The sequence below is a fragment of the Notolepis coatsorum genome (assembly GCF_963971535.1).
Source record: "Notolepis coatsorum genome assembly, chromosome: 17".
Taxonomy (NCBI): Eukaryota; Metazoa; Chordata; class Actinopteri; order Aulopiformes; family Paralepididae; genus Notolepis; species Notolepis coatsorum.
The window spans coordinates 47,042,575-47,186,753 of NC_140181.1; the positions used below are offsets into that span (position 1 = coordinate 47,042,575).

The 144,179-nt window shown below is 44.0% G+C and overlaps 2 protein-coding genes across 2 annotated transcripts; one reads left to right on the plus strand and one right to left on the minus strand.

Annotated features, from left to right (window-relative positions):
- Positions 1 to 8,775: 8,775 nt before the first annotated feature.
- On the plus strand, positions 8,776 to 68,128 carry tmem240a (transmembrane protein 240a; the record flags this gene model as incomplete). Its single annotated transcript, XM_084333104.1, has 4 exons — positions 8,776 to 8,832; positions 9,190 to 9,296; positions 25,033 to 25,241; positions 67,974 to 68,128. The coding sequence occupies 4 exons, from the start codon at positions 8,776 to 8,778 to the stop codon at positions 68,126 to 68,128; spliced, it is 528 nt and encodes a 175-aa protein (XP_084189230.1).
- Positions 68,129 to 70,016: 1,888 nt separating this feature from the next.
- LOC311244380 (uncharacterized protein) lies at positions 70,017 to 103,739 on the minus strand. The gene is made up of 16 exons (XM_084333845.1): positions 103,497 to 103,739; positions 102,621 to 102,697; positions 100,743 to 100,844; positions 93,847 to 93,906; positions 93,689 to 93,758; positions 92,332 to 92,497; positions 90,986 to 91,055; positions 83,178 to 83,333; positions 82,986 to 83,042; positions 82,393 to 82,518; positions 81,966 to 82,090; positions 75,440 to 75,491; positions 75,277 to 75,347; positions 74,995 to 75,162; positions 74,548 to 74,656; positions 70,017 to 74,448 (listed from the first exon to the last, which is right to left on the minus strand). The coding sequence occupies exons 1-16, from the start codon at positions 103,681 to 103,683 to the stop codon at positions 72,235 to 72,237; spliced, it is 3,810 nt and encodes a 1,269-aa protein (XP_084189971.1). The 5' UTR covers positions 103,684 to 103,739; the 3' UTR covers positions 70,017 to 72,234.
- Between the last annotated feature and the right edge of the window lie 40,440 nt (positions 103,740 to 144,179).

The window sequence follows — 144,179 nt, forward strand, 5'->3', positions numbered from 1 at the left end:
CCTTGAGGAAACCATGCAGTGAGTGCCAGGAGGTCCACCTCAGAGTTCTCCACGCCATCGCCAAGCCGGGTCCCCGTGCCTACCTCATCACACCAAAGGATGGTGCCTCGCTCTCCAACTCCAAACAAGGAGGAAAGGTGTACCTTAAGGTGGTACCAATCGTCATTACTAACGGGAGCAAGTCACTGCACACTTATGCGATCCTAGACGATGGAGCTGAACGCACGATAATACTGCCAGCTGCAGCTCGACACCTGGACCTTAAAGGCGAAGCGGAGTCCCTCGCACTGCGGACGATTCGCCAGGACGTGGCTCGCCTCACTGGCAAGTCTGTAGATTTCCATGTGGCCTCCCTGACTCATCCTTCTGAACAGCACCTGGTGAAGGGTGCCTTCACAGCAGGTCGATTAGCCCTGTCAGAGCAGTCTTACCCTGTGACTGCACTTCAGGAACGCTATCGCCACCTGAGGGGGCTCCCATTGCAGGACTTCAGTCAAGTGCATCCACTACTGCTAATTGATGCAGACTGCACCCATCTGATCACATCCCAAGAACCCATCAGATTCGGCCCCAAAGGTGGACCCGCAGCAGTCCACACAGCGCTCGGCTGGGCACTCCAAGGCCCAGATGGTCTTGCGTCACAGGCTACTTCATGCTACTTTACCTCTCTCAAGTCTGCACCGGACGACCTCTATCAACACGTTGAACGTCTCTGGCAGCTTGATGTGCTTCCATTTAGAAGTGAAAAGCTAGCAGTAAGGTCCCGTCTGGACCACGAGGCTGTGGGCATCCTGGAAGCACGCACTGAGAGGGTGAAGGTTGGTGACACACTCCGATACGCCACGCCTCTGCTCCGCGCAAAGGACGCGCCACCACTGAAAGCCACTGCCAAAGCAGTCATGCCAATGCCCCGTAGCACAGAGCAAAGACTGGTAGGAGATCCAGCTAAGGCTCAAATCACTGGAGCAGAGATCAAAAAGCTCGATGGAGGATGTGTTGCCAAGCTGGGTGAAGAAGCGGTAAATGAGTCTGACGAGTCATGGTTCACCCATCACGTGGGGGGCGGCCGACTCCTCCTTACCTCAACCTAACCTGCATGACACCGAAGTCTTCCTGCTGAAGACCAGCCAGGCGGACTGCTTCCCAGAGGGATTTAAGTGTCTCAGAGCTGGAAACCCAGTACTGCCCAGTAGTAAGCTCAGTACGCTCTCACCAGAGATGGATCATACAATGGGTCTTCTCCAAATTGGTGGACGCTCTTGTCACCTGGACACCTCCTGTTCTACTGACATCCACCCCATAGTTCTCGATCCTGGCCATGCAGTGACGAAACTCATCAAGGATGTAGATGCCCGCCTACTCCACCCAGGGCCCGATAGGGTCTTCGCAGAGATCAGGCACCAGTACTGGGTCCTGTGGGGAAGACGGGCCATCAAGCATCATCAGAGGACCTGCACAGGATGTAGGAAGTGGAGGTGGGAGCCGGTGGTTCCAATGGTGGCAGACTTACCTCCTGCCCGGTTGCGGCCCCTTAAGCCGCCATTATGTGACACCAAACAGGTTGCTGATGGGGCGGCGGGACGCCTCCCTGCCACAAGTGTCCTACGCTCCCGACCCGACTGTGGCAAATGATGGCGACAATCAGAGACCTCGGTAGCCACTTAGGGAATTTGACTGTTTACATAATAGCTATGCTATTCTTGGGGCGGCTGTTGTAAATTCCCCATTATTTGTTATGCTGTGTATTGTTATTTCCAGTCAGGCACTTCTTTGATGGCCCAGGGGTCCTATTATTTATAGTCTGGCATCTCTCTGGACAGCCCAGGGGTCCTAATGGGTTTAAATACAGCGGCCATCTTGCCGCCCATGTGTTCCATTGCTGTCTGCTTTCCCAGTGAGAGAGTGCGTTCATGAACTAAGTAAGTCACCCATAGCCTACAAATATAGTGCCTATGGTAATGATAGATACATGTCATATGTAGCCTGCCTTATGTGTTGAGATGCTGTGACATGCATGTGTGACTATGATTTGGTTTGCTACGTTGTGTTAATTCTAGTGATGGCGAGATGAAGCTTCATGAAGCATTGAGGCTTTCCATCCAATTGTACCACACATGTGTCGAAGCTTCATGGTGCATTTGCTCTACTGTGCCATCAAGTGGACAATAAATGTAGAACAGGCAGAGTTGATGATGCCAATAAACAAATAATAATGTGTCTGTTTATCTAACAGAATGATGGCAGGGACAGAGGAGAAAGTGCTTGTGTTACTACAACATTCTATAATTTAATGTAGTGTGTTTTTCTAACAGAATGATGGCAGGGACAAGTGCTTGCTTCATTAATTTTTATTCAGAAAAAGCAACTCAAAATCGACATGCCATCCTGCATTTGGATCATACAGATGTGATCAGATTAGGCACAGCAATTTAGACATTACAGCAAGTTTATATGTAACGGAGATGATATCATATGGTCACCTTTTTTGCGTTGTGTTTAACTTTCTTCGATGCCCCGAGGGAGTTTAGAACCCGGGTCTGCCGTGACACGGGCGACAGGTGACAGCACAGACCGCTACACCAAGGTGAATTCACTCTTCATGACGTGTAAAGTGTGTCTTTTTAAGTGGAGTGAGTTTAACTCGCAGTACCGCTACTCGCCAGTCACTTCACAACGCTTGAAGTCCATCGTGACTGACAGTGCCTCGCGCTACCATCTGTTATATATATATATGTTGGGATTATTAGGATACACATTTATTTGTCTTTCCCAGTACTCCACGGGATTCTCCAACGCAAAGAAACTCGTAATGAATTCCTATGTCGACACTTGTGTTGCGGGGATGTTCCGGGGAACATAGGGATGATCCCGTGTTGGAGACGCGTTGCGCACCAACCCCGAAGCCATTTCCTGAATCAGTGACGCGGAGTGGGGCTTCGGGGGCGGTACCCCCCGGACCGAGGCTTCGGACGTCATCAGTACGTCACCTGATACGCGCTTCGATACAGGCTCCACTTAAAAAAAGCTGGATTGCTCGACACAAGCTCCGGAGCCTCGCTTCAAACGTCACATCACTAGTTAATTCATGCTGCTAATTGAGCTATGCTAATGCCAATAATGCTATAGCATCTCTTCAGTTGTGTGTTCTGGATGCCATTGCATTCTGCCATTTACTTGTTATGTTTGGTCCATGCGGCCGATGCTAATATGCTAGATAGCATCTTTTCAGTTGTGTGCATTATGTTTGGTCCATGCGGCCAATGCTAATATGCTAGATAGCATCTTTTCAGTTGTGTGCATTCTGCCGATTACTTGTTATGTTTGGTCCATGCGGCCGATGCTAATATGCTAGATAGCATCTTTTCAGTTGTGTGCATTATGTTTGGTCCATGCGGCCAATGCTAATATGCTAGATAGCATCTTTTGCTGTGTGTGTTCAGGTTATGATTAATAAGTATGTACCTCTGTTAATTATTGTGTGTTCTGCTTATATGTTGCAGAATACCACTCACTCAATCTTTGATTGCTCCATCCAGCCCTACGACCTGGATGGAAAGCACTCTTGAGATATTACTCAACAACAGAATCCTTAATAAAATACGAAAGGACTGTTCTCTGTGTCTGCGTCCGCTCTCTGACCGGGGTGTGCCGTTCTGGATGAAGTGGCTCCAGCAAACCTTGCAAACAAACATTATATCTTCAATAATGTCAGTCTTTCATAAGTTACAGTATGTCATGGCACAATAGCAGAGGCACAGCAACTGTTTAGTGATGGCTAAAAAAATAGTCACAAATGTATAAAAGGCTCTTGTTGACACAGGGACAAAAGACATACCATTCCTTACTTGTCCAGTGTGGTTCCCTCCTGAAATGGATTAAAATAACCGTAATTAGTCACTGTAAAATACAAGTTCTCATATAATATTATGCCAACATTAACAGCTCATTGCAAAATAGTGAGACACTGAATAAGCTACTCATATATGCACTCAACTTTACATTTCCACCCATTTAACTAACATTTCCAGTCTGTGTAAGGTCTCCAGTAAGGCAGGACTAGTAATCCAACCGCCACCTATTGAAACAGACTGGAGACACAATAAGAGTGGCTGAGAGAATCACATAGCTATATCTATTAATCTAGTGAATTGATACCGGTTGGTTTTGCTTTAGCACTAGTAGCTAGCGCGAGTTAGCACCATGCACTCTGCATTGTTAGTTCACCATTATTAAATGAACAAACTGCTTCAGTGATGCTGCTGTGACCTCTTCTATTCTGTCCTGCCTGCTGTCTCATCAAGGACGACACGGAATCAGGTGCTGGAGCAGTAGAGTGTGGTTTTATTCTGTATATAATTTGGAACACACAACCACAGCTTGTAAGGTACAGAGTAGACAGCATTGGGTCATCTCCATCAGCAAAGGATTCATGTGTGCTGACAGACTTATCAAACATGGATGATAGTATAGTGGAAGTTTTACACAAAGTCTGATAGAAATACAAATAATAAAAATAAAAACATTTACTTATAAAATACATGTAACTTAAAATAAGACAATACAGTAAACAACATTACAAAATAGCATAATAACCTCATCCCTCTAAAGCCCCATTTTATAACAAAAGGCAGCAGGAACATCACTGCCGCCCTGCTGGAATAAATGCTGAATTGCAGGTAGGCCTGAATAAGTATTTACTGTGCAAAATAATAACCAAAACGAGATAAACAATATTACACAGAATACATACCTGTATATAATTTGGAACACAACCACAGCTTGTAAGGTACAGAGTAGACAGCATTGGGTCATCTCCTGTTCAGACACAGCATGTTCCATGTTAGTGAGCTGTTATTTAACACAGCAGTTAGCTTAGCATGCTAATAGGTTTTTAAACATGAACCAAGCAATTCCATAAAACTAAATATAAAAATGAGTGTGACTAGACAATAAATATGAAACACAAGTTCATATTTGTGTTACATTCCCAGACCAGCTCAAGTCTGGGAGAGTCACTACCACAGACAAAGAGTTGACAGTGGTATCATGCCGCCATCTAGCGGTCACCTGCAGATGATGCAGTCAACAATGATCCTTCTTAATTGTATTAAGAACATACTGTTGTTGCAATTAGTGTCTATGTTACAAGTGTTATCTGTTTAGGTTGTTCTCTGCAGGGGCGTAGCTGGGGGGGGGGGTAGCTTAGGATGATTCCAAGGGCCCAGCACTGGGGGGGGGGCCCCCCAATTTTTTTTTACTAGACATCACTCAGGTGTATTATTGATGCTCTCATTGATACTATGTTTGTTTCTGAAGTGTGTGTGTGTGTGTGTGTGTGTGTGTGTGTGTGTGTGTGTGTGTGTGTGTGTGTGTGTGTGTGTGTGTGAGATATATAGAGAGAGAGGGGGGGCTTTGGTAGACTATTGCATTGGTCCATTCATTGAAGATGAACGCAATGCGACATCCTTTACTAGGCTCACCCACCAACAGTTCAGGTGCTGAACTGCTGATCTGAATGTATAGGTAAAACCATATTATGCGTTTTCATCAATAAAAAAATTGCCAAAATTTTTTTAGCTCGCGCGCTTACGCGCGCTCGCATTCACTGGGGGCCTACAAATACATTCTTTCATGGGGCCCAGAATCTGGAGCTACACCCCTGGTTCTCTGTGTTGTATTCTGATTCTGTGTGTTGTAATAGCCTAGTCCTTTGTTCCTGTTGTGTTTGATTATTGTTTAGTTCTAGTGCCTTTCTCCCCCCAGCTGTCTTCCATTATTAATTAGTGTCAGTATTTATTGCTTGTGGTTTGTTTGGATTGTTGTGGCGTCATTGTCTCCGCGTTGTCCCCGTGTCGTGCCCGTGTACCTATGTCCTGTCGAGTGAGTTCGTTCCTCCGTATGTTATGTTAGCAATGTTTGGTGCTCTTTGTTTTTTGTTTACAGTCCGTGTTTGTCCCAGTGCCAGCCCGGCTGTGCCTTTCTTTTGTTTTGTATTTTGGTTGTGATTTAATAAATTACTCTTCTCTAAGCATCACCCTTCGTCTCTGCCTCCGCTCCTTCTTCCTTGTCTGCATACTGTGTTCTTCTCACCTTCATCATCACCCCCAATCGTAACAATTTGGCCACTAACAGGGTTTTTTATGAAGCACAGATCATGTTAATTAAGTATTCTGAGTCTGAGCAGACAGAAAACCATCTTACCATCAGGATTCATGTGTGCTGAGGACCCGCAATGCAACACAACAACTTCAAGATAAAATGCATCACATACAAAACGAAATAAAATATAAATAGCCATGGCTGTGTCCAGTGTTGCAGTGCTGGTATAACTCGGTATAACGGCGTTATACCTCGCTCACTGAGGCTGAAGTACGCGCAATCGCTTTTTACATGGCATTATCCAACCGGACTCCCGGAGAAGCATGCAGCTGCAGAGCCGCAGAGCCAGCGGCGCTCTCTGGGCCGCGCGCTGACGGCCGCGCTGTGAGGCAATAGTATCCAGCTGCAGGACGAGTGCAGCCAAAAAAAACTGTGCATGCGCGCACACGCGCACGCGCGTGGAGCGTTTGACCTACTGTCAATTTGCCACTGCACCACTGGCTGTGTCCCAAGTTTAACATAATTGAACTATAATAAAGTATTTGTTAACACTGTTACACTGGTTACAACAATGCTTAAGCAACTATTAAAAAAGTACATTTTAATTGCGAAACTAAATGGCGGACTAACGTTAGCTAGCATGCTAGCTACTGTAATAATATGCAATACTATTTGCTAAAACAAGCTCCAAACTATTTGCCACGGCACAGAGATAACATTTAGTCAAACAATAACAGCCCGGTGATGGTATCTGAACGGGATAATACATTATATTCCCATAAGAACTCACTTACCAGTTAACTAGTATCTAGCATGCTAGCTAATAATGCTAACAAAGCTAACAAGCGGGAGGGGGGGGGGGGGGGGGGGTGCAATATCAGTGCTACACGTTGTAACCATGTCATTTCAATGTTGGGCATTTCAACATTGAAAAACAATCATCTATACTAAATTGATTCAACAACAGTTTTTCAAATGTTGAAATGGTATCGGTAATTAAATATTGAATCAACATAGCTTTTTCAACCTTATATAGTGACCCAATACACAGGTGCTGTAATATGATACGCTGTGAAATCATTGCAATGTGTTGTGAGCAGTGTTGCGTTCCTCATATCAACACTGGTTGCACGCACGCTAATGACGCCACGTGCATGCGTGCTCCCGCGCATGCGCATAAATGTTCCCTCGCTTAAGTACAGACTAAAGACAGTGCCTAATTGCCTCTACGAATGGAATGTAACACATTTCATTCACAAGTTCTGTGTGAATGTATCTGAAGAACGTATTTAACACACCTGACGACCGGCGCTATTGATATGCAAAGTAGCCCAGTGAGTTGGCGAGTGCAGCGCATTCCTGTGTGCACGCGCATGCCGTGCACATCCGTGTGTGTGCGTGCACGCGCTTCTGCTCACAAAACTTTGGTTGCACACCGTGCAACTCAGTCCCATGAGGAACACAACACTGGTTGTGAGATTACAAAATCTGATGTGATTGCAGTATTTTATTGTGAAATAATAATTAAATTATGTGAAATCAAAGGATACTGTCTTTTTTACAAAACAGAACTCTAGGAAATTAGGAATACAGCCTAGCGAAATGGCGCAGAATCTGAAAGTGAACTGCAACGTCTGTAAGGGAAAGGCAGAGAGAGAATGGGGGAGAGAATGGGTAACCCCTCTGCAGAAAAGGAGGTTAAACCACCTGAGTTGAGTTTATAATTCTTAATCTGCTCGAATGTATCTGAATGTTTCTAGTAGCTAGTGGGCCTGAGCCATAAAGGCAAATTCACCATTTTCTCTCTCACACCGCCCACAACACACGCGCACACACACAACGCGCTCACGCGCACGCGGACTAGAGATGGTGGTGGATGCTCGTAGCTGCTAGAAGACAAGATGGGATAATCATGCCTGTCTGGCTCCGAGCGTTGATGCAGCTGCCATTGCTTCTGGACTGGGCTGAGGGTGTAGGGTGGGTCTAGTGCCCACTGGATCTATTTGGCCTCACGTCGATGTTATTATCAAACCGTGCCGGGTGGGCAAGAACCGCGAAAGGAGTTGCCGCAGTTCTTTGAAATGAGAGGCTATAGCGTTACGGGCGAGAATAATTGACAGTTTTCATCGACGGAGGATACAATTAACTGATAACTCTAGAATTAAGCCAAGCCGGGGATAATTTGGAAAGGGGACAAGAAGGGGCAGCCCAAAGCACCGGTTTACTTTTTTTTGTTTTTTGAATGGGATAGGAAACGCGCCGGGAAAAGATCACCTTTGCATCAATAATCAGAATAGGACACACTCCTCATCACCAGCACCCTGTTTCCACCAAGCCCGGTCCGGTTGAGCAGCAACAACCGCGGGGGTATCTATACGAGCCGCTTCACGTACGCCACTGAATCGACAGATATTTGGATGTGAAGACAGTGAGAGCCGCTTGCCTCAAGTCAGACGGCGGCGGGGGGGAAAGGCGGAGGGAGACCGGGCCGGCTCAGCCCCTGTGTGCCGTTTCACCGTACTCCCACCCTGGGCAGTTTAAAGGGAAGAGTCAGGTGCAGTAAGGGCGCCTCAATGAGCGTCTTCTCCCGGGACGGAGCGCCCAGAGCCAAGCCGGAGCGTGTGCAGTGCCGCAGGTAGAGAAGGGCTAGGAGCGGCGGCGAGGTTGGAAGTTTTGATGCATATGATCACAACCACCATGATTTTTATGATTCTTGGTGCTTCAGTTGTAATGGTAAGATATCTCTATACTTCTATTTTTCCAGGTATTTCTTTGTTGCCGAATTCTCTGTCATGTACTGATACATAAAATATGGATAAATGGTACATAATGTAGGAAAGTACCTTGCAGCAGGCCTTTCAATGGCATGTGGAAGTAGTTAGCCCACCTATAATTACCTGCTATCATAAATAAATTATACAAGACAATTTTTATGTACCAGAGTTTTCCTTTATATCGGGAGGATTTATAGGCTATTTCGTTGTCTTTTTCTTTTTTTTAAAGACAGTGTCTGTGCCTGATCATAATGCTATCTGTTGGAATAGCCTTATTGCTTGACATGTCCCAGCTGACTGGAATGGTTCTTTGCAGGCGATAGCCTGCTTAATGGACATGAACGCACTACTGGATCGCTTTCACAACTACATATTACCGCATCTACGAGGGGAAGACCGCGTTTGTCATTGCAACTGTGGAAGGTAAATGCCATCATCAGCATCATCATCATCATCATCATCACACATTATTTGAAAGAGACACGGTGAAGGCAGCGCTGTTATTTTCCCCGTCAAATCATAATTGCTCAATAGGCCTCCCGAAGGTATTTCGCGCGGTGAAACCCTGAAAACTCGACCTGATATGCGTAATATCTTCAGAAATATCGACCAACTAGTGTCAACCGTGCTTTTATCCGTGATATACGTTTGTGATACATAGCGTCTTCACGTCTGTGTGATTTCTGTTTTGCTGCATATAAGGTGTGTTGGAGCCATATAGGCTAATGAATTGGGAATATGAGACCGTTTTCAAAAATGTTCAGGGTCTGTGTGTTTTGCGATTTACCGTACATACATTTCTTTGGTGAGAATAAAGGCCTTCTGAGCCAATTATTATGATTATGAAAATCAAGTATCTATGAGAGCTGTTTTTAGGGTGAGAGTATACTACTGGTATGGACTACCTGCTGTTTTGTATTCTTATAATGACAGCTCTTATTTACCTTTTTATTTTTTTTTCTCTGTGCGTGTGTGTGTGCATGTGTGTGTATGTGTGTGTGTGTATACTGTATTCTTGTGTTCCAAACAGATGGAGGGGGGGGGGCAGCAGCACAGCATTTATTAACATTTTCAACTGGAATGCATGTCATTCTCATGCATTTTCATCAACAACAGAGATCTGCTGTATAGCCATAATGTGGTCAACAGACAATATGGACAGAAAGACTTGGGGCACATAGTGGTCTCCTGTTGTTGGTCTCTTTTTTGTGATTTGTATTTTGAAGTGCTCTCCCTACCTTGCCCAGAGGTATGGCAACAGTGTTCTGCCAGGTTAAAAAATAAGAACCCTCCCTCTTATCCAATTGATACACATATCTCATTGTATAGCATTACTCTACAGCCATCATTATGATATCAAGGCCTGGGTGGGCCATGCAGGCAACAAAAGATCAGTACGCCTGAATGGGTCATGCAGGCAGCAAGAAAGAGATCAGTAGGCCCGGGTGGGCCATGCAGGCAACAAGAGGTCAGTAGCGTAACTTCGAGAAAGCATTTGTCACTGTTCATTAGCGCATCATTTGAACGTATGAATAGCAAAGTAAAGCAATTCTAGCCTACAGGCTGTGATGGGGGAATTGGGTGGTGTTCATTAGAAGATACAGGCTGCTTGCTCCCACCCTCTGAAACTGTTGTAGGGCAGCGCTGCCTCCACACAGACACCATACACCCAGACATGGGTCATCATCAGTAATAATCTGACTAATGAGTAATAACAAACTGAGACAGTTCTAAAGCATGGGTTTACATGCTGCTAGTTGTGTATTACATAGGAATACTTTGACATTAGGGGCATCACTGCAAAAAATCAAAAAAAAAGCTTTAGGATTTACTGACTTTATTTATTGACTGAAATACCCATGATAACGTAACTTTTGTAAATTACCAGTACACAGGAATCATATACATATACTCAAACTGGAGTCTTATAGGACCAACAGGGTAAACCCACCTAAACTCAGTTTGTCCGTCTTATTTTGTGAAATACATTTGACCCATCATTTTAAATTGATATTAATAATGATACAAATTCATAATATTATGTACTATTATGGTCAATTATATAGACTGAATTAAGTTAAATGAAAATAGGATATTTTAGAGCTCCAGATGTTCTTTTACTTGAACAATATATAGTAAAGTCTGATCTGAAGAAAATATGCACTTTGGACCTTGCCTAACCCACTGTGAATCAGAATAGCCCTGTTTCTCTCCAGTGTTTGTTTATTATTACTATTATTACAATTTTAGAGCCACAAAATACAGTGAGTACAATGAAAAACTCACATTTACCCACTGTCTAGTGTTTATCATGGTATCAAGAGCTCAGCCAATTAACTAGAAATGTTCTAGCACGTTCAGCCACAGACTCATACCCCCCCGACACACCACTAGCCACCTCGGCCAGTCCTTCGTACCAGGCTCCACAACAGTGGGCAGGGGGAGAACTAACGGCAGCAGAACTCCTAGGAATGTCTGATCACTAAGTGTGTCTGACTCTTACCACCTAACCTGCACGGACTACAACATATAACGTATGACGTACAGTATATCATGCCAGTTAGGGTACCTTATGTATACTGCACCTCTGTATACTGTTTACTTTACTTACTCATAGTATACATATTCATATTCTAAGTGTTTTATTGCCCATATTTATTGTAATGTATAATATTACATACAGACCCTCATCTGCACCTTGATTACAACTTTTACTTGCTCATATTCTTATAAGTTATTTATATTGTTTACACTGCTTATTTCTATCCTTACTATAATTGTATTGCTTATATTTATGTCGTCTACTATTACCATGCCCATACCTGTACTTCCCCTCCCCCATGCTTCTATGATGCCTGGATTTCCCAAAGCGGATCAATAAAATAATATCTTATCTTATCTTCAAAGAAATAAATCAAAAAATAGTTTTCATTCCAGTTTTTTTTTCTTTAGGAGTGACTACCCATTCATTTACATCTGGATTACGATTCAACTACAAGAAAACTAAAACAAATGCTTTTCAGAAAACATACAGTAGGTAGGTAGTGTAGAGGTAAAAGCACCTGCCTACCATGCAGAGACCCAGGTCCAATTCATGGTAGCGGTACCTCCGGCTTGGTCAGACGTTCCAACAAACACAATTGTCAGTGTTCACGGGTGGGAAGCCGGTGGGGTATGAGTCCTGGTCGTTGCAACATTGACTCTTACTGGTCAATCTGTTCAGCAGGGAGGGGATCTGGGGGGGGGAGATAGCGTGAACCTCCCAGTGAAACTCCTCGCTGTCAGATGAAAAGAAGCGGCTGGCGACTCCACATGTATCGGAGGAGACATGTGGTAGTCTATGCGCTCCCCAGACCAACAGAGCATAGTACAACGACCAGGACAGTGACACACACAGGGAATTGGCGCAATGACTAAATTGATGAGAACATTTTAGAAAAAGGCAAGAAAAGGCAGACTTCTATCTACCACTAGGACCTACATAACTAGATATAGACCTTTTATTTACCACTAAGATCTATTGTACATAACTAGATACAGACCTTTTATCTACCACTAGGACCTATATAACTAGATACAAACTTTTTATCTACCACTAGGACCTATATATCTAGATACAGACATTTTATTTACCACTAGGACCTACATAATTAGATACAGACCCTTTATCTACCACTAGGACCTACATAACTAGATACAGACCTTTTATTTACCACTAGGACATACATAACTAGATACAGACCGTTTATATACCACTAGAAACTGCCTAGAAATCTCCATAAGCTAAACCCAACCTCTGTTAATCTTGTATGTTTCCAGGTCATCATTATCAGACATTGTTTTCCACTGACCTGGAAATGTTCTTGAATAGAAGTATTTTTTTATTATTATAATAATTCTTTTACATCAGTGTACAACTGTACATGTTTAGCGGGAATGCATCGATGAAAGACAGCACCTGAGCTCGGGCGCCTCTCGCCCTATTCCTTTTAGTACACAAAGTGTCATCACGTCGACACTGCATGCCTAATCAGGCTTGGGGACACATCCTCAGTCATTTCATTTGACATCCACTGGGCTTTGATTTGGATGTCGTAGGTTGGCTCAGCGGGTTGAAAACTAGCCATGGTCCCTCTTATACACAGAGGGAAGGCAGGAGTCTGTGTGATGCTGTGTATATAGGCTCTCTTTGAATTCAATTAATGACGTGGATATTCTTCAAAACTCAAATATTTGAAAAATAAATTTGGCACCAGGAGGTCATCCTGTTAAAACCTTTTAACAAGTAATTCATTTTATTGATCGACTTCTGTTTGCATTTTGAATTTAATGAATTGAAAGTGAACTTCACCCTAACATTTCAGCTGGTTTTAAATCCCAGTACAGGCAGTGGCCAATGCTGCTGTAACAGGTGGATCAAATCATCAGATGCATAACAACCTCAAAAGGATGTTTTGTGAAAATGTTCAACTAAAAACTGTTATTCATGCAGTTAAAGATGTCAGCCTCCTGGTTTCATATCATCGTTCATCACTCAGTGTAAATACCAGACTTTTCATGAAAGTTTTTATTAGCTACAATAATTATATCATGCAACATATATACCCATGGTACCTCATAAGGCAGTTGTAAATATTCAAAATAAAATGACAGTGATGATTGATTGTCTAGAGAGGGGGCGGGTATTGTGGAACTTTCATAGCACCCACAATAGCACCTGTGGAAGAACCCCACCCACAGACAGGTACTATTCCACTTGTGCCCATTGGCACAACTTGTAATGCATTATGCATTATCTTCCTTATATCTACCATCTTTGGTAATAACTTAAAGTGATCATCTCCTGTTACCCAGTTTGTAACTGTGGAAATGCTGAGCACACGTTGATTAATTCCAGAGGGACTGATTGTAATCAACCCATAATGATGCTCAACCTCATGCACCTGATCCATTGCTCACGATAGTTGCACCTGACCTGTAAAGTCTAAGCATGTTCTTTGTTTTACTGTGGTCCCAGTTGGACACTGGGTAAACGCTGATTAGGAAGAAAAAATGAAACATCCCCACTGTTCCATTATGTTGTTTGTAAGACAAACAAACTCTCTCTAGTCAAGCTGCTGTAGTGTGTGTGTGTAGCTGTGGATTAATTTATTTCCAGTAGTGCAGCTGAGGGAATACAGAGGCATAAAGAGATTAACCACCTTCTATGAGCATAAAAGGCTCCCAATGGTCCAGAATGCATCCGCCCAACTACTAACCCACACCAAACCCTGGCACCAGTCCTGAAAGACCTCCACTACCTTCCTGTCTCCCACTTGAGCAATTACTAAATCTTGGTCCTCAACTACAAAGCCACCCACCATCTGCCCGCCGCCATACATATACGTATCTCACTGACCTCTGCCAACTACCAACCTTCTCAGCCTGCCTTCTCTCCATCCCCAATTCACCACTTTCTTCTCTTAGCCCTCCCCATCCTTGTGTGTTTGTGTTATGCTTGTCTGTTGTTCACTACCCCCACATCTTAGTGTAAAGCCACTTTGAGTTCTAGAAAAAGAAATACATAGAATTTATTATCATTATTATTATTATTATTATTATTATTATTATTATTATTATTATTATTATTATTATTATTATTATTATTATTATTATTATTATTATTATAAAAGAGGATACCCACCTATCAGCTCAATTGAATGAATGATCTTTATTGTCATTGTCACAATGTTACAACGAAATTTAAAATGCAGCCCTAGGTGCTAGCAGTCACACAGTCCTAGATAATAAAAACACAGTCCTAAAACACAATATTAAAATAATAAAACAAGAGTAAGACATAATAGACATAGACAGGGGGGGTATAAAAGAAAATTGCACTATTCCCTTAGTGTGTGTGTGTGGGTGTGGGTGTGTGTGCGTGTGCGTGTGTGGGGGGGGGGGGGGGCAGGGGAGATTGTTGTTTTAAATCTTAGCTGAGTTTAGTGCACTTATGGCCCTGGGATAAAAACTAAACTTAAGTCTGTTAGTCCGGGTGGGCATGACGTTGAGTGGTGTTGCCAGGGTGGTGTGGGTCCTTTAGTATTTTCACTGCTTTTTTAAGACAGCGGGAGTTATATAGTTCTTCCAGTGAGGGGAGATGGCATCCAATGATTTTTTGGGCCGAGTTGACGACCCTCTGGAGCGCCTTCCTCTCTGCGGCTGTGCAGCTGAGGAACCACACATTGATGCAGTAGGTGAGGATGCTTTCCACGGAGCAGCGGTAAAAGGACACAAGCAGGTCTTGTCTGAGGTGGTATTTCCTGAGTATTCTCAGGAAGTAGAGTCTCTGTTGTGCCTTCTTCACGATTGCCTTGGTGTTGGTTCTCCAGGTCAGGTCATCCTCCAGGTGGACGCCCAGGAATTTGATGACCGAGACTCTCTCCACGCATCCCCCGTCGATGTACAGGGGCTGTATGTTGGTCTTCTTCCTCCTGTAGTCCACGATCATCTCCTGGGTGCTGCAGGTTGTTATTTTTGCACAGGGCTGACAGCTGCTCTACCTCATCGCGGTACGCAGTCTCGTCAATTACCACGTATACAGTCACTGTACAGGCTAAACACATTATAATAATATACACAGTGTTGGGGAGTAGTTAACTACATGTAGTTAAATGACTAGTTTAACTACATCTTAGAGTAATTTAGTGGTTGTTTAACTACATTCAAATGTCAGTTGCTTTTTCAGTAGTTAACTACTAATGTCAAGTTCATTACAAAAATGTCCCTTGAAATTTAGCATTTTCCTGATTCCACAGGGATTCCATAACTAGGAACAACAGGAACACACACACACACGCGTGCGCATGCACGCACGCATGCACACACACACACACACACACACACACACACTAGGGCTGGGCGATATAACGATAACGATAATTATCGCGATATATTTTAATAATCGATATCGAAAAGAAAAAAATATCGAATTTATTTTTTATTTTTTCTGACCTGCAACAGGGCAGTTTTAAAACCAGAGACAGTGGACAGACTTGTCTTTCTAGCCTGCAACTTAAAGTAATGGCTTTGCTTGTCCAAATGACAATACTGACCAAATTGAGATTTATTTTTCTCTTTTATTTTGTTTGCTTTCTAATTTAAAATACAGTTTGAAACCGTCTGTACACAGTAGGCTATGTGTGCTAGCAGAGCTAGTCTCCAGTCATGAGTCACGGTGCACATGTGCGGTGGTTTGTCCACCAAAAAAGCGCCAAAAGATAGAAAAGAAACTAGCAGAGCCAGAACTGTTCAACTCCCCTGGAGCCACAGCCAGCAGAGAAGCCTGTTTACTTTCGCTTTCAAACCAGCTGCAGCCTGAGAACTGGAGTGTGAGGGGATGTAACACTAAAGATGGCGGCAACGACAAAGAATTGCTGCAAAATAAACATACATCTGTTGTTTAATTTAATAAAAAAAATTAAATAAAAAATTTATATATTTGATTTTTTTTTTAATCGTTTTTTTATTGTTATCGATATCGTTATCGCAATATCATTTTTGGCCATATCGCCCAGCCCTAACACACACACACACACACACACACACACACACACACACACACACACACACACACACACACACACACACACACACACACACACACACACACACACACACACACACACACACACACACACACACACACACACACACACACACACACACACACACTTTACTCAGTGTCAGTTCAGTTGTGACTCCATGTAAATATATGAGATTCCAGACTCAGATTATGATCATTTTCGGCCATGTAGTTTGGATGTAGTTGAACTACTTATTCAACATAGTTTTAGTTTGACAAGCTACGTTTTCTTGAGAGTAGTTAAGATGTAATTGAACTTATTTTTATTGTGAAGTAAGTAAGCTAGTAGTTTGCAGTACAGTTTTAGAGTAGTTTCCCCAACACTATACCCATGTCCTCACTCCACTAGCAGGTCTCTCCCCACCCCAGCTGTCTCTCCCTGAATGGCAACATGATACCAGGGTTCTATCACTTGTTGGTATCATGTTGTTAGTGAGATGAAGTTGCCTGATGGGATGGAGTCAGTGTTTAATAATGTAAATAATGAGATGATTATCGACCAGCGGTTGCAATAAAAATCGAACGAGAATCTGATCCACATAGAGTGTATGGCCTATGGCCTACGGTATGTGCCATAGACCATAGGCTATAAGCCATAGACCATAAGCCATAGACCAGGGGTCGGCAACCTGCGGCTCCGGAGCCGCATGCGGCTCTTTAGCCAATCAGCTGCGGCTCCCTGGCCCAAAAAAAAAACATCTTATTTTTTTTTTACTTTCTTTTTTTTACATGTCTTTTTTGTTCTCTTATTTTGGAGATCGATGTCATACTGTGACACTGAAATGAAAAAATATTTCATCAACTAAAATATTTAGTCAACAAAAATATTTCATCAACTAAAATATACAGTACGTCACACCCCGCGCCTTTCCCTGCCGTCTGCAAGTGGCTAATCTTGAGTTTCCGACCCCCCAGTAAGCTAACCATGGATAAATCCAAAAAAAGGAAAGTCTGAGGAAAATAGAGGGTTTAATTCAGCGTGGACAGATTAATTTGCTTTCACGACTAACGATGCAGGCTTACCTGTATGCCTGATATGTGGTGCGAAATTTGCAAACAACGAAAAATTTACTTTTTATTTTATAGATTTTCCACAAATAAGGGAAGGACTCAAATAGAGCTGCATAGTTCAGGGTTTTATTTCAAAGTAGGTCTACAGATGCCAGTGTTTTTTCTCCTTTTCTGTGTTTTATTTCAAAGTAGGTCTACACATGGTAGTCTTTTTTCAAAGTGGACTACTTTTTATTTTATAAATGTTCCACAAATTAGGGAAAGACTCAAATATACCTGAATAGTTCAGGGTTTTATTTCAAAGTCGGTCTACAGACACCAGTGTTTTGTCTCCTCTTCTGTGTTTTATTTTAAAATAGGTCTACACAGCCAGTCTTTTTTCTCCTCTTCATAAGAGTTTGAGGTTTTCCTTTGTTATAACAGGTAAAAAAAAGTCAACATTTTTCTTTTTGTTGCTTTATAATTCCATTAATGCAACAAACTGTGTGCTATAAGTATAAAGTATAATAAATCGCAAATTACTTTGGGTATGCAATTGTCAGGCGTTTTATGGGTAAATAGGTTGTGCGGCTCCCTGAGCATTTTATTTTGTGGGAGGGGGAAAAGTGGCTCTTTTGATAGTAAAGGTTGCTGACCCCTGCCATAGACCATAGGCCCCATAGACCATAGGGAAGGCCAGATTAAGAATTCAGAGGCCTCTGGGCCAGACTCTTGTGGAGGCCCCCACACACACATACACGTGCACGCACGCACAGTGGCGTTTTTATATGTAAAACATTAGTTTTATTAGGTTGAAATAATGTGGTTGTGTACTTATTTTTCTGTTAACTTATTATGGATTGAAAACTGAAAACCTTAATGCACAGTAACTGAACTCAATATTTTTAAGTTCTGGTAACTTATTATTATATTTGTTGTACAGTGTAGTCTTGCAATCAATCAAAACTTATTTACACGATATACCTCACATTCACCCTCCATTCACATCCTGGTGTTCTCCTGGTGTTCTCCATTAGGCATGTAGGTGGAGCTATGACAGCACACGTACAGTCAGTACACACACCGATAGTGTGTGATGTGTCCAATAATGAATGGGCAAATGTGAGTGAAATAGTCGCACTGTATGCAGCTGTTTGTCTGCATTGCATCCCCCCCCCCAACTCAGATTTAGGGTTGATACAACCATCATAATAATATTGTTAATAATAACAATACTTTCCGTAGCCGCATTTCTTGCAGACGTTTCTGGTCATGTGACATGTGTGCCCAATAGCGTGACAAGCTGTGTCTTTGCCCATTTCCACGTCAAACAGCCTGCAAACTACCTGGCGTTCTATTGCCATGCTCTAAGACAAACTCTAACCTTAACCAACTTCGAAAGAGTGCCTAAGCTTAACCGTCGAAAGAACTTGCCTAACCTTAACCAACTTCGAAGATTGCCTAAGCTTAACCAGTGTAGAAACTGTTGTCAGCCAATCAGAGAGCGTCTGCCAGAAATGCGGCTACGGAAAGTATACAGGCACCTCTGACGTGTAGGAATTCTCATCTGCATACCTAACGCCCCCTCTATGGTTGTAGCCACCGCCCACACTCAACCATTATTTATTGCAGTACGCAAGCAAATGCATGGAATTGAACTTTAACCCTTTCCGTGCCGGCCGTGCCAGTCCTATATACCCCGTTGAGTGCCAACGCTCTATTCAATGACAGAGCACTCACATTTGTGAACGCATAAACTATATCTTAAATTATGGCTATGTGTCTAATACGACCGTTGCTTATCAATGACTTGTTTGCAGTCAACATTGTCGAAACGGATTGTTTTTGAATCGGTTAATTTCCGTTTGATACCATTTTGAAAAACGCTCGTTTTTTGAAACTTTCAGAAAAAAAAAGATTCTGCAGGAATCGCGCTTACTGTAATACACAAAACACGTTGTAATTTTTCGGCCTATTTATGAATCGTTTTCAAATAAACGCTAGATTATCGATAGTATGTGTACTTATGCACGCTATAGAAGCGGGCTGAAAAATCGATTATCTTATTTCCTGATCAGCTACACACACTCACAGCCACACACACACACATATGGGACATGCTGATATATAGGTGAAAACAGCTCTGATTATCCCAATACTGGTCAAATAGATTCCTTACCTCAGATCAGATGTTCTCCAAAAAGATTATTCCAATTCCTGATCGCCATTCCAAATATCGATCGCGTTTATTGATCCAACGCTGGGTGGTCGAAAGACATATTCCACGCTGTTCTGATGGTGGGCGATGACTGGGATCGTCTCCGGTTACTTGCCTGACAAGTAAAATGTGGATTCCGGACTCTTTTTTCCCCATGCGTTTCATTCAGTGCAATCCAATGGGGTGCAGTACCATCCAGAGAGACGATAGGGGGCGGTATTTTCCCTGTTCGAGCTCAGATCCCCACTGGTAACGTGAGGCTAGATTGATGAAAAATGTATGGAAATCGATAATAAAAAAAATAACGATTAAAAACGAGATTTCTCGTTGGCTGGCACTCAACGGTTGGCATGAACTAACGAGAAATCTAGTCGCTGGCACTCAAAGTGTTAACAGTGAGTTAGCATTGGGTTAGCATTTAAAAACGTTATGAGCAAAACGGGCAAGATATGTTGTGCTGTTCCTGACTGCCAAGCAGCGAATACGTCCTTGCATTCATTTCCTGATGATGTCGTGATCCGCCAGCAATGGGCCATGTTTGTGAGCTATGGTGATCGCGACTTGTGGAGACTATTAGAAGAGGACAAAACAATCACACTTATGGATGATAACGTGCATTTTCACTAGACCACATTGGACTCAGCACTTCTGGTAAATCATAAAAATACTATAGTCAAACAGGTGTTGTGCCGAATTCGGACTCCCTGCCAGAATCCGACTCCCCCTCGGAAAGGTATCCCCTGTTGCCCCCTCGCGTGAGTGCTCATACACTCTATCAGCCTACCCAGCATGTAATACGTTCTTTGTTAGAACTCAACTCGTTATTATTGGCGCATACACTCTATCAGATTTCTGTCATAAAACGATAAAGCGGACAGAAATGCGGGAACGTTCTGATTATATTTAAAAGGCTTTGACATTGTAAAACGAAATAAGTGGAGTTTCGAAGCTGTAAGCAGAATACAAGTCATATGAACACCCACGATATAGGCTACCTGTATCCAGAGCAGCATTAGGTGCTATGTATGCTTTTTTGACACATTTATTGCAAGGGTTTTGTATACACATAAACTCAACAAATAACCTCTGTTCTCCTTGCAATGCGTTTTTTATTCTTTCTTATACAGTAGGAAGGGGAAAGAACACTATCGTGGGTGTTCCTATGACTTGTATTCAGCTTACAGCTTCGAAACTCCACTTATTTCATTTTACATTGTCATAGCCTTTTATATATAATCAAAACGTTCCCGCATTTCTGTCCGCTTTATCGTTTTATGACAGAAATCTGATAGAGTGTATGCGCCAATAATAACGAGTTGAGTTCTAACAAAGAACGTATTACATGCTGGGTAGGCTGATAGAGTGTATGAGCACTCACGCGAGGGGGCAAATCTGATAGTATGGCGGCTGGGTGGCGCAGCGGACTAAGCACTTGTCACCAACGCAAGAGACACTGGTATCGAATCCGGCTGTCAGCGTTGTCTCCGGCTTGGCCGGCCGTCATACTGGCTCGATTGGCAGAGTCAGCGGGAGGGAAGCTGGTGGGTGGGTCCGGGTTGTTGTAAACAGCGACTCCTACAGTTCGGTCGGGGCGCCTGCACAGCGAGGGAAGAATCTGGAGGGAGGTAGTGTATCCTTCCACACGTTACACTCTCCCAGTGAGAGTCCGCGCTGCCAGGTGAAAAGAAGTGGTGGGCTGGGTACACATGTGTAGGAGAAAGCATGTGATAGTCCCTGCCCTCCCAGACCAGGAAGGGGATTGGGAATTGGCATAACGACTAACATTGGGAGGGGAGAAAAACGGAAAAAGAAGGGGGGGAAAGATAAATAAATTATAAATAAATAAATATCTGATAGTGTATGCACGTTCACGCGAGGGGGAGTCGGATTCTGGCAGGGAGTCAGAATTCGGCACAACACCGGCCGAGGAGGTAACATTATTTGTCGCCGAGTTCCCCAGACTACAGCTGGGCGATCGCCTACAATGGTATGGGCGGAGCCCAGCCAAAAACAGCTTGGAATCTAGAAGTGCAGAAAGTCCTGCTCTACAGTACTTGATTAGAACTACAAAACAATGATTTTTTTTGAAAAAAAAACACATTACAGATGTGTTCCATAGACTCACAGGAATTGTGTAAAATTGCCCAAATAGTGAAAGAAATAGTAAGATAGTTCCCCCCTTTTTTTTTTTTTAAGTTAGAGCAATGATCATCAGGTATCAAGAGTTTTGTCAACATGGATAAACAGTATAGCATTTTGGACTGCAACCTTGGCAGTGTACATAAAGGGCTTCCTCCAGGGACTGTGTTGAAAAGGATTCTTTCATGAAGACAAAATTAATTTAGAAAGCTGCTACACACACACACACATACACACACACGCGCACGCACGCACACACACACACACACACACACACACACACACACACACACACACACACACACACACGAAAGCAGGCACTCACTCAAGTGTGCACAACCACACACACACCCACACACTTTGCATTAGATGGGATACAAAAATATCAAGTATTCATTAAAAAATATTTTTTTATAGATTTTCACAATACAACAAAACCTGGAAGCCTTTCTTAGAATATGCCCTGCAGTTAAATGCTGATAATAGGGTAAGTAGACATTGATTGACGTGGGGGGAATATATCTTACTTCTCACATAACAGACAGTCACCTTTTTTCTGGTTAATTCAGGTGATTTGGTTATAGCAACCAGTGGTTGCTATATACATTTTGGGGGGCAGTGGGTTGCCTTGAATCAGACTAACCCCTAAATGATGCAGTGTGCATTAGTGATTCATGCAAACCAAAGTTTAAGGAAACAAAACAAATTCTCAGTGATCAAGATGTTTATTTGACATTTAAGAAATCATGCATTGTACAACACAGAATATTGTATATAATCTCTCTTATTTCAGAAGCAAAAATGAGTCCAAGCGTTTGAATCTAGCCAAAAATTTCCCTCTGCCCAGCCAGTGGACGTCTGACCAATAATAGAAAAATAATAGCACGGCCAAAGAGCACACCTGACATACACACCTTCCAAATGGTAAATAAAAAAAACATCTGACAGACAAGTCTAGTCTCATGCCATGTCAGATCCAGGTGATATCTGATAGGAGGATGAGTGCTAGCATAACTTTCTCCAGAACAGTGTTGTCTTTTCATGTCACACATTCCTCCATGACAGACATAAAAAACCATGTGACACACTTTGCAATTCAACTTTTATGCCTACTAATTATCTGTCACGTTGTCAAGCCATGTCAAGCCATGTATATTCCTTCTGACTTGAAGAGACAATTTTTTGCCCTGTGCAAATTGCGAAACAGCGAGAGACGAACGCTCGCACACACACACACACACACATAAAGCAGCAAGGCACAGAGGGAGCAAGATGCCTCTTTTTTATTTTATTGCAACCCTTTGCTCTCTAATAACGATTTATGATTAAATGAATTATGATTCCTGCATAAGGAACAACAGTGTTTCAGGGAGAGAGAGGAGGACCTTCTCTCTCTAATAGCGTACAGACAGCCTCCATTGTAGGCTTTGTGCCCAAATGGAACGTTCATCACCTTCATGTTTAATATGATGAAAAGATCATCTGAAAACATTATGAAAAGATACCATTCTGTGTAGAATGGTAGGTAGCTGTGTCTTGGCATCTCGTTCTATAACCTACCCATTTTTAATTATGCTGGTTTGAAATTCTGATCATTTATGGTTATAAGAGGGAAGTCTACACACCTGGCTGATACCTGCATACTAGTCCCAGGACTTTCATGACACAATGCTAAGCGTGCAAATGTGAAACAGGGACATGGTGAAGGCCACCGGAAAAGGAAGGCGGGCCAAAGAGCCATGCAGAACAGGGATTCGCTGAGATTCAAGTTTAAACCAGCAAGCCAGAGTGTGATTGGATGACCGATACAATTATGGCCGTCTTTGTCTGGGTCGTCCAGCGATCAACTCGGAGGCCTCTTGTGATCAACTGGTAGATGGAAGGGTTGCCCACCTCTGCACTAGAGGAAAGGTTATGGGGTCACCCATATCAATAGGCGTCTCCTGCAGTCATGAATGCGCACAGCAAATTTCATGGCAATGTGGCCATATTTACTTATTTACGGACCCATACCATAAACTCCACCCCGGCTTCACCTTGGTGGAGGTAACTTTGAATATGATCTGATATCATGTACCAGTCTGATCCATTGTTTTTGATATGGAGGACCAGTCTGATCCATTGTTTTTTATATGGAGGACCAGTCTGATCCATTGTTTTTGATATGGAGGACCAGTCTGATCCATTGTTTTTGATATGGAGGACCAGTCTGATCCATTGTTTTTGATATGGAGGACCAGTCTGATCCAGAATCAAGAATCAAGAGGTTTATTTGTCACATACATACCAGGGCATACAGTGAAATGCGGGTGGTCTTGCCCGCATTTATTGTGCAAAATACAATAATAAAATAGAATAAAATAAATAAGACACAATATATGCATGGTAAAAAAAAAGACATGCTAGGTTCCTGAGAAACTGGTTCTTATATACACTACTATGCAATATACAAATTACAATGTTAACTCTTACTGTATCTAAACTATACAGTACCTCCTTCTTTTAAAGTGTTTCTAAAGATTCTATTTTTTAAAGTGACATTTTGTTTAAAGTGTTTTTTGCCGCATGAGTGGTGTGTGTGTGTGTGTGTGTGTGTGTGTGTGTGTGTGTGTGTGTGTGTGTGTGTGTGTGTGTGTGTGTGTGTGTGTGTGAGTGTGTGTGCTCATGTGTATTTGTGAGTGGAGAGTTCAGTGTTGGTCCATTGTTTGGTCCATTGATCAGACTGGTCCTCCATATCATATCAAAAGCAATGGGTCAGACAGATCCTCCATATAAAAAACAATGGATCAGACTGGTCCATTGTTTTTAATATGGAGGACCAGTCTGATCCATTGTTTTTTATATGGAGGACCAGTCTGATCCATTGTTTTTTATATGGAGGATCAGTCTGATCCATTGCTTTTGATATGATATGGAGGACCAGTCTGAGCCATTGCTTTTGCTGAACAGTATAGCCATAGACCTGTTTGGGGTCATTGGCCAAAATGTATTGACAATCATACAGTATAATTTGGACATCTCAAGTTACTTTGCTTTAATATCATGACTCTTGGTGTTCTATTTATGTATTATTGGCCATCATCAGTAATGCTGCATCCCTGCAATAAGTTTGAAAATAGACCTGAAAAAATACACACACAAAACAACTTGTTATTTATGTGTCTAATCTCCCTTTCACCTGGTCTCAGGCATCATGTTCACTACGTCATCCCGTACGACGGGGACCATTCCTTGGTGGACTCGTCGGAGAACTACTTTGTGAGCGACAGTGTGACTAAGCAGGAGATGGACCTGATGCTGGGTCTGCTGCTGGGCTTCTGCATCAGCTGGCTCCTGCTGTGGCTGGACGGGGTGCTGCACTGTGCTGTGAGGGCCTGGAGGGCCAGCCGCTACTATGGTAAGGAATAACACTTTATTCTCCCAACATGATTAATGCACAGGGGGTTTGTCTAGTTGGCAGTGGTGAAGAGAGACATATCGACAACGTCCCGCGTTCATAAAACCAAGCAGGATTGCTGCACACTTATATCCCTTTTACACCGGCCAGGCTCCGTGCTGGAGCCGGTTCCCGAACGTAATCTCGCACCGATTAATTGGTTCAGAACGTGACAAATCGGTGCTCAGCTGGCACCGAATTTTTTTTGGTTTTTCCTCACGAACCGTGACATCATCAGTGGGCATGTCATATTCTAGGCTGTGAAGACGAGTAACACAGGGAAAGTAGCGAGTCAGCTTGCGAGCGCACACACAAAAGAATACACGCACACACATGCTGTATATGTTTGAAATGAATCGTTCCAGCAAAGTAGGCTTCTATTATTCGAATGACTTGTTTTAATGGGTATCATAGTAGTCCTACTGTAGAACATGACATATTAGCATGACATCTGATTTATTAATGCCAATACTGGACGACAAGCGCAATTGACACAATTGAAAAGTGTAAATGATGGATTAGTCAGTAGCAGTTCATCACAGCCCGTTTAGCGCAACTGGTTAGTGTGCTGCCTGTGGAGCATATGGTCTCAGGTTCAAATCTTGGTTATTTTTTTTTGCTTTTTGTAACGTTAATTAATGTATCCACTCTGGTTGATAAGATAAGATATTCCTTTATTGATCCTCTTGGGGAAATTCAGGCATCATAGCAGCATGGGGGATGGGGGGGGGGGGGGGGGGGTACAGGTAGTAAAAACTACACAAGCAGTGTAAACAAATAAATCAATATAATTTACTATCTAACTAACTGAAATATACAGTATTCACATAAGGTGCAGTATGCATAAGGTAGTGTTATTGTCCTTTTTGGGACACCAGAGTGGATAAATGAATTAACGTTATAAAAAAAAAAGTAACCAAGATTTGAACCTGGGACCACAGCCAGGGTACTAACCAGTTGAGCTAAACGGGCCATCATGAATTGCTACTGACTAATCCATCATTTACACTTTTCAAGTGCCAATTGCGGTTGTCGTCCAGCATTGGCATTAATAAATCAGATGTCATGCTAATATGTCATGTTCTACAGTAGGACTTACTACTATGATACCCATTAAAACAAGTCATTCGAATAATAGAAGCCTACTTTGCTGGAACGATTCATTTAAAATGTGTGCGTGTGTGCTTTTGTGTGTGCGCTCGCGCGTTGAGGCTCGCTAAGTCTTTCTCCACGCATTATTTTTACCTCCGTCCGAGTAACGCCCCCGTTGATGACGGAGACGGTGGAATGTTGGTTCTGCTTAAATGGGTGTAAACGCGGGCTGGTTCGCCAGAGAGCACCAAGGTTCAGAGGGTTCAGAACGGAGCTGGAGCTTGAACCGGAGCCCGGGTGGTGTAAAAGGGCTATTAGAGGAACACTCCAACATTTTGGGAAATACACTTGTTTGCCAGCTAGTAGCCCCAGAGAGAGGTCCAGACACATGCTAGCCTAGCTTAGCACAATGACTGGAAACAGTAGGGAGTAGCTAACCTAGCTTCATCAAATGTGAAGAAATGCAACTTCCAACAACTTCAAAACTGACACACAGAGATTAAATTGATCTTCTTCTCGCCTGACTCTGGGGAAGATGGCAAATAAGTGTATTTCCCTTGTTGTTGGAGATGAATACGGATGGCTAGCCTAGCTGTTGGCCACAAACACCTAGGCTAGTGGTCCGTATCCACTTCTATTTATTTGTGCTAAGCTAGGCTAGCTTGCAGCCAGATAGCTTTCTACTGAAAGCACAGAGAAGAAATTTGTATCTCACTCTGGAGAAGACGGTTCCCATAATGTCGGCGTGTTTCTTTAAGTGGCCAGGAAATGTGGTGAATGCATGCATGCATATATCCTTGACCAGGCCCAAACACAGAAATAACTGTGCCCCTGAATGGGCCCTCCCCAAACCTGCTTAATGCATATCAATGCACTCGCATGCTCTCTCTCTCTCCTACCTACCTACATACAAACTGAAAGAGACTCACTCAGTGTCAGAGGCTACACAGGCGTACACAACCGTGAAGAATGTATGATGTTAAGCACAATGTCAACTATCAAAACAAAAACAAATCAAACATGTCATGTTTTTGTGAACGTCACTATTTTGGTTCAAAATTTTATAATTTTATATTGAGGATGAACATGCATCTATTGCTGGCCTCCATGGGTCCCCTAGCACCTCTCTTACACCCTTATGGGTGGCCTTGTACACTACTTACTTGTGGATGTGTTATGAATTAACTATCTGTGGAGATGAATCATCATATTTATCTCCTATGTAATAAAAGTAACATACCGTAATTCCTCTAATAGTAACCCCGGCTTGTATTTGTTTCAACTGTAGCGGGTACCAGGCTTGTATTAGGAGGAGGCCTGTATAAGAGGGAGGCCTATATTTAAAATTTTCAAACGGATCATAATGAATAAATCAACATTTTGTGTCAGTTTGAACCCAGTAAAATGTACTGGGTTCATTTATTGAAACCAAGCACTGTATGAAATAGTAAACAGTGCAATTACAGGTGGTCACTGGTCATTTCAACGTTTTCAAAGTGAAATCAAGTAACTAGCTCAGTATGCAGCTCAGTATATTAGTAACCCGACTTGTATTAGGAGGCCGGCTTATAATTGCTTAGCTCAAGAGCGCACCCGGCCATTAATAGAGACCCGGCTTGTATTTGAGACCCGGTTACTATTAGAGGAATTACGGTACTCAGTCAAAGAGCGAAAGGGTAGCTGTTTGTTTTTCCGATTTCTGATTTTCTTTTTGCTAGTGGTCTGTCTGTGGGCGGGACGCAACCTCAGGTCGACAGGAAATTATTCTGCTAATTGGTTTATTCACGGAAACAGGGATAATCAAGCACAGGGTATCAAATTGAGACTGAATACAGACACTAGCCCGGTTACTCCGTGCATGTAAACATAGTCAGACAGTGAGTTTGTTGAAGTTTCGGGAGAGATGCCCAATAAACATGAGACGGTGATTTCTGCATCAATAACTATTGAGATGTGGAGGTGGAACTCCGCTTTGACCATATGCTGTATTTCTTTATCCATCTCTGCAATAATAGAAAACAGCTGTCATGCAAACAGGGATGCCCCCCGGACCCCGGTTTTAAACGGGAACCGGTACTATATTAGAAAATACCGGAGTATTTATAAGCTCCGACGTCCTCGGTACTGCTATCGATACTCTAGAGAAATTATTATTATTATTATTATTATTATTATTATTATTATTATTATTATTATTATTATTATTATTATTATTATTATTATTATTATTATTTAAAAGTTGCAAACGATCTATCCTCTCTCTGTCTCTGCACGAGAAGCGAGCCACAGCGAGTCATTATTACACACACTCCTCGCGAGTCGCTCGCTAGTAGTGCTACATACGGGTACTCCTTAATGAAAGTTCTCCGTGCTGAAGCGCACTGCACACAGACACAGACAGCTCTGAGTCTGCATGCACCGTGACTCGTGATGGCGGATAGAGCGAAGCGTTCTAAAGAAAGTATGGATATACAACGCACGTTGCCACAAGTGCAACAAAACATTTGCCAGTAAGGGTGGCAATACGAGCAATTTATCAAAACATCTGTTGGCAAAACATGATATTAGTGTGCAGAAATGCGCGTATTCGACTGCCTTGCGCGCAGTGTTCCATCTGCATCCACGTCCACTGCCGCCGGTAAGCCAAGATACGGAGTTTCCTAGGCTAATAACGAATTATTACAAATAGGCTAATAAACAAAATAATTGTTTAGCTACAAATACTACAATCTAAACTTTTTATAGATCGTCAAGCTGAGGCGTCAGCCACCAATGTGTCCCAGGCCAGTGAGCCCAGGGCCACCACACATCTTCCCTCTACCTCCCTCCACCACCCAAAGTCCTTTCACCCTAGCAGCTAGAGGAAGGATGACAGAGGATAGGGTGAACGAGTGTCACAGTTCTGTTAGCCTTTTGCATTTGTTGTTTATTATAAAAAGTCTATAATTCAGAGTCAGACACATTTAAAACATTGTTGCTGCTGTTGCTGAAGAAATTATATTCATTTATTATATTTATTTATAAAGTTATATAAAAGAACATTGCTGCTGCTGTTGCTGAAGAAATTATATTTATTTATAATACTTATTTATAAAGTTGTATTTATAAATAATAAAGCAATGTTGATTCTGTTCTTAATTAATTGTCTTTTTTTCTTGCAAAAAAAGAACCAAAAAGAACCGATAAGAGTATCGATAAAGTACCGAACCGTTAAGCAGTATCGATAAGAGTAGTAGTATCGATAAAATCCTAACGATACCCATCCCTATGCAAACTGCAGTGTATACTATTTTTAGTTGCGGTTACAGACGTAACTACACACTGTCATTACCAAGGCATCCGAACGGCAGATGCTAGCATTTGTATTCAAAGGCGGTGCTGCACAGCCAGGTTACAATGTGGTTGCGAGAGGCCTAATGAGGTACCAATGGACGGCAATATGAGATACACAGACATCTCTGTTCAAAGGAGGGACAAGTTCAATCATCCAAATTAGGCAGATGTGTTTCCAACTTTCCATTATTTGGAATGAGTTGAAAGTTTCAGGGGGTGTCTTTATTATGAGAATAGAGGCCATGTGCGACCATCCAGCAGTGGTGGTGTGCTCGTGTCCTTTTATGTCATGACATTTAATTTTTTTGTGTCTTTGAACAATAATTTCGTATTCAGAAAGGACAGGAGGACTAAGTGCTCAAAAAGTCCAGTGTGTACAAGGCACTATGAATCTAGGACACAAAAAAATTATTAAATAGAAAAGGGAGCCTGTAGACTAGAGTAACTTCAGTCACTCGTACAGAGCAGGAATAGGGCATATCGTAATAGACGCTGACTGATCTCGACCACACAAGGTCTTCCTCTGGGCCTGGCTGGAGTCTGTGGTCGAAACTGGTCAGCATCCTTTACTTCGATATGCCCTAATTATTAATAAAGGCTTATTCAATTTATTTTCCTGCTCTGTGTGAGTGTGCCTGAAGTCTGCCTCTACACAGGCTCCCTTTTCTATTTCATAGTCATTTATTATTGTTTTTTTGTATATCTGACTTGGCTTGTTTTGTTATTTTGTGCGGTATACTATTAAATCAGGTTTGCCCTGATAAAGCGTGGCTTTTCTATAATTAAAGAAATGTGTATGGACCTAAGTGTTCAGAAACCTTTAATCCTGTTATATATTCATACTGGCCAATCGCGTCTCGCTCTGCCATTATGAGATGTCATCTCCATGCACCTATTGTGCACGTGAAAAAGTTGCACATGCACGTCCACGCCCTTCTTCGTCTTTTTCCAGCGTGAGATTGTTCATATGCATTTCAACCAGTGGAAATTATTATGAAGCGAAAGGAGAAATTAAACAAGGTTGGACTTTCGCCGGTGGTTCGCCAGCCCCCGGACCCTCTTCGGCGCGTCCAGACGGAACGTCTGCCCTTTTCTGGTCTGTCCTCGATTCTGGCAGTGAACCGAGGGACTTCGCGCAGCGTTTTAGTACTAGCGTTTTCACTACTGCTCGTTGTCCCGTGAGACGACCGGGCGGTGTGATGGCGCGGGGGGCTGTGTATTTGGATGAATGTGACACGTTGTTAAATGTTTTTCCATTTATCATGGCGCTCGCAGCTACTACTAATTCTGTTGCTTTTCAGGACGCTGCTCCCACGTGTCCCGCCGGGGCTGTTTTCAGTTTCCCACTGTTTAACCATTACATTGCTGTAGGTCAAACGGTATCTGAGGCTTGACTACCCTATGCATTTAGGAACTATGAATTGAAAATGGGGACCCTGATGTAAACAAGACAAACGTCTTTCTCTGGTCTGCATCCCCTTAGCAGTTGTGTGTATTGGGCCGTCGTAAGTGTGCCCATTCTGCAATCTGTTAATAAAGTTTTCATTCATTCATCCCTTACACGGGTGGACGGTCTGACGACGGGGCTCAGGACAGGTGGAGGTTATTGCATGACTACTAGTGAGGCAGTGCTTCACTAGTAAATAGAATTGGTCAGCAGCCGCCACTGGTGTGCCGTGCTTAGAGAAGCGGGTGGCATCGGTCCTTTGTCCTGACATGGTAGAGCGGTATCCCGCCAGGTAGCCGACGCCAAGGGGCGAGTCGGCCCGGCAGGTGGCTGAGTGGGCTGTTGAAGCTTATACCGCCGTAGTACAGAATTTAGCAGCAACTCAATTGGCTGTTTCTCTCGAAAATGGTGTCGGGTGATGGGGTCTTAGGACTAGCCGACGTCAAAACCATTGCGCGAGGTTTTGAGGTTATTCAGCTTTTTGACCCAGCCGCAGGCAATAACCGCAGGGAGGGCTAGGATGCTGTCAACTCTTGTTCACAGACATCTTTGGTTGGAGCAATCTCCCCTGGAGGAGGAGAGGAGAGTTCTCCTCCTCAGGGCTCCCCTTTCCGTGGATGGACTTTTTGGTCTGTCCACGGAGGCGTGGGTGGTATTTGACCGGGGCCCCACGCCGCCCCACACCGCGCAGCCAGAGGTGAGAGCACGGTCTCGCCAGCGGCTGCGGCGAGACCCCCGACTGGTGGCCATGTGTCCCCCGCCTGGGATAACCTGGACACAAAGAGAACAGGTTTCACGGTGCCGACAGCCTCGGCGGCCGAGGGATCGGCTGTATTAGATGCCGTTGCCATTTAGCTGTGTCTAGCACGCTCTCCGTTCACTCCCCCCCGCTACACTACGGGATTCAGGGCTCTGTTGTGTCCCCTCTGGCTGCGTTCTTCTAGTGAAGCGCAAGCGGCCCCACATATCACTTCTCATGGAGACAGGGGCTGACACCCAGCTGCTAGCTAGGCCTAGGTCTGTCTATGAGAATGCTGTACTGTCAGGAGGCTCCCGCACCACACGTCCTGCGTCTGTGTTTGGTGAGCCTGGTGTTGTATCTGACGATGGAGCAGGGTTCCCTGTATCGAAAATAATTTGTCAGAGGGGGAACTCTAGGCCCAGGAGGTCGCAGCGTGGGTTCCCCCAGCCCCGCCCTCGCCAGGTTGGGTATTACGTTAGTGCCTCCCCCGTCCGGACTTCCGATCCCGCGGTGGTCAGTCAGGCACGCGTAATTTGGGTGGTAGTAATATCACTACAGGGCTACGGTGTGTAGGGACTCACCCTATCGGGCAGCGTGGGGACCACACACCATGCATGTCCAGCCGCAGAGCAGGCTGTCCCCAGCAAGCTAAGCCGTGAAGATGCTCAGCGGGGGAACTACCTCAGACCGCCCCTTTTTGTCGGGGTCCCCCTTGGGTGCGATTGCCTCGTTGGTAGAGTCAGGGTGCGATATCACGACTCCGCGAGACACCTTGCTCGCGCGTTTGGCGAAACCAGGGTTTGCAATGCACAGCAGGAGGGACCGGGCCACCTGTCTACGATTCTTAGGATTTGGGATGTTTACCACGTATGGCTACAGTAGTGCCATATGTCGGTGTGGATGGAGAAAACGCTGAGGGCGGGGCTTGTGTTACAGTTTGCACACCCCCACCCTTCGTTTTTGGGTTTGGTACAGACTCTATTGTCAGAGTCCGCGGCAGTGACAGCCCTGGCCGAAGAGATTCGTTCTCTGGTGGCGAAGCAGGCCATCGTCGTGGTCCCATGGGAGGATGCGATGAGTGGCGTTTACTCCCGATATTCTCTGGTGCCCGAGAAATCCGGGGGGGTGTCAGACCCATACTGGACCTGTCCCATGGAAGGTTCAGAATGTTGACCGTCAAACACCTGTTAAGCGCTGTCAGAGTGGGAGACTGGTTCACCTCCATAGACTTGAAGGATGCATATTTTCACATCCCGATCTTCCCTCCTCACAGGAAATACCTACGCTTCCTATTTCAGGGCATAGCGTACGAGTACCAGAGGCTGCCGTTCGGCTACTCTCTGGCTCCTCGCATCTTCACCAAGTGCGTGGAGACCGCGCTGGGGCCTCTGCGTCGTCAGGTTATACGAATTTTATTCTACCCTAGACAACGTTCTGGTCCTCAGCCGGTCAGAGGAGATCGCCAGGTCTCATACCAGGCAGGTGGTGGAATTCCTCATCAGCCTGGGTTTCAGCCCAGTCAACAGGTGGAGTACTTGGGCTTAATTCTAAGCTCAAGGTCTATGTGGGCATCCCTCTCAGAGTGGCAGCGAGAGGATATTCTCGGCGTGCTCGGGAGGTTCCGTCCTGGCAGGGCGGTTACGGCGCTGTCCGTGATGCGCCTGCTTGGTATGATGGCATCTGCTCAAGCTGTGGTCCCTCTTGGACTCCTCTTCATGAGGAGGATACAGAGGTGGGTTTTTCAGTATGAAAATAGACCCTGTGAGAGTCAAGTGGAAGCAGCTGAAGGTTCCCATGTCAGTACTGGGGGACCTCGCCCACTGGGGGGGCCTGGGGCCCTCACCAGCGGGGTCCCCATGGGCAGCAGGCTGTCACACGTCACGGTCTTCACCGACGCCTCCCTCACGGGATGGGGGGGGACGTGTCGGACCGACGCAGTAGGGGGCAGCTGGCAAGGACCATGCTGCCCGGTCTGCACTACATATCAATGTGTTGGAATTGAAGGCAGTGCTTCTAGTCCTCAGACAGCTCAGCCATCATGCGATGGGTGAGCATGTTCTGATCAGGATGGACAGCACGACGTCGGCGTCGTATATCAACAGACAGGGAGGAGTACGCTCCCCCCGTCTCCACCGGGCGGCGGCCGATTCGATCCGTGGCCGCCCGGGATTCTGTACGCGTTCCCCCCCATACACCTGATAGCTCAGCTGTTGGAGCGGGTACGTCAGGAGCGCAGGACTTTGATCCTGGTCGCGCCGGACCGGGGCGCAGCTGTGTGGTTCCCGGCCCTGATTCAGCTCTTGGTGGCCCCGCCGTGGCCTGTTCCGTGGTCACAACGGGGCCCTCTCTCAGGCACGTGGAACACTGTTTCTGCCTCCTGTTCTGGGGCAACCTCTAATGGCGCTGCTACGTCCGGCTGCCTATCTGTTCACTCTGACGAGACTGTGCTTACTTTTGTTAATATTTATAGTTTTAAGAGTTTTGTTTGTACCAGCTGTTTATTGCATTTAATGTGTATGACCGTGTATGACCGACTCATCGACATTGGATTAAGAAAAACTTACCATCTGGATTGCTCTCTGGATCGGCTAGCTGAAGAACAACAATGGCCTGCTGAGATCCTAGGCGGCGGCCCAGGCAACAACAAAGGACGCAGGGGGCGAGGAAGAAGAGCCGGCGTTCGAAACAGACTGCGATCCAGGTGACACAGAACGCCATTGCCCAGCATATTGTTGGCCAATGTGCAATCAATTGAAAATAAACTGGACGACATCAGAGCACGGATTCACTTCCAAAGAGACGTTAGAGACTGTGATGTTCTCTGCTTCACCGAGACGTGGCTGACGCCGGACGTTCCAGACCACGCCATCCAACCGGCCGACCACTTCTTCATCCACCGAAAGGACCGCACGGAGGAAGATTCCGGTAAAAAACGGGGAGGTGGGATAGCTTTCATGTTGAACAACAACTGGTGTGATCCAGGCAACGTGAAGGAGCTTTCAAACCACTGCTCCCCAAACCTGGAGTATATATCCATCAAGTGCCTGCCTTTCTTTCTCCCGAGAGAGTTAACATCGGCCATTCTGATCGGAGTGTATATTCAACCACACGCTAACACAGGCAACGCGCTCTCCAAGCTCCACGACAAGGTAAATAAACTCCAAGCAGCTAACGTTGACGCTGCTATTGTGGTTGTGGGTGATTTTAATAGCGCTAATCTGAGGAAAGTGTTGCCAAACTTCTACCAGCATGTGACTTGTACTACCAGAGGCGGGAATATTTTAGACCACTGCTACTCGCAATTTAAGAATGGATATAAGTCTCAAGCTGCTAGTGGTTTCGGCAAGTCGGGCTTGTGGCAGGCAACATGAATGACCACAAGGTGGCGAGATACAACGTAAGGAGGTCAGTAATTGAGGCAAAACGGCGCTACAGGGATAAAATTGAACTTCAGTATGAACAGGCTGACTCTAGAGGTATGTGGCAGGGCCTCAGAACGATGACAGATTACAAAGGCACCTCCCTCAAGCTGAACAGTGATATCCATCTGGCAAATGATCTCAATACCTTCTATGCGAGGTTTGAGGCTGTGAATAACAACACCAGCCTATAGGGCGGCTACGTGGCGTAGTGGGCAAGGCGCTCGCCACAAATGAGGGAGACGCTGGGCTTGCCTGTTCGAGCCCAGTGCTCCACATTGCTTTCAGTTTAGCTGGTCATTCATACTAATACACATTGGCCGTATTAGGGGGTGGGAAACTGATGGGTGGGGATCGGGCGTTGTGGACAGCGACTCCTACAGGTCGGTTGGTGCGCCTGCGCAGTAGAATCAGGAAGTGTCGGGGGCAGCGTGAGCCTCCCACGCGTTACTCCTCGCCACCAGTGTAACGAAGTAACTTTTTGCCGTAACTAGTACTCTAACGCATTACTTTTTAAATTCAGTAACGCTGTTACCGTTACTAAATGGTTTGTTAGTTCGTTACTGCGTTCTTTTTATGTAGATTCATAGCGAGCGTCCTCCTGACTCCTGTTTGAAATCGCCTGCGTTTGTTTTGTTTAATAATAGAGAGCGTCTGGTTTCCGCATTTCTGATTGGCCACTGACTGACGTTCTCTGACGTTCTCTGACCAGAGAGCGTCAGTCAGTGGCCACTGGCCAATCAGAAATGCGGAAACCAGAAATGCGGCTACGGAAAAGTAATAGACGCTCTCTATAGTAAACAAAAGTCAGGAGGACGCTCGCTATGAATCTACATAAAAAGAACGCAGTAACGAACTAACAAACCATTTAGCAACTACTTGGAGAGATAATTAATATACAACATGGAAACGAGATAAAGAACATGTTTGAGGGGCTGCTGGAGTCAGCTGGACTAACGTTACATCTCGACCGGACCACCGCAGACTTTGGTGAGTGCAATGTGTTCACTGAAACTCAAGTTGATCAACGGATTTTGACTGTACGAAATCTGCCAGGGAATCTCATAATACTAATCAAACAATATAAATATAGTCCTTTCATGCACAATTGATATCCTAACTATTCTAACGTTGCAATGCTTTGATTGATATCTTAAACAACGTTGCAAGATGGTTATAATGAAACGCTCCGGCGACATCAAGGCTGTTCCTTCAACCGGCGCACTTCTTATTATATCGACTCGGGACAACATTTGTTTGTGTCAGATTTGTGTTTGTATCTAGACCACATTGATTAGCAGAGTTCAGTGATGTGAATGGAAACTGTCAAGTTGATCAACCGATTTTGAGTATCTGGGGCATGGGACTCGGGAGCAATTTTTTTTTATTTTTTTTTAATAACTAAATAGTTACTTTTCACAGTAACTCATTACTTTTGGGTGTAAGTAACTAGTAAAGTAACAAAGTTACTTTGAAATGAAGTAACTAGTAAAGTAACTGAGTTACTATTTTTCAGTAACTAGCACAACACTGCTCGCCACTGAGAGATCGAGCTGCACAGGTGAAAAGATGCGACTGCTGTTACCTCAAGTACCGGAGGGGACTTGTGCTATGTATGACTTAGTCCACATTGCAGCCGGCTTGTGGGAGGCAAGAAACAGCGTTCGTGACAGGGGAGGGTTGAATTGGATGATATGAAATTGGGATGGGAGAAAATATAGAAAATGGGAGAAAAAATGGATAAAAAAAAAGGAATCAAATAGTCTGCCATGGCTACATGCGTGGCGCTAACGTTATGCGCAACTGTAGGAAAAACCTGGCATCGATAAGGGCCTTTTCTCACTCACCCTATTCGTTTCTATTTTGTTCCGTTCTGCCCGTTCCGAGATCTGATGCGAACTCCCCCCCCCCCCCCCTCTCCCCCCTCTAGTTTGTGTACACACTTCAGTCTGGGTGCGCTCTGGGTTTTGTTTACGGTTTGCGTTTTGAGCTTGTAAGCTTGCCGTAGTCGATGATGTCACGCTCGAAATGTAAACACAGGAAGTGTTAACACGGAGACTGGAGAATGGATGTTGATATAAAGAAACAAATAACTAATAAATATGAAGTTATATTTGAACCTCTGTTGTCAAGCCTTGTCAATATAACCCACCCCCCTTTTCTCACGAATGGAACTCTGTTGTAGAGTCCGCTTTTGATCGTTTTGCAGGGTTAACAATAACGCTAAGCTAACGGCTACCGCTAGTTAGCTTTATAACCTTTTACTAGTAACATTGCTCGCATCGATTATATTGAATGTCATTGATCTACTGGTCGACCGAAAATGTAAACGGGAATGTCTTAACACGACTGCGGACTCTGGATGTTGATATAAAATGAACAAATTGCCAATAAATATGAAGTTATATTTGAACCTCTGTTGTCAAGCCTTGTCAATATAACCCACCCCATTTTATCACGAATGGATGGTGTTGTAGAGTCCGCTTTTGAGCGTTTTGAGCGATCTACTGGTCGACCACGGCCGACTGGTTGGGCACCACTGGTCTAATAGAAATAAATGCATTCGAACAAGAAAGTATAGTATACAGCAATGGTTAACGGCTAACGCTAGTTAACTAGCCTGTTCAGAAGCTAACATTATCCCATCGCTTGTGGCAATTATATTGCATGTCATTGATCTACTGGTCGACCACGGCCGACTGGTTGGGCACCACTGGTCTAATAGAAATAAATGCATTCGAACAATGTATAGACATAGCAATGGCAAACAAAATGTATGACGTTATGTCAGCACCAGGCGCCACGCCCGTGAAAAGGTACAAGCTCGCAAAGCCACACCCCCCGTTCTCCCGGGGCCGAACCCGAGACCACCTCTGCCAGCTGATCCCGTTCAGCGGGGGGTGAAACGAATCAGCGCCGTTTCGCACCCCAAAAGGGGTGAGTGAGAACACTCCCCCCGTGCTCCGGGACGGTGATTCGATACAAAAGGCTGAGTGTGAAAGCCCCCTAGGAGGAATCGATAGTCACAGAGGCATGCGATTCCAGGAATCGGACAATTAGGAATCGATTCCCAACTGGGACCGGTTTTCGATTCCCATCCCTACTGTACAGCCACCCTCTCGTGAGACGTTTCCTGCTTGGCGCACGGCGTCTCAAGCCTGTGTAACGTGCTCTGTCTTTGAGTCGGGACCTCCAACTGTTCCTGGAAAGGCTGTTGGGGGGCCCCGTTTGAGCCTCTTGAGCAGGCGCCATTGGATCGTCTGTCTTTAAGACTGCGTTCCTTTTGGCCATCACCTCCACTAAACGCGTGGGTGAGCTGTGTGCTCTCTCGTGCGGTCAGAGTGCATGTCTATTCGGGCCGATAGCAGTGCGACTCTGAGGCCTAATCCGGCCTTCGTGCCAAAGAATATCCGGAGCTCTTATCGCTCCAGCGATATTGTGCTTCAGGCGTTTCACCCTCCTCCTCACACTAGTGAGTTGGAGGCGAGCCTTCACCTGTTGTGTCCTGTCCGTGCGCTGAAAGTTTACCTTAGTCGCACGCAGGATCTCAGGGCTACCGATCAACTGTTGTTTCTTACGGTGGCTCTCACGTGGGTAAGGCGCTGTCCAAGCAACGCCTGTCACATTGGTTGTGCGAGGGCATTGCCCTCTGCTACACTTTGGCTGGACAGGTTCCCCCCGCAGGCGTCAGGGCACACTCCACTCGTGGAGTGGCGGCCTCCGCTGCCCTGTTTGGGGGGGCCTCGGTGGAGGACATCTGCGCTGCGGCCTCCTGGTCCTCCCCGGGCCGTTTTATTAGGTTTTACCTCATGGACATGACTGGGGGCTCTGTCTCCCAGGCGGTCCTGAGGTCCGGGACCTCTCCTGCATCCCGCCATCAGGTGGGCTAGCAGGTGTGTGTGGGTGTGGACCGCGGAATGCTATGTCACACGTGGTCCCGCTTGCACTGTGCGTTCTAGGGTGACTGGTTTCCTTTTTCGCACATTGGTTGTAGTTGACTGTCTCCCCCCCTTCGTTAAGACGGGCGGGTGGACAGGACTCCCCTCCTCCCTGGCAGGGGCTTATTGGCCCTCAGGAGGTGCATTTGACGTGGCCACGCGTCCGCTCTGCCCCTTTTGATCTCATAATGGCAGAGCGAGACGCGATTGGCCAGTATGAATATATAACGAAGGTTATCCTATAACCCTAGTTATACTGGCTGAGCGTCTCGCTCTTCAGCGCCCTGAGGACCCTTCGATGTTTTTCACGCATGGAATTCAGACTTGGAAGGGCGTGGACGTGACCACTTCCTGTGTCTTGTAGGCACACACAGGAGTAGGCGTGGTCACGTGCAAGTGACGTGCATGTGCAACTTTTTCACGTGCACAATAGGTGCATGGAGATGACATCTCCAGGGCTGTACGCTAAGCTTTTTCACTAGGGGCACACTTGCCCCTAAATTAGAAATTTAGGGGCAAAAAATATGTTTTAGGGGCAAATTTTTAAATAACAATTTTACCATTATAGTGCAAAAAAATATGTTCCTCCTGCCTCATTACTGTGGTCCTTTTATTTAACATTTAAGTGCTTTTGTTGTCAGGTTTGTATCTTTTATAATGAACCAACTAGGGCTGGGCGATATGGCCTAAATATGATATCACGATATTTTCTGACCTTTCGGCGATACACGATACACATCACGATGTTTTTCTTTTTTACCCCAAACAATTCATTATGAGGCTTACCAAGACAGTATGAGTTTGCAAGCTAACATTAAAGACAAAATAAAATACCCATGCATTTAGCATTTTTATATTATATATTAGATTTAGATTATTGGATTATTAGATTATATATTGCATATATTTAGCAATGAGATATTATATGATTTAGATATGAAATATGATGAATTGAAAATGGGGGACCCTGATGTAAACAAGACAAAAGTCTTTCGCTGGTCTGCATCCCCTTAACAATTGTATGTATTGAGCTGTACTGTACCCATTCTGCAATATGTTAATAAAGTTTTAAATCAATCAATCAATCAATCAATAGCATTTTAGCATTTTTATGAAACTACTGTATATTTGTATGTCTCTAAATGTTTTGATGAATTGAAAATGGAGGACCCTTATGTAAAAAAGCCGAAAGTCTTTCTCTGGTCTTCATCCTCCTGTACTGTATTGTACCCATTATGCAACCTTTTAATAAAGTTCTCATTCATTCATTCTGACGGAAAACAAAATAATTTTGATTGACAGTAGAGTCTGCCAATTACGTCACAACGCTTGCACCCGCCCTGCTGTTCTTAGCACCAATCGGCAAGCGCATTAGTTTTTGACTTCCTGAATGCCCTGTGTGTGTTGACAACAACAGAGCTACATTAGCTCCCCGCGGCCCACGAGTAGGAGACCAGTGCTCTGCAGGATGACTAAATGAGGCATAATGATTTTACCTCAACGAATGTTATAATAAAAGCCTTTCCATACATCTGTCTGATTGAAAACGTTATTAACAGACCGCGGAATGGGCATATCTCAGCACGGGCTGAGATATGAACGAGTAACGTGTGGACCAGATTGACGCGACACAAGGTTTACACAACAGCCCCCACCCCTTGTTTTATTGTATTTGTACCTGTACACTGTACTACCTGCTGTCAGCTGTTTATCTCTCTATGTGAGCTTGATTAGCTCACGTTAGCTAGCGTTAGCTCCGCGGCTAACCCTGAACTAAATCAATGACTAGGTTCTAACGCATTTCGAGTAGTTTTCACTGCACATAGAAGCAGCCAAACAGCGGGAGAATTTCGGGAGCATATGGCCAAAACCCAGTTAGGAACCATCGATTCCCATCCCTACTACTAACTTTACTTTTCTTCATAGCTAAGTCTATCAGAGTGAGTGCTCAGTTGATTTTCCCCGCTGATCATACCTGAGTGCTCAGCGTCATCACACGCCTTGGATCATTTAGGAGTGAAATGCGAATGAAAGGCTTGAAATCCCTACTCGCAAGCCCGCCCCCAAATATTATTTACCAATCGCAACGGCCAATTAAAGGGGCAATTTGCGATGAGATCATCGCAGCGTACAGCCCTGATCTCATAATGGCAGAGTGAGACGCTCAGCCAGTATTCATATAACTAGGGTTATAGGATAACCTTCGTTCTCCAGTCTTCTGGCACCTTAGCACATGTATTAGTTGCAAGTGCAGTAACCTTCTCAAATATATATAACGTAAGGTTTTTGCCTGTAACAGTGTCTCAGAATTTACATATATAAACGGTCCACAATGTCATTCCCTTTAATGCTGTATTCTTCTAAGACTTGTGTCATTGTTGATTGAATTAACCCACTGCTATTACTGACAAATTGCACATATTGAAATTGACATAAAGAAATCCATTTGACAAGCATCTTTTTGGAAGATACATTTAAAATTTTTCATTTGAGCCTATTTCAAAGCTTGCCATATAAACCGCGGGGGTCAGTGGAGTGAGTGACCCCCACCCCTTCCGTTCCCTGGCCTATATCCGGATATTCTCGCCTTAGCCACATCATCTTTCCACTGCTTACTGTGACCTCTAGCAATGTTGCAGCCAAGAAAATACCAACTGTGAGATGATTCACTGCTGTTTGCCAAGGCAACATACAACCAAGTATTAACCCTTTTAGGAGTAGGTTTTCTTTTTAGAATGTGTTCTCAGAATTCTATTTTCAAATTCAGACCACTCTGTAGCTTTCAATGGCGGATGTTAACACTGCCAGGGTTAGGGGTTCCATTCCCTGTGTAAGTCAATGGGTAGAGGTATGGCATTAACACTGCTAGAGTTATGGATTCCATTTCCTGTGTAGCGCAATGGATAGAGCATTGTACTAACACTGCCCAGGCTATGGGTTGTTCCATACCTTGTGTAGCGTAGAGCATGGTACTAACACTTCCATGGTTAGGGGTACCATTCTCCCTGGAGCCACCCATACTAAAATTAAATACTGTACTTATGGTACTGTAAGTCGCTTTGGATAAAAGCATCCATCCAATGGTATACGTTATGTTAGAAATGGTGGTATACTGATATTATCCAGCCTTGTGTGCTTGTGGAATCATTAGCAATGAGTTAAGGAGGAGCATATGCAGCTATGACAGGGAGTTGATCAAAGTCTGTGGCTGCAGTGATAATGGTCTGATACCAGGCTAAAACAGGGTATCGGTATCAAATAATTTCCCCAATACTAAAACCTGATACCAAGAAGCAAGAGCCATGTACAGTAACAGCAATGTCAGAAATCAAAGTAACACAACCTGATTTTCTGCATTTGGGGCACACAGAATCATGTCAGATCTCTGTAATGGAGGAAACATGTATTACATCTCGATAATTTTTTTTCTGCATTTTACAGCTTTATTGTGGTTAGGACAGACAGAGAGGAAACATAGATGAATAGATGGGGAGGACATGCAGCATACGTCCTGGGCCGGATTCAAACCCAGGACGCTGCGATTACACTGAGAGCGCAGCTATGTGGTGCACCACCGCGGCGCCCCGATCTCGATAATCTTTTACGGATGACCCCAAACTTAGGGCTGTATCAATGCAGTTCAGTAAAAGTAATAGATAGGATTGGTTCTGACTCTGGATCAGTATAGGCAATGAAAAAGTGGTATCAGTGCCTCTACAGCAAAGTCCATCTCAGTCTTGCGCTTCAAGATGCAGTCTCAGCACTGGTACAGCACCGTCAAAACAGGCCTATATTCTGGAGTTGGCCTAGATCTTTAGCTGTGAAAGTAATGCTAAAGTCGCTGCTCTGACCTGGATATTCTGTCTGCCAAGGAGAAGCTCTATAGATGTGCTTTGATGGAGAAGCTCTATAAAGATGTGCTCTGATGGAGACGCTCTATAAAGATGTGCTCTGATGGAGACGCTCTATGAAGATGTGCTCTGATGGAGACGCTCTATGAAGATGTGCTCTGATGGAGAAGCTCTATAAAGATGTGCTCTGATGGAGAAGCTCTATAAAGATGTGCTCTGATGGAGAAGCTCTATAAAGATGTGCTCTGATGGAGACGCTCTATAAAGATGTGCTCTGATGGAGAAGCTCTATAAAGATGTGCTCTGATGGTGATGCTCTATAAAGATGTGCGCTGATGGAGAATCTCTATAAAGATGTGCTCTGATGGAGAAGCTCTATAAAGATGTGCTCTGATGGAGACGCTCTATAAAGATGTACTCTGATGGAGAAGCTCTATAAAGATGTGCTCTGGAGGACAGTGAAGGTATGTTATCCCATGAGTTTCAAGGCAAATAATGGCATTTAAAAATAAATAAATCATAATTTTGGAGAAACTTCCAAAAATGTTGGCTTTTAGGCTGGTAAATGCCATGTGCTCATTCCTGTATTACCAGCCGGGCATACCGGGCAAATGCATCAGGGGCCCCAGAGAGGCACAGAATTCTTGTGTATATTAATTGCCTTATTTCACTCATTTCAATTGAAATATGTGCCCAATGTAAGCATGCTTTTAACTGAAGGGGCCCCAGCATACTGTTTAAAATACAGGAATCTGACAAAATACATTTAGTCAGATATTCTTTACAAAAAAGCCTTAGACATGAGTATTACAGTATTACAAAAAAAGGGGGGAAAGTGTGCCCTAGTCTGTCCTCTGAAAAACAGGAGGGCCCATAGTACTTTCTCGCCTAGGGGCCCCCTAATCTGGCATAATCTGGCCATGTATGTGCTAATCATTTATTCAATCTTTTAGGCAAACATAAACAAGAGTTGGAGTGCTTGATTTGCATGTTGTTGGCAGGTACGTCTTTGCATATAGGCAGCATCACATAACACCAAGCGTAGTAAATAGTACCCATGTCAAGTTTGTCATCATAGTATGTCTCACAAGCCCACGTTACGGTGGAACCACACCCCCTGACCTTAACCCTCAGTGAAGATAAAGAAAAGGTCCCACAGAACCTTAAAGCCTTGTTTGAAATATGGTATGAGAGTAAACAACGATTTTATTAGCTGACTCTGGTTCCAAGTGAGCCGGGCAGCTAAATCAGCTAATGGGTATGCATCGATTACACTATTGGCAAGTAATTCAATACCAATTATTATTATTATTTTTTTATTATCTTTTCCCCCCTTCTTTTTCCATTTTTCTCCCCTCCCAATGTTAGTCGTTATGCCAATTCCCAATCCCCTTCCTGGTCGTTGCGCACTCTACCCCCTACCGTCGGTCTGGGAGGGCGGAGACTATCACATGCTTCCTCCGACACATGTGTACCCAGCCCACCACTTCGTTTCGCCTGGCAGCGCGGACTCTCACTGGGAGAGTGTAACGTGTGGAAGGTCACACTACCTCCCTCCAGATCCTTCCCTCGCTGTGCAGGCGCCCCGACCGAACTGTAGGAGTCGCTGTTTACAACGACCCGGGCCCATCCACCGGCTTCCCTCCTGCTGACTGCCAATCGAGCCAGTATGACGGCCGGCCAAGCCGGAGGCAACGCTGACAGCCGGATTCGATACCAGTGTCTCTTGCATTGGTAAAGAGCGCCACCCAGCCGCCCTCAATACCAATTTATTAAAAGAAAACCCTGAATGATCCCTTTATTAGGGAAGAAATTTGAAGAAACCTCAGGAGGGCAAAGCCCCCCAACAAGGATAGCCAGGCATGCAATGGGTGCTGATGTAGGCATGATAGGGATGATAGCACCAACTGTGGGAGGTCCATTTCTCAGCTACCTTCCACTTCGGCGGGTGTAAGCATTCATATTTGGAGGTCGATTCTTGTTCTAACAAGGACACACAGAGTCATAGATGCAAAGCATTCTCGCATAGATTGAACTACACAAAGTGCCATTAGGGGCAGAATGGCTAAGTGTAAGTGAATGACTGATTGATTGAATGAGTGAGTTTGTGACATTGCCGGTTATAGAGGTGCTTCGCATCTAAACATACCTTAGGCTTGTAAAATGCTTAGAGTGTCCGTTTACTAACCACTGTCACTGGTTAGCTTACCCTGCTTATTTAGGGTGCAACGATCTCAATGCAGATTCGCAAATAAAATTAAAAAAGTCATTGAATACAGTGTATTGAAATGTAAAACTCTATAGATGATTCTCTCCTTCTCTAAAAGGTTCTGAGCCAAACGCTGTATATATATATATATATATATATATATATATATATATATATATATATATATATATATATATAATAAGAGCTCTGTAGTATGATTAGATTTTAACAAATTGAATTGTGACCTCAAAATGGAAATTTGTATAGAATCTGAAAATGTGTGTGTCGTTAAGCCCCCCTACTGCATATTGGTATGGACCAGTCTAGCTTTCAAGTAAAGCAATGTCGTTTCCCCAGCATGCTGTATCAGCGCACACTGCAAGAAGATCCAAACCATCCATATTCATTATACCTTGTTACAGAACGGGGCTGCAAGGCTTCTTCTTTTGTGCTGTTGAGTCCTTGTGCGTTGGGAGGGAATGCCCCACCGCTGGCCATGGTGCGTCGGCTGTGACGTTGTCGCTGGGTCAGAATCATTCAGTCTCCCTGAGATGAGGAGTGAAGGTGATGGTGACGGAGTAGGGAGGATGGAGGATGGAGGGGCGGGGTGGAGATGTTGTCACATCCCTACCCCCAACTACACACTAGCTTTCTCCTCCAGAGCTATAAATAGGATTAGAGAGAGCAGCTGGAATGGGGGGCGAGGGAGACACACACACACACACACACAGCATTGAGGAGAACATTGATTCCTGTAGCTTTTTTTTTTGCTTTCCATTCAGTTATTGAATCTACTCCTGGCCATTTCCTTATAGTCTCTCTCTCTCTCTCTCTCTCTCTCTCTCTCTCTCTCTCTCTCTCTCTCTCTCCTCAAATTTCGACAATTAGTATCTGATTAATTGTTCCAGGTACCAGTATATATTTTTTTTATAAATATAAGTATATGACATTTCTCACCCCCTACCCCGCTCTTTTATTGAGCATCCTCAATAGAAAACCTTCTCAATTATACCTTTGAACCATTTTCTGCATTGCATTATCATCTCACCTGTCTCGTTCTCTCATTTCCTTTTATTCAAATGAGAGGAACCTGTCTCATTCTCTCGTTTCCTTGTATTTAAAAGAAAGGAACCTGTCTCATTCTCTTGTTTCCTTTTATTCAAATGAGAGGAACCTGTCTCATTCTCTCCCTTCCTTTGGATACCCTTCAGAATAGTCCTTGTGGATTGCATACCCATTCACAGCTATAAATAACTCACTTGTTCCCTCCCCCTGCTCTGCTCTGCTCTGCTCTCCCCTCCCCTCCCCTCCCCTCCCCTCCCCTCCCCTCCCCTCCCCTCCCCTCCCCTCCCTTCCCATCCCATCCCATCCCATCACCCGGACCACACACACACAGACACAAACCCTTTAACCCAACCTCTAGCAGGGGCCATTTGCTTGTGGGTGTGCAGTCTGGGGTTCTCCCTCTCCATCTCTCCCCCCACTCCCAGTCCCAGTGGGCCTCGCCTTGCTTCACAATCTTTGAGTTTAGTCCGACAAGCACAAATCCCTGCTCTGCCATTCCTACACTGCCAGCTCCTTACATTATGTTTGAGAGAGAGAGAGAGAGAGAGAGAGAGAGAGAGAGAGAGAGAGAGAGAGAGAGAGAGAGAGAGAGAGAGAGAGAGAGAGAGAGAGAGAGAGAGAGAGAGAGAGAGAGAGAGAGAGAGAGAGAGACTTTTATGCAACAGAGAGATTCAGATACAATTTACAATTTAAGGCTTTGCTCCCCTTCCCGTAATTCACTCACAGCTTGGGCTGTCGTTGTGGTAGGGGAGAACGGGGGACGTTGTCACACTTTTTACTCTAGTGTGAATTGCTCATCATCAAAACATCTTTAGTCATTCCTACATTCAATTGAAGCTTAAGATGTCAAAGACACTGACACATTGTGACAACCAACCCCATCATGAGGATGGTTGTCACACACTATGGGGTTGGTTGTCACTGTGTGTTTTAATGGGAAAAAATCTTAAAAAGAAGACAAGAAGGCAGAACTAAATTTGAAAGTTTAATTGCATTGACAAGTTGACAAATACATAACTGAATGCATCTTAACATGAACATAAACAGGAACACATCTTTAGGCCATCCTATATAAAAAAAAATAAGAACACTCATTCACTTGTTACAGTGATGCCAAATGTAGGGTCTGGGCACTCCATGTGACAACCAACCCCAAAGAAAATGTGACGACCAACCCCAACTGGAATGTCTTGATAGCATCAAGGCTAACAGCCATCTAACAACTAGTTAGCTAGCTAACAACAATCTAAACTATAGCTATCCCTTCACACTTTTTAAGGGTAATAATTGTTTCATTATAAACCAATTGTGTAAAAGCCTAGAAGAAAAATACCGAGGAGCGGAATATTTACAAATGGACATGAAAAACACAAAAAGTCCTCTCACCTCAAGTTCAGCTGTTTCACTCCAACGATGACAATGTAGGTGAACTCTGACCCCAATTCTGGACATTTAAATACCAAAATATGGGAGACAGGACCCTCTGGTGGTGAAATATAATGAATGTGACAACTTACCCGTGTGACAACGTCCCCCGTTCTCCCCTACAGACATGATCATAATCAGGTTTTTTTGTTTGCACCCGAGTCTCCCGAACACGTAAAACCATCCAGGCGGAGATGTTGGACAGATAGGGATGGAAGGAGAGGAAGAGTTGAGTATCATCGGCATAGCAATGATACGAAAAGGCATGAGACGTGATAATGTTACCCAGAGATTTGGTGTAGAGTGAGAAGAGGAGGGGTCCAAGGACCGAGCTCTGGGGGACACCCGTCCGAAGGGGCTGACGGGGTCCCTTGCCATGATACTTGCAGGCTTCTCTGCGAAGGGACAGAGCTTGTCAAAGGAGGTTGAGAGAGCTGAGAGGAGGGTGGAGGTTGCCGTGTCTGGGGGGAGAGCAGAAAAGGTGTCACTCAAAAGTAGAGTGATTAGGATGTTGGAGGAAAGGGTGGAGGGAGATAGGGAGTGCAGTTTGCGTCTGACTGAGACGGTTTAGGTTGGGGTGGATGGTTTGGGGTTAAGCATGAGAGTTAGTAAGAAGGATATGAAAAAGTGGTCAGATACATGTTTATGTTTATTTAGGATCCCCATTAGCTTTTGCACTTGACAAAAGCTATTCTTTCTGGGGTCCGGCACACACAACGATACAACAATATTCAATACATTACACCATTATCAACATCAACATCAATTACATCATCAATTACATCATTATCAATATCAGTTAGGATGATATTGTACAAGATATTTATTAGTAAAAAGTATTAAAATAAAATAATTAAAATAAAATAAATAGTGCTTCCTGAGCAGCACTCACTGCCATCAACATAAATACATCTAACAGTCAATTGGTTTTCACCGCTATGCCATAAGGGCTCAGTGCATGCTCGTTCTGTATCACACTAGCTCACGCTCAGCGTTTCATGCATATATCTCGCTTCAGCATATATACACTGAATAATTTCACAAATGTACCTTTAAATGCCAGCATTCATCTGGCCACACCCCCATCCGCTTACCTATATAAGCAGGGATGGTGCCACACACTCATCTCCTTCTCAAATTTCATCACAAGCAACGTGTTGCTCATATGCCCACTTGACGTGGAGAAAAATATTGACTGGAAAAGCAATGTTTACGAGGAAGGAAGAACAAGGAGATACGTTGACATCATATCTTTATTTTCTCTCTCACTATTTTCGAGAAAGTACGGCGATGTTGTCTTCGTCACTGGAGTGTCTGGAAGATGGTGATCATTCTAAAACCCTCCACCGGTTTTCGTATTGGGAGCACGCCGCTGCATGCTTCTCAACTGCAGTTCCTTGCTGTGTTGGTTGGGGTGAAACCTTTCAGGCCACAGCTGAACTGTAGGACGCGCCGCTGTTGTGAGAAGCGGTGGGTTTCAGGTTGGGTGAGTACTGTTGCTGGCAGGCTTCACTTGTCTGTTAGTGCTATGGGGGCTAATTGACAATGTTTATGAAAACCGGCCCCAGGCTAGGGTCCTTTGTTCAGCCTCCTAGGCGACAGAAGACCTTGGTCTGAAGACCATTATAGTTTTAACTAGTGGGCCGCGACCATTAACACTGGTGATCCCTGTGTTTTCTGGACGAGTGGGTATCTCTCTGTCACCGTGTAGCCCCTTCTTTCATATCCAAATGAGAGTATTCCTTCACGAGGAGATATGTGCATAGATGTTCGATAGCGGAAGATCTATGTTCAAGTCAGCTACACAGGCCAGTTTGGTATTGTGCTGGCTCCGTCGGGTGTTGGTAAAATCACCGTTGTAAAGCTGTGTTGACATCTTGTTTCTCTTTTCTCTTAAAAAGTGAGGAGGGTTTCAGAACGGCGGCCTGTCTGGGTGAGTGTTATATCATTGTGTACAAGTTCAGGTGATAGCTGCTTAGCTTACGGTTAGCCAGTCAGCTGTTAGCTGCGGCATTAGCCTGCTGGGATCACTGCGTGGCCTACAGAGGTTGGGCCTACTGTTAGCCAGTCAGCTTTTAGCTGCGGCGCTAGCCTGTTGTGATCGCTAGGAAACGTTAGCTTGCTGCTATCGGCCAAGGCCCAGCGCGGGGTAGCTCCGGCTACTCGCGCGCCGCCGCAAGCTCCCCTCTGGTCGCGTGCGCCGTTCGCTCGGCGTCTCGCGAGCAGGGGCAGTAGCGACCGACGGTTGGAGCGGCCGTTAGCTTAATGCTACTCTGTTGAACGTGCTTTGATTATAACATGTTTTACACTCTTGACTACGACGTCATCTTTGACAGGGGATGTTCGTCGACCCTGCCCTGAGCCAGGACGGCAAGGATTGCGTCAACAACCGTAGCGACGGGTGGAGCGGCGACGCTGCCCAGATCGAACAACACAGGATGGCTGTGTTTTCTACGGTGTCTTGAGACTGCACTTCGCTGATCTACGCTCCGGGTAGGACAAAGGTTTGGCCAGACCTTATACGCGTCTTCTGGCTTTACCTTCTACATGTTTTGTAAATAACGCTGTTTTCCAAAAACGTGTGTTGCTGCAATACATTTGGGATACGACGCGAGTTTTGTGTGAACTGTCTTGTCACTGGTAATTAGCTTCTCCGGGCAAATCGGGTTGTTGTTACAGATGTGAAAATGATCTGGTTGTTGTGTGAGAAACATCATGTGTGTTTATATGTACCGTGTACTCACAACTAAGGTAACTAACCTATGAAGCTATGCTTAGTGACAAATGAGTGAAAGAATATTCTTTTCTCAGCCTGTGATGACAATGAACAGTGTGTTCACATATTAACAGGTTTCCTGTTTTAACTGGCCTTATTAAGGGTAAAGTAGGAGGATTGTGTTTTCCCCCGGTTCCCTGGGGACTTTTTCATCCTCCTATCAGACATGTTGTTGCACTACATTGTGTCTTTGTGTGGTAGGGATGCGATGTAACCCTTAGCTTGATTGCTGAGGTTGTGTTATGACTGCTGGAGAAACTTTATTTTCCTAAAAGAAAAGATTGTTTGGTCGCTGTCGTGTGTGCTTAGCAAGGCCTGTGGCCGATACTAATCGAGAATTATGTATTCTCTCATTATGAAAAACGGCGTTCCTCTGTAGAGTGTTTTTGCCATTTTTTGTAGGTGATGATGGGTTGTGTGTGTCATGTGACCTACAACTGGGTTGGACTGGCCACAGAAGCACATGTGTATGTTGGACCGGGGCTCTTAGAGAGCCCTCTCTATTCTGTGTTTTTTCCTTAGTAAAAATCAGATAGCAGGTTAGCTCATGCGCTGTGTGAAGCTGTCAAACACTTCATAGAGCTGACTATGACTGTGTCATATTCTCTTTTTGTCATTACATCGTATCATGGGTGTGGGGTCGTAAAGGGGTGAACTGGTAACCTTTCCTCTCCGCCTTGTTTATGTTGGTCAGGGGTACACCCCCTGTCCTTCAAGGTTCCTGTCACGTTGCGGTTCGGCACGTTACGGGGTGAGGGGGGGGGGGGGGGGGAGTTTCCTGGTCCCACGGCCTGGAATATTGGGCGTGTGCACCGCAGAAATTCCCCCGCCATAGAGTACGTCACCGTGCGCGTCTCTGTTGGTAGGACTTCCGTGTGCTGTTCAGGTCCATGTGATGGATCTGTTTCGGGGGGGTGGTCAGGGCTCCTCCTCACCAAGCGCCTATTCGGGCCTTCTGTGAGTTCGGACTCCTCCTTCCATGTGAGGGAGCCTCCATCAGAGTACAGAGCCTTCCTCCTCAGATTGTCAAAGTGAGTGGACCCTCTAGAAGGTGTCCTATTCTATTGTGTATGTATTCGATTCAATTCGATTATTGAGTGTGTATGGGTTCAGTGCCTCTTCCCCGGAGAGCCCTAAAAACCAATTTTTTACATGGCTCAAGGTGCAATATATTCTTTTCAATCTGTACAGCTCGTGTGGGAAGTCTCTCTGGGGATTCCCGTCTCCTTCCTATGGGAGGGTGGTGGGATGTAAAAATGTGAAAAATTTTTACCCCCGGCTGTGTAGACTGGGATACATACTGTTGGTGCTTCCTTCTTTTCTATTAAAAAAAAATAGTTGGAGTTAGGAAGTGTCACACCCCTCTTGTCGTTCCCCTGGGCGCCTTGGGGATTCAATGACAGGTCTAAATAGCCTGTTCATTGATGTGGGTGTGTCCCGACGCACGTATAGTGCTAGCTCGCTGTAAACAGGCGACTGACTGGCACGCCTTGGTTGCTTGGGGTTAAAACGGCGTTTTTATAGAGCAACTGAGATGGAGGTTTTTCCTCTTCCGACGACCACATCTCACGACCTGGGTTGGTTATCGACGGATTCTCGTTCATGTCTGGGGGATGATGACGGAATGGATCTGAACATTGTAGAGGGGTTTCACGCCCTGGGGGTGGGCCACCGGGCGCGGTTCGCCCGAACGTCTGGGTGGCGCCTTCTTTTCATGTTAAGATCAACACGCATATCTGCCCTTTCTCCTGGAGTAGGCATGTCGGCGTGGTTAGGGCACAGGACTGGTTCTGGTCACACTGGTCCGGATCAGTTGAACCCGTTGTCCGCCGGGGATGCAGATCTGCTGTTCTGGTACCCTGAGGGACTTGGGCTTTTTTCAGGGGGAAAAATGCCAGGTCGGTCCGGGTGTCACAGGGTTAAGCGCTATGGAGACCCTGGTTGGGTACGTTTTTACTCAGCACTGTCGTAATGGCTTACGGCCATGCCAACCTGTACACGCTCGATCTCGTCGGATCTCGGCCGCTACACAGGTTGGTCCTGGTTAGTACTTGGTTGGGAGACCGCCTGGGAATACCAAGTACAGTGTGCTTAGGGGCTGGTTCTCCATTCTTTTTCGCTCCTCTCTCACGCATGGCGAAGAGGGGCCTGTTGGGGTGGTCTTTGACCTCCTCTGGTGACCCTGTGCTTCCCGTATCGCCAGGCCCGGTCCGAAGTAATGTTTCGTCGATCCGTAGGCCTGGGTTAACCCTTTTTTTTAAACTGAAACACTTGTACTGCGGTATAGCCGGTGTATACCCGCAGGTGTGTTTTGGAGTTTTTTCTTGAGGGGTTATAGGAACAACCACCGCATTGGGTAACACCAAGGTGGTTGATTCCCTGGTGTGTTGGAGCAGTGTCAACTCCCGGGTTCACCGTTTGAGGGTGCCCCTGCACGTTCATGACGTCTGCCAATCGTGTCAGCCTTCTCTGCCTCAACCCCTCTGGGTGGGGGTTTTTAAATGGAGGCTTGGTCATGCAACACCGCCAGCTTACGCTCCTTCCGCCGGTGCGGCTGTGTTCAGCTATCCCCTCTGGCGCCTGTCTCGTCCGCAGTCTCCAGGCTAGGGTTAATAGCCTGTTGCCTGGTTTTTCCCCGGTGCGCTGCCTGCTTCCGTTGGTTAACCTTTTTTGTGTGCTTACGGCCATGCTGACTGCCTGTTCTGCAGGGTCAGTGTGCCAGGCGGTGTACTATTGGGGGGACAGGGCCCGCTCGGCTGAGGGGCCTTTGTCCGAATACGCTGGCGATGTGGGGGGCGGGGTCACTAAGTACCCACCTGGTGGGGTCTTGATGCTGGCATCATGGACTTCTCCGGGCCCCTGTTCCAGGGGGTCCAGTCCCTTTGGTGGGTCTGGGTCTTCCTTCGCGCTCCGCTGCTACGGCCTTGCCACAGGGTTGGGTTTACCCTTGACCCCGTGATTCTGGGGGCAGTAACAAGGTTTATCCCTCCATTCGTTCCCAGGTGGCATGCGGGTTGTGCGTGTGTGTAGTCGTGGGGTCAAGCCACGGTCTGCTCACCCTGTGCGTTGAGTTGCTTGAGTGCCTCTTCGCACGGTCGGGTCCGTCGCCCTCCCGTGAAGCCCTCAATAGGGGGGGTGCCCTCCATTAGGGGGGGTCGGGGGGGCTCGGTCCTCCCTGATCTGATGGTTGTGGGGGGCCTCAGCAGGGTACATTTGTCGAGCTTCTAGCTCCCGCTCAGCTCCTATTATGCATGAAACGCTGAGCGTGAGCTAGTGTGATACAGAACGTTAGGTTATGACTATAACCAAGTTCTGTTAACACTTAGTGAACGCTCAGCGTCTAGACGCCGCTGCGGCCCTTGATTTTTCATTGTGGTGAAATTTGTTGGGAAGGAGATGAGTGTGTGGCACCATCCCTGCTTATATAGGTAAGCGGATGGGGGTGTGGCCAGATGAATGCTGGCATTTAAAGGTACATTTGTGAAATTATTCAGTGTATATATGCTGAAGCGAGATATATGCATGAAACGCTGAGCGTTCACTAAGTGTTAACAGAACTTGGTTATAGTCATAACCTAACGTTAGTAGATGGCACTTTAACTTCCTCTTGAAAGTGGCCTTGGATTCTATTTCAGCTAAGTAGCTTGGCAATGAGTTCCATTCCATGATAGCTCTGTAAGTCACAGAAGATTTTAGTAGATTTGTTCTCGGTTTAGGTGCCATTAGATGGCCTGATGTAGCTTGTCTGGTCATATGGTCATGTTCTTCTCTTATGTAAACTATATGATCATAAAAATACTGTGGTTTTTTGACAACTTGAACATTTCTGAGAAAAGTAATGAGTTTTAGTTAGTGCGCTTTGAACAGTGGAGAGCTAGTCTGGCAGCCTTATTTTGAGCTATTTGTAGTTTCTGTATATGTGTTTTTGCTGCTGATGACCATATGACGGGACAGTACTCAAGATGTGACAAAACCAGAGCCTGGATGACTTCTTTCAAAGTGGTTGGTGTTAAATACTTTGTGCATTTTCTTGTCACAGCTATGCTCCATGAAGGGGAAGGCAGAGAATTTGCAGTGGGAGGGAAAGAAATTTTTTTCAGAGTTGAGTAATATATAGGATAATGGTCTACTTAGCACTCTGGTGGGTGGGGCAGTTTCTTCCTCGGAGAACTCCACGTCTTTGTCCATCTTCGTTTGTGACGCTTCGCTAACGATTTACCCAGCATGCATTTAATCCTCTGAGGTCGCAGCTATTTTGTGATATGTGACCCAGCACAGACTCTGGGTCCTTTAGAGGGATCTTAATTATTTCATTTTTACATGATATGCAATTACAGGTTCATACCTTCAAAATAAGCCATCACTTGTACAAATTGGGTGGATACTTTTCAATCTATGTCTTATGAAACATGCTGCTAACACAATACTTATTCCAGAGCTACAGGCCTCAAAAGAAAATGGAGCCATTTCGCTTACAATGTATAATGACTACTCTACCCAGAAATCAATGTAACCCCTCCCCTCCCCAGTTAACACCTTCCACAACAACACCTTGCTTTGTTATTCGGATGATTTGTGACCTCAGGCTATCAGGATGCTCAATGACTAAGGCCCAGTCCACACGATCACGGGTATTTTTGACAGTTTTTTTTTTTTTTTTTTTATTATTCAACAAACAAAAAAACTCTGTCCACACGACGTGGTTTAAACCCTGCATCGAGTGACGTATATACATGTAGTACAATGCCAAAGCAGTAGGTGGCGATGTAGTTCAGATATGAAGGCCATTTCAACCAATCAGAAGGTTTAGAGTTAATACCGGAAACTGAACTGAAGCCTGGAACAATAACATCCCTCCTTGCTCACAGCCAAACAATTCTACAGTTTGCAGCTAGAACAACGTGCAATAAACAAAAAAGGATACATTCACTGTGTGTTCTGCCTCATTTGTTGATGAAACAAAACCAACATCAACACAATTTACCACCAAGAGCGGAGTTTAGTCTCACAAAAAGATCGCAGATTTTGTTAGCTTACGTGCTAGCGTAATAATAAAGTAGTAACGTTAATGCTAGTAGAATGAATGGATGAAAACTTGATTTAACAGATTGCAGAATGGGTACAATACAATACGGCTCAATACAAACAATTGTTAAGGGGATACAGACTGTTATAGTTTAGACTGGGTTCCTTATAACAATAACTTGACAACACATGAGCTTAGTTTAGCCGCAGCTTCAGGTTTACTCAGCGTCAGGTTAGGAATGCGACAACAGACATCATCAGTCGATCACAACACTCTTCAACACAGACGATATGTTTAGAACAAAAGTTTGTTACAATCATTTTCATATAACGCTACTAGCTCTGCTGTAAACACTGGAAATAACCTCGGTTTCTATGTCCACACGCAACCACTGCAACCGGGATGTGCGCAAAACTTCACCCTGGACTCCGGTTTTCAAAGACCACGGTTGCAGTGTTCCAAAACCCCTGTTGCGTGTGGGCGAACAGTGTAACCGCGCACATTAAGGCTCGGTTACATAACACCCTGCGTGTGTGTGGACAGGGCCTAAGTATCACATGCACATACTCACTTTAAAAAAACACTCACATGCTTGGGAGTTGAAATATTTCCTACCATAAGCCAAACGGTGAAGCACAATTACATAAAAATCCAAAACAAAATCAAATACGACCTTGTCAGGTGGTCAAAACTTAAAAACTCAGTACAGGCACGGATGAATGAATGAATGAATGAAAACTTTATTAACAGATTGCAGAATGGGTACAGTGCAGTACAGCTCAATACATACAATATCAATAGTTAAGATGGACGTCCTACCTAGAATCAACTTCTTCAGCTCAATGCTACCGTTACCCCCTCCAAAGGGTTACTGGAAAGAATTACACTCCTCCACATACAAATTTATTTGGAATAACAAACCACCACGTATAAAAAGATCCACCGCACAGAGAAACAAAGCAGACGGTGGTATGGCATTTCCAGATTTCTACCACTATTTTAAGGCGTACACTTTAAGACCACTGACAACATGGTTTGATCCCCAAGCATCAGTATCCTGGAGAAATGTAGAAGAAAATATAGTAGCTCCATATAGGCTGAAGGACATAGTATACACCAAATTATCAATTAAGCAATGCGAACGGAAATTTTGCCCCATAATCACTCATGCGATCCGGATATGGCGTGAAACACAAAAAAAAGATTCTATCCCACATAAATGGCATAATCATACTCCCTTATTCAATAACAATGCACTCTTGATTGGAAAACAACCTATAAGATTCCCTAGATGGGAAAAGCAAGGCATACACTCATTAGGAGACGTTTTCAACAAACAGGGTTTTTGTAGTTTTGATGAAATACGCAAAAAAATGTATCTCACCAAGTCCACATATTATTTTTACGCAGTTATTGGCATGTTTGAAGGCTCACGGTGTTCCATTAACGATACCAATTGCACACCACAGATACCACAAATCTTTCTATGAAAGAGAGACATCGAGAGGTTTTGTATCAGATTTTTATCATCAATTACTAACGGCCTCGTATGAAACCCTCCACCTAGACTCTATTTGGAGGAGGGATATACCAGACCTGGAAATAGATTTTGAGTGGCAAGAAGCCTGGGCAAATGTTCGACTTGCATCAAGGAACCCGGACCATCAACAAATCAATCTTCTTAACTATATCCATAGGACATACTTGACTCCTATAAGACTGAACAGAATGGGTCTTAAACAAGACTCCAAATGCTCCTTATGTACAAATGGGGACGAGGGGACATTTATGCACATGTACTGGGACTGCCCACCAGTTAAAATATTCTGGAAAGAGGTGACCCAGCAATTATCAAATCTCTTAACTCTGAATATACCTGTACACCCCTCTGTATTACTGCTGAATGATGTTTTTGAGAATGCAGTACATCCACAGCTAAAGAGATTGGTTTTATCGGGTATCACAGTGGCTAAAAAGCTGATAGCATCACAATGGTTCCAACCGGAAAAAAATTGCCGAAAGGTCTGGATTATTACATATCTCGATGTGATTTATCAAGAAATATCTAAAGCAAGAATTTTGGGTCTCAATGAATCAAAAATGAAAATGTGGTTAGAAGTGGTGGAGATAATAAAAGCTAGCATATAATGGTAGTGTCTGGTTAGGAGCGTGGGATAATGGATGGATTATCCAATGGGGGGTCCGGGAGGGTGAGGTACTAGCTAGAGCATATGTGTGTAGGGTATTAGATAGCAGGTATTGGGGGTATATCCTGTATAAGACATTTAACTATATGGTGATTTCATTGGATGTGCACTGTTAATAATGCTTGTATATCTTATTGTGTGTTGTCATGTTTGTTTATATGTTTGTTTAAAAAATAATAAAAAAATAAAACACAAAAAAAACAAAAGATCTTATAGGATAAAGGAAAAACAGTCAAGATAGTAATCAAGATTCAATATTTGATTATCATTTAAAACACACACAAAGAAAGGGAGAATGGCGTATACATTACATTACATTTAGTCATTTACCTGACGCTTTTATCCAAAGCGACTTACAAATTTTGTACGACAATTCAGTAGAAAGGGTACAATTCTGAGTAACAATGTTCATCAAAGTGTTAAGACTTGAATGCTATAGTGTTGAGTGTATGTTAGTATATTAGGAAGAGTGCATGACAGTAAGAGGGTTATTATTATTATTATTATTATTATTATTATTATTATTATTATTATTATTATTATTATTATTATTATTATTATATACTGTATATATTTTTTTCCATTTCAGATATTGATTGAAGTGTGTCTTCAGTCGACGGTGAAAGATTGGTCGGGTTTCAGCTGTCCTAATTGTGGTGGGAAGTTCGTTCCACCATTGTGGGGCAAGGACCGAGAATAGGCGGCTTTTCTTTGATGACCCTCCCGGAGCTCGGATAGGAGTTGGTCGGAGGCGGCCAGAGGATGCAGAGTGTAGGGGTCTTGAGGGCGTGTAGTTAGAGACCATTAACCGGAGGTTGGCGGGAGCCGTTCCCTTCGCCGCGCGATATGCCAGGTTGAGGGCCTTGAAGCGGATTCGTGTGGTGATGGGGAGCCAGTGCATCAGGTTTGAGATCAGGCGGGCGGCTGCGTTCTGAATTAGTTGAAGAGGCTTGGTGGCAGTGGTCGGAAGGCCAGCAAGCAGTGCATTGCAGTAGTCGAGGTGGAAGATGACTGTTGATTGACTGCGTATAGCAGACTTAATGGTTTTAGAATATTTCAGCTAATGAAGTTAAATCAACTATCCAGTTTGTTTTTATAGTGTAACGTTTGGCTACGAGAGAGAGAGAGAGAGAGAGAGAGAGAGAGAGAGAGAGAGAGAGAGAGAGAGGGGAATCACAGTTCATTCCAATCACTGATTTGCAGCAGGTCAGTTTCCATGGCAGGGAACATGCATAGTTTATGTGCAGCGAGGTTGTTAGTTATGGCAGTTGGTCGTTCAAATACTGATCAGTACATTGGGTAATAGAGTAGTGTGGTTTATGGTATTCTTTATAAAAAGGGTCTTTGTCCATTGTATTTTCTATTCAACCTTAAAGAATTATACATTCACTGCATGTTCTGCCTCATTTGTTGATGAAACAAAACCAACATCAACACAATTTACCACCAAGAGCGGGGAGTTTAGTCTCACAAAAAGATCTCTGATGTTGTTAGCTACATGCTAATGTGATTGGCATTTTCCATGTATATAGTTAGCATTGAGGCTATCGTACATTAACACTTTAAGTGCCGAAAACGTGTTTAGGCGTCTTTCCTAGCCATGCTAAAGTTGCCGCGGACGCCCTAACTCGTCTTTAATATCAATATTTCAAAAATCTGTGATCGAAATTATATTTTTCCTCCGCAGCCCTGAGACACAGTGCTGGCCTCCTATCAACCCTCTAGTGGTTCAAGAGCGCCATCTGGTGGCCGATCGGCAGAAGCACCAAACAGGAAGTCATGAGGATGAAGTGGTGATCGTCCATATTACTTCCGGGCACTCGCTATAGGTCCCGGGACTCCATCTTGACACAATACATATCGATCCGTTGCCAATAACTCAATAAACAACATGATTTGGACGTATATACTATTATACAACCTGGAAATAGATCACGTATTTCTACATCCCATAATAGGAATATTTCAGTTCCACGCTCATCGTCCAACGGCGCGAGGAAGATACGGTAAGATTCAGCGTTATTATTTAACGTGTTCGATATAAACTGCTCTGATGATCATATCACCCACACTAGATGAATGATATAACGCTGCCCACGGAATTATAAACGATCCCCCGCCCATCCGGTCATCATCAGATGATACGTAGAAACTTCTAGAAGTACGTCCAATTGAAATTTTTGATCTCGCACAGATTCCTACCAAACTGTATTTCATCATCAATATAATGCATTTGGGGCTATAAATCACGTTCTGGAGAAAGCTGCAGAAAGAGATGAAAACATACTTATACTTTAGACCATATTTTAGTATGAATATGTGAATGAAAAAGTTTAACGTTGCTACACCATGAACAATACATATAGGACCTTGAATGGGCCCTAATAATGGCAATCTAGCAATATAATTTAAAAAGTTATAGCCCTGCAAAGAAGGGGAACTTCTCCATGTTAAATAGAGCTGGCAACGGATGGTATATCATGAATTTAACCTTAGGCAATCAAAGTGTTAACGTAGTAACGTTAACGCTAGTAGAATAAATGGATGAAAACGTTATTTAACAGATTGCAGAATGGGTACAATACAATACATACGGCTCAATACAAACAATTGTTAAGGGGATGCAGACTGTTGTAGTTTGGACTGGGTTCCTTATAACAATAACTTGACAACACATGAGCTTAGTTGGTAGCCGCAGCTACTTGGGACAGCTCTGCTGTAAACACTGGAAAATAACCTCGGTTACTATGTCCACATGCAACCACTGCAACCGGGATGCGTGCAAAACTTCACCCTGGACTCCAGTTGTAAAAGAACACGGTTGCAGTGTTCCAAAAACCCGGTTGTGTGTGGACGAACAGTGCAACCGCGCACATTAAGGCTAGGTTATATAACACCCCGCGTTCGTGTGGACAGGGCCTAAGGTGTCTGTTCCAGAGGTTCAAAGGGAACCGAAAGCCTGATTAGAACTAGTGGGACATCCCATCATGGAATCAACACACACTCTACTGGCTTGAGGCGTCTTGTGCCCTGCGGAGTGTTTCACCAGAGGGATGAAAAATAGGTTTTTCATCAAACCCATGGTGACAGGCTAAGATAGCTGAAGCATAGACCTTTACAGTCAAAGCTGACAGATTGTCTAGTAGAAACAATCAAGGACCGATTCCAGGGGGCAGGATATCACATCTAGAGCGTCGCACCATGCTTGAAATATGCGCCACTTCCCTGTGTAAACAGTGGTAGTGGACGGAGCATGCATGCTCTAAATGGTTTTGATTACAGAGGAATTGTTACCTTTTTTCAGTCATTAGTTGCTGCCCGAGGACAGGAGAGTGGCAATGCCATGTGCTTGGAACAGGGCTCCCTTGGACCATCGTAGCCATGGTGGAGCTGCATCAGGATGGGGAACCAGCGTGCTGACCCATAATCTGATGCTATCAAAATCTGGCATTCTAGTCTCACTCTTTCCAGCAACTGATCCATCAGGTGAATTGGAGAAAACGCATAGAGAAGCACATCTAGCCATAGAGACAGAGAGAAGGCATCCACTCCCAGAGGAGAGTTGTCCTTTTGTCCACAGGGTGCAATGTGTGATTTCTCTGCTTTCAAACAGATACACCAGTGTTTCCCACATGATTTTGTGAGACTGTGGTGGGTGAACCTCTGCCCCTCTAGGGGGGTCCGGGGGCATGCAAAAGTGGTTACCTGTGTTGAACTGGTTTATTTTTTAGAAAATAAAAGACTACTACCACTTCCAATACTACTGATACATCCCTATTAGGGCTGTCCCCGACTAAGGATTTGGATGGTCGACTAGGATTGGCCAAAATTTGCCGTTAGTCGACTATTGGTCGACCTAAAAAAAAAAAAAAAAAGTATAATATTTTTATTTATTTATTTATTTATTTATTTTTTATTTGGGCTGTGGGGGGTGCTTAATGTCTGAAGGAGTCGACTGAAGGCTTCTTGTCCTCTGCAAAAGCATGCAATTGGTCCACTGATGGATACATCTTGATATTTGTCTAGTCTAGTGTGTTCATTAGATGGGTGAAATCCTCTTTCAGTGCCTCTGTGCCTGTTTTCATAGGCAGTTAGCCTCTGGTATGCGTGCCATTAGGGTTAGCCATGATTCTAGACCTATTTTCTTTTGGAAAGAATGATAAAAAAAAAGATTTTTTATTTTTATTTTTTTTTATTATATTCGACTAAGAGGTTGGCCAGTCGACTATGGCCCCTTTCGACCGATTAGTCGACTAATCGATTAATAGGGGTCAGCCCTAATCCCTATTGGCAAATTTTATATTTAATAATTTTTTTATTTGTTCATTATAAAACTGTAGCGGGACCAATTAGACCCGCCACAGTCTAGGTAATTAACACTTTCTTTGCCACGCTTATGTACATCCTTATACCATCCTCTGCCAGCTCTATTTGTCTATGGAGAAGTTCCCCTTCTTTGCAGGGCTATAACTTTTTAAATTGTATTGCTAAATTGACATTACTATGGCCCATTCAACGTCAATTATCTATCGTTCAGGATGTAGGAACGTTATACTTTTTCATTCACATATTCATACTAAAATACGGTCTAAAGTATAAATATGTTTTTATCGTTTTCTGCAGCATTCTGCAGAACGTGATTTATAGCCCTAAATGCATTATATTGATGATCAAATACAGTTTGATAGCGATCGGCGCCGGATAAAAAATTTCAAATGGACGTGCTTCTAGAAGTTACTACTTATCATCTGATGTTGACCGGATGGGGGGGGGGGTCGTTTATAATTCCGTGGCCAACGTTAGATGATTCATGTAATGTGGGTGATATGATCATTAGAGCAGTTAGTATCGAACACGGTAAAAATAAACGCTGAAACTTACCCCAGTCTCCTCGGGCCGTTGGGCGATGAGCGTGGAGCAAAAATATTCCTATTATGGGATGTTGAAATATGCGATCCATCTCCAGGTTGTATAATAGTATATACGTCCAAATCATGTTGTTTATCGAGTTATTGGTAACGGATCGCTATCCATTGTGTCGCGCTCGAGTCCCGGGACCTATAGCGAGTGATCGGACCGAATTTGGATGAGCACCAGTTTCCGTTTCCGGTTTGGGCGATCTGCCGATCGGCCACCAGATGGCGCTCTTGAACCGTTGGAAAGTTGAGAGGGGATCAAAAGTAGATCTCAAGTCTCCGCTGGAGAAATATGATTGCGATCACAGATTTTTGAAATATTGATCTCAATGACGTGTTACGGCGTCATTGGCAGAATTAGCATGGCGGGGAATGACGAGTTAAGGCGTCCTTGGCGATCAAAGTGTTAATGGGAAAAACTGGATACACTATAGCCTCCCTGAACTGGTTCCAAATTGGTTTCACAATGTCTGGGTATAATCGTCACATGGAGTCCCCCTCAAGGCATTAGGTCTCCTCCCACATTGTCCCACTCCCTGGAATGTGGAGAGCCCTGAGACTGCATAAGTGGGGGAGGCCTAGAGCCAGGCACTGCCGCCTGGTGGAGAAGGGGGAACATACTTTGTGAGAACGGCATGTCGTGTCCATAAAGGGGACACGTATATTGCCATGTGGGACGGTATATTGCCCATAGGAACATCCCTCCAGTGGTCCAAGTTGCTTTTGACAGATGAGGGAATCCTCAACAGTTTTTTCCTCTCGCATACATTGTCTATCTTTCTCATGGAAAACCACCACTGTATTTTGTGCATGTGAAGAAGACCCAGATGGACCACTGGGTGGGCTGAATCCATCCTGCCTAGCTGACGCATCACAGACAGAGCCGTGACAGTTCTGCAAGGATGAAACTGTCTCAGGGATAATACAATATCCTCCTGTTGCTGTCAGCTCTCATAGAGCCTGAGTTCAGAATGTTGCCTAGGAATTACTTCGGCTGGCTGGGAAAAGGTGCACTTTTTTTCCAGTAGTTCACAGCAGAACCCAACATTGCCAAATGCTCTACCAGCATTCTGGTATGTAGCATGACCATTTCTTCTGACTGGCTGAGAACCAGAATGTCATCCAAGTAGAATAGAATTCTTATACATTTACATTTTGTCATTTAGCTGACACTTTTATCCAAAGCGACTTACAAGTGCTGTACAACAAGTAGCAGGAATGGTACAATTATTATACCTTGGCAACGCAGAGGCTCTAGGGCCGTCTCGAAGCACGTGGTGAAAGTGTGAGGTGCCATAGAGCAGTGGTTCCCAAAGTCGGGGTCGCGACCCAAAGGTGGGCCGCGAGCAGCCACGGGAGGGCCGCGAGATGATTAAAAAAAAAAGAAAAAAATTATAATTTTTTTTTTTTTAGGCCACTGAACTTAGAAGCAGGCCAGGACAGTGTTTATAGTTGTATTCTAAAATTCTATTCTATTGTATTCTAAAATGTGACTATATGGTTAACTTAATAAATAAACAAAAACGAAAAATCTACTTATTTCAACGAACATTTCAAACTAAATAACCGATTATGCACATAAAACGCTGAAAACAACCGAAGCAACAATAGTATTTTAATGAGGCTATTATTATTATCATTATTATTTTGCAACAAGTTAGCCCTCTCATAAATAGCACATATAAATGAATAACTAACTTGAACTAACTTAATAGGATTGAAGTGATATTTGGCTTAAAAAATCGGTCGCCTGGCAAAAAAATAAAAAAAGCCTGACGATGTGCATTGGGCCGCGGCTCTCTGACGCCTTATTTTCTGGGTCCCGGCCTGAAAAGTTTGGGAACCCCTGCCATAGAGCACCCAAATGGGATTCTCTGATATTTGGATGCTTTCCCCTGAAAAGCAAAATGCCTGTGTGGAGGAAAGATGGGGATGTGAAAGCAGGCATCATTCAGGTCTATTGAAGTGAACCAGTATGACAGAGCAGGTGTTTGACTGTGATCATTCTGAATGTTTTGACTGCAATTAGCTGATTGAGTGACTACAGGTCTATGATTGGTCTGGCAACTCTGGTTGTCTTGGAGTAGACCCCTTTCAACATGTCGGGCAGTGGGACCATGGAGATCCCCTGTTTGGACATTAGAGACTGAATCTCATCTTTGAGAGCCAGGGTTACCATATTTTTAATAACAGACATGCTCTTTTGGCCCGGGGGAGGGATCTCACTCACTGGCACTAGCCAGGGATTGCAAGATGCCGTCTTCATCCGCTTCCAACTCTGAACCAGAGGCCAGGGCTGCTGAGGTGGCAAGGCTGAAGGAATCACCACCACCATCTAGGGAGGGGAGAGGACAGCGCAGCGGTACTCATACTCTACTTCTTCTGTTTCATCAGCGCTTACCAGGCTATCAAGCTCTGGTGCAAGTCAAGTCAAGTCAAGAGTTTTATTTGTCACGGCATACAAGTATACAATGAAATGCGGGTGGTCTTGCCCGCAACGATGTGCATAATACAATAGTAATATATAATAGAATCCAATAGAATGACATTGTGCAATAAAACAAGTAAACAGAGTAGGGCATATCGGTATATGTACATGAGTTATTTACAGAGCATGGTAGGTAAAGGTCCTGTGGTAGTGCAATACACTGTTAGCTACGGATGAGGCACTGGATCTTTATGTACATGCTATATTATACAATCTCAAGTTATACTATACTATTCTTAAAGTGACCTTTCCTTTTGTAAAGTGACCATAAGTGTGAGCGTGTGCAGCATGAGTGTGTGTTTGCTCATGTTAAAGTGGCTGCTAGTGTGTGAGTGTGTACAGTGTGTGTGTCGTGTGTGTGCTCATGACACTGGGATAGTGGGATAGAGTGGCATGCAAATCCTCATCCTGTAGGCCGCCCAGAATGGATTGGCGGGAATGAATACCCTCAATGCGTTGGCGACCAGGGACACGGCCCTTGAAATCCCCATGCAAACTGCTGACTTTCCTCACAGAGACCTCACAGGAATGGCAGCGGCAAGCCGGGAGCAGGAAGATCCGTGGTCACGGCGCCTAGGCATCTCATGATAGGACTGGTCTTGCCTGGTGTGATCCTGAAAAGAACGTTGTGGTGCTGTTGAGAGGACAGTTTTTGTAGCTTGAAGGTGCATATTATGAGCTGATCCTTACAGGAGCTAAAGGGAGGTTGCAGGGCTTACAGTATATGCTGCAGGTGGGTATGTGCCCTGGTCTATGATGAAAGGTGCCTGAAAGCTGAAAGGTTGCATTGAGTACAATTATTTCAGTGTGCGGCGGGCATGTGAGCGGCGCGGGGAGCGGAGCGGGCGGTTTTGACGTGAGCGACGGAGTGGGTTTTAAAATGGGTCGGCGCGACGTCCGGAGCGAGAGTTCTCCTCCGCTCCAATCCACTCCGGGCCGCTCACAGTGGTTTAACACTGATGTAATATACATGTAGTACAATGCCAAAGCAACAGGTAGCGATGTACAAACATGAAGGCCATTTTCAACCAATGAGAAGGGTGAACCGTCACTCACATCCTGCTAGACCAAAGTATATTCCGCCATTGTTGTTGATGTTAGCTTACATGCTAACGTGAATGGCAGCGACCATAGCATTGTGGCTAGGCTAGCTACCATCGCTTAGTAGAGCTAGTTGAATGGATAAACAACGTTATTTAACATTGCAGAATGGGTACAATTACAATACGGCTCAATACAAACAATTGTTAAGGGGCCCAGGGGGTGTAGACTGTTGTAGTTTGGTAAAATCAAGCTAATTTCCCTGAAATGTACAGATTTCTTTGAGGTCTTGTTTTGCATTATGAGCGCTTAAAGTGAGGGAAATGCAATTCTATAACATCAACAAATTACACTGACTGAGGTGGTTGAAAGGAAATGTCACGATCAGTTAAACACCTAGAATTATATATATATTTTTAAAATATATATATTTTTTTATCTAGGTTACGGGAACATGAATGATGTGTCACAATGTCATATGATCAGATTTTTCTCACTTTGAGCACTCATAACTCAAACCCCAGAAAGCGTGAACAAATTTATATTGGCACACTTTAGGGGAAATGTCTAATGTGGTAATATTATGATATAAAAGTCAATTTTCTGTGGAATAGCCCTTTAATATCACCACGTGGGAAATGGGTTTGACAGTAGAGTAACACAACCGAGACACCGGTGTCAACAGTATACATGTGCAAGGAACAACTCCAGACATGGGTGTGGAGAATCAAGGGCAGGATGCACTCTAACAGATTGTTTCCCATTCTCCTTTCTCTCGCTCATCCAATAATTCAATGTTCCAATCTTTTACCTCTGTCCTGTCACTCCCCGTCTCTCCTTGTAAAAAGCCCCTCCCACCCCAACCTCACTTTCCAGAATTAGAACTTATTAAAGACATGGTAACCCTGTTGGTTGAAAGACTTGTAAAAGGTACATGCTAGGTTTTTCTGGGGGTGGCTAAGTGTGGCATAAATCAAGGCTAATGTCTATATGTGGACAGTTATTAACGCATAACTCATTTTTATATTAGAGACCTTGGAGTTCAAGGACTGTCTCCATCATTTCAGTGTCATCTGTTTGTGTTTTTTTTTTTTCTTCCTAATGGCTTAAATGTCACATTCCCAAGGAAAACATACAGGGAAATTCTATTTGAAAGACCTTAAATCACACGCATAATTACAATTACAACAGCAGACTACACATTCCACACAGACTACACATATATTTAGTACTATGTGTACACTAGTGATTAGTGGCATGATATACTGTAGAGCAGGACTGCCCAAAGTAGGGCCTGTGGGCCAAATTTGTCCCCACACAACATTATTTATGGCCCTCCAAAGGGTTCCAGATAATTATTAGATATCATATGGTCTATTTTGATGCAATTTAACGCTTTTAAATTGCATGTTACAAGGTACAAACACACTGATATTAGACATACACCACTGTTATTTACTTCATTCATTAAATGATCCATGATGTCCAGTCACATTGTTTGACCCACAGACAGTCCCATGTTACACGTTGGCCTCTGGGTTTGGACGCCCCTAGCAGAGGGTCTGGTTGCAGCTGTGGAGGGAAGTGAAGCGAGTGTTCAATAATGCAAAGACAGACCAATATAGCACAAGGTAGTCATACTTAATGGAGTGAGGGGCATAATGTTGTTGAATCCAGAGTCTAACCATCTCATTTTCTCTTGTGGTCTTCTCTCTCAGACACCCCTTCCTGGTCGTGGTTGCCCCAGTTCTGTAACCTTCGAGATCTGCGTCGCCGCGCCCAGCTCAGGCAGCTGGAAGACTCCAGCGGCAACATGGTCCACATCAAACAGAAGCTCTACCACAATGGCCACCCTAGTCCTCGCCACCTTTGACTCAAACAAAAAAAACACCAGACGCCCCCCAAACCCATTCTATCACCCCACCACCACCCCTCCAACTCAACCCCTCCCCTAAACTGCCCCATGGCCAACTGCTGCCTCAGAGACCCTGGAAAACTGCCCTTCCACTGTTGATAACAAGGCCCTGCAATGCCCCTCCCACCACCCCCGAACGGGACTTTCATACACAACACCTGACTGCGTCTATACTTTCCGTAGCCGCATTTCTGGCAGACGCTCTCTGATTGGCCACTGTTGCCCAATCGCGTGACGAGCTGTCTTTGCCCATTTCCGCGTTGAACAGCCTGCAAACTACCTGGCGTTCTATCGCCATGCTCTAAGACAAACTCTAACCTTAACCAACTTCGAAAGAGTGCCTAAGCTTAACCGTCGAAAGAACTTGCCGTCACGCTCTAAGACAAACTCTAACCTTAACCAACTTCGAAAGAGTGCCTAAGCTTAACCAGTGTAGAAACAGGCGTCGGCCAATCAGAGAGCGTCTTGCCAGAAATGCGGCTACGGAAAGTATAGACGCCACCTGACTACCTGAAGTCAGCACCGAAGCAACCGGAGGAAGGAGGAAGTTGTTGATTATTTGTTGCCACTGAAATCTTGTCTTATGTCCATGTCCAGTACAGGGAAGGAGGAAGAGAGGGTAAAAAAATTTAAAAAGAAAAAAAAATCATTTTTAAGGGTGTTTTTTCTGTATAGAGACAATTTCTGTGTTCATTGTTAAAACTTGGCATGCTCTTTTAGAACAGGGTAAGACGTGGGCAGTGTAAGGAATTTGGGGCGGTTAAAAATGGGGTGCCATGATGACTATTTTTTTCTCTACGGGGTGGGAGGGACTTTGTTTGAGTGGGGTGTTTTTTTCCGAGTGGGAGGGACTGTTTGGGTGGAGAGGGTTTTTAATTATTTTTTTCTCTCTATCGAGTGGGAGGTTAAACGCCAGGGAGGAAGAGGAGGGGGGAGTCGAGTTTTTTGTGATGAAAATGGTTAGATTGCTGCTTCTGTAAATAGTTATACATATGGGGGCAAGTTGGATTCAAGTCTACCAAGGGTATGTGGGGGGGGTATTTTTGTGTGAGTCGTTTATCAATAGAAAATCTGATGGGACTGTATGGAGAGGTTATAGATATGGTACAGAGGACGAGTCTAATTGACGATTGAATGTGAACCATGTGGTTTCTGCAGAGAAAAAAACTGGGGAAAAAAGAAAAAAAAACACAGATGAATTAGCTTTGTTACTTAGTGAATTAAAATGAATGTATTAATTTTACCTGTAAATATTGGAGGGGGAGGGGAGGAGCATGTGCTTGTGGGCAGGGGGTTCTCCTTGCTGTGTTCTTGTAGTTTATTAGAAAAATGGGGGCGAAATTCATGCCAGCCAGTTCAAAAGACCAGTTCAGCGCTTCCCTCGTCTTCCTGGTTCTACCGTGTCCAATATCACTTCTTCTGATAACGCGATTGGATCTTCAATGCCCTCACTCACTCTTTATCAGGAGCAACCAGCCTATCAGCGGAGGGAACCCTTGCCCAAGTCACCCTCCCCCTCTGTCCAGACATTGCTGTTGTGAGGATGAAATGTCTGTTTTATTAAAAGTGCCGTTGAAGCACAACAGTGACCCCTAATGTTTTAATTGAGTCACTCCCTCTCGAGTCGGCGGATATGAAATCGTATTGTTCTCATAAGAGGTTTACTTTTCACCAGGCCGGGCCATTATGTATTACTAGCCACTAAACCTTTAAGTTCCCTTTTAATTAAGGGTTTCCTCATGATTCTATCATGGAATTCTAGAGCACTATTCAGAGGCCGGTGGCTACTGTTAACACCATTAGAACAGCTAAAGGCAAGTCCTATTGACAACATTATAGTTGGGTTTATGTGCTTTAATCAAAAGTTTAAAAATAAAGTTCACAAACATCGACAAGTTGTGAAACGACAAAAATCAATAGCACACAGACACAATTTATTACAGTGAAAATGGGCCTCCAAATATGGTCTACAATGTGACAAGCCTAAAGCTCCAACAGCATTGAGAACATCCAAGACAGTATTTCACTTTGGTACAGCATTTTTCCACTTTTAAATAGCACATACAGTACCTCCGATTTTAGGAATAGTAAAACCACCAATATTGCCTATCTCAGGTATTCATAATCATGTCATTTTGAAAACTTGGTATACAAATCATACTGTTAACGCATAATAGTGATGCTGAAATGTACATAAAGTGCAATACCAAGTGGGTCTCTTTTTCAAAGAGGAATATATAATGATGTGAAACTATAAGTATGAGAGGTAGTTATGTGTGGTTAAAAAAGAAAAGCAAAACGTCTACCAAAGTGACATACTGCAGTGAATAACAACATTTAATTTAGAAGCACAGTCATTTCCATACAATTTCAAACATTTAAATCACACTAGCATTCATTGTCACCTTGAAAGACACCGTGTGAATTCTCAGGTCGAGATGCCGTCTCACACTTAGTTCCTGGTGGATTTCTCCAACCTACTCCTCCACGTTATGTGTGGACATTAACTATGCTGGTCCGTTTGTTCATCAGTGCACCTTCTCGTCTCATAATGGGAAGGTGGACAGATGCAAAAGCTTGCGTCCCGGGCTCAGATTCTGTGTTGCTTTCCCAAAATGTATATCTTCATCCCATTGGTTGAAATTTCTCAACAACAACAAAATAAACTTAGACCCACCACAATCTTCAATTTCTATATGGTCAGTGCAGAATTCCATGTTAACCCTTTCTCCGCCGATGACGTGTTTACACGTCATTCCTCGCCATGCGTAATCTGCCAATGACGGGTTACGGCATCTTTGAGATCAATATTTCATATTTTCGTCATGGTATTCACATTTCACCCATGGAGTCTTTGCTGGTGTTGTAGGACTCCGCTCAACTCTGCAACGCTTCAATACCGCCACCTGGTGGCCGATCGGCGAGTTGCCAAAACCGGAAGTGGCCGGAAGTGCTTAGTCCGTCCCCTATTCTGTGACTCTATCCAGACACCGTGCATATCGATCCGTTGCCATAACTCAATAAACAACATGATTGGACGTATATTAGTATTATACAAACCGGAACTGGATCACCTAGATCAACATCCCATAATAGCGATCTTTTTGCTCCACGCTCATCACCCAACGGAGGAGACTGGGGTGAGTTTCAGCATTTTTCTTTATCATTTTCGATACAAACTGCTCTGATCTATATATCACCCATACTACATAAATGATTTAACGTCGGCCACGGAATTATAAACGACCCCCCCCCCCGGTCAACCGCAGATGATCAGTCAACACGTCTAGGATCATGTACAGTTGACATTTTTTATCTGGTGTCGATCGGTATCAAACTGCATTTGATGATATGCATTTATGGCTATATCTCACATTCTATGAAATACTGCAGAAAACAATAACATTTATACTCTAGACCGTATTATTGTATGAATGTGTGAATGAAAAAGTCAAACGTTCCTACATCCTGAACGATAGATAATTGATGTTGAATGGGCCATAGTAATATCAATTTAGCAATAAAATTAAAAAAGTTATAGCCCTGCAAAGAAGGTGAACATCTCCATAGACAAATAGAGCTGGCAGAGAGGCTACAAGGATGGATATAAGCTCCGGCAACGAATGGGTTAACAGACACCTCTGATGTCTCATTTTCACTTTAGTTTTCAGGGGAGATTGAAGCAGATCACAGGTTGTGGGCATGAGATTCCACCACCCTATGTACCGCAACACAGTCTTAACCGTTTAACCTTGAATTTAAAAGAAGTTCACTTCAAACATTTATTTTTGTGAGATCAATAACTAGGCTTTGTCCCCTGCATAATGTTGCACTTGTGACAAGAGTTACTGTAAGAGAGTTAAGGCAATGCTAGATGAGCAGCTGACTGAATAGCGGTAATAGTGGAGCAGAGGGGACTCAAGGTACTTATTTAACATTTCTTCCTTTAGAACAATCTTACAATACAGCACAACTGTTCCGGAATACCAATAGCCCTTCAATCACAATGATTGCACATTAATCTGTACAATATTTCTGATACTCCTCTAAACAAAGTACCTGGTTTACCATTTAAACCATTTCTTAGGGGGGTCTTTTGGATCGTCACCGTCTCCCTTATCATCTGATGAAGCTGGCTTCTCAACTTTACTGGCATCTGCCTCCTGAGAGGGAGCTGCTTCACTGGCGACAGCCTCCTTGGTTGCTGGAGTTTCAGTTGTCTCAGAGTCTTTAGAAACATCACTTTCCTTGCTAGCTGTAGTGTCCGTCTCCTGAGCCACAAGAGCAGCAGTTGTGTCTGCCTCCTTAGTTACTTCAGCAGCCTCTTTAGCTTCAGTGTCTTTGTAAACTTCTGTTGCTACAGGCTCATCCTCTTTAGCAACTTCAGCTACAGCCTCAGCCTCCTTTGCAACCTCTGTTGCTACGGCTTCAGCCTCCTTTGCAACAGCCTCAGTAGTCATAGTGTCAACCTCCTTCACATTCTCTGTAGCCACAGCCTCAGCTTCCTTAGCAACCTCAGTTACTACAGCCTCAGTTTCCTTAGCAACCTCGGCCTCAGCTTCCTTAGCAACCTCAGTTACTACAGCTTCAGCTTCCTTAGCAACCTCAGTTACTACAGCTTCAGCTTCCTTAGCAACCTCGGCCTCAGCTTCCTTAGCAACCTCAGTTACTACAGCTTCCTTAGCAACCTCAGTTACTACAGCTTCAGCTTCCTTAGCAACCTCGGCCTCAGCTTCCTTAGCAACCTCAGTTACTACAGCCTCAGCTTCCTTAGCAACCTCTGCCTCAGCTTCCTTAGCAACCTCAGTTACTACAGCTTCAGCTTCCTTAGCAACCTCAGTTACTACAGCTTCAGCTTCCTTAGCAACCTCGGCCTCAGCTTCCTTAGCAACCTCAGTTACTACAGCCTCAGCTTCCTTAGCAACCTCAGTTACAACAGCCTCAGCTTCCTTAGCAACCTCAGTTACTACAGCTTCTTTGACAACCTCAATTGCCTCAGTTACTACAGCTTCAGCTTCCTTAGCAACCTCAGTTACTACAGCTTCAGCTTCTTTGACAACCTCTGTTACAATGGCCTCAGCTTCCTTAGCAACCTCAGCCTCAGCTTCCTTAACCTCAGTTACTACGGCTTCAGCTTCCTTAGCAACCTCAGTTACTACAGCTTCAGCTTCCTTAGCAACCTCAGTTACTACAGCCTCAGCTTCCTTAGCAACCTCAGTTACTACAGCCTCAGCTTCCTTAGCAACCTCAGTTACTACAACCTCAGCTTCCATAACAACTTCTGTTACAATGGCCTTGGCTTCCTTAGCAACCTCAGCCTCAGCCTCCTTAGCAGCCTCAGTTACTACGGCCTCAGCTTCCTTAGCAACCTCAGTTACTACGGCCTCAGCCTCCTTGGTGACTGCTGCTTCCACCTCTTCAGCTATAGGTACAACAACATCAGCTACCTTAGCCACATCGGTTGCAATGACCTCAGCATCCTTAGCAATAATTGCTGCAGCCTCAGCCACTTGAGCAACATTGGTTACAATTGCCTCTGCCTCCTTCACAATATCAGTTGCCGCAGAGGCTGTTGTTTCCGACTCCCCTAGAACAGCTTCTGCCTCTTTGATGACCTCTGTGGCCTCTGTCTCCTGAGCAGCTGGAATGGTCTCTTCTTTACCGACGGCAACAGCCTCAGCTTCCTGGACAGTGGAGATAGGGACAGTCTCAGCCTCTTTGACCTCAGCAGTTATATCAACTTCCTTCACCTCAGGCACAATGGTCTCCGGAACTACAGATGCTGCTGGAATCTCCTCAGTTAGATCCTTGATGGCTTCCACCTCCTGCACCAACGGGGCAGCAGTGGCCGTCTCCACAATGGTTTCGACTGCTTCTGCCTCTTTGAGGGCTGGGACGGCTGCGGTCGTCTCAGCAATTACGGGCGTAGCGACCTCAGCCTCTTTAACGAGTGTGGCTGCCTCTGCAATGATGGCAGCCGCATCCATCTCCTTCACTGGTTCAGCCACTGCTGCCGCCTGGGCGCTGGCGATCAATGCCTCCACCACCGGCAGGACTTGTTGGATGACCGGGGCCACCTCTCCTGCAGCCTCCTGACCAGCTGTGAAACCGATGGCACTTGCCACCTTAGGGAGAACCACTCCGGTCTTGCCGACACCATCTCCTGCTTCCATCAGCAGCCAGTCCATTTTCTGAGCATGCTGCTTGATTGCGTCCTCAACCCTTGAGTCAATCATAGCTTCCGTCAAAACTCCATCTTCTGAAGAGTATGCCGCAGCCTGACGTGAGGAAAAGAAAAAAAACACAGGATTGAAATGTTTACTTTCAATCTAACAAAGTTGGAACAAATTCACTGGCCCTACGACCTACGTACTCACCTGCCAGGCCACACCGAGTTTGGAGATCTCACGACCAGACATCCCTTCTGCACGTGCAGCGATGTCTGAACACTTCTGTCCATAGTCGAACTGAGCCAACTTCATCCTCCTGTTGAGTGCACACAAAGGAGGGATGTAAGTGAAGCCTCAGATCATAAATTATTTCCCACCATCTCACATCATCTGCATATAACAATGTTTCCAACAGGCAAGTGTCATCTGCGGTAGGTTTTATACAACTCCTCGAGGAATTCTGATGCCATTCCATGAAAGCAATATGTAAGACTCAGACAGCATGATCAGCTGTCAGGACAGCATACACTGTATAACTCATTATGCAACTTGGAACTGGCAAGTTCCCCTACGGACCCATATTTTAGCTCACTCCGTTAAATCACTTCTCAAACATGGGGGAAGCTAGTCATCAGTTGAAATGAGTATACTCACTGTCTCCCTGTGGTGGCGGGACCCAGCACAAATCTGTCAAAGTACAGGCGCACCAATCTCTCCCTCTCCTCTAACCCCGGCAGGGCAAAGTTTACAATCTCATCAATACGATCATTTATGGCCCAGTCAAACTGCTCTGGCTGGTTACTGGCCAGCACCAGCATGAACCTGATGAGAAAAAATGGCATTACTTAAAAAACACACAGCCAGCAACCTTTTCAGTCATGTCAATGACCTTTTCACGCTCCGCCGTGCGCGCACTGAATAATGTAAGATACTCACTTGTTGCTCTGCTCTCCAGTGCGGTAAAGGAATGCATTGAGCGTGGCTCTGAGGTCTTCACTGATCTTTTCCTGCAATGCAAAAATCATGAGTCATGAATATATGATTCGGAAAAACGTCATAACATGTTGGAACGTGTGGAAAGCAAAGTTGCTCGACTCACGGTGGATCTCTTGCGCAGGAATGCATCAGCTTCATCTACGAAGAGCAGGAGGCTGGAGAGGATGTGAGAACAGAGGAGAGAATGAGGTCAGGGGCTTGAATATACGTTAAAGGTCACCTTTAAAAAGGAATATGCCAACATTATGTGAAATACACTTACTAATTTCCTTTATTAAAGGCTAATGAATGGAAGCAGATACAGACCACTGGCCTAGCTTAAAACTCCGGGACAGGTGTTTTGGTCCATAGGCTAGCTGGTCCATATCCGCTTCCATTCATTTGTGCTAAGCTAGGCTAACTTGCAGCCGGATAGCTTTCTACTGAACACAGAGAGGAAACTGGTGTCTTGTCTGACTCTGGAGAAGGCGGTAAGCGCATAGACCAGGGCTGTACACTGCGACGAGATTATCGCAAATTGCCCCTTAATTTGGCTCGTGCGAGTGGAAAATAATATTTGGGGGCAACCTTGCGAGTAGTGATTTCAACCCTTCATTCGCATTTCACTCCTAAATTAATCCATACAAATTGGATAATTTTCTTTAAAAAACATTAGCCTACAACCAGGGCTGTACAGTGCGACATAATGTCACGCCGGTGCTATGAAAAAATCTGTTGCGATGAATGAACTTACTGCGATAGCCTGTGTGGAAAAAAAGATTTGCGTGTGGAGTGAATCTGGGCCACGCAACTTGGTAGTTGTAGTCTATCGTGCAATTAAATACCATGTCCCGCCTGCGTAGAGTCCATACATCCAACACCAAATCCCATAATTCCTAGCGAACAATCTAAGCGAAACTGAATGTTGCATCGTCAAAGAAGAACTTTCAATAAGTTTAAGCCGCTAATTTTGCTCTGCAAGAACAACGGAGCGGATATCAGTCCATCTCATGATAACCACGTCCGATGTGGAGAGATGATAAGAGACCATAGCCGATTAAATTAAGTCTGATCTGGCAGTGATGATTACAATGACGGGGACACGGACACTTCTAACGTTCAGCCATGTATTAGGTGAGTCGCCCACAGGACGTTTTTCAATACTTAAATACTGTCTACTTAAATTTCCCTCCGGGGATCAATAAAGTATCAACCTATCTATCTAATAATGAGACAATATGCAAATAAGATAATACTAATAATTGTCACGGTTCCCCGTATGAAAGTGGCTTGCAACTTACTGCTGGTAAAATCACTGTTTATTTCTCGTTCTGCATAGTATTACATTCCTCTTCTAAACAATCAAAGTCCCACCGTAAGAGCCTCATATGGGTCAATTAAAGCTTTTTTTTTTTTTTATCCACTTTTTCTCCCATCCCAATTTCGTATCATCCAATTCAACCCTCCCGTCTCGAACGCCGTTTCTTGCCTCCCACAAGCCGGCTGCAATGTGGACTAAGTCATACATAGCACGAGTCCCCTCCGATACTCGAGGTAACAGCAGTAGCATCTTTTCACCTGTGCGGCGCGATCTTTCAGCGCCAGGGGTCTGCGCTTTGGAGGGGCGCCGCCCCCATCGCTTCCTGATTCTACTGCGCAGGCGCACCAACCGACCTGTAGGAGTCGCTGTCCACAACGCCCGATCCCCACCCATCAGTTTCCCACCCCCTAATACTGCCAATGTGTATTAGTACGGACGACCAGCTAAACTGAAAGCAATGTGGAGCGCTGGGCTCGAACAGGCGAACCCAGCGTCTCCAGTATTTGTGGTGAGCGCCTTGCCCACTGCACCACGTAGCCGCCCCTCAATTAAAGCTTTTTGATTAGTCTTTCCTTCGAGCTAAGTTGAACTGAACATTTCACTGTCAAAAGCGCAAACGTAAACAAGGTTGCGTCGCAACACGGTTTTCAAAATAAAAGTCACATATATAAATACCGTAGTAGGCCTCTCAATTCGTATAAAAAAAAGTCCCGGATATACATAAACATTAATTGGCATAGATCTCTATAAACGGCCCAACACATTGATCACTTTAAACCTTTCATGGGGTTATTTACAATAATAATAATTCATTTTATTTATAAAGCACTTTTCATTGTGAAACAAAGGTATGCAGAGTTTCTTGTCCTCCTGATTAATGCAATGGTGTGTGTTGTGGTGATCTCATTCAAGGAGCACTACAAGCGCGCGCGCGCACACACACACACACACACACACACACACACACACACACACAGTTTGTTGTTTTTGTTCTATTAGTGATTTACACACTTTCTCAGTTGGTTCATTATAAAAGATACAAACCTGAAAACAAACGCACTTAAATGTTAAATAAAAGGACCACAGTAATGAGGCAGGAACATATTTTTTTGCACTACAATGGTAAAATAGTTATTAAAAAATGTGCCCCTAAAAAATATTCTTTGCCCCTAAATTTCTCATTTAGGGGCAAGTGTGCCCCTAGTGAACTTAGCGTACAGCCCTGTAGACTAGGGGTGTAACGGTACATGTATTCGTCCCGCGACTTCACGGTATGGACGCCACGGTTCGGTACATCCTAGGCTTGGGCGGTATTACGGTATACCAGGGTATTTCGAAATCCCGCCGGTATGATTCTCAATACCGTGACGTCACAGACTGTGCACCAAATCCCAAATGGGTTTCCTTCTATTACACTGACACGGAGTAATAATAAATAAAGACTTATTCTTCTATCACAATATTTCTATCACGTGAAGTTAAATCTACTCTAGAAGTGAAACTGAAACTTAACAAGCATACACCGTGGGGGCGGTAGGCAATTAATTTACTCAGTGGAAGCCTGAACACAGAATGACACCGGTTTCACTGACTACCACGGCAAGCCTATGGGAAACTAAGTATAACTTAACACATTGGGTGCCGGCCATTAGACGGGGCCGCTGTTGTCAGGCCAGCTTTCCATTACAAACGTTCACTGTGCGTCACGTTGTTTGTAGAGCTAAACCTATATTTTATATTATAGCTATGGATCCAATATCATTGTCAATTGACAGTATGAACCTTCTGTTCAATATGCCATGAAATAATTTTTCCATCGATACGTTCCCGTTTTATACCATGGTGAATATGAGTGTTATATCGGAATGATCTGGGATAATTCATGTGAGGCTATTTATAAGGCGCACCGCTAATAACGTTAAATCCATTGGCGTTTCGTCCCTACACACACTACAGTTAAAAATCCAAATGCATATGATCGGTATTATGTTCCATCATGAATGCATGAAAGGGGGGGGCAGGGGGGGGTCGTTTGTGATTAATTGATTGCCAATAACGGTGTTACGGACTGTGTCCTTATGTATATATATATATGGGAGTAATGTATGTAATCTGTTGTGTATATAGGCATGTTTTGTTTGTTGTTGTCTTGTCTCCCTCTTGTGTCTACATATCCCCAGGTTCCCAGTTGCAGCAGCAGCTGGTCAATCACCCACTCACCCCGGTGCAGCGGCAGCTGAGACTCGTTCAGCAATCAACATCCACTCCCTTCATAATACCCCTTGTGTTTCAGTGTTAGTTAGCTCCCTGGTTCGTTTGGTCTGTGTTGGTGGTAACTATGGCTCTAGTGTGTTGGTGCTTTTGTAGGTAGAGCTCTCTGGTTCATTGATGTGGTAAAGTAGAGCTCTTGGTGTCTTTGTACACACTCTTTGTTACACACTCTTTTGTGGGAGCTAATTCTGTGTGAGAGCTAATCAAAGCTCTGTGTAAGCTCATTTTGTGTGAGAGCTAGTCAAAGCTCTGTGTGAGCTCATTGTGTGTGAGAGCTGGTCAAAGCTCTAGTTATTTGGTCTATATAGCATTGTATCTTTTTGTGTTGTTGTACATTTCTGTACTAATCCTTTGTATATCTGTTTGTCACCCAGCCTATGGTGATTGTTTCCTGTTATTAATCTTTTGTTTCGCACACAGGGACATTGAGGGCAGAAAGATACCCTGGGGTCTACATCTGCATCACGTAGGAGAACTACTGTTAAAGACACCAGCTTAGAGTGAGCACTACCTCCTGTACTTTGGGGCGTCCGCGCCTGTAAAGGGGGGGGGGGCTTTTGTTTCATTTTGATATTATTTGGTGCTCACTGGTAGGTCCTCTTTGCTCTCTGTGTTGCTGATCTCATTTGTGTAAAATAAATATTGTTATTTTACAATCTGTCTATGGTGTTTTGTGTCACTGCATCCTCACCTATCCTGTCTGTGGCCTAGTGTTGCGTCTCCCCACGGGGGCACGTAACATAAATGGGGGCTCGGTAGTGGGCGACAGACATTTGGTGTTGGTGTGCGGTGGGCACGTTGGTTAGTTTGGATTTTGGGTGGTAGTTTGTTAGGTGTGTTTTTGGTGTGTGTGTGCACTGGTCTGGGTAGGGATGTCGTCTTTTGGGGTGGAGGAGTTCCTGGGTGATCCCTCGGTTGATCGTTTGGATCAGTGTAGGACATAAGGACATTCGTTATTACCACAACATACACGTTATCTGGGGTATGGCTATGAAATCCTTGCACGATCAAGCTGAAATTGATGTCAAATTGCTCTTACCTTTGGCCGGTTGGATTCCAAAAAGAATTTTCCAATTATTTGATCGCCATCTGGTAGATCATAAGTCCATTTGGCACACGCCATAACCTTATACAGCATAATGAATCCGGTGTCCCAAAAAGTATCCCATGCGATCTGGTGAAGCCCTCGCTTCAGGCTAACAGAAAAGTCCACCCGGAGCGTAAACAGTGTGACACCAGGTCTGCAACAGGGGTTACTGCATTCTCGAGACAGCGCCACTACCAGAATCTGGCCGGTACTGCACCTTCGGAGTCCCAATATGCCTTTTCCATGCAAAATACAGCTCTGTGACATGGAATAGGATATTATTAATATCGGGAAAAAAAGGAAATAGGACACAGAAACGAGAATCTTCGTTTTCCGGCACTCAACCGCTGGGCCACAGAAACGAGAATTCTCGTGAATGGCAACCAAAGGGTTAATAGAAAATAATTATATTTATAATGATTTTAAATATATAATAATTATATATATTTTCCCCGTTGTACCAAACTCGCACCGAACCGTGACCCAAAAACCGAGGTACGTACCGAACCGTGGCTTCTGTGTACCGTTATACCCCTAGTGTTACAAAGGATCAGATTAAACCGAATATATATATTTATTGATTGATATATATTGCATAGTATTTGTATATCGTTTGATATCCCTTGTATATTCCTTGTACATATACACGGAATATCCCTTTAGCCCAGACCATAATATTTCATTCTCCTATTGGACAGCGGTCCACAGGCGCCAGAGCCATGCCTCCGGAGTCAGGTTCAAAGTCACCGTCAAGACATGTCTGGACATGCCCGGCCTTGCCCAGGGCTACGAGACAGAAATGAGGTTGGCACTAGTTTGTTCGCTGTGCATATAAATATGGCGCAGGTGAATACAGAAGCACTTAGTCTTACTTAGTCAGAAGTCAAGAGTTACCCAATAAGTTGAAGCCTCACCCACGATACTCCGTGCGGTGAAGTATGGCCTGTTTGGCCCCAAAATAGAGCATTGAGACCGCGTGCGAATTAATAACTGAATTGTCAGAGTTTGGCGCTATACCGTCGAGTGCGACATATTTCTATTAAGTCAGTAATAGTCTATTTGTGTATAGTGTATCGTGCGGCTAAATTTCTACAGTGACCAGCATCACCAACGCTTCCTCGTATCAGCTAGAGTGCTTATCCAGGCTGGGCTGCTTTCATGGCGCTTTCACCCGAGGAGACCTAGACGAGAACCGTGTGGACATGTACACTGGATTAATCTACCCGACGACTACATAGCCCTTTGCGGCTGGATTATATTTGTTTTGGTCCTGTGATTTATGGAGCGGAGAATCGCCGACGCCTACACGTGTTGGATTTACCCTGTGAGGAGCCAAGTCGAGTCGGCGCCTCAGAGAGCCTGAGGCCGGCTAGCTTTCTTCACTGTGGAGCTACAGTCTACGGAGAACAGCTGTATTCGTCTGTGGATCAAGAGGCTATTGCACCGTCTCCTGTACTTGGAGTCTCCTTAGTCATCGTTGACCAGACTCTCTACTACCGACAGATCCTCTACCCCTGCTGGCTTACAACCGGGGGGACCCTTCCAGTATCTCCCGCTATATATTACTAGTGTACCATAGATATAATTCCCTAAGATTCAGGTTGTATAATTACCTCCTGCGTAACCAGAGAATGGACATTCATTATTGATTTGCCTACGCACATTCCTTTGCCTTATAAGCGCATTCAAAGTATAATAGAGAAGTATTATGTACCTTTTGCTGCAATAAATACTTAAAGACAACTTTGTGTAGAACCGGTTCATTGTGGGAAGTGTTCATTATATTTATATATCATGTACTGTATGGCCAGTAATTAAAGTACATAAAGCGGTAGTGGTTTAATGATACCATACTTATCAATACAGTCAGGGAATTGTACCCCTCAGTTACACCTAGCATAGACTAAGAGATACTCGTCTGAAATATATAACTCCTGCTGTGATGTTACTGGACAAAAAAAGTGCCCCTACCCACGCCTGCTTGTGCCAGCCCAGTCAAAGACCTTGTGCATGGCAGTCACTCCATCACGCCCCATGGGTGACACATCTCCACCTGTCATGATGGCGTAGTCCATCCCCGAGTGCAGAGCCAATTTCTGAAAAGTAGGGTAAGAACTAAAGTACTCGTTGGAAAACAATAGAGCAGTGGTATAGCTAGTCATGACTCAAATATATCAATATGATGTAGAAAATGAACTGCAATATTACTGTGTAGAATTACAACCACACAAGCAAAATTATATTCTTAATGAATGCACACTATTTCCTCAAATAAAAAATAAAAAGGATGAAAAGGATAATCAGAAATGCAAGGCTTTGACCTGCCATTTTATATATCTGTAGGATATTACTACAGTTACTAGACATAATATAACCCATGCCGAGGCACAAATGTTACCTTGGCGAAGAGCGTCTTGCCAGTGCCAGGTGGTCCATACATCAGGATGTTCCTATACAGGCCCTTGTTCTGCCTCGTGTTACGGGTGGCAATGGCAATGTCCCTCACACGCTCCTCCAGAGAGGGCTGTATGATGGACACAAAGAGCACAGCATACTCAGTGTTTTAGAAAAAGTGAGATTATGAGTGCATTTGAGGGATAGTCCCCATTTTTAGGAAGTGTATCCAATTTGTCACAAACATTCGGCCATTTCATTCTATCCAAGAACCACTTGCATCAGTCTTTTGGTTTTTAAGATATTGAAAGCAAATTATTGGTGCATTTTAGTTAGCATTAGCAATGCTAGCCAATATGTCCTGCCTCCAATATATTCTTATAAATGTGAACCAATCTGTTTTAAGTTGCAGAATGTTTATGTTTATGTTTATTAAAGGATCCCCATTAGAGACTCATGAAAGAGCCTCTAGTCTTCCTGGGGTCCTAATGTGTGACATCAAGAGTGCAATAAGTCTTTCCTTGAATAGTATTCAATCGAATATCATTATGCAGAATAGGCTGGAGGTTGTCCATAAACCACATAGAAATCACTCACGCTAAGCACCACACCCTCCAGGGCATCCTGGGGTCGGCTCCTCAGGCGTCTGGTTGTCTACAAGTCAAGAGAAAAGTGGAAACTTCAGCAGCAGCAATAACATGGTGTTAAACTAGGCGGGGTGACCTAACAAAACTCACTTATGAAAAACTCTACTGCACATCAAAGAGTATGAATAGAATCCGTCTTTACCTTGATGGGGTGTTTGATGGCCTCCCCGACGGTGATTCTGGAAGTCTCTCGGACCAGCGAGGGCTTCCCCAGACGGGCCTCTATGTAACGGCCGGCCACGGCTGTGGTGTTCCTGGCAGAGTACACTCCTACCGCCAACAGGGTCAAGCCGGCAACCTTCACGGAAAACACAGGTATTCAGACATTGGTCACTAGACAAACATCAAACCAAGGCTGTATGTATGGCGTTCCATCATTTTAAGAAGGGGACATATTATGCATATTTTCAACAATTATGTTACTTCCTTGAATCTGTTGAATGTGTTTGTTAAGATGTTTTATATGTAAAGCACATCTATGTGATGCAATGTCACTAACTCACTCATTCATACATTCAATCACTGATTTAGTCAGTCATTCACTCACACTCCACTCTGCCCCTAGTGGCGGCGCAAAAGGCTGGCACTTTCCCTGTTTGTAAAGAAACTAGGCTGAATCTTATTTTTAAGTATTTCTTTTCCAGCACCTCTTTCTTCCCTTATATTGACATTTTGGTGGGTGTAGCATATACTTAATATTTTAATAATGACCCCACACCCAGTTTACAAACTGCATTAGCATTCTCAGCTGAGTTGTGCCCTTCCTGATGACTTGTCGTACATAACTTGTAAGTCGCTTTACATGACAAAATGTAAATGTAAATTAGGTAGGTGTTCCTGGCTCCAAAAGACAAAGCCAATTGATTAATTGAAGATAATTTAATGAGTTGTGTGACATCACAAAGGGCAATCATTCTGAACAGCTTGTTTAGGCATGGTAAACCCTGGCCAAAGAGCAAGGAGTACATTATGTCTTTCCCCCAGCGCCTAATTAACATTTCAGACTGCCAAATCCATACAAAGACTTGATTTTCCATAATATGTCCCCTTTAACCCCTTCAGCCCGAAAACCTTTTTGGGGTGGTTCAAGGCTCAAGGTCAAGGTCAGCAGTAGGCACCACATACAAGTGCCATACAAGTACTGTACTGTCTGTACACCATTGAAAAGCTAAAGATAATTTCAGATGCAGCTCAACACTATCTCAATATGTTACATCAATGTTTGCCAATTTGAATCTAGCTAATTATGAACATTTTGAGTGTATAGGGCTTATATGTCCAAAGAATGGTTAATGATAGCCATAGTAGGGCTGACCTTCGAAGCTTTTTTGGCAATCGAAGCTTCGGGGCCGAGCTTCGATTTTAATTCGAAGCTTCGAGGAAGAAAAAAAAAAAGGAAAAAAATCAATTCTTTTTAAATTTTTTTTTTTAATCTTATCTTGTGGGACTTGTACAGCACTTTGGTAAACGTTGTTGTTTTTAAATGTGCTCTATAAATAAAGTGGATTGGATTAATTAATTAAGTAGCCCCTTTCGTGACTGTGACGCAGCCAACAAGGTTTCACTCGGCTGTGTGATTTAATTCAAGGTGGATCGCTGTTGTCGTTTGAACAACTTCAGATTTCATGGGAACTACCAATCCCCCAAATCAAGAATGTTTAAGATGAATGAAGTAAGATTTTGATTATTTGAAATATGGCCTGTGTAGACTAAACTATGCACAGAATTATGTCAGTCTACAAGGTCCGGATTCTACATGGTCCGGCAATGTAGACCTTGTAGACTCCACTACAGACCAATTATCAGTGAATGTTCATGCATTTTTAAGAAGGGCTACTTCCACAAAAAAACATACATACTGCCACACCTGTTACAAAGACTGAACTCACTCACACACACACACACACGTTTGAATGTTTTGTTTTTTGTTGAAAAATAAACATGTTCTTGTTCAAAGTGATGTTGTATTAATTTCTAGTGTGAAATAAGGTAATAGGACTCTGCACTACAAACTAGCAAAGGGTTAAAGGGGAACTATTTTACTATTTCTTTCACTATTTGGGCACTTTTACACAATTCCTGTGAGTCTATGGAACACCTCTGTAATATATATTTTTTTTTAATTCATTGTTTTGTATTTCTAATCAAGTCCTCAAAAACAGCATTTTTCTACCTCAAGATTTCGAGCTGTTTTGAGCCTGGGCTGCAGGGCGGCTCCTAAACCACTGCGGAGCGTCGTCGTCTATCTCAACATTAACATGCAGCAGTGACTATATGACATCACATATCGCGCACATTTCAAACGACTCAGTTCAGTGAGGGTGAATATTGTGAGAGGAGAATTGGAAGAATGCGCCAATATGAGAATTTTGAGACATAGATCATATTAATATAAGTTCACATAGCTGACATAGATCATATTAATATAAGTTCACATAGCTAGGAAACAATGCTAAACACTCAAAAAGGCCATTTATAAGATAGTTCCCCTTTAAGAGGTGATGTTATGAGGTCATGGGAGCAGTGGGTTCACATTGACCTCTGTTATCAAGGAGACTTGAACTATACAGTACCTTTTTACTTTATGAGTAACTTTGGCATAGATACTCATGGTCTCTAGCTAACACTGGCATTTATTGGCAGAGTATTTTATGTTATCTGATATTACAAAAAAAATTTAAATCCTTTGAAATCAGTGTTGTTGCTAATCATTGACATATACTAGCCTGTAATAATCCCCCCCAGAAAATTCCACTTTGCATTTGATATATTGAAAATATTGCCATCACACACACTGGCATTTAACGGGTTACAATTATAAAATGTATTGAATATTTGGTGGTTATGATCAGGGCTGTAGTTGAATAAAAGATTTATGAAAAAAAGAAAAGTGGAAAATTATTTCAACATATAATATTTTTATGACGTTTTTGAAGGGGACAATTTTGTCCCTTTATGGTAAGAGTGTGAGTATTTTTTTCAATCTGACATTACAAAAAAAACAAAAAAAATCCATACAAATCAGTGTTGCTGCTAATCATTGACATATGCTAGCCTGTAATAATCCCCCCAGAAAAATTAAATGTGCATTTGATATATTGAAAATATTAATATTTTTGTGTTTTCTTTACAATAATTTGTGATTCCATCACACACAGGCATTTAAAGGCTAAATCTTTTTAAATTAATACAGATTTTGGTGGTTATGATCAGGGCTGAAGTTGATTAAAAGATGTATGAAATAAATGAAATTATTTCAACATATAATATTTTTATTGCGTTTTTCAAGAGGACAATTTTGTCCCTTAATGGTAAGAGTGTAACACTTTCTTTTTCAGACACAAGTTAAATGATGGTGTATATTGTATTGTGTGAGATGATGACTGAATAAACTACTACTACTACTACTACTACATAATAGTGATGATCTAGCGTTGATTTCAGGAAGATCCGATAATCAGGCGAAAAATTACAACGTGTTTATTGAATTACACAAACGCTGTTTTCGTGTCTTTTCCCTGGAATTGCTCAGAAGCGGCCGGACTATGTTCATATTCAAAACGGTAAAACGGAAATGCACGTTGACCAGAAGCAGCTCAATGAGACTCGACAGCGTTATTAGACTATAAAATATACAATGGGGGAAATAAGTATTGAACACATCAACATTTTGTTCAGTATTTCCAATGAGCGTATTCAAGCGAAATTTGCACCAGACGTTTGTATTAACTCAAGAAATCCAGACAAGAAATCTTAACATTAAAGTCCATATGCAAATAAAATTATGTGTAATAAAGTGGAATGAAACAGGAAAAAAGTATTGGACACTAAGAAAAAGCAGTACAACTACACACCACAGCAAGGAAAGGCAAGGAACTAGCTGAAAACCAAAACTAATTAGGAGGCAACTCTACCTCCTATCTGTGCTAATAATGTCAACTGGGTTAGAATATATTGATGGGCTATATAAAAAAAAAAAAAATTGTTACCAAGGTGCCACACAAGAAACATCAAATGATGGGTAAACGCAAAGAGCTCTCAAGACCTTCACAAACAGATTGTTGCAAATCATGAAAATAGAATTGGCCAAAGACGTATTTCACAACTTCAGAATCTTCCAGTAAGCACCATTGGGGGCATTATCCATTAAGTGGAAGCAACATCACTCCCATCATCAACCGGCCATGCACAGGTGCTCCTTGCAACATTTCTGATCAGGGAGTCAGAAGGATACTTAGAAGAGTAGCCAGAGAGCCATGGACCACTAGGAAAGAGCTCCAGAAAGACTTGGAGGCAGCAGGTACAACTGTGACAGAAAGGACCATAGGCAATGCACTCGACCGCCATGGCCTCTGTGCGCGCTCAGCAGGGTTTCTGTTAGAATCTTTTTTTGCCGGTCTCAGGGTCCGGTAGATTTAAATCTAGCGGTCAAATGAGAGAAATTCCGGTCAGAGTTTATTGAGCTTAAAAATAATTGACATCCTCAAGGCATGTAGATTTATAATATTTTAACTTAAAACTAGGCTACTTTTGTGTATACAATCATTATATTCCAAATAAAATAAGTCCCGAGACTCCGTGCTGCTGCCGACTTTAAATCAAATAGGTGTCTGTGGGCAGTCGCCCGACATTAATAAACAGCAGTCTGTTATAATCACATTTTTATGAGCTAACGAATTCCGTTATATTGGACATTTGTATTAATTATATCAAGCGAAGAACTGAGAAATTTGGCAGAGAGAGACGGCAACATTATCGTGGGTTTGCGTGATGACTCTCTCCACCTCGCAACGACTTATTTGCAAAGAGTATGGCGCTGCAGAGCAGCAGATTCAGCTGTTTTTTGGCTCTATCTGGGGACCGCTCAACAGCGCCCCCCACCCAACAGCTGAATTGCCAATGGCTGAATTAGAGTACTGCACTGTGCCGCTGCTGCTCCGGCTCTGCAGCTACACATGCACTCGCAAAACCCAGCACTAAGCTCTCGCTGACATTATTATACCTGCTTGGTGAAGCAACGATGAAACAAATGTAATGATTGTTTCGTTCATCGCATAGGCTATTTAATTTTAGCCTATTTTAATACAATTCAAATAATCAAATTGTGCTTAGAGGGAATTATTTTCACCGGACATTAAGACCGGAGAGATTAAATATGTCGGACTTCAACAGATTTTGCCGGTCAAATACCGGTAATTACCGGCTAACGGAAACGCTGACGCTCAGCCCGCAAGACTCCACTACTGAAAAAAAAAGACATGTTGAAGCTTGTTTAAAGTTTGCCTAACAACATTTGGACAGGCCAGTGAATTACTGGGAGCATGTACTCTGGTCAGATGAGACCAAAATGTTACTTTCTGGCTGTCACACAACACACCATGTTTGGAGGAGAAATGGCAGTGCACATTACCCGAATAACACTACCAACAGTGAAGTTTGGAGGTGGAAATATCATGGTGTGGGGCTGCTTCTCCTCTCCTGGTACTGGCAGACTTCATATCATTGAAGGAACAATGAATGGAGCCATGTACAGAGAGATTCTTGAGATGAACCTGCTGCCATCCACCAGGATGCTGAGGATGACACGTGGGTGGACCTTCCACCATGACAACAATCCAAAGCATACAGCAAAGGAAACTTGCAGTTGATTTCAGAGAAAGAAAATCAACTTGTTGGAATGGCCCAGTCAATCACCTGACTTAAACCCAATTGAACATTTGTGGAAGCATCTGAAGATCCAGATTCACAAGAGGCCCCTCCGCAATCTTCAAGATTTAAAGACAATCCGTGTAGAGGAATGGGCCAAAATCACACATGAATACTGCGTGTGATAGTTACATCACACAGAAAGCATCCTTGGAGCTGTCATTACAAACAAAGGCTTCTCCACTAAGTATTGAATTAATTTCAGTTAGTGTGTTCAATACTTTTTTCCTATGTCATTCCACTTTATTACACATTCCACTTTATTTATGTATGGACTTTAATGTTTAGATTTTTTGTCTGGATTCCCTGAGTTAATACCAAAGTCTGGTGAAAATTTCACTTGAATGGCCACATTGGAAATATATTTACGGGACAAAATGCTGATGTGTTCAATACTTATTTCCCCCATTGTAGGTTTAGCTCTACAAACTACAACTACGTTTACATGGGGTTAATGGTTGGCAAGGCCAGGTCACTTCCCGGAAGGGGAGTGGCACTCAATGTGTTAATTAATGTTGCGTTTCTTTTTCAAATGTAAAGACCCTAACCCTATCAAAACAGCAGTCAAAGTGTATATTTTCAGCATTACCTTTGTTTACCAATGATTTTAAGTGTTATTAGCGAAATATGAGTTTATAGAAGTCTCAGCGCATTGGATCGGAAACCGGATGAATTCGACGCAAATAAAGGAAGCCGTCATGACTGTTGTAGTCCTAAGAAAGAGGAGACCCAGGGACGTAAAAATCTCATAAAAATACTAGGGCTGTCTTAAATACTTCGAAGCTTCGTTCGATGGCACAAGCTTTTTCAATTTTTTTTTTTACTTCGATTTGTGTGTGTGTGTGTGTGTGCGTGTGCGTGTGTGAGAACTATCCATCCCAGTTAGGACAGCCGAATCCCATCCAATCTTTCGCCGTCGACTAAAGACTCACTTCTTCAACCATTATCTGAAATGATTAAAAAAAAAGAAAGAAAAAAAAATCTAACCGTGACTAACCTTACTGTCATGCACTTTTCCTAATAAACGAACCTACACTGTAACACGCAACACTTTGATAAACATTGTTACTCAGCTGATAGAGTTGTACCCTTCTTGCTGTCTTTTCGTACAGAACTTGTAAGTCGCTTTGGATAAAAGCGTCAGCTAAATGACTAAATGTAAATGTGTGTGTGTGTGTGTGTGTGTGCGCGCGCATATGGGGCCATTGGGTGGGGCCGGGGGACAAATACACTGGAGGAAAGTAACCCAGCTCAGCACTGCCCAAATTATATCATCACTATTGCCTGTTTGAAGGATATCATCCTCAAATACATATACACCTACATGCCTTGTAGAATTCCACACATAAGAAAGAAAGATACTGGGATGAATAAAAAAAAATAGGAAATAAAATTTAGATAAGGTGCTACTGAGATGTTTTGGTGAGTTCTTTGTTTTTTTGTGGAAGTTGCCCTTCTTAAAAATGCATGAACATTCACTGATAATTGGTCTGTAGTGGAGTCTACAAGGTCTACATTGCCGGACCATGTAGAATCCGGACCTTGTAGACTGACATAATTCCGTGCATAGTTTAGTCTACACAGGCCATATTTCAAATAATCAAAATCTTACTTCATTCATCTTAAACATTCTTGATTTGGGGGATTGGTAGTTCCCATGAAATCTGATGTTGTTCAAACGACAACAGAGATCCACCTTGAATTAAATCACACAGCCGAGTGAAACCTTGTTGGCTCAGTCACGAAAGGGGCTACTTAATTAATTAATCCAACCCACTTTATTTATAGAGCACATTTAAAAACAACAAAGTGCTGTACAAGCCCCACAACATAAGATAAAAAAAAAAAAAAAAAAAATGTCGAAGCTTCGAATTAAAATCGAAGCTCGGCCCCGAAGCTTCGATTGCCAAAAAAAGCTTCGAAGGTCAGCCCTAAAAAATACACTACCCAGCTCACACCAGCTCCTGTCTAACATGGAGGGGCTGACGTGAAAATGATTTTTCGTGATTATATCTAACGAACGTCTACAAAAATATGTGTTGCAATCTGGTGAACAATGGCGGAGCTATGGACATTAGAAACAATAAAATTATTGTTAGAAAGCAGTCATTTTACTCAGTGTATGTGACAGAAAACGATTAAGCACGCCACATACAGTATGTAGACTTTCCATAAAGGAAATTTTATTTGTCCAAGGTGAGCGTTGTATGGTGTAAGTGTGATCGTTTGACAGGTCTGACTTACCGTGGCTGTAACTTTGTCCCAGTCGGAGACAAAGGCCTTGAAGCCCTCCCCAAACACTGCTCCTGCAGTCCTGCCATAAACAACATACTTATTACACTCACTGCCTCCATTATGACAGCCACATAGCCTGCTCCATACTTGGGTTCTGGTCCAAAGAGAGCAAGTAGTAAAGACAGAATGATACTAGATGTACAGGTATGTAGGGTTGAGTGATGTCTACCAAATTGGCATAACGATGTCCACAGTGAACATCTGGGTGGTCTTCTTATGGGATATTCCTATAAAAAGGTACCATAATTTTTTATATACTTTCTTTATATATATATATATATACACCGGTATGTATGTACATATGTTAGATATCAATTACTATTTTTATTATTTGCACATTTGAGCTCATTCACAGCCCATCATCACCTTCCCATCTGGTCTTTCCTTACTTTTCCTCCCTAGAGCCTAAAAATATTTAAAATACTAGTCATACTGATTTAACTGCAGAATATACCGGTGAATGAAAGAAAATAAATCACAATTTTGGGCTCAGTGGCCGATGGACGATGCCTTAGTTCATAGCACTGTGGTTAGATTAGAATGATAACTTACATTCTGATGAACAATTTTACACAGACCAATGCATTTGGATTTCCATATTCATTCTCATTCTCCCCCTAACTAGTAGGTATTATTCTAACTAGTAGGCAGTATTCCAACTAGTAGGCAGTATTCTAACTAGTAGGTAGTTGTGCAGCTTTCTATTGTGGTGGTGGAGTTTAGGTGCACTTTAGTTCTGTGTGTTGTAAATAACTAAGTAATGTTAAGTGTTGTTTTTTATGCTGTGCGTTTATGTGAATGTTGATTAGTGGTAGTTGAGCTATGATTATAATTATGTTTTCATTTCGGATGTATGGAGGCACTGTATGCTTGGTTGAAGTTGTGAATGGAGATGTATTTTTAATTCACATGTGATCCAGGGACGTTGCGGGGAGTGGGCTGTAATTGGTCGAGATACGTCACGTGGTGTCAGTGAAAGTAGTAAACAGGAAGTTGCGGGGAATTTGACAGCAGAGAAGGGAGACGAGTTGGAACTGGTGAGTGGATGTGTGTAAGCGATTTGTTTTAAGAATGATGGTAGTGTTGTGGTGGTTATTGATTGAATGTGTGTTTTGTTTCAAGGTTTGTAACCTGTTGGAGAAAGAATTAAAAGCTTTTTACAACTGAGGCATCCTGTCCATCCCTTCACCCCAGCTGCGGGAGTAAAGCAGCACAGTAGTATTCTAACTAGGGAGTATAACGGTGGTCTCACTACTGTGACCATTCACTCACGACAGAGAGTCCCTCCAACTCACTTTATAGATTCCAGAACAGTTTGTCTGTGTTCTGCTGCTTTCAGGCGGATCTGCTCCCTGATGATGTCTGCGTTCTCCCGTTCCACCCGGGCGCGGGCCTGGGCCTCTGCCTCCACGCGCAGAATCTCGTTCTTGTGCCGCAGGTCCATTTCGTGCTCGATGGTGGCTACGTGGGGCGGAGAGACAGAGACGTGATGTACTGCTTGTAGGGACGAAGCGCCGCATGCCAACCATAAATCCCAGACGGTCAGAGGTGGAAGAAGAGACTACATATATCCTGCTTATCCTCCAAGGAGGTGAGGTGGAAGTGAGGACACCGCCACTGACCATATTCACATGGCCGGCCATTCTACTCTTATGTCATGCTCAGGTTGAGATTCCTTTGTATTACTTTCCACCCTGTTCCCATCCAAGGTGGCAACATGGCGGAAAGGAATACAAAGGAATCCCAACCTGAGCATGACATAAGAGCAAAATGGCTGCCTTGTTTGGATATAGTCATCCTCACTTGATTTTAGGGCTGGGTATCGATCGGCATGGATTACCCAAATCAATTTCGATTCACAAGGCCCTGATTCGATATCAATTCAATTAGGCTGGTTTCAAGCAGGGCAGCAAAAATATCTGCCTTCGTTGTCAAAAGATGTAATTTGGTGAACCGGGTTTCCGTAGTCGCTCAGCTGAAACTCAGTGCAAGGCAAACTAGTGACACTTGCAGGAAATAACATTTCAAATCAAAATGTTGTTTAGCAGAAGTCTTCACACATCCACTGAAAAAAAGGCACGGATTAAAATATAATTCTTGGGATGTTAAGAATTAGATTCGATTCTAGTAAAACAATATATTTTTTCTAGCCCTGCTTTATTTGGTACCAAACATGTGCCATACCCATTTCTCATTGGGTGACCAATATAATAGTCCAACATGCCCCAGCCCAGTTTCAAATAGGAGGGTGTTGGTGCTCAACAGCAGAGGACAATACATAAGCAAACTATTCTTTTTTACAATTTCTTCCTCACATTTTACTCCCGATGGCAGAGGCAACCATGCAAGGTGCCAACCTGTTCATCGGGAGCAGTTAGGGGTTAAGTGTCTTGCTCAAGTACACTTCTACGTGCTGAATTACCAGACGACTGCTCTACCTCCTGAGCCACTGTCGCCCCAAGGTCACTTCAGGTCACCAGGTCACTTCAAAATAGACTACCCAAAATAAAACACTGGAGCACTCATGAAGCCTGCACGTTTACTGCAGGGGGAGACTGACGTTTCAACTTTTCTGAATCTGAGGAAGACTTTTGAAGGGCCCTGGTGAAAGGCTTGCCAGTATAATAGCCTGGGAGGAGTCTCATACTGTACCTTTCCTCATAGCCTCCTGTTTCAACACAGAGTCTTCTTGTTTGCGTAGAGTCTCATCATTGAGCATTTGCTGGGGGTGAAAAGAATCAACATGAGGAAACTGTCCCCCTATGGCAATTCTTTAATATTCAGTCATCAACAATGAAGGTTTTTTTTACCTGTTGCCTGAGTTGATCATCATATCTCTGTCTTGCAAGCTTGTCTTGATATTGTGCCCTCTAGAGGTAAGACAGAATATAATAAATTACAGTTTGAAACAGAATATAAGCGTTAAGGTGCGATAAACAATGTTTATCCAATCAGGTGCATTCCAGATGGGGAAATGAGAATCAGGGAGGGGTTACATGCAGCAACATGTAAATAACATTCATTTTGGATCTGCCAAATTTATTTTTATTATAAATTCATACATTTATAATTTCTTGGGGGGGGGGGGGGGTAATACTTTTATTCTCCACCTTTCTAAAAGCTACGTGGATGTATGAAAGAAAAAGCTAGACATAAAGAATTTATCTATAGTGCCTTTAATACTTGACTACGACACCAAAATGTGTTTTCGTATGATCGGTTAGAGTAGGATATGTGAAAGAGAGGACACAATTAACTAGGGGAGAAATGATTCACAAAAATCATGGTTCAGTTCAGATCACAGTTTCGGGGTCAGTTTTCGATTTGATAAGGTTCAATGGGGAGATACAATTCCATTGCCGTTTCAAATAGTATTTGGCCATCTGTCTATCTGTATGTCATGTATGTCATATGATGAATTGAAAATGGGGGACCCTGATGTAAACAAGACGAAAGTCTTTCTCTGGTCTGTGAGTTTTTCCTTACCTTCGCGTGGGGTATGTCTGGGAGTGTTGCATTTATTAAAATTTTTTTGGACCTTATGGTGTTCTTGTTTTGTTCTTGACTTATTGTGATGTTTCTTCTTGACTTGTTTAAAGAAGATGTGTCCGGCCCATGGGAACATTAACGTGTGTTGTCGGGCCTTACATATAAATTTGATTTGATTTGAGTCTGCATCCCCTTAACAATTGTGTGTATTGAGCTGTACTGTATTGTACCCATTCTGCAATCTGTTAATACAATTTTCAATCTTTTTTCTATTTTGCCTATTAGCTGTAAGCATAAGGAACAGGCTTGTCTATTTTCAATTATTTGTTCATTATTAGGTGGCTCTTATAAGGGGCGCGTTTCTTTCTCACTCAGGTGTAATGAAAGAGTTGTGGGGCGGGCAGTCTGGTAACTTTGGTCTGGAGGTCCATCCCTCTGTGTAGACCTAGTAGTCACTGTAGCCTATAGTGGACGTGTTGGATAATTCTTTGACAATTGTGCTTTGTGTCTGTTCACATTTGGAAGTTACCTTGTTGCTGAAGTGACTATGAAAGGAAATATCAATGTTGTGGCTCGACGTTGTGCACTGAAATTACAACCTCCTGCGACTGTATTGGGCTGCATAGTTCAATTTTGCTAAAAATAACAACATTTAAGGCTCTGATTATGGATTTACCCTGTCAATATCTAAATGCAGAGGTTGTTTGGTGTAAGGTGAAATACTTTGGGGAGCTTTTGCCTTCCCACATCTGCTAGTAACGGACCATTATCCAGATTGAATGTTAACCCTTTCACTACCACACGACAAAGTGTTAACCCTTTCACTACCACACTACAGAAGGTTAACCCTTTCACTACCACATTAACCGTCTGTAGTGTGGTAGTGAAAGGTTAACCTTCTGTAGTGAAAGGGTTAAATCGACACTCGTGGTGCGCAATTAAACTCACTGTTTAATCCATCTCTATAAAATAAACAAAATCTGTAATGCGCCCAAACAGCAGACTTGAATGATGCTGGAGAATATTATGTGGTATAGCTTGTCTTGTCCACTAAATGTTACCAGTAGCCTAATAGCCATTCCTAAGACAAACTGACTGATGCAGCTGCACTCATTATTTCAGCAGCCGCCATCACCCCAGTCATCACACACATAATAAACCTCTCCATAAAACAGGGACACGTCCCCAAGGACTTCAAAATTGCGAGAGTAACACCCCTGCACAAAAAGGGCAGCAAATTAGACCCAGGCAACTACCGCCCTGTTTCTATCCTTACCTCCATCTCGAAAGTCATGGAAAAAATTGTATACGAACAGGTCGAAAAGTACTTCTCTATTTGAACGACCACATCAAACAAGAGGTGGACGCGGGCAAATACTGCGGCATGGTCATGCTGGACCTACAAAATGCCTTCGACACTGTCAATCACACCATTCTGATTGACAAACTAAAAGCAATTGGTTTTGATAGTATATCAGTGAGCTGGATACAATCCTACCTGGAGGGGAGAGAACAGATGGTGAAGGTAAACGGTACCCTACCCCCCCTCCCAGTGAGCTGTGGTGTTCCACAAGGAAGCATACTAGGACCGCTACTGTTCCTAATTTATGCAAATGACATGTCGTCAGCTTGTGACTGCAACTTGTTCCTGTTTGCGGACGACTCAGCCCTACTGGTCTCTGACAAGAACAAGTTACAGCCAGGTTGAAAAAACCCTCAGCTCGGAACTAGGCAAAATCTGCATATGGCTCGCCGATAACAATTACACATGGGCAAAACAGAGTCCATTCTCTTCGGATCAAATAACAAACTCGGCAAGACCGACAGCTTCTCAGTATGGGTGACAATATTGTCACAAGGAAAGATGAAATTACCTACCTGGGTTCCATCCTAGAGGCTAATCTTTCCTGTAACAAAATGGCATCCAATGTAATAAAAAAAGTCAACCAACGAACTCGATTCTTGTACCGGATCTCCTCTCTGGTAAACAAGAATACCCTGAAGACTCTGGCAGGAGCACTCATTCAAGGGTACTACGACTATGCTTGCACCTCATGGTACCAAAGCACATCAAAGGCACTAAAAACTAAATTACAAACATCTCAAAACAAACTGGTCAGACTACTGCTTGACCCGACTCCTAGAACCCACCTCACCCCTGCCCACTTTGACAACCTAGGATGGCTTAGAGTAGACGACAGAGTACAGCAACTTGTAATGGGCCTGGTCTACAAGATACACTACATGACCAAGGTACCCATGTACATGTCAAAATACTTCCCAAAGGTCAGTGAATACCACGATCACAACACCAGAGGGAGCTCCACAAATCATGTTAAACCCAGATTTGGCTCAAACAAGGGACTAAACACGTTTCGCAATTATGCCACATCAATGTGGAACGCCCTACCCAAAGCTGTAACGGAATGTGAATCACTACCCACTTTCAAAAACACTCTCAAAGAACACCTACGGGAGACTGCAATTCGAAACTGGCCCCTGCAAATACCCTAACCCAACCCCCTCCAATGTACAGTAAATTACCAAGTATGGCTTTGTCAATATTCCAATGTACAGTTCGCCCCCCGCCCCCCCCCCCCACCCAACCCTACCCCACCTACCCAACCTCCTCCAATGTACAGTTTCTAAGTCAAATGTATATACTCTCTTTTCTGGACTCTTTACAGTGTAGTTTGATTTTGAAAAGTTTATTGACAGATTGCAGAATACACTCCAAATACAACTCCAAAACGTTCATGTAAACATGTTGTGACCTGTGTATTCACCACGTGGAGAAATAAAAAATAATTGAATTAGACAATTACGTTTTATAAGCAAATATACTCTGAAAAATTTTTTGCCTAACCACTCCTCTCTGAGCGCAGCCAGTGATTTCAACGTGTCGTCGTGATTGTTGACATTCTCATTCATTCAAAGGATCCGAACCGATTGAAGTTTATGGATACCATGACTTAAAATCCTCTTACCTTGACGATTAAACGCCTCCCCAATTTAGAAAACAGTAATCCAATGGCTGGTATTGTTATACCGGACGCTCTGAGCTAACCGGAGCTAACACAGATCAGGATGGTAAAGCATATATAATGACTTCCTTTCTGGGGTTTTCAAAATAAAAGTGTGACGTTTATAGCAGCGGAAAACGTTTATTTTGTACATTATCTAACGTTAACACGAACATAAACTAACTTTCGGTTAGTTATAACGTTAGTTTAGGTTCGTGTTAACGCTAGATAATGTACAAAATAAACGTTTTCCGCTGCTATAAACGTTGCACTTTTATTTTGAAAACCCCAGAAAGGAAGTCATTATATATGCTTTACCATCCTGATCTGTTTTAGCTCCGGTTAGCTCAGAGCGTCCGGTATAACAATACCAGCCATTGGATTACTGTTTTCTAAATTGGGGAGGCTTTTAATCGTCAAGGTAAGAGGATTTTAAGTCAGGTATCCATAAACTTCAATCGGTTCGGATTCTTTGAATGAATGAGAATGTCAACAATCACGACGACACGTTGAAATCACTGGCTGCGCTCAGAGAGGAGTGGTTAGGCAAAAAAAAATTCAGAGTATATTTGCTTATAAAACGTAATTGTCTAATTCAATAATTTTTTATTTCTCCACGTGGTGAATACACATGTCACAACATGTTTACATTAACGTTTTGGAGTTGTATTTAGAGTGTATTCTGCAATCTGTTAATAAACTTTTCAATCAATCAATCAAACTATACACTGTAAGGGAACGTCAGGGTCCGGCCCCCCCTCACTTCCAGTGATCAAGCTAAGCTACGGAGCGACTGTTCCCAAAGCTAAATGCACGCACAGAGACAAAAAAGGTATGTATCTTCTTGTCTAACTCCAGGGAAGATGTTAAATAAGCTAATTTCCCAAAATGTTGGAGTTTTCCTTTAAACGAATGGCTGGGTACATACAGGTTTTGACCAGCAGATGGCAAGCGACGAGGAAGCTCCATTGGGAGGGGGCGGGCCGAGTGGGAGGGGGCGGGGTCGGGGGAAGGGGCGGGGCTAAAATGTACACATTTTGTCTCCTGCCTATGTTGACAGCTATGACTGTACCCATTCTGCAATCTGTTAATAAAGTTTTCAATCAATCAATCTACTCATCTGGACAAACTTTAAAAAAGGTCCCACTTGGTTTTGGATTTACAGTAAATGCAGTGGGAATTACTAATTATATATGAATTACTAATGTTTTTTTTTTTTTTTTTAACAATCTTTCTCCCCTCCCCAATGTTTTTTTTTTTTTTTTTTTATATATATATATATATATATATATATCTTTTCCCCCCTCCTTTTTCCGATTTTTCTCCCATCCCACTGTTAGTCGTTATGCCAATTCCCAACCCCCTTCCTGGTTGTTGCGCACCCCCCCCTACTGTTGGTCCGGGAGGCCGGAGACTGTCACATGTTTTTCCTCCGACACATGTGCAGCCAGCCGGCAGCCAGCCTGGCAGCGCAGATTCTCACCGGGAGAGTGTAACGTGTGGAAGGTCACACTACCTTTCTCCAGATCCTACCCTCGCTGTGCACGCGCCCCGACCGAACTGTAGGGGTCGCTGTCCACAACGCCCAGGACCCACCCACGGCTTCCCTCCCCCTAACTCAGCCAAACGAGTTAGTATAGCGATCAGCCCAAACCAAGGCAATGCTGACTCTCAGCCTCTTGCATTGGTGACGAGCACAATCTCCGCTACGCCACCTGACCGCCCCCCCTCCCCAATGTTAGTCGTTATGCCAATTCCCAATCCCCCCCTTCCTGGTCGTTGCGCACTCTACCCCCTACCGTCGGTCTGGGAGGGCGGAGACTATCACATGCTTCCTCCGATACATGTGTACCCAGCCCACCACTTCTTTTCACCTGGCAGCGCGGACTCTCACTGGGAGAGTGTAACGTGTGGAAGGTCACACTACCTCCCTCCAGATCCTTCCCGTGCAGGCGCCCCGACCGAACTGTAGGAGACGCTGTTTACAACGACCCAGACCCACCCACCGGCTTCCCTCCCGCTGACTCTGCCAATTGAGCCAGTATGACGGCCGGCTAAGCCGGAGGCAACACTGACAGTCTCTTGTGTTGGTGACGAGCGCTTAGTCCGCTGCGCCACCCAGCCGCCTATGAATTACTAATGTTAACTGAACTCAGTATTCCTTATTCTTAGTGTTGTATGACAGTAAATGGAAATAGTCAAAGGCCAGTTACAAAAGCACTCCATACACACCCCAGGAGTACCATGTAACAACCCATCATCTACACTCATTGCACACACATCCACATGCACACACTCACTTTTAAACAAACACTCACATTAACACTCACTTTAACACTACATTATATTTATCTATTATTAAAGAGATTTGCACTACATTCATACCTAGGGTTAGGCACCGAGAACCGGTTCTAATAGGAACCGGTTCCTAACTTCCGGTTCTGAAGTAACATATTTGCATTTCGATTCTTAAAAAAAATAAAAAAATGTACTTTGTTAATTAATACCCTAGTTACAGTACAGCAACCAAATTAAACTGTATCAAGTCAACTGACAATGTGAATAGTATGAAAACAATTTAAGATTAAAAAAAAATAAAGCGAAATAAGCTGTGACCTGTTTTGACCTGCACCTCAAAGAATCGGAATCGAGAATCGTTTAGAACAGGAATCGAAATGGAGAATCGGAACCGGAATCGTTCAAATCCAAACGATGCCCAACCCTATTCATACCTCATTTGCACCTTACCTCAAAGTTTTGTACCTCATTTTATGCATTGTACCTCACTGTTTACTCACTGTACTTAGACTGTACCTAGGTTGTACTTAGTTTAGATTGTATATTGTACTGTATATATATTGTATATTCCTCTTTACTTACTTTTCTTTACTGTATAAAGCACACTCTCAGGGGCTCATACAGAACCAAGCATTTCACCGTAAAGTAAGTGTATTTTATCATGATAATTAATAAACAAACTTGAATCTTGATGCATTACGCTACAGCAAAGTGCTCCACAGTAAACTGAGAGGTCTCTAGGTGCCCTGAACCGTGGTCGGGCCAAACAGATTATTTTTTACACAACCCATTCCATCCCACCATGCAGCACCCACGCAGGTTGTCACCACATCACTACAAGACGTCTATACTGTGCACAGTGTTTATAGTGAGTAACGACATGACCAGCTCCATACCGCTTGGTTCTGTTTGGTCTCCTCATTCAGGGTTTTCCGTCTCTCTTCCCCCTGGACCCGGATCTGTTCTCCCTTCAGCTGCTCCAATGCCGCCTCGTATTCCTGGTAAGGGGGGTTAGATTCACTTAAAAAAAGGTGCACTGTGTGCAGTTTGGGGAGAGAAATCAGTTCCTCAGAGCCTGCAATTAGTCTACAAAACAGAATCGCTACTACCGGTATATGCGTAATTCTTAGGATTGTTGTGCGATGTGATAATACCAAGAGTGGGTGATAACATCACAAATTCATTGCTCTCTCAGATTTCTAGTTTTAGGAGAGAGTGATGCATGTTCACATGCGTGTTCACTGTCCTGCGGCACATGCTGGTATGTAAATTCTTAGATCATGGGTGTCATTTGCCTTTTAACCCTTTGATCGCCGGGGTTAAATTCATAATTTACCATCCCTCGCCAGCCCTATTTAACATGGAGAAGTTCCCCTTCTTTGCAGGGCTATAACTTTTTAAATTGTATTGCTAAATTGACATTACCATGGCCCATTCAAAGTCCTATATCTATTGTTCAGGGTGTAGCAACGTTATACTTTTTCATTCACATATTCATACTAAAATACGGTCTAAAGTATAAGTATGTTTTTATCGTTTTCTGCAGCTTTCTCCAGAACTTGATTTATAGCCATAAATGCATTATATTGATGATCAAATACAGTTTGGTAGGAATCTGTGCAAGATAAAAAAATTCAAATGGACGTACTTCTAGAAGTTACTACGTATGATCTGATGATGACCGGATGGGGGGGGGGGGTCGTTTATAATTCCGTGGGCAACGTTATATCATTCATCTAGTGTGGGTGATATGATCATTAGAGCAGTTAGTATAGAAGACATTAAAAAATAACGCTGAAACTCACCGTAGCTTCCTCTCGCCGTTGGGAGATGAGCGTGGAACAGAATTTTTTCTATTATGGGATGTCGAAATATCCGATCCATTTCCAGGTTGTATAATAGTACATACGTCCAAATCATGTTGTTTATCGAGTTATTGGCAACGGATCGCTATCCATTGTGTCGAGCTAGAGTCCCGGGACCTATAGCGAGTGATCGGACCAAATTGAAATGAGCACCAGCTTCCACTTCCTGTTTCGTCCCTGGGCGATCAGGCCGATCGGCCACCAGATGGCGCTCTTGAACCGTTAGAGAGTTGACAGGGGCTCACCAGTACATATAATGTCTCCGGGGGAGAAATATGATTTCGATCACAGATTTTTGAAATATTGATAAGACGCTGTCCAGCGTCATCGGCAGAATGAGCATGGCGGGGAATGACGTGTTTCAGCGTCAACAGCGATTAAAGGGTTAACTGAGGCCTCTTGCTTCAGTGAAACATTTACAATCCCAAACTCCCATCCCATCCACACACACACCAGCCCGATCTCGCTTAAAATGTGTAAATAAAGTACTAATCAACCACAGGAAAAAAGTACATAATGTACATTAGGTTATAGACACGAGTAATATATTTATGTATTGTATCGAAAATGTAACATGTATATGTATTACAAAAAAATAATAATAACAACTTTTAAAATGTTTAGAAAACGTTTAAGTTCCCCTGCTGGGAATCGAACCCTAAAGTTTACATCTTAACCATAACTAATAAGCGAATATTAAAACTAACAATAATCAGTTAGATAGTGGTGAGAGGAATGATTGTTGGTTCAACTCCTGGTTGTGGCGTTTGTTTTGGACTTTGGCCAATACGTATGTAAATATATGACTTATGGCTATACCATAATGTACATTATGTACCTTTTCTCCTGTGGTCGATTAGTACTTTATTTACGTTTTCTGATGAGACAAGTGTTGCGACACACACACACCTTCACTTTACTCTGATGCTCCAGCTGTACCGACTGCTCCTGCATGCGGGCCAGGTCCAGAGCCTCCTTGGCATGGCCTAGGAAAGAGCAACGTTCAGACAGTCAAGAAGGGCTCCAAATGCATCAACTAGTGTGCACTGTGCACAGCTGAGCTTTTAACTCAAAGGGGCATTTCACCAACAAAAACTTAAATAATGTATTTTGCACATAATCTCACACATCCAAAAACTATACACAGTTTTGCACATTGATTTAGTTTGAGTTACTGAGATTAAAACGAGTAATTAACACAACACAAGATTCAATCACTGATGGCTATATTCAAACTAATTTAGCTGTCAAACTAGATGAATGTGTGCAAAACTGTGTAGTTTTTGGATGCATGAAAGATTATATGTAAAATAAGTCAGCAATGTTTTTGGTGAAGTGCCCCTTTCATTGAAAGCTGCACTGATAGTGTGTGTACATGTGACATGTGGGACATACTAGCAGCATACTTGACGCTCATTGGCTGAATATATATACCCACATACTGCAACACACATGCTCCTTTGCACATAGACACGAGGGTAATGTGATCTTGAACGAGTAGAGCAAGAGACAGGCTGCAGAACACAATGTTCTTTAACTCGACGACACGCCCACCAACAGCTCAAAGCCTGTTGCAGTCGCATGTATGGACTGTATAGGCCCAAGTTCCAACGCTTGCTTGCTCACCTATATATCTCATTCATAATTGAGCATCGTGAAGTTGTTACTTTGTAGCAGGTGGCTTACATGTTTACAAGAGAAGATACTTTCTTCTTGTTTTCGGTAAATAAATAGCCACACAAAATAATAGGCTAAGAAAAATCACATTGATATTTTTTTACATACGTGATTTGTCAAGTTCCCTCGCCGCTTTTGCTGCTCTTTCAAGTCCAGTCGGGTCGAAATTGCTCCACTTGTCCTTGGGATCTCCTCCCGAGCCCCCTGCCGCACCACCGCCCTCTGCCGCAGGGGTACCACCCTCCTCCGTTGGCGGGGTCCCGGAGCCCCTTCCCCATCCGAAGAGCCACGACATGCTCGTTCAATGGAGTATCTTCTCGCCCCTCGTGCAGGTAGTGAAAGTACAGTGTTTCTCGCAGACACACACCGCCCATTCGCTCCTCTCTAGTGCAACACGCATGGGCCCACCGCGCAAGCGCGGAGAGAATGAAAGGGTGGGATTACGGGAGGGATGAGGGGAATAGAGCGTGTCCATTGGTCCTCATCTGATGACGTTGCCACTTTTTCTCGTGAGCGTCCTCAAGTGCCCGCGTACACGCCTGTCTTTTGAAACCGCTCGGAGCGACTTCACGCTGCCTCCCGTCACAACACACATCATGTACGCCTGATTACTTTTACCAACGGATTTCCAGTTCCGCATTCGCGTTCAGCGATCTGATTGGCCACTGACATTTTGATTGATTGATTGAAAACTTTATTAACAGATTGCAGAATGGGTACAGTACAGTACAGCTCAATACATACAATTGTTAAGGGGATGCAGACCAGAGAAATACTTTCGTCTTGTTTACATCAGGGTCCCCCATTTTCAATTAATCGTAACATATGACATACAGATAGACAGTACTGCTACATCTATACATTTATGACATACCAGATTTGCAAATACAGTACTGTTTGTGATATGAAAAGAGTCCAGAAAAGAAGTATACATTTGACGTAGAAACTGTACATTGGAGGAGGTTGGGTAGGTGGGGGGGGGGGGGGTACTGTACATTGGAGGAGGTTGGGTAGGAGTGGGGGGGGGGGGGGGACACTGTACAACTGTACAAGCAACACTGTACATTGTAATATTGACAAGACCATACTTGGTAATTTTTACTGTACATTGGAGGGGGTTGTGTTAGGACATTTACAGGGGCCAGTTTCGAATTGCAGTCTCCCGTAGGTGTTTTTTGAGAGTGTTTTTGAAAGTGGGTAGTGATTCACATTCCTTTTCAGCTTTGGGTAGTGCGTTCCACATTGATGTGGCATAATTGCGAAACGTGTTTAGTCCCTTGTTTGAGCCGAATCTGGGTTTAACATGATTTGTGGAGCTCCCTCTGGTGTTGTGATCGTGGTATTCACTGACCTTTGGGAAGTATTTTGACATGTACATGGGTACCTTGGTCGTGTAGTGTATCTTGTAGACCAGGCCCATTGCAAGTTGCTGTACTCTGTCGTCTACTCTAAGCCATCCTCGGTTGTCAAAGTGGGCAGGGGTGAGGTGGGTTCTAGGAGTAAGGTCAAGCAGTAGTCTGACCAGTTTGTTTTGAGATGTTTGTAATTTTGTTTTTAGCGCCTTTGAGGTGCTTTGGTACCATGAGGTGCAAGCATAGTCGTAGTACCCTTGAATGAATGCGGTACAAGAATCGAGTTTGTTGGTTGACTTTTTTTATTACATTGGATGCCATTTTGTCACAGGAAAGATTTGCCTCTAGGATTGAACCCAGGTAGGTAATATCTTCTTTCCTTGTGACAATATTGTCACCCACTGTAACTGAGAAGCCGTCGGTCTTGCTGAGTTTGTTATTTGAACCGAAGAGAATGGACTCTGTTTTGCCCATGTGTAATGATAGTTTGTTATCAGCGAGCCATATGCAGATTTTGCCTAGTTCCGAGCTGAGGGTTTTTTTTTTGTGACCAACTTTTTATTTTGTCTTTTTTTAAAACAAGTTCAAAGGAAGGACATTCACATCAGCATTTCATATTAATTCACACAGTGGCATACAAAGTGTCTTTTCAGTATATATTGTCCGTCAGTATATTCATATACTGTGTAGCCTGCCTGTTGCAGTTGTGACAGTCTTTTCCTCCGTTCTGGCGGTCCTGTGGCTGCGAGACAGCCCAGGTCGCTTCTTAACCCCACTCCCAGCCCCCCGGGTTTGCATAGACATTTTAGGAGAGGGGGAAACCTTGATGCATACATGTATAGGATACTCTTAATTAGAAAAGAAATCATAATTATGTTTGTTAGATAACCAAGTAATAGGGAAAAATACAATACAATTTAGAAACAACCACAACAAATTATAGCAGTAAACAGAAAAGGAAAAGATAAATGGAAAAGATAAATGGAAACAACAGCAACATGATTTTTGTTCATTCTCTGGTGTCAAGGTACAAGTGTTCAACCTAGTGGAGTACTGATTTTACCTTCTGGGCCGCGGTAAGTAATATTTGGATTGATTCTGTCCTTGCTCCCTGTGCTCTAGCACTGGATGCCTCTAATCTCAATACTTCGTAGAAGGACAGTTTCCAACGGTAAATATTGAGACTATGGGGTGGTTTCCATCTCATTACGAGCATTTTCTTTGCTGCCGTTAAACCGGCCAGAAACACTCTTTTTTTGTGAGGTGTTAATTTTAGAGATGAATCATCATTTAATAATAAAATGTGTGGCAAACAAGGTATGTTTATCTCTGTTATATTAGTGAGAAATAATGCAACCTTGGCCCAAAAAGCGAGTACTCCTGGACATTCCCACATCATATGTATGTATGTTCCTATAACTTTTTGCGGACATAAAGCACATAGAGGACTTTGTAATATTTTTATTTGACAGAGTTTCCTGGGTGACAGATAAAATCTTTGTATCATTTTGTAATGAGTTAATTGGTTATTATAATTACGAGAGGTTAGTGGAATATTATCCCATACATTCTGCCAATTTATGCAGGCATTGTAATTCTTTAAGTCTATGTTCCAGACAGTGGTATTACCTGTAGTTCTGTTTAGTTTTCCTTGTATTTTATTATATAACCCAGAAACAAAACCATTTTTAACATTTATGCCATTCACTATATTCATTAAAGGGTGACCTGGTAAAGGCTGATTCCATGGGACACCATAAGTGCGCATTGCAGTGCGTAACTGTAAATAAAAAAAGAAGGATGTACTAGGGACATTATATATTTGTTTGAGCTCTTGAAATGATCTGAGACCGTATTCACTGTATATGTCAGATAGTTTGTGAATACCTTGTCTTTGCCAATTGGGAAATGTAGCTGGTTTCCCTCCCAACAGTAAGAAGTTGTTATCAAAAATAGGGGTATCTATGTGCCATTTTGTGTTCCACTGTCCCGTTTCGGCAATATATTTCCAGACGTAAATTGAATGTGCTATAATTGGGCCGAATTTAGTACGGCAAAAGCTTGGGGATAGACCAGAAAAGAGTATATCTTTGAATATATGGAGATACAATGTGCCTCTCCATATTCACCCATGGTATGTCAGAATCATTATTGAACCATCTTAGCAACGGTCTGAGCATAAAAGAAAAATAGTACTGTTCAAAATTAGGAACAGCTAGCCCTCCTGCTTTCCTACTGTTTTGGAGTGTGGAATTGCTGATTCGTGGATGTTGTTCACGCCATATAAATTTGAATACTAGTCCCTGTAGCTTCTCCCAAAATCCTGGAGGTGGCGGTAAATTAATCATGCTTACCAGAAAATTGATCTTAGGGAGAATGTGGGTCTTGACTACTGAAAGCCTGACTGAAAATGGGATTAATAATAGTGACCAACGGTTTAACTCGTCAGATATTACCTTCTTAAGGCTCTTGTAATTTTTTGACACAATTTTGTCAATGGATGTGTATATATCTATACCTAAATATCTGAAACCAGAGCCCACTGGTATTTCTGTATGTAGTTGGGGACTACTTGCTGCTGCATTTAGGGGAAGTAAAATTGATTTATTCAAGTTGATCTTGTAGCCTGAAATAAAACTAAAATGTTTAATAGTGTCTAGGACTACAGGTAGGGACCGTGGTGTATTGTCAAGAAATAATAACAGATCGTCTGCGTACAGACACATTTTATGGTAGGTGTTATTTACTATTATGGGTTTTATTTCGGCACAATTTCTAATTTTTTGGGCCAAGGGTTCAAGAGATAACGCAAATAATAATGCGGAGGCGGGCGGGGCAACCCTGCCTGACGCTACGTCTGATAGGGAAGGGTGTGGAACACTGATTGGATGTGATAACCATGGCCGTTGGATTATGATATAAGATTTTGAGCATATTTATAAATGTGTCTCCAAATGCCATATTCTTCATGGTGTGCCATAAGTACTCCCATTCCAGCCTATCGAAGGCCTTTTCGGCGTCAAGGGACAACACTGCACATGGTGATATTTTTGGAGCTTTGTCAATAATGTGTAACAGTCGTCTTAAATTATCTGATGCAAATCTTTGTTTAACAAATCCAGTTTGGTCTGGGTGGACCAATATTGGCAGTATCGTCTCTAGACGTCGAGCTGAGGGTTTTTTCAACCTGTAACTGTCAGAGACCAGCAGGGCTGAGTCGTCCGCAAACAGGAACAAGTTGCAGTCACAAGCTGACGACATGTCATTTGCATAAATTAGGAACAGTAGCGGACCTAGTATGCTTCCTTGTGGGGGGGGATAGGGTACCGTTTACCTCCACCATCTGCTCTCTCCCCTCCAGGTAGGATTGCATCCAGCTCACTGATAGACTATCAAAACCAATTGCTTTTAGCTTGTCAATCAGAATGGTGTGATTGACAGTGTCGAAGGCCTTTTGTAGGTCCAGCATGACCATGCCGCAGTATTTGCCCGCGTCCACCTCTTGTTTGATGTGGTCGTTTAAATAGAGAAGGCATGTGTCAGTGGAGTGGGATGTTCTGAAGCCAGATTGGAATTCGTAGATTCGATTTTTTTCCGCAAGATATTTTTCGACCTGTTCGTATACAATTTTTTCCATGACTTTCGAGATGGAGGTAAGGATAGAAACAGGGCGGTAGTTGCCTGGGTCTAATTTACTGCCTTTTTTGTGCAGGGGTGTTACTCTCGCAAATTTTGAAGTCCTTGGGGACGTGTCCCTGTTTTATGGAGAGGTTTATTATGTGTGTGACATGTGTTTCTGGTCGTGTGACATCTGCACCAATCGTGTGACGCCTGTTTCTATCACCGGTTAAGCTTAGGCACTCTTTCGAAGTTGGTTAAGAGAGTTTGTCTTAGAGCAGGGCGATAGAACACCAGCCCTGATTCCAAACTCTAACCTTAACCAACTTCGAAAGAGTCGCCTAAGCTTAACCAGTGATAAACTATGTGTTAGGTAGTTTGCAGCAGTGGCGGCTGGTGAATTTTTCTCCAGGGGGGTCGATACCAAAAATTAACATGTAACAAGGTATCACAATGTCACACAGCACACAAACACGCGCGCGCACGCATTGCGAAACCACACACTGAGTAGCCTACTGTGTGCGTCAGAGCGTCGGTGAAACCACAAGCGTACAAATATTTAAGTAGGTAACAGTACAACTATCACCATTGCCATCAATCAATATGATCACAGTCCATGTAGCAGCCAGGTTTCCAAACACGCACATCACGATCTCCCGATCTCTCTCTCTCTCTCTCTCTCTCTCTCTCTCTCTCTCTCTCTCTCTCTCTCTCTCTCTCTCTCTCTCTCTCTCTCTCTCTCTCTCTCTCTCTCTCGCTCGCTCTCTCTCACACAGCATTAACCTCACGTGGAATCCCAAGCAGATCAGACCTAGTATACTACTGTATATGAATAACGTCAGTATGAGACTATGAGTACAGCATAGTTTGCATATTGTTAAAAGAGCCAAGGCTGGCTTGTGTAAATTAAACATAATGACTTACCATCAGAAGAGTTGACATTCAGCTGTCCACAAAAAAATATATAGCTTGTTGTTGTTGTTGTTGTTGTTGTTGTTGTTGTTGTTATTATCGAACCAGCTAAGACAGAGTATAGCCTAACCCTTCAAGCTTTGTGGTCCAGGCTTGAACTTTCCATAAAAGTGTCCATATAAATCTATTTAGTTAGATCCAACACTGTCTGAATGTACAGTATCTTGTGATTATTATCAATTTCCGACAACTCCTAGCCGAGCGTATTTCCCTACTAGACTCGAGGTGAGTAGGGACGTGATGTCACGTGCCACTCTCAGCCAATAGAGTGACTACTTCGGGCACTAGAGCAAGCGCCCTCAAGATATCGTATTTGATTGTGTTATGTTGTACGTACGTATTTATTTACGTACGTATGTATTTGCATTTTGCCCTGTGAGTTGCGCACCTTCGGTGGAGCTGAGATCGAGCACCCATGAAAAGGGAGTGGAGGGGGCTAGGCCGCTAGGGGCCGGGGGGCGTGAATACTTTCCCCAAGGCAGTTGTATCAGGCCGCGTAAACCGAACGCGGAAGGACAACTGCCTTGGGGAAAGTATTCACGCGGCCAAAGAATTCTTTCTTCTGCTTCTTTTAACCAGGGGGGGCGGCGCTCTAGCGCCCTCTATTGACTGGTTTGCAGGCTGTTCGAAGCGGAAATGGGCGCAGAAACAGGCGTCACGCGATTGGGCGCACATGTCACATGACCAGCAACGTCAGTGGCCAATCAGATCGCACCAGCAACGTCAGAGGCCAATCAGATTGCAGAACGCGAACGCGGAACTGGAAATCCGCAAAAAACTAGCCGCGTCCGAGAGCGCGCATGCACATGGCGTCATTAGCGTGCGTGCAATCAGTGTTGATATGAGGAACGCAACAATACTGTGCTACACAACACGTGGATGCATTTGATTCTAGCTATCTAATCTGAGATTCGCAAACACAAGGAGGCACCCATTATTACGTCCCGCAGTTATCACTGATCTGTACAGGATGCCCTGGGCTTCCGGGGCTTTAGCCCCGGATGTTTTTCTCCTAGCCCCGGATATAAAAAAAATATATATATTTTTTTTCTTTTTGTTTTTTTGATGGCAGCATCCCCATTGTCTGTGCTGAATGTTTGTTAGTGTTTGGTATTTTTCTTTGGTTTTTAGTACTTTTAAACATCGATTTTTAGCAAGTAGTAGTTTTCATTTGATCCTATATAATTTTTTCATTCACCGATTTGTGGACTTTTTTTTTAGTGTCTTGAAAGGCGCATTATAAATCAAATGCATTATTATTATTATTATCATCCAGGAGGGAAAAGACACTTTGGATAGTAGGGACTGCATCTCTGCCTGTCCTGGCCAGGAAACACTTTGCAACTGTGATCTCCTCTGGCAGTAGTTGGATATTGTAATGTGTGGCGAGGGGTTGCAGCAATTCCACTGAGAGAAACTGGTCTGAGGCTGGATAACATGCCTGTATGCCTCTCATACATTGTTCTCCAACTCATGAGAACCTGCTCTCAAGCTCTTGCAGCATTCTGTCGAGGACTGGATAGAACAGTCTCTGTCTCAGCTGATCTCCATGAGGTCTGAGCTTGTGCCACAAGATGACTCAACTACATACTCGTCCATCCTTTTCTGCTTCCTCCTTTGGCTGGTAGTATGTTCCTCAATCCCAAGGCCATTACATATGGCCTTTGTCCTGTCATACATGTCCACTGCCATCTCTGAGGTGCGATAACCTTTGAGTGTGTCCTGCACTGTGCTTTTAAATAGTACAGATAGGTATTGAAGATGTGCACTTTAACACAGCAGCACCTGGAGCCATCCATACCCATGTCCATTGTCCACTGACAAAGACATGCTCATGATACTGTGATAAACAATAATAAGCTTTAATCGAACCCTGGTTTATTTCCTCGGATAGTCCGGTTGGTTTGGGGTGGTGTGAAAGCTCATTCACTCTTGCAAGTGAACCCTGCTGCGGTTCATTTGAGATGTGAATGCAAAGCGGACCAAAGGCAGGAAAAGACCCCAAAATCTAATATTTTTTTTATGAGAAGACTGAAACATTATGTATATAATTTTTTCGATTGCTTAAGCACGATTTTGAAAACAGGGCCCGGTGTTTCAAAACACTACACACAATTAGCACAACCACACACACAATTATCAGAACACCTCAGATCCTTTGCTAAATTAAACACAAACTATACACTAATTTATAAAAACTACATTTTGTTACCATATGAAACACAATTCTGTTTGAACCAGTTACACACTGCTGTGCTTAACCTAAAACACATTTAGCAATTCTACTTCTCAGTGATTAGAGTACTGTAAGTGAAGTACACAGAGAATGTGCAAATATACAATAAATTCACCAAACACTACACAAGACCAATGCTGTAGACTGATGAAAATATTATTTATTTATCTCCATATACCCAAAATCAATGATGCAGACTGACAAAAATATAAATTTTCTCTCCATATAACCAAATCAGTCAACATTTCAACATGGAGAATCACAACAAAACATGTCCCAGTTTTCATGCTACTACAGTGTGCATAACACAGTAAGCTCAGCAAATATCAGACAAACATAAAATACTGTATCCAGTACAGGTTAAAATTACAGTAAAACAAAAATAGAAAACATTTAAATAGAGTACAGAAAATACTAGACATGATCTCTTTGCCTAGCTGGATCTGGCAAGAGATTATTTTGTTGCGATTCTCCATGTTGACATGTTGACTGATTTGGGTATATGGAGAGAACATTTATATTTTCATCAGTCTGCATCATTGGTTGTCTTGTGTAGTGTTTGGTGAATGTATTGTATATTTTCACGTTCTCTGTGTACAGTACTTCACTCTCCTTCCGTTTTGGTTGAAGGCAGGTGAACTCACCTGCTGCATTTTTATAGTGCTTAAACCTGATTGGTGTATCTACAATTAAGCAATGGTGTGTTTGTGCATTTGATTGCTGTGTTTAACCAATTGGCTCATATGTGTGGTAATTTGACATTCTATGTGTAATGTAATGCAAGTGTGTTTAGTGTTTTGCAAATCACTGTGTGTATTGTTTTGCAAAAAGTGCGAGGCTGACTTTGTGCGTATAGGGGTGCAAATCTGGGCCTATGTTTTGCTCCTTGAGTGTAAGGTTTTGATAATTGTGTAATACTTTTGATTTGAGTGTTTATGCAATCGAAGAAAACTGTAAAGACTAGAGATTATCTGTTTATTTCTTTTGTACATAGGCTGTGCATAATGTTTGTTTGTTTATTTGCTTATGTGTATGATTCTTAACTGTGTTTTTATTTTGTTATTGGTGTATATGTGTGTATGTAATGTATGTATATATATGTATATATGTATGTATGTATGTATGTATGTATGTATGTATGTATGTATGTATGTATGTATGTATGTATGTATGTATGTATGTATGTATGTATGTATGTATGTATATGTGTATATATGTATATTTGTACCCTCATTGGGGCCTCTTGGACCATATCAATGTTTTATCTGGCTAAATAAAGGTTAAATAAATAAATAAATAAATAAATAAGAAACTGATGATTTGGTCCTGTTAATTTTGAATTTTCTATGGGGACTGCCCATATCCCTCTCATGGACCTGGACCTCACTTTAAAAAACTCGAATCTAGTTCTTCAGTATTCGTCTCTAATTACTCTAAAATTGCGTATTTCTGTGTGGGAAAAAAATTTAAAAAAAAAGGGGGGGGGGCTGATATCAAAACTGGATGCACGCACGCTAATGACGCCACGTGCACGCGCGCTCCTGTTACCTAACCCCACATTGGGGACGAAGCACGGATATCTCCGTGTTTCGATTCCACCCGTTGTGGACAGAAGGATGGATATATCCGTGGCAAGTTGTTTTGGCTTTTATTCCATTTTAATAACCTATTCAAGGTCGCCGAGCTGCACTGCAGATGTACCCTACTCTTTGAATTCGCCAAAGTGCAATACCGGCCAGATCCTCTTAGGGGCGCTATCGCGATAATAGAGTGTTCCCTGTGGCAGAAGTTGTCTTTTTTTTTTTGGATCTCTAATGTCGTTTTCTACTCATCTGAAGCGATAGCTATTGTCTGTTCCACGGAATACCTTTTGGAGCGCGGATTTCACTATGCAATAAGGGGATTTATCATCAGCCAATGGACATATCGATCTACCAGATGGCGATCGATAACGGGGAAATGCTCGGGGGGATCCAACCGGCTCATGGTAAGATCTTTTTCACGTAAAGTACAACCCGATCGGGCATTGTTTTGATAGCCATCCAGGCGATCGGCCTATGTGGCTACTTAGACAAACACGGTTATTGGTAATCAATAATAAGAAACAACGTCCCCCGCCCCCCCCCCCCCCCTTTCATGCATACATGCTTGAGGATCGTGCCGATCATATGCAGTTTGAGTTTTAACTGTAGCATCTGTATAACGGAAATGCCATTGGATATAACATTAGTAGCTATTAGCCCTTTATCTAGCCTTCCAGGAAATAATAGACCAAATGCCGTATAACGCTTATATTCACGGCGCTATAAAATGAGAACGTATTGATGAAATTTTTTTCTCTCTAAGCCATTTTGAAGGGACGGTTTATGGACTCAATTGACAATGAGAATGGACAGATAGCAATACTATAAAGTATAGATTTAGCTCTACAAACAGCCCCACGTCTGTTTATATTTGCTGGTCCTCTAGAGAAATTTATTAGACTCATCCCAGTGGCCGTGATTGTGTTAAGAGAAACTTACGCTCTCTGTGGCTGCCACAGCGTCTAGTGAGGGGCTCGCTCCGCAGTTGCAGCTGGAGGCTATTGTTTAAATCTGGGTTGGGGAAGTCAACAAGACTGCTTTCCCCTCCCTCAACCACTGCAGTCGATGTGCCAGTAGCACGAGATGGTGGTTGTACAGGGCAGCTCCCAGGCATGTATGTGCGTAAATCACTGTAAATAAGAGCGTCTTCTTAATGTTTGATTGTTGACTGTATTTATAGGTATCATGCACACTTGTCTAAGGAAGGCACGCAGATTCGTCAAGGACACCTTTAACCCCAATTCCGGACTGTTTGCTCTCCTCCCCTCTGCTAGGCGCTATAGGAATCTATGTTCCAAGTCAAGCAGGCCCAGGAACACCTTCCTCCCCTCAGCTGTCATTTTACTGAACTCTGTACCACGATGACAACCCCCCCCCCCTCTCTCTCTCTTACACTCCCATTATTTTTGTTTAAACTCTGAACTCCATTGCCTATAATAGGCTCTATTATTGCCCATACTGTCTGAACTATGTTGCCTACACTCAATCTATACACATCTACTGCCTACAGCTGCTCTAACAATAAATTAATACATATATCTAGTTCATATTAGTGTAAGGCATAAAGCTAACTGTATTTTGTCCCCCACACCTTGCAAATAAATTTGGCATGAGGAAAGCACCTTTTCTGAAACATGGTCCAAGTCTTTCATAATCATTCAACCAAGTTAAATTAGTTCTAACTTAAGAGCACACTTAAGGGACAGTAATGGGTTTCATTAAAAATTTCTTCCAAATCGTGTGACAACCAAATCGGTCCTGTTCTTTGTGAATGGCAAATAAAGATATGCCCCACTATGACCTTGGTCTCTGTGTAACATGACTCCTAGGAGGCCTGGCTCCTCCCCCTGCCCTTCAGACCCTATAGGTTGGGAACAACTCGGCCAGGCAAAATACTAATTTGAAAGCAAATTTAAAGGAACACGCAAACTGGGAAATGCGCTTACCATCTTCTCCAGAGTCAGACAAGAAGATAGATACCAATTTCCTCTCTGTGCTTTCAATAGAAAGCTATCGGATACAGATCAGCTAGCCTGGTTTAAAACTCTGGGAGAAGTGTGTGTTTTTGGCCTAGCTGGTCTGTATATATATATATATATATATATATATATATATATATATATATATATATATATATATATATATATATATATATATATATATACACACACTATATAACTGGTAATTGAACTACATATTGCAGACTGGACATGCCAGTGCCACTGGTTCAGTGGCATTCCCCTTCATTTCACCTTCACTTAATTCACAACCATTAGCCACACTGGAGCCTATACTGCTTCCGTTGGACCGGCGCCATACAGCGTCCTTAATATTTACTGCTGACAAATTACCTATGCATGGTGGGGGTGGTGGGGGCATAGCATGGCCACAAAAGGAGATGGCAGATATAATAAAATATAAAACCATGTGGACGTAGGATATATTGAAGGGCCAATGTCCGACGCTAATTCATCATGTTTTACACACTATAAAATGTTATTTATAAAATGTAATTTAGGTGTTGGGGGAAATTACTTACTGTATGTAGGCCGACTCCTTGCTGTTTGGCCAGGCTTTGAAGTCTTCAGATTAATAAACCTAGACAAGCTGTTCAGAATGATTGCCTTTGGTGACGTCACAAGAGGGACACAAGCAATGAATTAGTTTTGATTAACCAATTAGCTGTGTTTTCTTTTTTTTTGTAAAACAAGCTCTGACATAACAGGGCTCATACAATGCTGCTCAGGAACACTTGTGTAGGTTGGGCTCTCTGACGTCTCGAGGCATGCAAATTGTGCAGTCTAGTGTAGTCACTCGATTAAGATTAATTGGGATTAAAAAGCTTTGGATAAAAGCGCTATATAAATGCACCATTTATAATGTACTGTCTATTGTCACAATCTTTTTTTTCTTCTCATAACAATACAATATAATACCTTGCTGTCAATTTATTATTTTATTGTTCTTGAGAGTTGAGAGTTAGAACTCAAAATTCAAAGTGATGTAACCATTTCAAGTCAGTGCAGCCATGCTACCACTAGAGGGAGACTTGTTACCTTGTTATGAAAGGCAATAATTTTCCTTGGTGTCAGACAGTAGAGGTTAGGACTATCAAATGCTGCCCATACATTTCTTGGCATAAACAGTTGCCATTTCACAGGCATTAAACTGTTGTTTAATGTAATAAGTCCTTTAAGAGATTTGTATGGTAACCCAGCTCTATTTGAACCCTATACATCATTAGGGTTTGAATAACCCATCATTCTATAAACATTCAAGAATTTAAAATCATGTAAGCAAATCTATATTCTAAATTTGTCTGTCATTTAGGCCTATCACCTCAAACCATAATGTATATGCTGTCATTGATTTATATGGAACTATGGTCCAGGTGGCCACTCCGGCACCACCAGGATTAAGAAGTTCCAGATATACAGATGGAACCCAGACACAGCCGGGGACAAGCCACGCATGGAACCCAGACACAGCCGGGGACAAGCCATGCATGGGACCCAGACACAGCCGGGGACAAGCCACGCATGGGACCCAGACACAGCCGGGGACAAGCCACGCATGGGACCCAGACACAGCTGGGACAAGCCACGCATGCAGACCTATGAAATCCACCTCAACCTAATAACCTTCTTCACATTTCACCGTTCACAATATTTACATGTTTTATGTTCCTCTTCACATAGTTGTGGCTATGGTACTGGATGTTGTCATCAAAATCAAGATTGAGATGGACCCAACAATCGCTTTCAAGCTGCTGTTGAGAAGGTAAGAACTTGATTTTGGTTAGATAAAGTGTATGAGCATGTTGTAGACAATGCAACGTCAATGGGGCCACGCTCCAGTCTGTACAAGCCATAAAATAAAAGCTTAAACCTACTCCACAGTGCAGCCACAGTTTATTTCAGGGCTTGTACAGACTGGGGCATGACCCCATTGACTTTCCATTACCGGTAGTTTTGTGGTTAACTAGACTGAGCTGCAGGTATCCAGTATGAAGAACAGCATGGATTGCCATGCCCGGGGACCAATCCAAGTGCTTCTGTCCGTCTTCGTCAGGGACGCGACAGCGTTAGCGATCTGTTCTGCAAGTTTTTCCATTGGGTTCATCTCTCTTTCTGGAGGGGAAACCCTTGCGAGCATGGGGAGAACATGCAAACTCCATGCAGAAAGGCCCGGGAGATACCCCACCTGGGTACCTGGCAACCCGGCAACCTGGTCCCCAAGCGGGAATCAAACCCAGGACCTTCTTGCTGTGAGGCGACAGTATTAATCACTAGACCACCGTGAGTGTTCCACTGTAAATGTCCTGTAGTGTATTATGCCTTCAGGTCCAGTGATACTGTGTTGTTGTTTGTGTTCAGGTATCTGTGGCTCATGTGCCATGAATATCAATGGAGGCAACACGCTGGCGTGCCTCAACAAGATAGACAGCAACACTAGCGAACCGAACAGATAAAAAAAAATAAAAAAACGGTTTGATATATATATTATAGTCATCACTGTCCTGCACTGTCCTGCACTGTCCTGCACAGTACAGGACACAAAATGATTTAACTGCCTCTCAGCACATGGTCTCATTTCACAATAAAGTATGACGCTTGAATACAAGGTTTGCATGGTCGTGGACCTTTTTTCAGTCAAGGAGCTTGGTTGCTGGTAGCATGACTGTGTTATACCACTATGGGCCCTCCTTTCCCTCAGGGGATAAATAAAGAAAACAGCTCTGGAATACTAATTTGTAGGGCCTTTTGATGAAGGAAATCATATAGTTGAAACAGCATGGTCTTTCAATTAAAATCACATATTCTAATTTAAATACGTGAGATGATGCAATTAATCTACATATGACCCTGGTGCTTTCGAGACCTTTAGTGGTCTGGGACCCTGGTGGTTGGCAGCCCCAGGGCATTTGCCCAGTATGGACCGGTTGGCAATCCAGGCATGGCTGGTAGATTTGGTTATGTTTTAAATAATAGTAACCCAAATATCACATTTCCTGATTACTACAAGTCCCAAGAGGTAGTTATGGTTTGGGACATTCAGCACAACTGGACAGATACTGACAAATCTAGATTGTGGACATTTTGTCATGAAGAACTCATAGAAAGGTCATGAAGTTTGAGTAGCAAAGATGTGTATCCCTCCTGTGAATATGAAATGTGTTAGTGTTTTGAATAACGTTAATACAGTGTATTATACTGTATCCTTGCCATATTTTCTCACATGATTTCCAACAGATGAGTAACTTCTATGCACAGTACAAGTCCATTGAGCCTGTTGTGGAATATTTTAAATTAGCCAAACAGTGAAATGGTAGAAATTCAGATAAGTCCATTTGTATATATAAAATAAAAATATAGAACATAGTTTATTTCTGTGGCCACAGAGCTCAGTTTACAATCAGACACACGTCTGACCAGAAAGTGAGAAAGAGCTTTGGTCAGACTTACAATAAATACATAGTTTGACATGACGTACATAAGATGCCCAGATATGATAAGAAAGGTAAACAAAAATGCCCTAGTGAGAAAACAAAAACAAAAGATGGGCTCTAGGGGTGTTGTTATGTCTTCACACAAGAACTGGAGAAAAGGCCCTTGTCATATCTCCTAAACCCTGGCTGTTGTTATAAGAACACTGTCGCCCTAGTGTCTGAGCTGTAACCTATATTAACTAGTCAAGGCTGTAAGACATAGAATATGTATTTTAACACAGAACTATATGACATGATAAATATTTTCCAATTACAATCCCTACCTGCAGAAGAAGAACAAGTCACAGGAAGACGAGGACCAGTACAGCCTGTGGATGACAGGCCATCTTCTCCAGAGTCAAGAAGATAAGATACCAATTTCCTCCCTGTGCATTCAGTAGAAAGCCTGTTGAGAGATCAGAGATCAGATCTTACACAGGACCTCACTTACAGTGCACAGGGACAGCAAGACAGATCAGAGATCAGATCAACACCTGACACAGCACCTCACTTACAGTGCACAGGGACAGCAAGACAGATCAGAGATCAGATCAACACCTGACACAGACAGGACCTCACTTACAGTGCACAGGGACAGCAAGACAGATCAGAGATCAGATCAACACCTGACACAGACAGGACCTCACTTACAGTGCACAGGGACAGCAAGACAGATCAGAGATCAGATCAACACCTGACACAGACAGGACCTCACTTACAGTGCACAGGGACAGCAAGAGAGACAGCAGACCATCTACTGTACATCACTCTCCATACATTTAGTACTACAGTGTTAGCAAACTGATCATTGTAATATTTGTGGTTTGTTTCCTCGCCACGCTCAGTGTCTCATTTCTCCTCTTCCCACAGGACGGCCTGTAGGAGTGCATCCTCTCGAACTGGCACATTATAATACTCCCATAGTGTTTTTAACCTCTTATCAAGCGGGCAGAAAAGTGGCAATTTTTTTTACTTGAACTTGAGGACTGCATACTTTTTTTGCAAACCAAAACAACATACTTTATACTTATAGCACATGCATGAGCCTGGTCTCTTTTGAAAGATGACATTCTGAAGTTTGGGTCGGGAGTGGTATTTTGCGCAATACGTGTACTTTGCACAAGCCTCAAATACTGGCATGTAACTCGAGAACCGCTGAACGGATTTTGTCGGATTTTGTCCTTATCAACAGGCAACAAATAAGCCTTCAATTCGATATATATATACAAAATATGCACACCTGAGCCACTAGGGGTTGCCAAAGTGCCGGTGGGCAAATCGTCCTACAAACGTCCCATATGAGGGTCGGCGCATGCTAAGAGGTTTAAGACAAGATAAGAGATACGAACTTCATTAATCCCAGGGGGAGATCATCGTCAGCATTTTTTTTTTTATATGTCTGCACTTTATGTGCACTATTTTACGCCTGTCTTTTTTCTGTTGTGAAGCACTTTGAGCTGCAGTTTCTGTATGAAAGGTGCTATACAAATAAAGTTTATTATTATTATTATTATTATTATTATTATTATTATTATTATTATTATTATTATTATTATTATTATTATTATTACTGCCCACAACACATGGGTATGAAAAGTAATATGAAAATAAATATGATAATAGAGGTCACAATATAAGAGCAAGCAATACAGAAATAATACAAAAACAGATAACAAATGAGAAAGTGCCTATAGCATGTCTAATGGCGGTTGTCTAGATATTATTAGCAGTGGCGTCGCGTGGGTAAAATAACAGGGGAAGCCAAAAAAAAATTATAAAAAAAAAAATTATTCAATATTTTTATTAATAATTTTTTTTTTTTTTTTTTTTTTTTTTAAGTCAAGCAGTCACCATGTACACTACAGTATGGCTCGGCGGCCAGTCAAACGTTATTTTTATTTATTTAACAGATTGCAGAATGGGTACAATACAGTACGGCTCAATACACATTTACGATGAATTGAAAATGGGGGACCCTGATGTAAACAAGACGAAAGTCTTTCTCTGGTCTGCATCCCCTTAACAATTGTATGTATTGAGCTGTACTGTACTGTACCCATTCCGCAATCTGTTAATAAAGTTTTCATTCATTCATTCATTCACACACAATTGTATAAGGGGATGCAGACCAGAGAAAGACGTTTGTCTTGTTTACATCAGGGTCATTAATACTGCTGGAGCATTGGTTAATTTTTGGTCCGATTTTTCCTTGCGCGATTTTGCGCGCCGCGTGGGAGCAAATTCGAGACACATATTCGGTTGCAAAAAGGTGTCCCACGGTCTCCTCTATGGCCGTGAATATTTTCACGCGGATCGGAATCACGGCGCGCCCGTGGGACACTTTTCCGTTTCGGCGAGTTTATTCCACGCTTTCTGTTTTCCTTTTCTAAGCATTTTAGGGGCTACATGTGAATCAGTAAAAGTTGCGGGACGCCCAGATGTTTCCACGATAGAAAGCTCCCGTGGATCCCATAATAGTCTCACTTAATACAGCGTTTTTAAAATCACGCGACATTTTCAGGGTCGCGAGCCGACCTTTTCCCCTCGTTTTCGATGATGGAAGTGATTTAGGAAAAGCTTCGGCACGCCGAGAGGTCCCCATGGATTTAATCTCGCGAGGATCGGGGCAATATTCGGCCCGTGGGAACAGTTACGGGTTAATACAATGTTCAGAGTGCAGAGGGGAAAATATGGCACCTGCCCCGCCTCCAGGTGGAATATTATGCTGAACGTCTTCCTCCCAGCTCCGTTTTAAACTTTTAGGGTGTGGCAAAGTGGCAGTCAGCTCGAATCTGATTGGCTAGGATCGGATTTGGAGTTTGGACTCACTCTATAATGCTGGAAGCCTGGAGAAAGAGACCTACCCACTGCTTCTCTCCTCTGCAGTAGTGAGCACAGTCTGACAGTGTGTTAGAGGGAGTGAGAAGGAGAAGAGGGAGACATTAAAAAAAAAAAAAAAAAAAAAACACAGATGCACAGATGAAAATGAATGTAAACTATATTAAAAAAAATATATATTTTAATTTTTTTTTTTTTTTTCATATTTCATATTTCATAATTTGATATGAAATTTATAGGGAGGCATGGCTTCCGTTGGCTTCCACAAGGATTCGCCACTGATTATTAGTTATGTGCATAATGAGCAAATGTGTCATACTGTATGTCTATATTGACAGATGACTGATATTCACACCACATTGTGCAAAAGAGGATACATACCGAATTATATACAGATCATGCACATATGGCTCAAAGCAGAGTAGTCTGTGAGAAGAGATTATTTACATTCTTCACAAAGAAGATTGATCAGACACTTGCCTGACACATGCCTTCTCTATTTAAACAACCACATCAAACAAGAGGTGGACGCGGGCAAATACTGCGGCATGGTCATGCTGGACCTACAAAAGGCCTTCGACACTGTCAATCACACCATTCTGATTGACAAGCTAAAAGAAATTGGTTTTGATAGTCTATCAGTGAGCTGGATGCAATCCTACCTGGAGGGGAGAGAGCAGATGGTGGAGGTAAACGGTACCCTATCCCCCCCCCTCACAGTAAGCTGTGGTGTTCCACAAGGAAGCATACTTGGTCCGCTACTGTTCCTAATTTATGCAAATGACATGTCGTCAGCTTGTGACTGCAACTTGTTCCTGTTTGCGGACGACTCAGCCCTGCTGGTCTCTGACAAGAACAAGTTACAGGTTGAAAAAACCCTCAGCTCGGAACTAGGCAAAATCTGCATATGGCTCGCTGATAACAAACTATCATTACACATGGGAAAAACAGAGTCTGTAACTGAGGGGTTACAAAACCCTGACTGTATTAAAGATTGTGATAGATTAAACCACTGCTAATTATTATTATTATTACTTGCCAGACAGTACAGTTATTATATGGCAGACACTCAGAATAGACGGCACGGTGACAAGGAAATATCATTTATAGTATTTATTATTATGCAGCAATGTACAGAATGGGAATTAATTGATCGTGCTTTTATGGCGAAGAATAGGATAAAGTCAGTGAGTAGCAAAGTCAGTTGGAATGAATAATTCCTAAACTGGGTATACTAGACCAAACGCCGCCTGGCGTGGGATGGCACTATAGGGGGCAAACGATGGTACCGCTGGAGACAGGGGGTATCCTCCCAGAGATGTAAGCTCTGGAGGAAGGAAGAATGTTCGGATACTCAGTCTGTTCACTTGAAGAAAAGGGGTTCTCATATGGATCCGGTCCTTATAATCCAAATGCTCAGTAGCAAGGTAATAGCTTTAATCCAATACTCGATAGCAATGATGATAGCCAGCCAGCTTCGGTCCTCGAAGCTAGCCCGAGGTAAGATCTTCAAGGTGGTTAAATCCAAACGACAGTGGGTATTAACGATGCTCTTCTCCACGGTAGTACGTTCCACAATCACTATAATCCAACCAATACTGGTTCTACAATATCGCCGCAGCAGGTTCCAATATGCACATGTCCAGTAGTTCTGCGACTAGGCCCTCCTCGTGTGCTGGCACTAATTACTAAGTCCACACACACTTGCTAAGGTTTTACACTAGCTACTAAACGAACGAACTGCTTGGTAATGCTACACACCGAACGAACTGCTGTAACACGATTCACACTAAATGACGACTCTTTACTTCACATTAAGCTAGGTCGAACTTGACGTTACTGCATTAGATCTGACACTTGCACTTGTTCACTTCGCACGTTAGGTTCACACACTACTGCTGCGCCTTCCACGATATATATACTTAAGGGGCTTTCTAGTGCCAAGCCTCAGCTCTCGTCTGGAATCAATGCGCCGGCACCAGGCATGTCCCAACATGTCCAGACTCGCCTTTGAACCTGACTCAGGGGCGCGGTACTTGGCGCCGAGAACGTCAAGGGCATTATCCAATGAGGAAAGCGAATATTACTATGATTCAAACGGAGGCTTAAAGGGATATAGCTTATATATATAAATAATATACAAGTTATATAAAACAATAAAACGTAGATTCTCAGCGTTAATCTGGCCCTTCACAACAGCCGCCTCCTAATTAGTCCGCACCTAATTAGTTAAGGGAGACAGATTAATGGACTGCTCCAAACTTGTTGTGAGGAGTAGGGCAATCTACAAAGTCAGTGGGTCATGGTCGTTATCAGGGGAGTCAGGGAGCTCCGGCAACTCTATCAGCTTCGCCACAGGTTGGGTGTAAGTCCGCCCTTGGACTATGACTTCTGCCGCTCTGACCTTCCCATCGGCACCAGTAATCACTCTGCTCACGCGGCCGGCCGGCCACGTAGCTCGGGGTAGTGACTGGTCTATTATCATGACGACTGTGCCCACCTTCAGGTTGTCCCTGTCCTTTACCCACTTCTGACGGGCTTGGAGGGATGGTAGATAGTGGAGGAGGAAACGGGTCCAAAACTGGTCGGCCAATACTTGGCTGTATCTCCACATTCTCCGGCCGTTCATCTCATCATGTCTGTACACCGTCTGTGGAAGGGCAGGGTCCAGCCGCACCATCAAGAGATAGTTTGGGGTGACTGGGTCGACGTCTGCTACATCACTTGAGACGTAACCGAGGGGCTTAGAGTTCAAGACGCCCTCGATCTCCGTGAGGACTGTCATCAGGACTTCCTCCACCACGGTCTGGGCCCCAAGCACGGTGTACATAGCAGTCTTTATAGAACGGACTTCTCTTTCCCAGGTTCCCCCGAAATGAGGGGCGTTCGGGGGGTTGAACTGGAATGTGATCTGAGCGGGAGCGAGGCGGGTCTTAAGTCCTTCACCCATAGCCAGGAAGCTCTCTCTCAATTCTCTGTCTCCTCCTTTGAAGTTTGTCCCTTGGTCGGACAACAACACAGACGGGGTTCCTCTCCGGGCTTGAAATCTCCGGAAGGACATGAGGAATGAGTCCGTACTCATGGTCTGGAGGATTTCTATATGAACAGCTCGGGTGGTCATACACTTGTACACAATGCCCCACCTCTTCTCTGTCCCTCTTCCTTTCTTGACGTTGAATGGGCCGAAGCAGTCCACGCCCGTGGAGTGGAAGGCCCTCTCGCCGAGTCGGAGGCGGCAGGGAGGCAGGTCGGCCATCATCGGTATACTGGGCTGTGCTCGCCACTTGCGACAGGTTAGGCAAGTCCGTTGGAAGCGACGTACTGCTTCCCTCCCTTGGAGTATCCAGAAGCGTCGTCGGATCTCAGCGAAGACTCTCTCTGCCCCCGCGTGGTGCACCACCTCGTCATACTTCTGTATGATCAGCTCGGTTATCTTGTGTCGGCTGTTGAGGACGATAGGATGCTTGGCATCGTCAGTCACGTCCGGGGCCCGTCTCAAACGACCACCCACCCTGATGAGGTGCTGGGCGTCGAGCTCTGGGGCCAAAGTGAGAAGTCGGCTGTCTGAGGGGACTGGCTTTTCCCCTTTCAGGCAGTCTAGTTCTTCTGGGAATGAGTCTCTTTGGGCTCTCCTTAGCAGAAGGAGTTCGGCCTCTTTGTAGTTCGATGCGTCAAGGTCTGTGGTGGGGGGAACCTCAGGGTGGTGCCACAAGAATGTCCTTTTCTGAGCACTCTCAAGGGTTAAGCAGTCGTCTAGGTTCGGGTCCGTTGGAGCCGGGGCGTGCGTCAGCCCGCAGAACATAGACTTCTTGATCTCTGCCTCCTCTTGACTCGCCTCCCGTGGTGTGGGGGTAGGCCACTCCTCCTCCGGGAGCTTGAGGAACTCAGGACCGTCACTGTAAGGGTTAAGACGTGTGAGGTCGTCTAAGGACATCCCCCGTGTGATGACATCTGCTGGGTTCTGCTTGGTGTCAACGTATCTCCAGCACGCTGATCCTACCAAGTCTTGAATCTCGGTGACTCGGACTCCGACGAAAACTTTGTATCGACAAGAATCGGACTGGATCCATGTGAGCACAGTCATGGAGTCTGACCACAGGATTGTCTTTCGCACCGTTATGGTGAGTTCGAGTTGCGCGCCTACCAGAGCTGCGCAGAGCTCTAGACGCGGGATAGATTGCTGCTTGCGGGGAGCTATCCTTGAGCGAGCCAGGACGGAGGCTGTATGTACTTCTCCTCCCTCCTCTTGGGCTCTCAAGTAAGCCACCGATCCGTAGGCCACTTCTGAGGCGTCACTGAAGACGTGCCGTCTATCTGACACGTCTCCAGCCGCACTGTGGGTGGGAAGTAGCTCCGGCGAATGTTCACGTCTTGGAGCGAGTCGAGTTCTCCCTCCCACTCTCTCCAGGTGGAAGCCAGGTGCTCGGGTATGGGGTCGTCCCAGCCCTGCTCCTTGTCCCACAGTTCTCGCACCAGCATCTTCGCCCGGGTGGTGTAAGGTAGGATACACCCCAACGGGTCGTATTGGCTTGCGAGTGTTCTGTATACACTCCGTCGAGTGGTTGGTAGAGGGGTCGACCTTCCCTGCTCCTTGGTCAGGGGTGTGTGCTTGTAATGGAGCGAGTCTGTTTTGAAGCGCCAGACGAGGCCCAATGTCATTTCCTGTGCTTCACCTGGGGTGGTCACCATCCAGGTCTCGCTGCTTGCTGCCTTTGTCTCTGGGGGGAGGCTGCGGAGTACGTGAGGGTCACTGCTGGCCCACTGCCTAAGGTCGAAGCCGCCTTTGACCAGGGAGGCTCGGAGCTTCAGCAAGATGCTTTCTGCTTCTTCTGGCGTTGATACGCTCTGTAGGCAGTTGTCCACGTAGAAACTCCTCTCCACGCTTTGTCTGACCTCCTCGTCGGCTCCAGGGTCTTCGGTCACGTGCTTTTGTAGTGCGAACGTGGCGCAGCATGGACTGCATGTGGTGCCGAAGGGGAGGACCTCCCATTGATAGATGGAGGGTTGTTCATCGTCGATCCTCTCTCTCCACAGGAACCGCAGCAGGGGCTTGTCTTCCTTCATCAGTCGCACTTGTAGGAACATCCCCTTGATGTCTCCGCTGATTGCTACTTTGTCCTGGCAGAAACGTAGTAGTACGCCGAGGAGGGAGGGGCAGAGTGTCGGGCCGGGCAGGAGCAAGTTATTCAGGTTCTGTAGTCCGATCTGATAACTGCAGTTAAATACAATGCGGTTCTTGCCGTTGTGGTGGACCTTGTGATGGGGCACGTACCAGGATTCAGTTGTCTGGTCTGCCTCTTGGTCGTCGATTTTCTTTATATGTCCAGCCGTGATCAGTTTGTCGATCTCAGCGCGGTATATCGTTGCTTGAGGGGGGTCTTTAGCTAGACGCCGCTCGGTGTTCTGTAGATAGCGTTGTGTCGCTTCCTTTGATGCGTGGAGGGTGGGCATCCCCTCCCGCCTCAAGAGTGGAGTTGCGTATCTCATCACTCCGTTGACCTCGACCCTCTTTGTCTTCTGCTCGAGGAGAGCTATGGCATACTTGTCTTCCTTGGAGCAAACTAGTTTCCGTTCGTTCTTGAAGGGCATCGAGTCTAATGTCCATAGTCTCTCGACATGCTGCAAGAGGGTGGTGTCGTTGTCACTTACCCTCGTGTAGAGGCAGCGTGTGGACGTTGGTCGGTTGGAAGACCCGGAGAGGGGGCCTTGGAGCGTCCAGCCCAGGCGGGTCTTGACCGCGGCTGGGCAGCCTCTGGGTCCGATGTGGACCGCGTCCGTTGGGACGATGAGGTCTGCGTGGTCGGAGCCTATGAGCAGGGTCGGTGTGGCGCCGTCGATGAGCGGTATAGGCAGTCGGCGTAGGTGCGCGTACTTCTCCATCAGCTGGGGGATGGGGTAGTTATAACGTGACAGACCTATGTCATGGCTTGTGAAGGCATTAGTGATGCTGTACCGCTTCTCGGGCTGCTCGACCGCTGCTATTGTGAATGAGACGTTTTCGCCCTTTATGGTCTTTAGATCTCGCCGAATAGTACGGATTGTCATTGTTTCTTCGGTACCCCGCAGGCCCAACTGGGCTGCGGCGGAAGCGAGGAGGAGAGTCTTTTCTGACCCATCGTCGAGGACGGCGTAAGTGTCCAGGACCTTGCCCTCGTAGCTTAGGAGCACTCGGACCACCTTCAGGAGCACTCGGGAGCTCCCGCTCTTCGCGGGGTCTATATATAGGACATCTGCTCTCGAGCTGCTTTGTGGTACGGGTCTCCGCTTGTTACTATCGTGTAGGACATCCAGGTGGGCGCCGTCGCACTTGCTGCATCTTTTCTTCAGGCGGCACTCAGCTGTCATGTGGCTGCGCGCGCAGCGGAAGCAGCGACGGTTCGCTTTGATCCACTGACTCACTTCGTCAGCGGTCAACTTCTTAAAGGTGTCGCATTGAGACAGCCAATGTTCGTGTTTACAATACTGGCAGGCAATCTTCCACTTTCCCTTCGCGGGGGGGGTGTTATGGCTCTTGTGCCGCGGCACTGACTCAGCCTGGTGCATCACGGTCACGGACCGGCGGTTGTCATTGAACCTCCTCGGTCCATCTTTAGGGTTAGAGCCACCCCACGCGAACGTGTCTAGTCGTAGACTGCTGACCTCCCTGGCTAGGAAGTCAGCTAGGTCTAGGAGGGATGGTTCTGGGCCGTGGGGGTCACGGTGGTCTCTCTGTCGCCGAAAACGCTCTTGACGGGCTGGAGGGAGCTTCTCCAGTATCCGCTCCACGTTGGAATTGGCATATAGTTCATATCTCCCCTTCTCCTTCTGTGACCCGAGCATCCCCACAAGGGATTGCACCTTGATAGAGAGGTCATCTAGTGCTCTATTGTCTTTGGCTGGGGGGAGGCGGTCGATATCCCGTATTTCTTGAATTACGTAATCCCATATGCGTCCATAGCGCGCGTCGAGGGCCACCAGAGCATCAGAATAGGGGGTTCTTGAGTTCGAATATGCCAGCGCTATGTTATGCGCTCTGGGTACTTGAAGGTGCTTGAGGAGGATGGCATATTTATAAGGCTCGTCATGTACCTCGGACATAATAGTCTCTAAACACATGCGTAGTTCAGTATACTGTGCTCTGTCCTCACGCGTAAAGTCTGGGAATGTGGGTGTTCCAAGGTAAGATGCCATGGATGGCTGGGACACCAATGCGCGTAGGCGGAGAGGCCTCCTGGGCGGGTCTCCCCGTACGGGTGGTCGTGGGTTAGTGCTGGGTGGGAACCAGAGGCCGGGCCCCCAGGTACTGCTCCTCGGTGCTGACTGTGTATTAAACTCACCCATGGGTTGGGTCGGGGGTTCGTAACGCAGCCGCTCGGGGCTGAGGTCTGGGCTGTACTGGACCTCCTGGGCCGAAATAGGTTCGTGCTGGTGGGCTTGATGTCCTCCCTCATCCTCCGTTAGGCCTTGAAGTTTCTTAGTTAGTTTCTCTGCGACGTAGTTGGGATCTTCCCGTTGGTCAGGTCCCGTATAGACTGATCGGGGAGGGGAAGGTGCCCTCGACCCGTGTAGTGATGATCTCCGGGAGCTCCGGGTGGAGGAGTGGGGGGTCGCCCTCTGGAGTAATTGCTCCATCATCTGCGCCTGCAGGCGGTCCCGCTCCGCTTCGCGCTGTGCATTGGCGGCGTCGCGCTGTGCATTGCGTTGCACGTTGGTGCGGTCTCGCTGAATGTTTTCTTCAGCCTGGAGGCGCCTCTCTTCCAATCGGATGCGTTCTCTTTCCATTGCAGACTGTTCGCGCGCACTCTGTTGTTGCGCTTGGAGACGTTCTCTTTCCACTGCAGAGTGTTCGCGCTCACTCTGTTGTTGCGCTTGAAGACGTTCTCTTTCCACTGCAGAGTGTTCGCGCTCACTCTGTTATTGCGCTTGGAGACGGTCTCTTTCGGTTGAAGCTGTCAGCGTGGCGATCAGGGCTTGCGCTAGTCTCTGGTCCGCCTCGCTGGGGGATGACGCTGATGAGGGTGATCTGGCATTGACAGGACTTGGTGGTGACCTGTTCTCTTTACGCGCTCCGAGGTCCATCTCTAGAGCGCTGCTTCTTACTTTCTCCCGCGCCCCGAGGTCCATCTCTGAGACGCGGTACTCTTCTCTTTGGTGCGCGCCGAGGTCTATCTCGGGTGCGCGCTCTTTGGTCTCTTGCGTTCCGAGGTCCATCTCGGTGGCGCTGTCTTTATCATTTGGCGCTCCGGGGTCCATCCCGGTGGCGCTGTCTTTGGGTATAGTCACGTCATGTCCCGCTTGTTCCCCCGTGAGCTAAGTCAGTTTCGTTTGAACCCACTGGGGTCTCTACTAGTGGGGCCGACAAGTCGATTGGGCATGCTTAAACTATTAGTTTTATCCGTGCTTAACGTCTTTTTAGATAAGCTAGGAGGTAAAACGAAAGCGTAGTCCTCCAATTGTGGAGGGGGCTGACGTTGGCGCCTAGGGCGCGATAGTTTGGGAGAGCCGTTTGGAGAGTGTCCGCCGCTGGCCATATCACTATTAATATGATTAAGATTACTGATACCCTCCGGCTCGAAGGACCAATTGTAACTGAGGGGTTACAAAACCCTGACTGTATTAAAGATTGTGATAGATTAAACCACTGCTAATTATTATTATTATTACTTGCCAGACAGTACAGTTATTATATGGCAGACACTCAGAATAGACGGCACGGTGACAAGGAAATATCATTTATAGTATTTATTATTATGCAGCAATGTACAGAATGGGAATTAATTGATCGCGCTTTTATGGCGAAGAATAGGATAAAGTCAGTGAGTAGCAAAGTCAGTTGGAATGAATAATTCCTAAGCTGGGTATACTAGACCAAACGCCGCCTGGCGTGGGATGGCACTATAGGGGGCAAACGATGGTACCGCTGGAGACAGGGGGTATCCTCCCAGAGATGTAAGCTCTGGAGGAAGGAAGAATGTTCGGATACTCAGTCTGTTCACTTGAAGAAAAGGGGTTCTCATACGGATCCGGTCCTTATAATCAAATGCTCAGTAGCAAGGTAATAGCTGTAATCCAATGCTCGATAGCAATGATGATAGCCAGCCAGCTTCGGTCCTCGAAGCTAGCCCGAGGTAAGATCTTCAAGGTGGTTAAATCCAAACGACAGTGGGTATTAGCGATGCTCTTCTCCACGGTAGTACGTTCCACAATCACTATAATCCAACCAATACTGGTTCTACAATATCGCCGCAGCAGGTTCCAATATGCACATGTCCAGTAGTTCTGCGACTAGGCCCTCCTCGTGTGCTGGCACTAATTACTAAGTCCACACACACTTGCTAAGGTTTTACACTAGATACTAAACTAACGAACTGCTTGGTAATGCTACACACCGAACGAACTGCTGTAACACGATTCACACTAAATGACGACTCCAGGTGGTAAGGGCAGGCAACTGCACCTCCTCATCCATCACGCTCAACATAGGGGCCCCCCAGGGCTGTGTTCTGAGCCCCCTCCTCTACTCCCTGTACACACATGACTGCGTAGCACAGCGGAACAACAACACCATCATCAAATTTGCTGATGACACAGTAGTGGTGGGCCTGATCTCTGCCAACGACGAAAGGGCCTACCTGGAAGAGGTAGAGAACCTGTCACAGTGGTGTCAGGAGAACTGCCTCTCCCTGAACGTCAGCAAAACAAAAGAGATGATTGTGGACTTCAGGAGGTCGGGGGTCAAGGACTACAGCCCCCTCAGCATCGACGGGGCACCGATTGAGAGTACCTCGGAGCCCACATATCCGAGGACTTGACATGGACCACACACATTGACAGTGTTGTGAAGAAGGCACGACAACGCCTCTACTTCCTCAGGCGCCTAAGGAAGTTCCAAGTCAGTCAGAAGATCCTTAGGAACTTCTACTCATGTACAATAGAGAGCATCCTGACCGGCAACATCACCTCCTGGTTTGGGAATAGCACTGCACAAGACCGTAGCAGACTACAAAGAGTGACACGTTCAGCCGAACGCACAATTGAAGGGGGGCTTCCCACCCTCCAGAACATTTACAACAAGCGGTGCAAGGGGAAGGCTAAGAGAATTATTAAGGACTCGAGCCACCCGAACAACTGCCTCTTTGAACTGCTGCGGTCAGGCAAGCGATACCGGAGTCTTAAGGCGAGCACAGAAAGACTCAGAAGAAGCTTCTATCCCCAGGCCATCAGGCTGCTAAACAAACAATAAACACTATGCAACAACCATCAAATGCACACAGCACACACACCCACACGCACACACTCACTCAAACAAACAACACACTGCAGCACCCACTCTCCACACTTTAGATCACACAAACACACTTTACACTTTATATTTATTGATAAAGGATTTGCACTACAACTCGTACACCTACTGTAAATTGTACCTAAATTGCACCTCATCCCATTTCTGCCTTGCACTATATAGTATTGTATATTAGTACACTGCACAGTATTGTATATTATATGGTAACTCAGTTACGTCTATTCTGCATCGAACATTGTACATATGTCTAAACTGAACACTGTGACCTCATTTTTTTTACTTCTAATTTTACTATGTTATTTTATTTCATACTTATCTTGTCTTGCACAGTCTCTGGAGCGTAACAGTAAGAAGCATTTTGTATAAAAGTATTCTGTACTTCTGTATGACAACTATTAAAGAAACTTGAAACTTGAAACTTGAAACTCTTTACTTCACATTAAGCTAGGTCAAACTTGACGTTACTGCATTAGATCTGACACTTGCACTTGTTCACTTCGCACGTTAGGTTCACACACTACTGCTGCGCCTTCCACGATATATATACTTAAGGGGCTTTCTAGTGCCAAGCCTCAGCTCTCGTCTGGAATCAATGCGCCGGCACCAGGCATGTCCCAACATGTCCAGACTTGCCTTTGAACCTGACTCAGGGGCGCGGTACTTGGCGCCGAGAACGTCAAGGGCATTATCCAATGAGGAAAGCGAATATTACTATGATTCAAACGGAGGCTTAAAGGGATATAGCTTATATATATAAATAATATACAAGTTATATAAAACAATAAAACGTAGATTCTCAGCGTTAATCTGGCCCTTCACAACAGAGTCCATTCTCTTCGGTTTAAATAACAAACTCAGCAAGACCGACGGCTTCTCAGTTACAGTGGGTGACAATATTGTCACAAGGAAAGAAGATATTACCTACCTGGGTTTAATCCTAGAGGCAAATCTTTCCTGTGACAAAATGGCATCCAATGTAATAAAAAAAGTCAACCAACGAACTCGATTCTTGTACCGGATCTCCTCACTGGTAAACAAGAATACCCTGAAGACTCTGGCAGGAGCACTCATTCAAGGGTACTACGACTATGCTTGCGCCTCATGGTACCAAAGCACCTCAAAGGTGCTAAAAACAAAATTACAAAAATCTCAAAACAAACTGGTCAGACTACTGCTTGACCTTACTCCTAGAACCCACCTCACCCCTGCCCACTTTGACAACCTAGGATGGCTTAGAGTATACGACAGAGTACAGCAACTTGCAATGGGCCTGGTCTACAAGATACACTACACGACCAAGGTACCCATGTACATGTCAAAATACTTCCCAAAGGTCAGTGAATACCACGATCACAACACCAGAGGGAGCTCCACAAATCATGGTAAACCCAGATTCGGCTCAAACAAGGGACTAAACACGTTTCGCAATTATGCCACATCAATGTGGAACGCACTACCCAAAGCTGTAAAGGAATGTGAATCACTACCCACTTTCAAAAACACTCTCAAAAAACACCTACGGGAGACTGCAATTCGAAACTGGCCCCTGTAAATGTCCTAACACAACCCCCTCCAATGTACAGTAAAAATGACCAAGTATGGTCTTGTCAATATTCCAATGTACAGTGTTGCTTGTACAGTTGTACAGTGTCCCCCACCCACCCCTCTGTTATATGCCACGCTAGATCTCAGGTCAGATTGATAACCCCATAACTCATTGGTCTGCTCATCTTGACATCAAGCAGCGTCCTGCGATGTGTTTGACATTCAGAATCCAGTGGGTCTCCAAATTGTTGTTGTTGTTGTTATCAAATTACAACTGACCGGCAAAAATAGCGAATGCACGTCTCGACCCCCTCCGTCATTGACTAGGTCAAGTGATAGAAGTTGCGAAATCTCTATTTTGTTTTATCACCGGGACGTTTTTATCTGACAAGTTAACCCTGTCGTTAATCAGAGGATTTCCACTTCCCTAATCCGTCACACTGCAACTGGGGAGAGTTACTCGACGAAGCCTCAATGCAACGCTTACTATCTAGAGTCATTATTCTATATCATTTGAATAAGACTAGATTATCTACTTCTTTTTTACATCTCTATAGTGAGAAGAAAGACATCTGTAATCATTACAGCTAAAATCTTTACATCATAAATAATGTGTCGATGGGGCAGCGTTCCTGCCGACTTTCCTTTATCATGCAAAATGGGTTCTTAAAAGTGCAACATATTTTAAAGCTTACCAGGATGTTTAGAAGAAGTAACACGAAGTATTTTCCAGAAAAGGTTTAATTAAAAATACAAGGATTACATAAGAATGCAAAAATTACCAAAGATCTATGTCAAAATCCAAAAATCTAAAATCTATCTATCTCATAGCAAAAAAAACTCTCTTTGTCATTTTGAGCAAATGAGCAACTGAGCTAAAAAAAAACAAAGCTTTGTCATGGGGACTCCACTTTGAAAAATAGACCGATTCCGTTCCTTACGTGTACAATACATGAATATCCTTCTAGCATGAGTAGCCTATATATAGTATATATATATACCTGTACTAATCATTGGTTATATGTTTACACATCACACATGTAGTTTTTAAAGTGTTATGATAATTCTCTCTTCTGACAAGACAGACATCCGTCACAGAGAGCTGTTTCCTCTGCCACGGATCCCGGCCCTCTATGCAGGCAGGACAGGCAAGGGTTAAAATGTGCCACCCTGCTCTTAGCTCCTACCCGTTCTAACAGAGACTGCATTATCAAAAAGGTTTTCTGTTTCCCTTCTGACTGCATATTAACTGTAACATAACATTAAGTTTAGTTTTAAAGCGTATAAAGAATATACAGGTTATAAAAGAATACAAAAAGCCTTTATAATGCTTAATGTATTATATCATACAAGGGACAGAGAGAGAACAATTTCCAAAGGGGTCACTGTTGTTCTGTGGCACTTCACACCCCCTCTGTCATCCTGGTCGGTCATTTTCCATTGTCTTAATAGCGTCTGTACTGGGGGACGAGATGGCGATTGCGGGGTCACGTGGCTGTGACTCTCCACACCCCCTCTGTCATCTTGGTTCCCTGTTACCCTGGTAGCCGGCGGGAAGACTTGCATCTGTTGTTCCCTGGCTGGACGGCCCGACAGGATAGGGGCCACGTTGTTGATTGGTATCCGGCGGGAAGACTTGCATCTGTTGTTCCCGGCCAATGCACCCAGGTGTTGTCGTCTGAAGAACACAATGTCATAGTTCTTATGGTCACCCCCTCTGACCTCTTGGATCTCTCCCGTAGTTTGAGGTAGGTCGAATTGTCACTTCTCGGGCGACCCCACGGGTCCCCGAGAATTGTAGTAGCAGTCCTCTATTGAAGTGTGGTTGGCCTGGTCGTGTGACCCTGTCCGTAGGCCACGCAGGACATCACAGATACAGTCCACAGAGGACTCATTTCTTTTCTCTCTTTCAGGTCCATTCAGGGCTCTCGTCGCCCTGTAACCTGGGTCCAGGCCGATGTCTCTCTGTCTCCATGTCACAGGATATGCGGGCATAATATCCCCTGTCTCATCGCCTGCCCATTCTCCTCCAATCCTGAGCTCCAGGAGAGCTTTCAGAGAAGGCCCCTTGCTGATAGGTCTCAGTTCGGCCTGCTTAGCTCTTTTGTTCGGTCTAGGAAGTTCATCCCTTGGGTACCGAACTCTCTCCCTAGATCTTGATCTAGATGAGGACCTTGAGGATGCTCTGGAGCTTGACCTATCCCGGTCTTCCTCCATTTCTGAGTTCTGATCTGGGTCAGTATATTCCTGTTTGCTATTTGCTGCGTCGTCCACTGACTCCGGGGGACAGCCCCCCCGTCTAAGAATGCTCCTGGCCCGAGATAGGGCAGGTTCTGATCCTTCCGGTCCGAACTATACTGTCGGTCTCCTTGGTGTATCCTTAAGGAGGGAGGTCGGTTCATCCCAGGATCGCAACATATTCTCCTTGATCATCTGATCCTTTATAGAGCGTACAGCTCTCTCTGCCACCCCGTTCATATTGGGCTGGTAGGGTACAGAGTATTGGGCCATTACACCCGCTTCCTCCAGTAGTTTCAGTCCTGCTTTCAGATACTGCTATTCGTCCCGGTGGCACTGGTTCAGGTTTTGTCCCCCTTACCATCGCACATTGTTCACAGGCCTTTCGGACTGTTCTCGCTCTTTGTTTGGCTTTAGGTATGAGAATGTTGTTAGTTCTCAGGTATACCAACATCCTCTTACTTCCGACATGTCCAAGGTTATCATGTACCTGTCTGATCATGTGAGTAGCCTCATCCTCCGGTACTCTCACCGTGCCTTTGTCTTCCCAGGCCATGGGCATGACTAAGGCCAGTCTTTTGAGGTGTAGCCCTCCGACCTTAAAGGGGAACTATCTTATAAATGGCCTTTTTGAGTGTTTAGCATTGTTTCCTAGCTATGTGAACTTATATTAATATGATCTATGTCTCAAAATGCTCATATTGGCGCATTCTTCCAATTCTCCTCTCACAATATTCACCCTCACTGAACTGAGTCATTTGAAAATGTGATGATTTGTGATGTCAGAGAGACACCGCTGCATGATAATGTTGAGATACAAGATGAGCTGCACACAGTTCTGCTGCCCAGGCTCAAAACGGCTCGAGATCTTGAGGTAGAAAAATGCTGTTTTTGAGGACTTGATTAGAAATACAAAACAATGAATAAAAAAAATATATATATTACAGAGGTGTTCCATAGACTCACAGGAATTGTGTAAAAGTGCCCAAATAGTGAAATAAATAGTAAAATAGTTCCCCTTTAAGTAGTTTTTGGGCCAGGGTATCCGCTTCCTTGTTTCCCTGGTAATGGACCCCGGTTTCCTCTGTATGGCTTTTTAGCCATTTCCAGGCTATTTTCATGCCTCTGAATTGTTCCACTATGAGGGCCCAGAGGTTACCATGGGCCATTGGCCTGCCTGTGCTGGTCTCAAACCCTTTGGCTTCCCAGTACTCCAGGTTTTCGTTTCTAGGGGGCACTTGGTTCCCGTTGTGATAAATCTCATTTTAGGATCCGTCATCATCATTGACCAATGTCCCCATCGTGATGTCATGGCCCTTGAGCCCGTAATAGTCCCCTTAGAGGCACTCTGCAGGGCAGGGAACTCTGTGGTCACTATTATATCTTTGTCTTGAGCCAAGTAATAGCAATAGCGTTCAGCAGGGGCCTCTCCTGGGGATCTATATTGAGGGTTAACAGACCCTCTGTCACCCGGCCTTCTTCCCAGGCTCGAGTGTCATGTGTCACGGCCCCAGGAGGTAAGGATACTATTGTTTCTCCTTGGTTGCTTTCGGGGGGAACTCCTGGGAGACCCCCCTTTTGTCGTTTTTGGTTATGAATCATTTTGACTTGGTCATATAGCATACATTCGGTACGTAACTGGTCTCGGGACCATGCTGCACATTTGGCTGTCAGAAGGTTACCCCCTGGTACTCCTATGAATAGCTTTCCAAGCAGTAAGCCTGATCCTTGCACAGGTCCTCCACGTATGACTGATTCTGCTGCAACAGTGAGAGACAAGCTCCCGTCTCGCACCTGTGGGATTAGTTTCTCCACCATGTTTTTCCCCTGGATCTTGACCGGGGGTTCTTATTTCTATTTCCATCATTTGGGCCATTGAAGCCCCTTCGGGGAGCTAGCGTCTCCTTGTGCTAGCTTCTCTTGAGCTATTACTCAAGATGTTGAGTAATCAGAACTGTGTTCAGTTTCAGAGGTACTTAGCTCCCCATCATGTTCAGGCTCAGACTTAGTTTCACCTGAAGGAGTCATCTGTGGCCTCGGGTTCTGATCCCCGATCTGAATGTCGCCATACTCCTCCTCTGGGCTAAAGATAATGGGATCATTCCGCTTCGATTCCAGCTCGTCCCAGGTAGTGTGTCGAAGTGTTTTTGAGCAAGACACATAACCCCTGACTGCTCCCGTTAAGCAGGTTGGCACCTTGCATGGCTGCCTCCGCCGTCTGTGTTTCTTAAGCCCATGCTTTCTCTGGAAGCTCATGTAACACTGGTCACAGTAGTAAGGTTTCTCTCCTGTGTGTATCATGTGGTGTTGTTTAAGGTGAGTCTTCGTCTTGAAGCTCTTGTTACACTGGTCACAGCAGTAAGGTTTCTCTTCTGTGTGTAACCTGTGGTGACTTTTAAGTCCTGTCTTACTCTTGAAGCTCTTCCCACACTGGCCACAGCAGTAAGGTTTCCCTCCTGTGTGTACCATGTGGTGACTTTTAAGCTCTGGCTTCGTCTTGAAGCTCTTCCCACACTGGTCACAGCAGTAAGGTTTCCTTCCTGTGTGTACCATGTGGTGACTTTTAAGTCCTGACTTACTCTTGAAGCTCTTCCCACACTGGCCACAGCAGTAAGGTTTCTCTCCTGTGTGTACCATGTGGTGTCGTTTAAGCTCTGCCTTTGTCTTGAAGCTCTTCCCACACTGGTCGCAGCAGTAAGGTTTCTCTCCTGTGTGTATCATGTGGTGTATTTTAAGATCTGACTTTGTCTTAAAGCTCTTCCCACACTGGTCACAGTAGTAAGGTTTCTCTCCTGTTCCAGGTTTAGGGATTTCTTTGGGTGTGAATCCCCCCATTTCGTGTCCAGAGGGAACTCTCATTGAGGGCGGAGCCCTCTTGTCCATATACATGGAAGTGGGAGCAGGCAGTGCTCGGCCAACTCCTGGGTCCTGACCATGTTCCTGTGTCATCCCCTCCTGGGTGTGTCTTGCACAGGTAGACTGGAGCTCAGGGCTTTCAGGGTTAGTGAAACCCCCTGAGCCTTCTTTCTCCGTGCTTGGAGGCCGAGTGTCTGGTGTTTCCTCATACATCCTCCCTGGTCCTGACGGGGGCCACGTAATTTGGGCCCTCTGTTCTGAGTGACTCACTTCCCGCGGTGTTCCCTGAGGACCAGACCATGTCTGGTTTCTGTATGCCAGCTCGTTCATGACCTGTGTGAGGTCTCCGACCATAGTGGGCTCAATTTCTTCTAACAGATTTCCCCAGCCATTACGGTAATGTGATGGCCATGCCTCCATTTGAGCTCTACGCACTGTGTTTGCTTGGTATTTATCCGGGACTAGCAAGACCACTGCCATTGATGCAGCTGGTATTTCTTGGTAGGCTTCCAAGAAGCACCATATGCTCGTGTTGACATCATAGTGCCAAATACCTGTTCCAAACAATGTCATGACTAGGCTTGTTATGCCTACTCCCTGGGCTTGTCTGAAAATATTCCTGTAATATGCCAGGAGTACTCGGGTTTGGCCTTCAAGGTCTGTTCCTGGCAGCACGTCCTGCATGGCAATTGTCAGTATCCCCTCGTAACCCTTATTTTTAAGTAGGTAGGGGACTCCTACCAGCACTGTGCCGTCCTTAAGGAGGTTATGAGATTGTCTGGCCACTTCTCTTGCGCACCAGTCGGCGTAGCTGGGTCCTGCCATATCTTGTATGGTTTTTGCCATTCCTCCTCCATTACGTAGGCCTCGGTTGGCCGGGTTAACCACAAACGTGTGGTTTCCTTTTGGTACAAAGTTTTATAACCATATGGAGCAGACCCATAGGTGCTGTATATGCTTAGGGTTTCCTGGTTGAGATCTGGGTTTAATAGTACAAGAGATTTCATTCAATCTTGACATGCCAGGGGGCATGGTCTGCTCCTCTCGCGGAGAGTTTGGTGTAGGGATTTGGGGCAGTGGGTTCCACTGTCCCTGAAGTCCCAGGCTGTCGGGCCAGTATGCGGGGGCCGTAGCTGCCGGGACCTTTCGTGTTCCAATTACTGCCTGCTGTACAGCTGGCAGCTCTGGGTATAGTGATTCGCTTGGTTCTGTGAATTCCTCACTTCCCACAAACGTTTCAGGGGACTCTGGGTTTTCTCCCCGCTCTCCTAGGTAGTCTAGACCCAGGCCGGGTATGAAAACTCCCAATCCATCATCCGAAGGTAATTCCTCGTCCTCGGTGATGTGGGAATGATTGTGAGACATCGTGTTAGTACTGGCTCGTTAGCCGGCGCTGCTGTAGTCTCGGGCTAGGTAGCCTGCTATTCGTTCCTGTTCGCAATGGCTAGTTAGCCTGTGGTGAGCTAGTTAGCCCTTGTCTGGCTAGGGCCAGTTCACTTCCTGTTAGCACTGGCTTGTTAGCCTACGTTCCTGTGGGCTCCGGCTAGGTAGCCTTCAGTTAGCATTCGATTCACTTGTGGCTAGTTAGCCTGCATTCCTGTGGGCTCCGGCTAGGTAGCCTTCAGTTAGCATTCAATTCACTTGTGGCTAATTAGCCTGCGTTCCTGTGGGCTCCGGCTAGGTAGCCTTCAGTTAGCATTCGATTCACTTGTGGCTAGTTAGCCTGCGTTCCTGTGGGCTCCGGCTAGGTAGCCTTCAGTTAGCATTCAATTCACTTGTGGCTAATTAGCCTGCGTTCCTGTGGGCTCCGGCTAGGTAGCTTCCTGTTAGCACCAGCTCGTTAGCCGGTGCTCCTGTGGACTAGGGCTATGTAGCCTCCTGTAGTCTCAGGCTAGGTAGCTTCCTGTTAGCACCTGCAGATCACAAAGTAGAGCTTTCTACTAAAGTGCGAGAGACGGATCCTTCCCCCGAGGGGAAGGACCTTCCCGAGTAGAGCTTTCCACTTTTTGGTTCTTGACTTTAAGTAAACATTACGTTACCTTTTAGTCGCAAGTAAACGTTACTTTAATCACAAAAATAGAGCTTTCTATTGAAGTGTGATTTTTTCCGAGTAGAGCTTTCGACGTTAGGTTTTTGACTTTAAGTAAACATTACGTTACCTTTTAGTCGCAAGTAAACGTTACTTTAATCACAAAGATAGAGCTTTCTATTGAAGTGTGATTTTTTTCCGAGTAGAGCTTTCTACGTTAGGTTTATGACTTTAAGTTAACATTACGTTACCTTTTAGTCGCAAGTAAACGTTACTTTAATCACAAAGATAGAGCTTTCTATTGAAGTGTGATTTTTTTCCGAGTAGAGCTTTCTACGTTAGGTTTTTGACTTTAAGTAAACATTACGTTACCTTTTAGTCGCAAGTAAACGTTACTTTAATCACAAAGCTAGAGCTTTCTATTGAAGTGTGATTTTTTTTCCGAGTAGAGCTTTCTACGTTAGGTTTTTGACTTTAAGTAAACATTACGTTACCTTTTAGTCGCAAGTAAACGTTACTTTAATCACAAAGCTAGAGCTTTCTATTGAAGTGTGATTTTTTTCCGAGTAGAGCTTTCTACGTTAGGTTTTTGACTTTAAGTAAACATTACGTTACCTTTTAGTCGCAAGTAAACGTTACTTTAATCACAAAGCTAGAGCTTTCTATTGAAGTGTGATTTTTTTCCGAGTAGAGCTTTCTACGTTAGGTTTTTGACTTTAAGTAAACATTACGTTACCTTTTAGTCGCAAGTAAACGTTACTTTAATCACAAAGCTAGAGCTTTCTATTGAAGTGTGATTTTTTTCCGAGTAGAGCTTTCTACGTTAGGTTTTTGACTTTAAGTAAACATTATGTTACCTTTTAGTCGCAAGTAAACGTTACTTTAATCACAAAGATAGAGCTTTCTATTGAAGTGTGATTTTTTTCCGAGTAGAGCTTTCTACGTTAGGTTTTTGACTTTAAGTAAACATTATGTTACTCCAAGTTCATATTCTCTTGGCTGTTATTACCTATTCAATTAGTATAAAAGCCCACGCTAGGGACGCCATGTTATATGCCACGCTAGATCTCAGGTCAGATTGATAACCCCATAACTCATTGGTCTGCTCATCTTGACATCAAGCAGCGTCCTGCGATGTGTTTGACATTCAGAATCCAGTGGGTCTCCAAATTGTTGTTGTTGTTATCAAATTACAACTGACCGGCAAAAATAGTGAATGCACGTCTCGACCCCCTCCGTCATTGACTAGGTCAAGTGATAGAAGTTGCGAAATCTCTATTTTGTTTTATCACCGGGAAGTTTTTATCTGACAAGTATGACCCTGTCGTTAATCAGAGGATTTCCACTTCCCTAATCCGTCACACTGCAACTGGGGAGAGTTACTCGACGAAGCCTCAATGCAACGCTTACTATCTAGAGTCATTATTCTATATCATTTGAATAAGACTAGATTATCTACTTCTTTTTTACGTCTCTGTAGTGAGAAGAAAGACATCTGTAATCATTACCGCTAAAATCTTTACATCATAAATAATGTGTCGACGGGGCAGCGTTCCTGCCGACTTTCCTTTATCATGCAAAATGGGTTCTTAAAAGTGCAACATATTTTAAAGCTTACCAGGATGTTTAGAAGAAGTAACACGAAGTATTTTCCAGAAAAGGTTTAATTAAAAATACAAGGATTACATAAGAATGCAAAAATTACCAAAGAATCTCTTACAGCAGTAAAACATGTCAAAATCCAAAAATCTAAAATCTATCTATCTCATAGCAAAGAAAACTCTCTTTGGCATTTTGAGCAAATGAGCAACTGAGCTAAAAAAAACAAAGCTTTGTCATGGGGACTCCACTTTGAAAAATAGACCGATTCCGTTCCTTACGGTATCGGCCGCTAGAAGAAAGGTGTCTGCAAGCAATCAAAAATCTGTCTGTCTCCAGCGAGCTGGCCTTTTTATAAGAAGGTCCGTCGCGTCACGCCATCATCAATACATAGCTCCAATCATTGTACAGTACGTGTCATATCCCTCCTTCAGTTACTTGTTACTTTGCAGTTACATATCAAATCAAGTAGTTCATAAGAATACAATGCCCCTCTGACTGGAGCTCTCTCTTCATGGCCTTGCATTCCAGCCGGTCACTCCTTTACTGCACATTCCAGCTTGGGGGCCCCGCAGTATTGAGATGGAAGCAAATGGCCTGTGTAGTGTACAATACATGAATATCCTTCTAGCATGAGTAGCCTATATATAGTATATATATATATATACCTGTACTAATCATTGGTTATATGTTTACACATCACACATGTAGTTTTTAAAGTGTTATGATAACTCTCTCTTCTGACAAGACAGACATCCGTCACAGAGAGCTGTTTCCTCTGCCACGGATCCCGGCCCTCTATGCAGGCAGGACAGGCAAGGGTTAAAATGTGCCACCCTGCTCTTAGCTCCTACCCGTTCTAACAGAGACTGCATTATCAAAAAGGTTTTCTGTTTCCCTTCTGACTGCATATTAACTGTAACATAACATTAAGTTTAGTTTTAAAGTGTATAAAGAATATACAGGTTATAAAAGAATACAAAAAGCCTTTATAATGCTTAATGTATTATATCATACAAGGAACAGAGAGAGAACAGGATGTCAATTTCCAAAAGGGTCACTGTTGTTCTGTGGCACTTCACACCCTCCTACCCAACCTCCCCCCACTCCTACCCAACCTCCCCCCCACCCACCCAACCACCTCCAATGTACAGTACCCCCCCCCCCCCCCACCTACCCAACCTCCTCCAATGCACAGTTTCTACGTCAAATGTATATACTTCTTTTCTGGACTCTTTTCGTATCACAAACAGTACTGTATTTGCAAATCTGGTATGTCATAAATGTATAGATGTAGCAGTACTGTCTATCTGTATGTCATATATGTTACGATGAATTGAAAATGGGGGACCCTGATGTAAATGTAGCATCCTGAATATTCGACTATTATTCAGAAGTGCTGACTTAACCTTTTATCTCCCCTTTGTGCACAAAGACATGTTAACCAGTTTCCCTTGATATTCTCCTGAACAATGACGCGAGTTTCTCTTTCTCTCACCGGCTGGAATATGGATTATAAACACTAACTGAATCATATTCAATTCACCCAGTTCTTCCTGTGGGACTAGTTGGTGGTGCCAGCAGGGGGCGGCGGTGGCAGGCGGAGCGCAGGAGGGAGGCGCCGGGGAGAAGCAAGTCACCTGAACGGAAGTGGAGAGAAACAGCCTCTTCGGCGTTGAACGTGAACCTGAGAGGACGTATCGTTGAGGAGCCCCGTCGTGGAGCACACGGGTGAATGTAATTGGACTCAAGTATATTTCGGGTTATGATAGAAATATAAGCGTTAGTAGCGTGTTGAACATCCGAACGGAACAACCCTAGTGATACAGCGGGTTATCCTAGAAGTAAGCGGTATATTGAAGTGGCTAATGCTAACTGTATCCCCTCCAGCGAGGTACCACCGGCAAGCGTTGCCTGAAGAGAGCTGGTGGTTAGAGGCACCGTGCGTTGCTGCATGTTCGATTAGCAGGAGGGCCTTCTCAGACCCACAGAGTAGCTTCAGTTAAGGTAGCCTTCAGATTAGCATGCGCGCCAACCCAGCTCACCTACCAGCAGCTTGTCAGCACCGGCAGCTCAGCAGACCAGCAGCAGGCTTCGGTTCGACGGAGCAGAGGACGCCGCCTCTCCAGCAGAGGTCGCCACCACCCAGCACGCG

Coding starts and splice junctions, on each gene's coding strand:
- LOC311244380 (XM_084333845.1), bottom strand. CDS start 103,683: ATGTCGTGGCTCTTCGGATGGGGAAGGGGCTCCGGGACCCCGCCAACG. Junction 93,759..93,846: donor ATGATCAACTCAGGCAACAG/GTAAAAAAAACC, acceptor TTTCACCCCCAG/CAAATGCTCAATGATGAGAC. Junction 82,091..82,392: donor GCAAGACGCTCTTCGCCAAG/GTAACATTTGTG, acceptor CCTACTTTTCAG/AAATTGGCTCTGCACTCGGG.